This window comes from Cetorhinus maximus, chromosome 2 (genome assembly GCF_964194155.1).
Source record: "Cetorhinus maximus chromosome 2, sCetMax3.hap1.1, whole genome shotgun sequence".
Taxonomy (NCBI): Eukaryota; Metazoa; Chordata; class Chondrichthyes; order Lamniformes; family Cetorhinidae; genus Cetorhinus; species Cetorhinus maximus.
This window is the reverse complement of record NC_135880.1, coordinates 8,732,185-8,867,184: the sequence shown is the minus strand read 5'-3', so window position 1 is coordinate 8,867,184 and position 135,000 is coordinate 8,732,185. Positions and strand designations below refer to the sequence as shown.

At 46.4% G+C, this 135,000-nt stretch overlaps 3 protein-coding genes and 1 long non-coding RNA gene across 5 annotated transcripts in view; 1 reads left to right on the top strand and 3 right to left on the bottom strand.

Moving 5' to 3' along the window:
• Window positions 1-27,805: 27,805 nt before the first annotated feature.
• On the bottom strand, window positions 27,806-48,944 carry LOC144689864 (sialic acid-binding Ig-like lectin 15). Its single transcript, XM_078557320.1, has 6 exons — window positions 48,908-48,944; window positions 43,055-43,465; window positions 36,334-36,717; window positions 35,581-35,611; window positions 32,161-32,222; window positions 27,806-30,244 (listed from the first exon to the last, which is right to left on the bottom strand). Exons 1-6 carry the CDS (start codon window positions 48,942-48,944, stop codon window positions 30,195-30,197), a joined length of 975 nt encoding a protein of 324 aa, XP_078413446.1. The 3' UTR covers window positions 27,806-30,194.
• A 9,664-nt stretch (window positions 48,945-58,608) lies between these two features.
• LOC144692173 (uncharacterized) lies at window positions 58,609-104,575 on the bottom strand. 2 transcript variants are annotated; one of them, XR_013579283.1, is made up of 6 exons: window positions 104,435-104,575; window positions 95,181-95,579; window positions 91,248-91,616; window positions 81,806-82,189; window positions 79,578-79,675; window positions 58,609-59,135 (listed from the first exon to the last, which is right to left on the bottom strand). XR_013579283.1 is itself a non-coding variant. In XM_078560702.1 (5 exons), exons 1-5 carry the CDS (start codon window positions 104,481-104,483, stop codon window positions 79,671-79,673), a joined length of 1,206 nt encoding a protein of 401 aa, XP_078416828.1. In that variant the 5' UTR covers window positions 104,484-104,575; the 3' UTR covers window positions 78,914-79,670. The 2 variants fall into 2 exon arrangements, 1 of the variants encoding a protein (XP_078416828.1); XM_078560702.1 differs by lacking the exon at window positions 58,609-59,135 and having other exon boundaries at window positions 78,914-79,675.
• A 26,900-nt stretch (window positions 104,576-131,475) lies between these two features.
• LOC144692141 (uncharacterized) overlaps window positions 131,476-135,000 on the bottom strand; it is a 14,518-nt gene continuing 10,993 nt past the window's right edge. Inside the window, exon 2 of the long non-coding RNA XR_013579274.1 lies at window positions 131,476-131,797. This is a non-coding gene — a long non-coding RNA (uncharacterized LOC144692141). The remainder of the gene's footprint in view (window positions 131,798-135,000) is intronic.
• The window catches only part of slc5a6a (solute carrier family 5 member 6a), a 71,648-nt gene continuing 69,472 nt past the window's right edge, over window positions 132,825-135,000 (top strand). Inside the window, exon 1 of the mRNA XM_078560564.1 lies at window positions 132,825-132,862. The gene's annotated coding sequence lies outside the window, so the exon portion shown is untranslated. The remainder of the gene's footprint in view (window positions 132,863-135,000) is intronic.

The window sequence follows — 135,000 nt, the reverse complement described above, 5'->3', positions numbered from 1 at the left end:
CCAATGCGTCCCCAATCACAGTGAGGAATACCATTTCATGCCAGAAAGCAGACAGGGAGGCAACTTCAGCATCTACTTGACCTTGACATTATTGAGAAAGTTGGAGCTGAGCCTATGTCTTGGGTTCCACCCACACAAGTTGCTAAGGAACCCAAGAGGGAGAAGCAGATTAGAATCTGCATTGGCATGCGGTCACCAAACCAAGGTACACAACGGGAAAGATACTTGACACTGACAATTGATGACTTGGAACAGAAAGTGAATGTTCCTGAACACTTAGTGAAACTTGACCTCAATGCCGGCTACCATCAAATCCAGCTCACAGAATAATTGAGGTTTCTTACAGTATCCTCCACTCACATCAGACTTTTTTGATAGGAGAGGCTTGACTTTGGAGTCTATCAGCAGCTGATCTATTTCAGCACAGAATTCAGTCTACAGTTCAAGGGCTTGAAGGCCGGCTGAACATCGGTGATGATATTCTTATCTACGCTCACTGAAAGCAAGGTGCACCTACCTGCCTGCCTGCAACATCTTAGACAATGTAATCTCACCTTGAGCAAAGACAAGTGCTTTTTCAATGAGAGCTGAATTAAATCCTGTCAAGTGTTCCTTTGTCGTCACCTGATCCATGAAAAGCTGAAACCTTTGCAAACACTGCAGATGCCACAAACGTGCAGGAAGTCCGGAATCTGCTAGGACTCATCACGTCCTACAGTCCCTTTATTGGTGACCTTGCAGCGCTATCTGTCCCCATGATGTGATCTGACAAAAGAGACCTAGTGGGAATGGAATACATCACACAAACAGGCTCTGCATTAAATCAAACAACGGTTGTCAGCAAGTTGCACAATGACTAGTTCAATGCTAAGGAAACCACCCAGCCACTGGTGGATACAAACCCAGTTGGCTTAAGGTGCAGCTATTGTGCAAAAAGACAAGACACGTAACTCATCAATCATCATGATACCAAGCAGATTGGTAACAGCCATATTCCCCTTATTTACCCTTATTTGCAAACAGAGAGAGAAGCCCTCTCGATCACAGGGTGTATCTTACACTTTCATCTCTACTTGTAATGAAGTGAGTGTGAAGTCATAACCAATCCTAAGACCACTGGCAAGCTTGGTCAACAACCCACATGGCAAACCGCCCACTCGAATGAAGTGTTGGATCCTCAAACTACAAGAGTATGAGTTCCATGTTGAGTATCAGCCAGGCAGCTCAACCCAGCCAGCTATCTTTAACAATATCCACTGTCAGTCCTAGTCATGAGGAAAAGGTTGCTGAACAACATCTTAACCACATAAGCCTAAATGCAGTGCCAAAGTCACTAAAACTAGCTGTTATCAAAGCAGCAACAAAGCAAGGTGAGGCGTTGCAACTATGTATGGTAGCTATGGAATCACAAAACTGGAAAGATGTGATGGAGGGAGCATCTGCAAATGTAATTGCTCACCCACTACAAGGTCTTCACCATATTCGAAATGAGCTCACTATTACAACCACACCTGATCTCGTGTAACACAGAAACTGTACTGTCATTCCACAATGATTGACAAAGGACCCACATTCAACAGCGATGAGTTCAGTAAATTTGTGAACTATCAAGGCTTCACACATTGAAAAATCACACCCAGCTGGCCAAGAGCTAATGGAGGAGTCAAAGGATTTATGCGTACCTTGAGAAAAGTTATATGGACATCTCCATCTGAGAGAGTCTTAGAGGGAAGAGCTGTATCCCTTCCTTCACAATTACAGAGCAACTTCTCACTCGAATAGTGGAAAGCCTCGAATTTCACTCATCTTTGCACATCCTATGAGCACATGTCTTCCTGAGCTACCCGTGGAGCTAATGATCAACATGTACATGAATGGGATTGAGAGCAGTATGTTCAAATGAGAGCGAGTGCAGAGTGAAACATGAAATTCAGAGTTACAGCACTAAAGCCAGGAGGTAAGGTGCTTGTGAAACCTGATGGTCATGTTGTGGAAAGCAAACAACCCCCATGACATCCAATCATTCATTGTGACCAATACTAAACGATCAATGATCATTGCTAAACATAAACCATCACAAGAAACACATTGTTCTTTCAATTCTGAAATCACCATTCATAAGCATAGAAATCCAATCCCAACATTGACATCTCAAGTGAAGAACATGAGTTAACTGAGACCACACCTGATGTTAGACGATATCCTACTTGTGAGAGAAAATGTCCACTGTACTTAAGTGATTATGTTATGAAATAAACTATTTTCAGTTGGTGAACAAATCTTTCATCTCCTTGTATCTAACTGAGTGCATTATTAAATTAATACAGAAGTTTGAATATGTAATAAGTTGAATGTCCAAGTTTGCTCAAGTTTATTGTTTAGACTTTTGGAAACAAACCATTGAAACTCTAAGTCTCTCATTTAATAAGAAGGGGAGGAATGTAGCGTATTAAAAATTTTGGGTCAAGACCCTGGAACTCCCTCCCTAACAGCACTGTGGGTGTACCTATACCACATGGACTGTAGCGGCTCAAGAAGGCAGCTCACCACCACCTTCTCAAGGGTAATTAGGGGTGGGCAATAAATGCTGGCCCAGCCAGCCCATGAAAGAAAATTTCATGCCCCATGAAAGAATGGATATTTTAAAATTTGCGTCGTGCACTTTGTCCACCTGAGGCTACCATACACACATGTACCAGCAGAGGGAGTATACTAGGAAGGAATATTAGTAAAGGAACCAGGGCCAGAAGTTCTAGCTCGTCGGGTGGGGCTGCGCTCGACCCAACCAAGTGTAAAATGATGCGCGATGATGTCAGGCGAATGTCCTGATGTCATTGCGTACTGGTGCGATATTTCAGTCGGTGGGTGTGCGCCGGAGTTAGCAGCGCACCAGCCGACAATTAAAAGGCCTATTAAGGCCATTAAAGTTATAATTGAAAGACATTTTTTAGTTGCCCGTCCAATCTTACGGAAGGCGGGCAGGCGCTTGGCATTTTTTTAGGAAACCTCATCCACGGGCAGGATGAGGTTTCCAACAGCAAATAAAAATAAAATAAAAATTGTAACATTTAATTGATAACATGCCCCTACTCCATGTGACAGAGTCGCACGTGGGGACATGTTTTATGACATTTTTAAAAATCTTTATTTTTAATGTTTTAAACTCTTCATCTCTCCGAGGCAGCTCTGAGCCTCAGGGAACTTTTCCAGCGCATGTACAAAGTTCACGCTCACCCTCCTCTCGCCACCACCCCCCCCTCCACACAGTGAGCGCTGCCGCTCACATTTCACGTTAGGTGGGCCTTAACTGGCCCCCCAGCGTGAAATCACGGCCCAGCCCCAGCTGCCCCCGCCCGCCCCGACCGAGACCACCCGATGAGAGGAAAATCCTCCCCCACTCCCCGTGTTTTTTGAGCTCATGCAGTTCTAATTCTAAATGTCTCTGGCCGAATATATAACTGTTTCTGTCTCAAAGACTTCACAGAGACCCAGTCCAGACATTAAACCTGGCAAACAGACTAAAGCCAGTGGAACACAAGTCACATCTGTCACATCTGTCCTTGTTTTATGTGTTTCTGTCTCACTCTCACTTTCTCTGTTTCAGTGAAATAATTCACTGCGTCACAGTGGGTCACGTGTAGGGGAGGTGATGGCATTGCGCTATTGTTGCTGCAGCTAGTAACCCAGAGACCCAGGGTAATGCTCTGGGGACCTGGATTCGAATCCCACCACAGCAGAGCAGATGGTGAAATTTGAATTCAATAAAAATCTGGAAATAAAAGTCTAATGATGACCATGAAACCATCTGGTTCACTAATGCCCCTTTAGGGAAGGAAATCTGCTGTCCTTACCTGGTCTGGCCTACTTGTGACTCCAGACCCACAGCAATGTGGTTGACTCTTAAAAGTCACTCAGTTGTAACAAACCACTACAAAGACACAAAAAAGGAATGAAACCGGATGGACCACCCAGCATTGACCTAGGCACCGGAAACGACAATGGCAATCTCAGCCCTGTCGACCCTGCAAAGTCATCCTTACTGACATCTGGGGGCTAGTGCCAAAATTGGGAGAGCTGTCTCACAGACTAGTCAAGTGACAGCCATTCTCACGGAATCATACGTTACAGTTAATGTCCCAGACACCACCACCATCCCTGGGTATGTCCTGTGCTGCCAACAGAGGCAGGGCACAGTGGTATACAGTCAGGGGGGAGCCCTGGGAGTCCTCAACATTGGCCCTGAACCCCATGAAGTCTCATGGCATCAGGTCAAACGTGGGCAAGGAAACCTCCTGCTGATTACCACGTACTGCCCTCCATCAACTGATGAATCAGTGCTCCTCCATGTGGAGGAGGCACTGAGGGTGGCAAGGGTGCAGAATGTACCCTGGATGGGGGACTTCAATGTCCATCACCAATAGTGGCTCGATAGCACCACTACTGACCGAGCTGGCCGAGTCCTAAAGGACAAAGCTGCTAGACTGGGTCTGGGCAGGTGGTGAGGGAACCAACAAGAGGAAGAACATATTTGACCTTATCTCACCAACCTGACTGCCACAGATGCATCTGTCCATGACAGTATCGGTAGGAGTGACCACTGCACAGTCATTTTGGAGACAAAGACCCGTCTTCACATTGAGCATACCTTCCATCGTGTTGTGTGGCACTACCACCGTGCTAAGTGGGACAGATTTCGAACAGATCTAGCAACTCAAGACTGGGCATCCATGAGGCACTGTGGGCCATCAGCAGCAGCAGAATTGTACTCGAACACAATCTGTAACCTCATGGCCCGGCATATCCCCCACTCTACCATTACCATCAAGCCAGGGGATCAAGGACCATCTACAAGGCACAAGTCAGGAGTGTGATGGAATACTCCCCACTTGCCTGGATGAGTGCAGCTCCCACAACACTCAAGAAGCTTGACACCATCCAGGACAAAGCAGCCTGCTTGATTAGCACCCCATCCACAAACATTCACTCCCTCCACCACTGACACACAGTAGCAGCAGTGTGTACCATCTACAAGATGTACTGCAGGAATTCACCAAGACTCCTTCAACAGCACACAAAACACACGACCACTACCATCTAGAAGGACAAGGGCAGAAGGTAGATGGGAACACCACCACCTGGATGTTCCCCTCCAAGTCACTCACCATGCTGACTTGGAAATATATCCGTTCCTTCGTTGTCGCTGGGTCAAAATCCTGGAACTCCCTCCCTAACAGCACTACACCACATGGACTGCAGCGGTTCAAGAAGGCAGCTCACCACCACCTTCTCAAGGGCAACTAAGGATGGGCAATAAATGCTAGCCCAGCCATGAATGAATAAAAAAAACTGAGTAAGATTAGTTTCTTTGTGTTATACTGTATATTATTCTGAATATTGTACTGAATATTATAATGAATGTTATACAGAATATTATCCTGATAAATAACCAAACATTGCCCTGTCTTATGTTTATACTTAAGCATTAAGAAATAGAGATGGTCTAAGTATGTTATATGTTTTGGAGTGTGTTAGGGATAAGGTATATCTTTAAGTTTAAGTTCAATTTATATTTTTTTCTATTTGTGGGTTAAAAGGTGAAACCTGGGATCTAGTTTCAATTTTGACTGGAGACAGCAGGTCTAAAACTCTGTTTGTATATCTGTGTTTCTAATGAGTTTTATGGCTCTGGAAGAGAAGTTAAGGCAAACACAAGAGCAGGAAGAACTGTACTGTTGCCTAGCAGCAGGGGTCCAGAGAGGGAGGCCCCTTCCCCCCCACCCCCCCCACCCCACACACACACACACAGGGAAAAAGAAGCAATTTGAGTTCAGTTGAAAGCAGCTGCCAGAGAGAGAGAGACAGGACAACAAGATAGCAAGTCCCAAACTGAAGTTGAAGCCAAGACTCCAGAGAAGCAGTCTACTGGGAGAGGGATCTGCAGAGAGTAGATTTCCCAAAGGAACCGAAAGGCCCTCAAGGTCAAGGAGTGAGACATAAACAGGAGAATGTTCCAAGAAGATCTTCCAGATAAAAGAAGAACAGGAACCTGGAAAAGGTCCTGTTAAGTAGAATTAAGAGGAGCAGGTGAAGGGTCCCAGCTTCAATCTTAAAGGGGAGAAAGCTGGAGGAAGCAGATTCAAAGCAAGATAGGCTTGTGAGAAGCCAGAAGGCCCAAGGAGACGGCTGAAGGTCTGTAACTCTTTGCTATGGGCATGTGAAGCAGTGGTGTACTGTTGATGGCTGAGTAAGTGAGAGAGAGAGAGTGAGTGGAAGAAAGCTTGAATGCATGTGGTCATCCAGGGAAGAGGAACATCGGAAGGAGAGTTTGAAACCCTGTAGGTGGACCCTTGCGGAAGGCGTCCGAGAGAAAGTGTCGGTTTGGGAGAAGATTCCAAATCAAGTTCTCGGAGAGTGGAGATTGGAAACCCTCATGTGAAAGACGGAGTTCAGTGAGACTCCCTTCTTCTAACTATGCTTCAGTTCTGCCGAAGGGCCATGAAGGCTCGAAACGTTAACTGATTTCTTCTCCGCTGATGCTGCCAGACCTGCTGAGTTTTTCCAGGTAATTCTGTTTTTGTTTCAGTGAGACTGGTCGGCTCACGGTGCTTCAGCTTCTGGGGGAAGTGGGGGGATCCATAGCATCTGTTTGGGGTGGCATCTGTCACTTGGTTTCAGAATGTGGTGTTCCTGACCACAGGTCACCTATTGGTTTACATGGACTGTGTACTTACTGTGATCATTAAAGTATAAGATAGTTTTTGTAACTCATTGTTATCCTTACAATTCTGTATATATCTGTAAAGGTAGAGTTGTGGGTGAAGGAGTATTATAATATAGTTTGTCTTTTCCTGTTTAATAAATGTTTTATTCTTTTGTTAAAAGTTCATCAGCTGACTCCTGTGACTCTGTTCAGTAGCCACTCTCCACGTATCTAAACAAAAAATAAAAGTTAGGATTTATCAAGCCGGTTCCACCCTGGAAGCAGGCTTGTCCAGTAGTAACATCAGCTCGGATCATAATATTAAGGATGTGTGTGTTGTTATATTTGTGTGTTTGGTTTAACTTCCTTTGTAAATAAGAACAGATCTCCCATTTTAAGATGGGGTGAAGTGGAATTTCTTGATTCAGAAGGCAGTTAGTCTTTGGAATTTTGTTCCCTAGAGAGGAGGCTGTGTGATTGAATATATTCAAAGCTGAGTTATACAAATTTATGATCTACAAGGGAGTCAAAAGGGTTATGGAGGGTGGGGGTGGGGGTGGGGGTGGGGGTGCAGTGGTGAGGGAGGCAGGCAGGGAAGTGGAGCTGAGACTACAATCAAATCAGCCATGATCTTACCATGAGGTGCAGAGAATATTTAGACCATAAGACATAGGAGCAGAAATTAGGCCATTCGGCCCTTCGAGTCTGCTCCGCCATTCAATCATGGCTGATAAGTTTCTCAACCCCATTCTCCCGCCTTCTCCCCGTAACCTTTGATCCCCTTACCAATCAAAACCTATCTATCTCGGTCTTAAATACACTCAATGACCTGGCCTCCACAGCCTTCTGTGGCAATGAATTCCATAGATTCAACACTCTCTGGCTAAAGAGGTTTCTCCTCATCTCTCTTCTAAAAGATCTTCCCCTTACTCTGACGCTGTGCCCTCGGGTCCTAGTCTCTCCCACTAATGGAAACATCTTCCCCACGTCCACTCTATCCAGGCCTTTCAGTATTCTGTAAGTTTCAACCAGATCCCCCCTCATCCTTCTAAACTCCATCAAGTATAGACCCAGAGTCCTCAAACGTTCCTCATATGCTAAGCCTTTCATTCCTGGGATCGTTCCCGTGAACCTCCTCTGGACCCTCTCCAGGGCCAGCACATCCTTCCTGAGATACGGGGCCCAAAATTGCTCACAATATTCTAAATGTGGTCTGACCAGAGCCTTATAAAGCCTCAGCAGCACATCCCTGCTTTTATATTCTAGTCCTCTCGAAATAAATGCCAACATTGCATTTGTCTTCCTAACTACCGACTCAACCTGCAAGTTAACCTTAAGAGAATCCTGGACTAGGACTCCCAAGTCCCTTTGCACTCCAGATTTCTGAATTCTCTCCCCATTTAGAAAATAGTCTATGCCTCTATTCTTCCTACCAAAGTGCATGACCTCACACTTCCCCACGTTGGATTCCATCTGCCACTTCTTTGCCCATTCTCCTAACCTGTCCAAATCCTTCTGCAGCCTCCCCGCCTCCTCAATACTACCTGTCCCTCCACCTATCTTTATATCATCTGCAAACTTAGCCAGGATGCCCTCAGTTCCTTCATCTAGATCATTAATGTATAAAGTGAAAAGTTGTGGTCCCAACACTGACCCCTGCGGAACTCCACTAGTCACCGGCCGCCATCCTGAGAAGGACCCCCTTATCCCCACTTTCTGCCTCCTGCCAGACAGCCAATCTTCTATCCATGCTAGTACCTTGCTTCTAACACCATGGGCTCTTATCTTACTGAGCAGCCTCCTGTGCGGCACCTTGTCAAAGGCCTTCTGGAAGTCCAAGTAGATAACATCCATTGGCTCTCCATTGTCTAACTTACTCGTTACCTCCTCAAAGAATTCTAACAGATTTGTCAGGCATGACCTCCCCTTGATGAAACCATGCTGACTTTGTCCTATTTTACCATGCACTTCCAAGTATTCTGAAATCTCATCCTTAATAATGGACTCTAAAATCTTACCAATGACCGAGGTCAGGCTAATCGGCCTGTAATTTCCCGTCTTTTGCCTCACTCTCTTCTTAAACAGGGGGGTTACATTAGCGATTTTCCAGTCCTCTGGGACCCTCCCTGACTCCAGTGATTCCTGAAAGATCACCACTAACGCCTCCACTATCTCTTCAGCTATCTCCTTCAGAACTCTGGGGTGTAATCCATCTGGTCCAGGTGATTTATCCACCTTCAGACCTTTCAGTTTTCCTAGCACCTTCTCCTTGGTAAAGGCCACCATACTCACCTCTGCCCCCCGACTCTCCTGAACTTTGGGGATGTCACTCGTGTCTTCCACCGTGAAGACTGATGCAAAGTACCTATTCAGTTCCTCCGCCATTTCTTTGTTACCCACTACTACTTTCTCCAGCGTCATTTTCCAGCGGCCCAATGTCCACTTTTGCCTCTCTCTTACCCTTTATATATCTAAAAAACTCTTGCACTCTTCTTTTATATTACTGGCTAGTTTACCCTCATATTTAATCTTCTCCCTCCTTATTTCTTTTTTAGTTGTCCTCTGTTGGTCTTTGTAGGCTTCCCAATCCCCTGGTTTCCCACTGCTCTTCGCCGCATTGTATGCTTTCTCTTTAGCTTTTATGCTGTCCCTGACTTCCCTTGTCAGCCATGGTTGCCTCGTCCTCCCTTTAGTGTGCTTCTTCTTCCTAGGGATGAATTTTTGCTGTGTCTCCCAAATTACTCCCAGAAACTCCTGCCATTGCTGTTCCACTGTCTTTCCTGCTAGGCTCATCTCCCAGTCAATGCTGGCCAGCTCCTCCCTCATGCCTCTGTAGTTGCCTTTATTCAACTGTAATACCGTTACATCTGATTCCAGCTTTTTCCTCTCAAATTACAGGGTAAATTCTATCGTATTATGGTCACTTCTTCCCAAGGGTTCCTTCACCTTAAGTTCCCTTATCAAATCTGCCTCATTACACATCACTAAATCTAGAATTGCCTGTTCCCTAGTGGGCTCCACCACAAGCTGCTCCAAAAAGCCATCTCATAGACATTCCACAAATTCCTTTTCTTGGGATCCACTACCAACCTGATTTTCCCAGTCTACCTGCATATTGAAATCCCCATGATCTCTGTAACCTTGCCTTTCTTACACGCCTTTTCTATCTCCTAGTGTATCTTGTGCCCCACATCCTGACTACTGTTCGGAGACCTGTACATAACTCCCATTATGGTTTTTTTATCTTTGCAGTTCCTCAACTCTACCCACACAGATTCTATATCATCTGACCCTACGTCGTTTCTTGCTATCGAATTAATTTCATTTCTTACTAACAAAGCAACCCCACCCCCTCTGCCAACCTGCCTATCTTTTCGATAGGATGTATATCCTTGGATATTTAGCTCCCAGTCCTGATCCCCTTGCAGCCATGTCTCCGTGATGCCCACCACATCATACCTGCCAATTTCAATCTGCACCACAAGCTCATTTACCTTATTTCGTATACTGTGTGCATTCAGATACAACACCTTCAGTCCTGTATTTCCCGTCCCCTTTCTCATTGTCGTCCCTTTATCTGATGTGCTGGAAGTTAGATTCCTAGCCTGTTCCAAACACTCTGTCCTATTTTGTGTTCTGGGGACTTTAATAGCCTCTCCTGGGCTCTCCTTTCTTTTCAGTTTTTTCATAAATTTTCCATGAAGTTGAATCTACCCCCCAAAACGCTAACCTGCTGCTTTGTTTCCCATTAGTCATACTTCTTGGAGTTTTACCCCCCCCCCCCCCACTTTCTAGTTTAAAGTCCTGTTGACCACCCTATTTACCCTTTTCGCTAGAACATTGGTCTCAGATCGGTTCAGGTGGAGACCGTCCCAACGGTACAGATCCCTCCTGTTCCAATACTGATGCCAGTGCCCCACGAAATGGAACCCCTCTTTCCCGCACCATTCCTTTAGCCACGTGTTTACTTCCCTTATTCTTGCGTCCCTATGCCAATTTGCACGTGGCTCGGGTAGTAATCCGGAGATTATAACCCTTGAGGACCTGTTCTTTCTTTACAGTGATCTTGCTAGGATTGGAGTATTTTAGCTTTCAGTGAAGATTGGAGAGGCTGAGTTTGTTTTCTTTGCAAGAGAGAAGCCTGGAGAGAACTTTAATTGAGGTGAATATAATTATGAGGAACCTAGATAGGGTGGGTATGGGAAGGACCTATTTCAACTAGCAGAGAGGTTAATAAACAGGGTGTACAGATATATACATACGAATTAGGAGCAGGAGTAGGCCACTCAGCCCCTTGAGCCTGCCCCGCTATTCAATAAGATCATGGCTGTTCTGATTGTAACCTCGCGCCTACTCCCGATAACTTCTCACCCCTTTGCTTATCAAGGATCTAGCACTGCCTAAAAAATGTACAAAGACTCTGCTTCCACCGCCTTTTGAGGAAGAGAGTTCCAAAGACTCATGACCCTCTGAGAGAAAGAAATTCTGCTTATCTCTGTCTTAAATGAGTGACCCCTTATTTTTAAACCATGACCATCCTCTCTACATTCACCCTGTCATGACCACTCAGGATCTTAAAGGTTTCAATCAAGTTGCCTCTTACTCTTCTAAATTCCAGTGGATACAGTCTAGCTTGTCCAATATTTCCTCATAAGACAACCCGCCCATTCTAGGTATTAGTCTGGTAAACCTTCTCGGAACTGCTTCTATTGTATTTACATCCTTCCTTAAATACAGCATTCTAGATGTGGTCTCACCAGTTTCCTGTACAACTAAAGGATAACCTCACTACTTTTGTATTCAATTCCTCTTGCAATAAACTATAACATTCTATTAGCTTTACTAATTACCTTCTGTACCTGCATACTAGCCTTCTGTGATTCATGCACTAGGACACCCAGATCCCTCTGCATCTCAGAGCTCTGCAACCTCTGACCATTTAGATAATATGCTTCTTTTTTATTCTTCCTTCCAAAAACAGACAATTTCACATTTGCCCACATTATACTCCATTTATTAAAAGGGTGGTGTCATATCTCAATAAGACATGAAAAGAAATCAAAACTGTGTACATCAAACTTTATTCTTTTTTGCTTTTCTTTAAACCGGACAATTGCTGAAGCAAAAGATGGCTGCTACAGGTCACATGACTCACACGATTCACCTTCTGTCCTGGAAGCTTCCAATAGGTGTTACAAGAACAAACGAATTCCCCTCTCATCCTTGTGGAATCTCACACGCCTTTGTAAGGACATTATAATCATGAAACCAGGAGACTCACAGAGATCAAAACTCGTTATCCCTGCAGAATTGTTAATAGATCCATCTCACTCCTGTGACTGTCCAGGTCCATTTCAAAAGAGGGCCATTGAGGGAAAAATGGATGTCATTTGCATCCTGAGAAGCTTACCCCTCTAGAGGACTCACAGAGTCCACCCAGACAATGGCTCCTGAAACAAGATCATCAGCATGCATGGTGAGTCTTTCAGAGGCTAACAACTGGGGCATTATAAACCATAAAACGAAGTCCAGACCCAGACATCAGATAAACATCCCTTTTGAAAATTATTGTGGAGAAAGTAGGTCACATGACTTGAGTGACCATTTTGAAATCTCTATATTCATTTGAGTGCTGTGAATCACAAGAATCACACAGAGCAGAAGAGGCACTTCGGCCCATTGAGTCTGCACCGACATGTGAGAAACACCTGACCTACCTACCTAATCCCATTTACCAGCACTTGGCCCATAGCCTTGAATGTTATGACGTGCCAAGTGCTCATCCAGGCACTTTTTAAAGGATGTGAGGCAACCCGCCTCCACCACCCTCCTAGGCAGCACATTCCAGACCGTCACCACCCTCTGGGTAAAAATGTTTTTCCTCATACTCCCCTAAACCTCCAGCCTCTCACCTTGAACTTATGCCCGCTTGTGACTGACAACTAAGGGGAACAGCTACTCCCTATCCACCCTGTCCATGCCCCTCATAACCTTGTACACCTCCATCAGGTCACCCCTCAGTCTTCTCTGCTCCAACAAAAACAACCCAAGTCTATCCAACCTCTCTTCATAACTTAAATGTTTCATCCCAGGCAACATCCTGGTGAATCTCCTCTGCACTCCCTCCAGTGCAATCACATCCTTCCTATAATGTGGTGACCAGAACTGCACACCGTACTCCAGCTGTGGCCTCACCAAGGTTCTATACAACTCCAACATGACCTCCCTACTTTTGTAATCTATGCCTTGATTGATAAAGGCAGGTGTCCCATATGCCTTTTTCACCACCCCACTAACGTGCTCCTCTGCCTTCAGAGATCTATGGACACACATGCTAAGGTCCCTTTGTTCCTCAGAACTTCCTAGTGTCACGCCGTTCATTGAATACTTCCTTGTCAAATTACTCCTTCCAAAGTGTATCACCTCACGCTTTTCAGGGTTAAATTCCATCTGCCACTTATCTGCCCATTTGACCATCCCGTCTATATCTTCCTGTAGCCCAAGACACTCAACCTCACTGTTAACCACCCGGCCAATCTTTGTGTCATCCACAAACTTACTAATCCTACCCCCCACATAGTCATCTATGTCGTTTATATAAATGACGAATAATAGAGGACCCAGCACAGATCCTTGTGGTACACCACTGGACACTGGCTTCCAGTCACTAAAGCAAACAAGCAATCTGCTGATTACTTCCAAATGAAAAAGAACAACAGCAGTGCTCCTGGGTAACAAAGCAGCCGGCCACCATTTCACAACTCCTTAACACCTGTTTGATTTTAAAAGTTTCTGACCATCGCCTGCCAAGTGGTCTGAGCACAGAAGCCCCATCATGCTGCATTGTCATTGGTTTCAAGGACTTTTGTGTTGTTGTCTCCAACCAGGAACTCACCTGGACTGAACTCTGCCATAAAAGAAGCATCCTCTGAACTTGGATTGTAACAGAGGTAAAAGGAGGAGTAGGGCCAATTAAGGACCGAAAAAGGGGAAATACGCATGGAGGCAGAGGGCATAGCTGAGGCATTAGATGAATACCTTGCATCTGTCTTTACCGAGGAAGAAGATGTTACCCAGGCCATAGTGAAAGAGGAAGTAATTCAGGCATTAGATGAGTTTAAAATTAATAAGGAGGAGGTACTGGATAGACTGCCTGCATTTAAAGTTGATAAGGCACCAGGACCGGGTGAGATTCTCCCAAGGATACTGAGGGAAGTGAGATTGGAAATTGCAGAGGCACTGGTCATAATATTTCCTCAGACTCGGGGGTATTGCCAGAGAGCTGGAGAAGAGTCATACGGACTCGAAACGTTAACTCTGTCTTTCTCTTCACAGATGCTGTCAGATCTGCTGAGTTTTCCCATATTCAGGAAGCTTGGGACTGGATGTGTACTGGATATGGGGATTTACTGGATTTTGGGCCCTGGGCTGGGCTATGGGGTATAGGATGACTTAAAGCCAAGCTGGACGCAGCCGAGACGGGGAAAGGAAGGGATGAGGGCCAGACCAGGCCAGCTTCCGCCGTTAATCCTGGACCCAAAGAGCAGGGGATCAGTGCACTGCAACCCAGACATGACAGAGAACAATGCCTAATGGAGTTTGTAGTTTCCAGGGCAGGACCCAAATTCCTGGTCCTTCTGGATTTTGGGATGCCGGATAGGGGGTCCGGGACCTGTAGTGGAATACCCCAGGGGTCAGTGTTGTGACCCTTGCTTTTCCTTAATGACCTAGACCTTGGTGTACAGGGCACAATTTCAAAGTTTGTGGATGATACAGAACTTGGAATCATTGTGAATTATAAGGAGCATAGTGTAGAACTTCAGAAGGACATAGACAAGTTGGTGGAAAGGGCAGACAAGTGGCAGATGAAGTTCAATGCAGAGAAATGTGAAGGCAATATAAAATAGAGAGTGCAGCACTAAACATAGTGCAGGAGCAGAGGGACCTGGGTTTATATATGCATAAGTCATTGAAGGTAGCAGGACAGGTTGGGAGAGCAGCTAACAAAGTGTACAATATTCTAGGCTTTATTAATAGGGGCAGAGAGCACAGGAGCAAGGAGGTTATATTGAACTTGTTCAACACGAGTTCAGACTCAGCTATAGTGTTGTGTCCAGTCTTGGGCTCCACACTTTAGGAAGAGTGTGAAGGCATTAGAGAGAGTACAGGAAAGATTCATAAGAATGGTTCCAGGGATGAGGAACTTCAGTCAGGACTGTTTTCCTTGGAGAAGAGAAGGCTGAGAGGGGAGTTGTTCGAGGTGTTCAAAATCATGAGAGATCTAAACAGAGTAGATTGGGAGAAACTGTTCCCATTCATGAAAGGATTGAGAACGAGAGGGCACAGATTTAAAATAATTGGTAAAAGAAGCAAAATGATGTGAGGGAAACTATCACACAGCAAGTGGTTAAGGTCTGGAAAGCACTGCCTGAGAGTGTGAGGGGAACAGGTCTAATCAACGCATTTTAAAGGGACTTAGACTGTGATATCAAAAGGAAGAATGTGCAGGGTTACAGGGAGAAGGCAGGGGAATGGCATTGGATGAATTGCTCTTTTGCAGAGCTGGCACAGACATGATGGTCTGGATGGCTTCCTCCTGCCTCTGTGATTGTGTAAAGTCAGTGGGGGAAGGATTAGAGGGGAGTCGAGAAATCTTTTCACCCAGAGGATACTGGGAGTCTGTGGTAGACGCATTAACCCTCATCACATTTTTAAAAAATGTTCCCTCGAAGTTCTAAAACATACCAAGCTACAAATCAAGTGCTGGAAAGTGGGATTAGGCTGGATAGGTTTTTTTTTGGGGCCTGCACAGAAAAAAAAGGCTGAATGGCCTCCTTCTCTGCCAGCAATGTTCTGTTTCTCTAATTTATAAAGCTCTGATTAGACTACCAAAGAGGACTTTAAACTAAATAGAAGGGGGGAGGTTTCTGGAGAGGGAATACTTACGCTTACAAAGCAAAAGGATATGGCAGCATTGCAGGGCAGCTACTTAGGGAATGATACCCCGAGTGTGACAGGAAGGGACAGAGTGTACAAACATAAAAAAAAAAGCAGCAAATAGGGTCAAATGGGGGAAAAGATGGTAAAAAGACAAAATTAATGGCTCTTTATTTAATTACACATAGTATTCGGAACAAAATTAATGAATTAACAGCACAAATAGAGATTAATGGGTATGATCTTATAGCCATTACAGAGACATGGTTACAAGGAGATCAAAGCTGAGAACTAAGTATTCAGGGGTATGTGACTTTTTGAAAGGACAGGCAGGAAGGAAAGGGTGGTGGGGTAGCTTTGTTAGTACGAGATGGAATAAGTACGATAGCATGAAATGATCTTGGATCAGAAGATGTGGCATCCATATGGGTGGAGGTAAGAAATAACATGGGGGAGGAGGCACTGGTGGGAGTAGCCTATTGGGTCCCCTAACAGTAGCTATGCTGTCGGACAGAGGATAAATCAGGAAATAATGAGGGCATGTAAAAAAGGCAGTATATTAATCATGGGTAACTTTAATCTCCGTGTAGATTGGGAAAATCAAATTGGCAGAAGTAGCCACGAGCAAGAATTCATAGAGTGTATTGGGGACAGTTTCCTAGAACAATATGTTGTGGTTTCAACCAGGGATCAGGCTATTTTGGATCTGGTAATGTGTAATGAGGCAGGTTTAATAAATGACCTGAGAGTAAAATAGCCCCAAGGAAACAGTGACCATAACATGGTGGGATTAAGCATTCAGTTTGAGAGTGAGAAACTTACTTTGAAAACATCTGTGCTAAACTTAAATAAGGGTAATTACAAAGGAATGAGGGCAGAGTTGGCTGGAGTGGACTGGGAAAGGAGTTTAGCGGAAAAGATGGTTGATGGACAATGGCAAACATTTAAGAAAATAGTTCATAACTCACAACAAAGATATATCCCAGTGAGGAAGAAGGATTGTAGGAAGGGGATAAACCAACCATGGTTAACCAAGGAAGTTAAGGATAATATCAAAGTGAAAGAAAAAACATACAATGTGGCAAAGATTAGTGGTAAACCAGAGGATTGAGAAAGTTTTAAAAATCAACAGAAGTTGACCAAAAACATAATAAAGAGAGAGAAAATAAATTTTGAGGGTAAACTAGCAAGTAATATAAAAATGGACAGTAAGAGCTTCTTAAAATATAAAAAGGAAGAGAGAGGCCAAAGTCAAAATAGGCCCTTTAGAGATTGAGGCTGGGGAAGTAATAATGGGGAATCAGGAAATGGCAGAGGAGTTGAATAAATACTTTGCATCGGCCTTCACTGTAGAAGACACTAATAACATTCCAAAAATACTAAATAATCATGGGGCAAAAGGGTTGGGGGAGGAAATAAATACAATAACTATCACTAGAGAAAAAGTACTAGGGAAACTAATGGGGCTAAAGGCCGATAAGTCAACTGGACCTGATGGGTTACATCCTAGAATATTAAAGGAAATAGCTGCAGAGATAGTGGATGCACTGGTAGTAATCTTCCAAGAATCCTTAGATTCTGGAAAAGTCCCAGAGGATTGGGGAATGGCCAATGTAACACCCTTATTCAAAAAGGGAGGGAGACAAAAAACAGGCAACTATAGGCCAGTTAGCTTAACATCTGTCATTGGGAAAATATTGGAGTCTATTATAAAGGATGTAATAGGTGAGCATTCAGAAATGTATAATCTAATCAAGCAGAGTCAGCATGGCTTCATGAAGGGGAAATCATGCCTGACAAATGAATTCTTTGAGGAGGTAACAAGCAGGAGAGATAAAGAGGAACCAGTAGATGTAATATATTTGGATTTCCAAAAGGTGTTCGATAAGATCCCACACATAAGATAAGAGCTCATGGTGTTGGGGGGTAGTATATTAGCATGGATAGAAGATTGGCTAACTAATAGAAGTCAGAGAGTTGGGATAAGGGGGGCATTTTCAGGATGGCAACCTGGAGTGGAGTGCCACAGGGATCAGTGCTGGGGCCACAATTATTTACAATACATATTAATGACTTGGATGAGGGAAGTGAATGTACTATCGCCAAGTTTACAGATGACACAAAAATAGGTAGGAAGGCAAGTGGTGAGGATGACACAAAGAGTCTACAGAGCGATATAGACAGGTTAAGTGAGTGGGCAAAAATGTGGCAGATGGAATAAAATGTGGGAAAATGTGAGGTTATGCACTTTGGCAGGAACAATAGAGGAGCTGAATATTATTTAAATGGAGAAAGACTGCAGAAAGCTGCAGCACAGAGGGATTTGGGAGTCCTTGTGCATTAATCCCAAAAAACTAGTATACAAGTTCAGCAGGTAATAGGGAAGGCACATGGAATGTTGGCCTTTATTTCAATGGGAATGGAGTTTAAAAATAGGGAAGTCTTGCTAAAACTATACAAGGCACTAGTTAGACCACACCTAGAATACTGTGAACAGTTTTGGTCCCCTTATCTAAGGAAAGATATACAGGCATTGGAGGCAGTCCAGAGAAGGTTCACTAGGTTGATCCCGGGTATGGAGGGATTTTCTTATGAGGAGAGGTTGAGTAGGTTGGGCCTGTACTCATTGGAGTTTAGAAGAATGAGAAGTGACCTTATAGAAATATATAAGATTCTTAGGGGCCGTGACAGGGTGGATGCTGAGAGGTTGTTTCCCCTTGTGGGAGAGTTTAGGACCAGAAAGCATAATCTCAGAGTAAGGGGTCACCCACTTAAGACAGAGATGAGGAGGAATTTCTTCTCTCAGAGGGTAGTGAATCTGTGGAATTCTTTACCGCAGAGGGCTGTAGAGGCTGGGTCATTAAGTATATTCAAGGCTGAGATGGGCAGATTTTTAATCAGTAAGGGAATCAAGGGTTATGGGGAAAAGGCAGGAAAGTGGAGTTGAGGATTATCAGATCAGCCATGACCTCATTGAATGGTGGAGCAGACTCGATGGGCCGATTGGCCTACTTCCGCTCCTACGCCTTATGGCCTTATGGTCTATAAATGCTGTAAACTTTCCTTGTCAGTGAATCCAGTGTGTATTTTCTCACATTGTTAAAACCAGGACACCCGGTAGAGAAATCAGACACTTACCAATACTATTAGGCGAGATTACCCCAGCTCGCTCCTATTTTACCTCATTCTCTCCTCCGGGTCGAGGCTCAGTGCCAGCAGGAATTCAGACGGTGCGGTGATGTTCTTGAGCGCAGTACGCATCATGACACAACCAGGTCACCATTTTCAATGAACGGTGATTGGCCAGAGATTCCATACCAGTTTGGAGCATTATTTGCTTGAAATATTGTTTCAAAATCTGCCAAATTGCTTTCAACAGCTGCTGGGAGATTGATGGCGAATCTGGTCAGCTCCTGGTCATTCCTGGAGGGTTGGCAACCCTATCTACAAGGGAGTCAAGGGTTATGGGGGGGGTCGGCAGGAATGTGGGGTTAAGGCCACACAAGCAGGTAAGCCATAATCTTTTTTAATTGGGGAACAGGCTCGAGGGGCCAAATGTCCTACTCCTGCTCCTAATCCTTGAGTTCTTGCCTCTTTCCCAATCCTGTCCTAATATCTTTAAGTGGCTCAGCGTCAAATTATGTTTGATTCACGTTCCTTGTGAAGTGAAGTGCCTTGGACATTTCACTTTGCTGTAGATGCTATAGTAATGCAAGTTGTTGTTGGATTTATTGCTTTGCCTGTCAATTAGTTCAAGGTTTTCCTTTAGATTAGGATGAAAGAGAAAATGAACTGGCCCATGTCCTTTCCAGGTCCACAGGAGTCGCATTGGGGGTCTCCCTGTAGCAGCAATGTTAATATGCTAAAACACCACCAGGAAGAGACAGGTAAAGGAGTAATAACAAAAAAAGCTAGCAGCTAACTCCGACTCCTCCTTTAACTTTCGCCTAACTACAGCTGGCATGATAGAGTCTGCACCTCTTTAAATTCTGAACATGGACGGGGCTGTTCATCATGCTGTTATGTGATATGTCCCTGCATACTCCAGCGGAGGTGGGTTTGGGTGGGTGGGGTGGGGGGGGTAGTGTGGTGGGGGGATTGGGCATTGGATGGGTGGGGGGAATGGTCCCAGTAGCAGAGATCACCGGTGGGAGTAACCCTGGTGCCACAGAACGTTTCTCTATTTCCCAAGGCTTTAGTTAGAATAGGCAAAGGAATACAGCTCTGTCCCATTGTGTTAAATGGTCACTGGTTTCTCAGACAGTGAGAATGTCTTGACTGAGATCCATCCTGTGACACAGTCATCAATTTAGTCGGGCAGGTTGTCAGGTTCCCAATTGGCTTTCTTTCAGAAAATAATATTTTGGGATGCTGTATATGAATAATTTGAGACATGACGTGGCGATTGTAAGATGCTTGAGAGGAACAGGTGACGGAATCTATGGTTCCCGATACTTTCAAAATTAAATAACTAAATTGTTCAAGCAACTTTTTTTGAAGGATAAAGCATTTTTTAATGCCCTGTGATCTGTCTCCTGAGTCACTCACAGCCGGGCCCTGGGGATTAGCTTTTCATTCCTGAAGATTTCGGGTCAATCCTGTAACCGGAGGCAACTGGGACAGGAACCTATCCTGTTAAATAATTTGCATTTCTATAATACCGTTCACATCCTCAGGTTGTCTCAAAGGGCTTTACAAAGAACTTATCAAAGTGTTAAGATCGCTATCCTAATGTAGGGGCCCACAACTCAGGGACTTGCCACATGTTCGCGCAGAGGTTAAAATGGATGGTGAAAGTTCAGTTCCACTGCATTCTCAATGGCCCAGTGAGGACTTAAACCCACAATCCTCCATGTCATGGAGGTCATGGCTAATCCTCCATTAGCCATGCAATGGCAGCAATTGGCATTCAGTCACATTATCACATTCAGGGGAGGTGGTGGTATTGTCACTGGCCTAGTATTCTAGAAATCCCAGGGTAATGCCCTGAGGGACCTGGGTTTAAATCCCACCATGGTAGATGGTGAAATTTGAATCCAATAAAAATCTGGAATTAAAAGACTGATGATGACAATCATGAAATGATTTGCTGATGTTGTAGGAAATCTGCCATCCTTACCTGGTCTTGTCTACATGTAACTCCAGACCTTAAATGTCCCCTGATTTAGGGCAATTAGGCAATAGAGACCCATAGACATCCACAGCTGTGGGGCCCATCATGTCCATACTAGTCAGCAAAGATCTGATGATGCTAATCCCATTTTCCTAGAGACTATGGCAATGCAAGTGAGAGTTTCTGACTCAACTTTCAGGCAATGAGTTCCAGACACCCACCATCCTCTGGGTGAAAAAAATTCTCCTCAACTCCCCTCTTAGCCTTCTACCTCTTACCTTAAATCTATGCACCCTTCTCCCCGACACCCCCCCCCACCGAGTTATTGACCCTTCTACTAACGGAAAAAGTGCCACCCTATGCCCTTCATAATCTTATACACCTCTATCAGGTTCCCTCTCAACCTTCGCTGCTCCAAGGGAAACACCCCCAACCTATCCAATCCTTCCTCATAGCTCAGACTCTCCAGCCCAGGCAGCATTCTGGTGAATCTCCTCTGCACCCTCTCCAGTGCAATCACATCCTTCCTATAATGTGGTGATCAGAACTGCACACAATACTCCAGTAGTGGCCTAACCATCATTTTATACAGTTCCAGCAAACCCTCCCTGCTTTTGCATTCTATGCCTCGACTAATAAAGGCAAGTATCCCATATGCCTTATCTATCTGTCCCACTACCTCCAGGGATCTATAGATATGCACACCAAGCTCCATCTGATCTTCAATACTTTCCAGGGTCCTACCATTCATAATGTAATCCCTTGCCTTGTTGGCCCTCCCCAAGTGCATTACCTCACACTTTTCTGGGTTGAATTCCATTTGCCACTGCTCTGCCCACCTGACCAGTCCATTGATATCATCCTGCAGTTTATGGCTGTCCTTCTCACTATTTACCACCCTACTAATTTTCGTGTCATTCATGAACTTCTCGATCATCCCTCTACATTTAAGTCCAAATCACTTACATACACCACAAACAGCAAGGTCCCCAGCACCGAGCCCTGTGGAACCCCACTGGAAACAGACTTCCAGTCACAAAAACATTCCTCTACCATCACCCTCTGCTTCCTGCCTCTCAGCCAATTTTGGAGCCTTACTAAAGTCCATGTAGACCACATCAAATGCATTATCCTCAACAACACTCCTGATCACCTCTTTAAAAAATTCAATCAAATTTGTCAAACACGACCTTCCCTTAACAAATCCATGCTGACTATCCCTGATTAATCCGTGTCTCTCCAAGTGCGGGTATATTTAGTCCCTCAGAATTCTTTCTAGTAACTTCCCCACCACTGAGGTTAGACTGACCGGCCTGTAATTTCCTAGTCTATCCCTCCCTTCCTTTTTTAATAATGGGACAATGTTAGCAGCCCCCCCAGGCCTCTGGCACCTCACCTGTGACCAGAGAGGATTTGAAAATTACTGCCGGGGCCCCTGATATCTCTTCCCTTACCCCCCTCAACAGCCTGGGATACATCTCATCCGGGCCTGAGGATTTATACACTTTTAAGGCTGCTAAACCTGCTAGTACCTCCTCTCCCTTTATGTTAATTTCCTCTAATGTTTCCCAGTCCTCCACCCCAGTCCTCACATCCCATGAATGAATATTAAGAAAGATCCCAGGATGTTTTTCAGGGTATTATAACAGGGAGGTCTTTGGTGCAGTGGGAAACTCCTCCCACCCTGGGTTTACATAATGCAGCCAAGCAGGTTAATTATCAACAATCATAACATGAAAGCAAAATACTGTTGTTATTGGAGATCTGAAATGCGAACAGAAAATGCTGGAAAGTCCCACAGGGTCTGTGCCAGCATCTGTGGAAATACAACTCTTCTTTGGGACCTCTGTTAACCTGCAAATCCCTCCAATGTGCCTATGGCAGGCGGTGAGTGTAGGACAGTCTCCTGGTCAGCCCTGCTTGATGTAGAGTGGTGTCCCTCAAGTTATAGCCCCTGGTGACTGATTAACAACCTGTTCCAGGGAAATACTAGCTACATGGGAAAAAAAACCCCTCAGCATGTGCTTTGTCTGCCTCATGTGTCTCTAGATGGGGGAAGTTTAATAGCTCCTCCGCAATGGGTCATTACTCTGTCATTCCACATGGTGCCAAAGAGCCTGTCTAGCTGGAACTGAGAGCCACCAAGAAACAATTATCCAATATTGTTTTAATTTGAATTTGTTTTCAGCAATAAATCAAATTAAGAACAATGTGATTACAATGGTTGGGCAACAGCAATCCTCAGTTATTGTTACAATCAAGGTCATAGTCAAGGCATTTAATAATCGATAAGATTCTCAAAGAGTTCCTCTCAGTTGCTCTGTAACAAAGCTGCATCATCTCAGAAAACTCAATGGGAAAAAACCCTGAAACAGAATTTTCCTTTTTCAGCTGTGATTCATTTGACTGTCGCCAAATCTACCAAACAGCGTCAAGATGCGAGGGATGAGTGACTCTCTGCACGAGACAAAAAACAGGGACCTGCGAATTAGGAACAGGAGTGGGTCATTTGGCCCCCTTGAGCCTGCACCCCCATTCGATAAGGGCAGCACTCCCTGTGTTTATAACAGTTTTGATCGAGTTAAGGAGTGTACATTGAACTGGAGTTCTGACACACAGCACAGTCTGTCCCAGAATGGGAGCTTCATGCCTTTCCAATCTTGGTAACTTCGTCATGGCAATGGCTGCAGAAGAGAGGAGAAGCCAGATTCTTCTAAAGAAACATAGACTTTCATTTCTATAGCGCCTTTCACAACCTCAGGATGCCCCAAAGTGCTTCATGGTCGATGAAGTATTGTTGAAGTCACTGTTGTAATGTAGGAAATTCGATAGTCTTTCTTTTAATTCTTTCACGGGATGTGGGCATCGCAGGTTAGGCCAGCATTTATTGCCCATCCCTAATTGCCCCTGAGAAGGTGGTGGTGAGCTGCCTTCTTGAACCACTGCAGTCCATGTGGTGTAGGTACACCCACAGTGCTGGTAGGGAGGGAGTTCCAGGATTTTGACCCAGCGACAGTGAAGGAACGGTGATATATTTCCAAGTCAGGATGGTGAGTGACTTGGAGGGGAACTTCCAGGTGGTGGAGTTCCCATCGATCTGCTGCCCTTGTCCTTCTAGATGGTAGTGGTCGTGGGTTTGGAAGTCAATTTGAACACAAGATCCCACAAATAGCAATGTGATAATGATCAGATCATCTATATTGTGGTGTAAGCTGAGGGATGTAATTTTTGAGAACTCCCTTTCTCTTCCTTGAAGGCCACCATGGGATCTTTTACATTCATCAGATGAGGCCTTGGATTGATGTTTCAGATGAACAGCAGCACCTACAATGGTCGAACATGTTCTCAGTGCAGTACCGGGAGTGCTCGGGCTAGATTATGCGCTCAAGCACCTGGAGCAGGACTCGAACCCACAAACATCTGACCTGGAGACAAGACTGCTATGCACTGAGGCATAGCTTTCACCTATCAGAGGGAAGGGGGATTAACAGGAGGGCCACTTAAACTGCTCTCCAGCACCTCCTAGTGGCTGGGTTACAGACACCCCAGATGGGATGAATGTTGAAAATCGAGTGATGGGGAAATTGATGCCAAAGATTGATTGAAATCAGAAAATACCCTCAGCCACAGTGTGATTTGTGAGTGGGAATTCAGTTCTGAGTCACTGTCTATTTTAAAAATCATACTTTTGCAAACTTAAATTATAACTTAGAACCAATGAAAAATCAGTGAATGACATTCAGTTGAATTCATGTTTTTAAAACTCTGTTGCCTGGATTGTTACTCGCACTGATTGCCTTCCCCCCCTGTGCTCACTGACTTATACTGACTCCCGGTCCGGTAACACCTTAATTTTAAAATTCTCATCAGTGCCTGCGAATCCTATTAGTGGCTGTAGCTTCAGCTGCCTCACTCCCCCACCCCAACACCCGCCTCTCCCCCAGCACCCCCGTCCACTCTACCAAACTCTGACATTCCCTCCCTAATCTTCTCCACCTCTCTACTTCTCTCTCCTATTTTCTGGCTCTCCTTAAACCTCTTTACCTGAGCTTTGGGTTACCCGTGCTGATGACCCATATCTTCCAGTCTCCGGCTGATTGGAGACTGGACATATCCCAGAGGATGCGCTACAGAACCCCTCAGATGTCCCAGTGCAAGGGCTCCATGGGAATTGTCTGGGAAGTTTCAACTTCCGATGGGCAATTCTCCCGCTCCTTGGGACACTCCGACAAAGTTTCCAACTCGGAGTTAGTGTCAGAGACTTTGTGTGGTTTTGACTTACTTCCCTGAATAGTTACCCAGGAAGTGCTGGACAGAAAAAAAAATCTAATTCCTGGGTAACTATACAACTGAACCACCCCCCAACCCCAACAATCACTCACACTGACACCACCCCCAACCCCCACAAAGACACTCCCTCTGACCTTCCGACTGCCCAACACTCCAACTCCCCCCTCAATCCTCCGACTCCCCCTGACCCTCTGACTCACCCCAATTCCCCCAACCCTCTGACCCTCCGACGACACCCATGACCCTCCAACTCTCTCCCTGACCCTCTGACCACCCGCCACCCCACCCCACCCATCCCCGCAGCCTGACCTGCCTCATTGCCCGATCCACCCCGCCCACCAGCCTATCACCTGAACAACCCTACCCACTTACCTCACACGCTCATTCACTGAGAGAGTGAAAAGCTATTTAAATGCCCCCAAAGCTTTTCACCGTGTTAGTGAATGAAGACTTACTAAAATACGGCAGCTAATAAGAGGGTGAGGCTTCCGCGGACGATCCTGCCCTATGCAGAAGAGCCCCGAGCACTGCTAGGTATTTCTGAAGAGGTCCAGTTCAGATGTCCGGGTGGGAACTGCAGAGCTCTGATGTTGGGTAAGAGAGTAGGAGCAGAGTGACAACCTGACAGTGATTACCAATCCTCAGAAAATCCGGCCCAATATCTCCTAACATGGCTTGGTTCAAACTCTTTTCATTGCAGTTGTTGTGTTGCACCTTGGGGTTAACGGTGCTATATAAATGTAAGTTAAGACTTCGGTATGATATGATCTCCACCTCAGGTCAGAAACCATCCCAGTTTGAATGCAAAGTCAGTCCCCACCACAGCAAAGCATTTCTCATGCTGAGAACTCGACTCGCAAATGAGTTCTGTTGAAGGGTCATGAGGACTCGAAACGTCAACTCTTTTCTTCTCCGCCGATGCTGCCAGACCTGCTGAGTTTTTCCAGGTAATTCTGTTTTTGTTTCGCAAACGAATGATGGTCAGTTGAATCCACATTAATTGTCGGCTCTGTCTCGTGGGACTTTGGAGATTTATTTATCTTCTTAAGGTGTCGAGGAAGTCTGGCAGCATCTAATGATTCCATACCTGGGATGGGACAGGGAAAAACCCTCACTTCCTGTTCCAATCTTTTTAACCTCTAACACCTGCATTTAAATCTGGGGGGAGGGGTGGGGGTGTTTTGTGGGGCGGGGGGGGGATGTGGTGGTGGTTTAGAGGGGTGGTGTGTGAAGGGTCAGGGTTTATGAGGGAGGGAGAGTGGAGTTGAGGCCACAGTGAATCAGCCATGATACGAACAAGGAGCAAGAGTAGGCCATTCAGCCCCTCGAGCCTGCTCCGCCATGGCTGATCTGATAGTAACCTGAAATCTGCATCCCACCTACCCCCGATAACTTATCACCCCCTTGCTTACCAAGAATCTATACACCCCTGCCTTAAAGATATTCAAAGACTCTGCTTCCACCACCTTTTCAGGAAGAGAGTTCCAAAGACTCATGACCCTCAGAGAAAAAATTTCCCCTCATCGCTGTTTCAAATGGGCGACTCCTTATTTTTAAACACTGATCCCTGGTTCTAGGTTCTCCCACGAGAGGAAACATCCTCTCCACATCCACCCTGTCAAGACCCCTCGGGATCTTATATGTTTCAATCAAATCACTTTTTACTCTTCTAAACTCCAGTGGATACAAGCCTAGTCTGTCCAACCTTTCCTCATAAGACAACCCATCCATTCCAGGTATCGGTCTGGTAAGCCATGATCTTTTTGAGTGGCTCGATTCGATTCGATTCGATGGGCCAAATGGCCTACACCTGCTTCTGGTTTGTACAATAATTTCATCTCTTTACTAAGGGCTGACAAAGGCATAATAGGCCAGACAGCCTCAATTTCTAAACAAAAACAGAAATACCTGGAAAAACTCAGGTCTGGCAGCATCGGCAGAGAAGAGCACAGTTGACGTTTCGAGTCCTCATGACCCTTCAACAGAACTAAGTAGAAATAGGAAAGGGGTGAAATATAAGCTGGTTTAAAGGGGGGTGGGGGAAGAAGTGGGGGGGTGGGGGGGGTGGTGTTGTAGGGACAAGCAAGCAGTGATAGGAGGAGATGACCAAAAGATGTCACAGACAAAAGAACAAAGAGGTGTTGAAGGTGGTGATATTATCTAAAAGAATGTGCTAATTAAGAGTGGAGAGCAAGGTAGCTCTAGTGGGGGTGGGGTGAAATAATCCATGGGTGGAATACATTTAAAAATAATGGAAATAGGTGGGAAAAGAAAAATCTGTATAAACTATTGGAAAAAACAAAAGGGAGGGGGAAGAAATGGAAAGGGGGTGGGGATGGAGCCTGCTGCAAGGTTCGGGGAGTCTGGGGTTGTGCTCCCTGTAAGTGCTCGGCGCTGTGCAAATACAGGCGGGCAGCCGGAGAGTTCAATGCAATTACCACTTGTGTGATAAAGTAAATCGCACGTTGGTTGTTTTATCTGCCTTTCTGGAGTGTTAACCAATGATCAAAATCACTCGGGGTAATGTAACACCTTCTGCTTTACCCTCATGACGTGCAGTCAATCGGAAACGGTTCCAAACGTTCTCTGTGCCCGGCTGTGAGTACTATTTCTGTACGTGGGGAGTAAAGCTGGGATTGCGTGCTAAACCTGTGAACCAAGGTCATTCCTTCTTTCTAACATCATTAACACTGGATTTATTAAGAATCGGCACCGTAATGTTTTATTAGGGATTCAGTGAAAAGAGGCTCAGAAATGGCCTGCAAAAGATTTAAATTACAATTTATCAGACCATTTATATATTATATATGTACATAAAATTGTGTTGTTATCTGAATAATATAATAGCAATGGTTCCACACTTAGGCCTTGGGTTGTGAAGAGAGGTTCAGTTGTAAACACTTAAGGATTGAAAAAGTCCTAAAATTGTGGATTACTTTCCCCTGATGTCAGCTTTCAAGAAAAGATAAATGACCTGAAACAGATCTATCAGTAATTGACTATCGTCTACAAAGGACCATCAGTATCTCTCCCTTAGAGAGAGGGACAATGGGTTTTCTAAACCCTGAGGGGCACCATAAGTGTGAGTAGGCAGGCCTACTACAGCCCCAGACAAGGTGTGAACCATTGTTTAAAAATTCATTCATGGGATGTGGGCATCACTGGCTAGGCCAGCATTTATTGCCCACCCCTAGTTCAGAGGGTAGTTAAGAGTCAACCACATTGCTGTGGGTCTGTGGAGGCCAGACCAGGTAAAGACAGCAGACTTCCTTCCCTTCAGGGGCATTAGGTTTTTACAACAATCAACAATGGTTTCATGGTCATCATCAGACTTTTAATTCCAGATTTTTTTTAAATTGAATTCAATTTTCACCATCTGCCATGGTGGGATTCGAACCCGGGTCCCCAGAGCATTACCCTGGATCTCTGGAATACTAGGCCAATAACTATACCACTATGTCACCACCTCTGCCTCCCCTTCATCATACGTTTCACTGAGCTAGATGGCTAGAGTGTGTGAACCCATCCCCAAACAGGTCAATAAGTAAATACTAATCAGTCTGATAAAGATTCTTTCAGCTGAATCACCAAATACAGATCAGGCCTATTGGAAATATATTATTCCTTCAGTACAACGATCGTAAGGGGAGACAGATTCTATCAGTGCACTGTCATTACAGAATATCCTGTATTTGGAGACAATGATGGAGCTGGGGCAGCGGAGAGAGAGCCGAGGTAAACTGACCAGCCACAACCTGACTCAATGATGGAACAGGGTCAAGGGGCTACACGGCCTTGCTCCCATTCCGAGGATGCACATCCCTGGTGTGACATGCATTGTAAGCCACCTCATCCAGGGGGTAAACTGGAGAACAGAACACTTCACCAGCAATGTGGGGTTTGTTTTAAACTGATGAGCCTCGGTGGGGATGAACCTGGCAACAGCAGGAACGTGGGGATAGGAGGAAGCCATTCAGCCCCTCGAGCATTCAGCAGATCGTGGCTTATCTGTACTTCAGCTCTATTGCCCCTTTTCCTCAGAACCCTGATTCCCTTACCCACCGTAACCCAACCTTGCGTTATGCAGTACAAAATGTGTACACTCAATTTCTGGCTATGTTCCTTTGAGGGAGATAGTCAGATTCTGTGGAGAAATCCGTCGGCTCCCATGTTATTTCCGGTTAATTCAGAAGCCTGGAGCTGAGTCTACACTCTGTGCTGAATTCCATAATCCCAGTGGGTTCCTAGCTCTCCTAGTTAGGACTTGGCACTGGGAGCTGGGATTTATCCCACTCAGCTCTGGGTTAACTATAAAATACTAGACCTAACAAGTTGGCTGATCCCAGTAGTGTTCAAGAAGCTTTCCATTACTCTATACTGAAAAACACTTGACGGTTAGATACACTGGTGTAGTGGTTATGTTACTACACTAATAATCCAGAGAGCATCAGCTCAAATGCAAGTATTTGAATTCAGTTCAATATGGCAATTAAAAGTTGTTATCTGTAAAAGTGACCATGAAGCTGTTGGATTGTCCATTAAAAACCCAACTGGTTCTTGGGTGTCCTTCGGGGAGCAGACCTGCTGCCCTGACTCCGGTCCCACACTGATGTGGATGACTCTTCAATCTAAAATGGATTAGTGGGACTCTCAGTTGTATTTAGCTGCTGCAAAGATCTTCATCTGTCCAAGGAGGTGACCCACGACCATCATCTCAAGCGACGGGGAATAAATGCCAGTGAAGGCCACACTCCGAGAAGGAAACCTGCTGAAGCTGAAGCATTGAGCAGGACCTCTACACGCTCGACAAGTCTCTGCCTCTCACCAGCCTTCACGTGGTGGTTCATACAGATAACTGCAATGTCCTGCCCGTCAGTTGAGACTGGAGATCCCACAGGGGGCGGTAGGATGCTTTGGTGATTGATGGCTCTCCTTGTGCAACCAGACGATCGGCCAATCCAAAAAAAAAAACCACCTGTCGAAGTCTCAGTTCACCCAACCGCACCTATTGCGTTGATGCACAGAACAAGACCACACACGACGTCACAATGGCCATTTCACACAGGATCTGACCCTTTCAGGGCTAAGCTCCCTCCTGCAATGTCTGGTCCCAGGGTGTGGCTGCAGCCCAAGTACCACAAACAACAAAGCCCATCAGTTATCCTTTGTGACTTCAGGGGATCCTGGAACAGGACAAGGTGCCTCTGTAAAAGAGAAGGAATTGGCTTCAGGATTAGGGATAATCTCACTTCTCTGCCTGTGTAACAAAGCTCTAACCCCGCCAAGTTAACAGAGTTTTACTTGTTTACTTCTTTCCAATATATTCTGCTCCGAGGTTCCTTCTAGAAGAAAAGCAGAAAATGGCTGGAAAAACTCAGCAGGTCTGGCAGCTTCTGCGGAACAGGATTAAGATTTCGACTCCGTATGACTCTTCTATTCCTCTCTCCACAGATGCCGTCAGACCTGCTGAGTTTTTCCAGCCATTTTCTGTTTTTGTTTCAGATTTCCAGCATCTGCAGTATTTTGCTTTTATTCCTTCTAGAATATTCTGCTTCCACCAGCTTTTCAGGCATATTCCAAATCAAACCAACTCGCTTGGTTAAAAAAATAGTATCATCTCCCATTGCTTAAATATGGGTCGTCTGGTTACTAAACCTGGAACGTTCCTCCTTATCTACCATATATACTCATGTAAATGTCAATCCCATGATTTGTGGACTAAAAATTGTAATTTTTCATATACCTCACGTTAATACTGACCCTCGTTTTTCAGGGGTCAATTATTTCAGAACCAAAGGGTATGTAGTGTTGGATAGAGAAAGAAGCCATTACTTTAAATGCCTGGTCTACAATTGGAAAGGCAAAAGTGAAGCCAGCCAAATACTTCTCAATGTGGGTTAACAATAGCAAAAAAAAAATCTGAATTGTCATAAAAGGCACAAAGAGATAATTACAGTGATGGGTTAGCAGCTGAGATTTAGGGGGGAATCTTGCGGAGGTGACAGGGAGTTCTTGGCCGTCAGCTGGAGAGCCGGAGAGACCTCCGCACCTCTTCTTTTCGGGAAGGCCCGGTGCATCTTGTTCACTCAGGCACCTGACAGGCCCAGTGGCGGGCGTTCCCCTGGGGTCCTTGACCCCCAGGGGCAGATGCCCTGCCCGCCAAGAGCTGCTAGCCAATCAATCAGAGGCCGGCAGCTCTTTTGCACTCAACAGCACCACCAGGGAGGCGGTGGTTGCTGCTGGTACTACACCCACCCGAGGCCTTGGATCAAGGCCGGAGCCAGGAACAGCTTAGTGATGGCAGTGGGAGGGGGCAGTGGGTAATGAGGGAGGTCAGCAGCAAAGGCAGGGGTGGCTGGTGGCTCTCAGCGGTTCCAACCACCCCCCTCCCTTCCCTGCCCCATCCCTGCTTTCCCCACGCAAGGTCCCTCAATTAGGCACCGTGTCTCTTTGAACGTCCATTTAATTGGGTGGGTGGTGGGCAGATGGCACGATCCTCACCCTCCACCCCGATTAAATGGCTCCCCCGCCTGCAAACTCGCCACAGGGGGAGGGCACGAGATTCCACCCTATCAACGCTGATTTATTTTTCTTTTTAAAAAGGGAGACAATATTCTCTGGAACTTCGCAGAGTGCTAGAGTAGAAGGTTGTCCCAGAAGACGACCATCGTCAATCGTTACGAAAAAAAAAAAACCAATGCCCCTTTAGGGAAGGAAATCTGCCGTCCTTACCCAGTCTGGCTTACATGTGACTCCAGACCCACAGCAATGCGGATGACTGAAATGGCCGCGAGCGAGACCACTCAGTGCAAGGACAGTTGGGACAGGCAACACTTGCCGGCCTTGTCAGCGACACTCACACCCCATGAAAGAATTTTTTAAAAATCACCTCTGTAAAAGTTGACGTTGTGACTTTCAATCTAAAATATTGGTCTCAAAAAAGTGTGACTTTTACATGAGCACGTACCGCGTTTTATCAAAACCTCCCGTTATTTTGAACACCTCTGCCAAATCTTTCCTTAACCCTCTCTACTCCAAGGAGAACAATCTCGGCTTCGAGTGAAGGAATTGAATCATTATTTAAGTTGTTGGATGTCACTGTAAATGGATCCATGGTTACCTGGTATCGAGTGCTGCTGACATAGTTTCACTTTAGAATAACTGGGTGAATCCATCTGGTATCTAAAAGATGACAGAAAGATTTGCATTTAATGAAGGAAGAAAATCCAGTGAAACTATATAATTGTCACGATGGACAGTCACGATATTCACAGTAAAGTCCCAACGAACCCATTAATCATACCAAGCGCTCTCCCTCAGTCCCCCAGAGACACACGTAACTGAGTCAGAGGTGATGACACAAAACTGGTCTTTAGAAAATGCAGAAAAGGGATCACAAGTCATTTCACAAAATCGTAGGGCGGGATTTTCCAGCCCCTTGCCCACTGTTGGGGGTCATCCGCTCCCACCGGAGGTCAGTGGGCTTTTGGTTGTGGCGCTGAATCTCCCACGGCCGGTCCCACCATGACTGGGCCAGGCTTCCGGGGATGAGCCACTTCAGCTAGGAGGAGAGATTGGAGAAGTTGGGGCTGTTTTCCTTGGGGTGGAAAAGGCCGAGAGGAGACTTGATAGAAGTTTTCAAAATCGTGAGGGGCCTGGACAGAGTAGACAGGGAGAAACTGTTCCCGCTCGTAAACGGATTGAGAACCAGAGGGCACAGTTTTGCAAAAGAAGCAAATGCGAGGTGAGAAAAAGCTTTTTCACACAGCGAATGGTTAGGGTTTAGGGGACACGCTGCCTGGAAGTGTGGTGGAGGCAGGTTCCACTGAGGCATTCAAGAGGGCATTGGATGATTATTTAAATAGAAACAAGGTGCAGGGTTACAGGGAGGAGGCAGGAAAACAGCACTAAGTGAATCGCTCATTCGGGGAGCTAGTGCAGACATGATGGGCCGAATAGCCTCCTTCTACGCCATAACAATTCTCAGAGGGTCCTGAGTCTTTGGAACTCTCTTCCTCAAAAGGCAGTGGAGGCAGAATCTTTGAATATGTTTAAGGAAGAGGTAGATAGATCCTTGATTAACAAGGGGGTGAAAGGTTATTGGGGGTAGGCAGGAATGTAGGGTTGAGGTTACAATCAGATCAACCATGATCGTATTGAATAGTGCAGCAGGCTCGAGGGGCCGAGTGGCCTACTCCTATTCCTGATTCGTACGTTTGTATGATTCCGTGGAGAGGATTCGAAAAGGAGGGTGAAAATTTTAGGGTTGAATTTTACTGGCTCCGGGGTGACAGGAATGGAGGCAGAGGTGTCGGTAGAATAGAGGGAGCTGCGACTGGAGACAGCTCCCTGTCGCTGCCCCACTGCTAGGGAGGCCTCCCAGTAACGGGCTGCGAGGCCCACTAGCCGCCTTCTCCAATTGGACGCCCTTTTACAGAGCCACTTACATTTTGCTGATGGTGGGGTCTGACACCCCACTGCGTGGGGAAGGTGCCAATGTCCCGGAGGCGGCTTCCCTGCAGCAGCACAGAGGCTGGAGCCAGAGGCTGTCAGGCCCACAAAGAACATGGCAGACAGGAAGGGAAGCCTCACAGAGAGAACATGGCGGACAGGAAAGGAAGCCTCAGAGAGAGAACATGGCGGACAGGAAAGGCCGTCTCTCCAGCCCCACCAGTCCCCTTTGGAGGGAACAGAGGCAATGGGTAAGGTTTCAGCAGCAGATGGTCAAAGTGGATAATATCACAGGTGGAAGTCGATAGTCTTTGTGCTGGAACGGGCAGACAGACTGTATCAGTGAAAGATGGAGAGCTACTGGAACCAATTTCAAGGAAACCGGTGGGATTGGGAGGAATGTCAGTTTGATACCCTGCCCTGATATTAAACCTTAGTGACTTCAGTAGAGTGTGAATTTGGAGGGATGGGATAAAACTAGCATTGCTGTTAATCCCATCAGCTTCTCAACTGGCTAGTCTGGTCAACATTGCTCTCCCTAAAGTTAGGAGTGCTCAGAAAGAAAGAACATCATTTCAAAGTGAAACAGTGTAAGTAGTTTCCTGGTGGACTGCACTCTCTTGGGAGGTTTACAGAGAGTGACAGCCAGAAACCCCCCTGGCCATGATTCACTTGCGAGAGTCAGACGGGTACTTGGCCAGGGAGGGAATCACTGTTCTCTAGGCTGATTCCTGAGGCGAGGGGTTTGTGTTATGTGGGTACATTTGGACAGGCTGGGCATATGTCGATTGGTGTTTAGGAAAATAAAAAATGATCTTATTGAAACGCAGGGAGTCTAGGACCAGGGACCACAGTTTCAAAATAAGGGGTCTCCCAAATAAGATGAAGATGAGGAGGAATTTCTTCTCTCCGGGGGTCATTAGTCTTTGGAATTCTCTTCCCCAGAGAGCAGTGGAGGCTGGGTCATTGAATATATTCAAGGCTGAGTTAGACAGACCTTTGATCGACAAGGGAGTGAAGGGTTATGGGGGGCAGGCAGGAAAGTGGAGTTGAGGCCACAATCAGACCAGCCATGATCTTTATTGACTGGTGTGGGGGGGAGGGGGGGGTGGGCCAAATGGCCTACTCCTGCTCTATTTCTTATATTCTTCTGTTATGCCTCGTCCAATCCTGAAATTCAATGAATCGTGATCTTTCGGCCCATTGTGCCTATGCTGGCCCTTTGAAAGATTATCCAGTTAGACTCAAACTCCCCCCGCTCTTTCTTCTTAGACCTTTAATTTTTCCCTACAAGTATTTTCCCAATTCCTTTTTGAATGTTACTACTGAATCTGCTTCCATTACACTTTCAGGTGTTGTATTCCATTGTGTGGACAGAGATTCAGAACAGCTGTGAGCTGTATCCTCATGGGAATCTGATGGGTATTTGGACCTATTTGGGTTAGGCGGTGGCTTAGTGGCAACATCATTAGGCTGGTAATCCCGAGGCCTAGTCTAGTGTCTGGGGACATGGGTTCAAATCCCATCACAGCTGCTGGTGGAATTTAAATTCAATTAATAACTGTGGAATATAGAGCTCTGAAGAAGAATCATAGACTTGAAACATTAACTCTGTTTCTCTCTCCACAGATGCTGTCAGACCTGCTGAGTTATTCCAGCATTTTCTGTTTTTGTTGTTGAATATGAAGCTAGTCTCAGTAATGGTGACCGTGACGGTGACCATGAAACTATCATTGACTGTCGTACCCATCTGGTTCACTAATGTCCCTTTAGGGAAGGAAATCTGCCGTCCTTACCTGGTCTGGCCTACATGTGGCTTCAGACCCACAGCAATGTGGTTGACTCTTAAGTGCCCCTCTGCCTTCCAAATCACTCAGCACAAGGGCAATTTGGGATGGGCAACAAATGCTGGCCTTGCCAGTGACACCCACATCCCACGAAAGAATATCCCTATGGGTACTGGATGTCACGACTAAAAAAAATGCTTGCAAATTAAATATTAATTTGTCAATAAATTGTCAGAATGATCAAACTTTAAGGAAACACATCAACACATTTAACAGAGGAAAACGGAGAGGTAGAAGCATACCTTTTTGTCTCTGGGGTAAATGTTGCCATTCCTGCATGGGGAGAGAAAGGCAAAATATTTGAAGCATTTCTGTTACCAAACTTTCACTGTGGCGCTAATAATTAATTTGGTGAAATGTCTCATTCAAATGTTGATAGATGAACTAGCCATATAAATACTGTGGCTACAAGAGCAGGTCAGAGGCTGGGAATCCTGTGGCAAGTAACCCACCTCCTGACTCCCCAAAGCCTGTCCACCATCTACAAGGCACAAGTCAGGAGTGTGATGGAATAGTCCCCACTTGCCTGGATGAGTGCAGCTCCCACAACACTCAAGAAGCTTGACACCGTCCAGGACAAAGCAGCCCCGCTTGATTGGCACCACATCCACAAACATTCACTCCCTTCACCACCGATGCACAGTAGCAGCAGTGTGTACCGTCTACAAGATGCACTGCAGGAATTCACCAAGGCTCCTTAGACAGCACCTTCCAAACCCACGACCGATATCATCTAGAAGGACAAGGGCAGCAGATAGATGGGAACACCACCACCTGGAAGTTCCCCTCCAAGTCACTCACCATCCTGACTTGGCCTCTCCCTCTCGTTTCCTTTCAGTTCCCTCATCTTTTGAATCTTGTGTACCTTGCGATGGGGACCCCCTCCCCCCTCCTTTGTAACGTTATGTGACACCCAAATCACATACATTTTTTAAACTGAATCCAATCTAAAAAGACTACAATGATCTCATCAGCTCTTAAATTATAAAACCCACCTCTCTTTCTCTTCCAGATCACTAGGGTGATAACAATCAGGATTATCAATATGAGACTCCCAGCCGACGCACCAATGATAACTTTGAGCAGAGTCTGGTTCTCTCCAAAGCCAGTGAAGTAGATGACCTGGGTGACACTGCCTCTGTTGTTGGTGGCCATGCAGGTGTAGTTCCCTCCAAGCTTTGGGCCATGTAGCTCCCCCACAATCTGATACTTCCCTGGGCCGGGTGTCACTGGGGTGTCGCTGCCATTGACGGGGAGGCTGTTGTTCCGGGAGTCGAGCCACACAATGTTTGGAGTGGGTTCCCCTCTGACAATGCACACAAGGGTAAACTGCGTCTCATTAATGGCGTGGATAGACATGTTTAAGATGGTCGGCGGACCTGAGAACAAAGGAGGATAGATGAGCGGTTAAAGAAAAAAGGCTGAATCACAGAGCAGCTGATCTCGTGGTTAATGCGTCAATTCAGTGTAGTTAGTCGGACAGGGTGGATGACTCACTGGGCTGGAGAAGGAAACAGGTGATCAAATATTATTTGTAAGACTAGAAAGAGGAAGGTATAAAAACGATACTTCAGTCCTACTTCTAATCTAGGCTGACACACACAGTGCGGTACTGAGGGAGTCTGCTTTCTCAAGCTAACGTAAAGGATCTCACAGCCAGTATTTCAAAGAGGAGCAGGGGAGTTCTTTCTGCTACACTAATCTTCAATCAACATCACCCAAACAGATTATCTGGTTATGATCAGAGTTGTGGGAGCTTGTTGTGCACAATTGGCTGCCGTGTTTTCTTACAGCAGTGACCACATTTCCAACATTACTTGATTGGCTATAAAGAGAGTCTTAAAAGGAGAAGAGGACAGTGGAAAAGGGAATTCCAGAGTTTGGGGCCTGGAAAGTACGGTGCCAAAGATGGCTCCTAGGAAGGAACACAGGAATAACGGGGAGGCCATTCGGTCCATCTAACCCATTGCACTATTCAATTAGATCATTGCTGGTCTTGAGTTTGAACTCCCCCCCTACCTATCTCAGCTCCCTTAATACCAGTGTGCTAGTGAAGGAATGATGCACAAGAGCCAAGAGTAGAGGAATGGAGGGTTTGGTGCAGGTCTGTTCTACTCAGGAATGTCAGACTGAGAGGGATAGAATTGGAGACAATCTTTGCACATTTTTAAGCGCTTATTTGCAGAGATACCCATTACAAATACCCACCTCCTAACCCCAACTACCCCAGTTTCATTCTGTTCCTATTTATACCTCGTTTTGTTGCTCCAATGAGAATGTTGCCAATAAAGAGGAACTAAATGCCCCATTCAGAAGAGGCATCACTAATACACTGGAACAAAAGGCTCAAAACTTTATTATTAAAGTTAACCAATCGAATTTAGGTGATATTTCCTGGGTTAATGGTGGACTCCAGTCCTCCTCATTTCCATTGGTCCCTGAAGGCCTCAGGCATACCAGTGGACACCATGCGTTCCCCTCTCCTGGGACGCCCGGGTAGAGGGAGGTGGGTGGTGCTCCATCAGCAAAGTGTTGGAAGGTGCTGTCGACAAGTACGATCAAGCAGCACATTTCGGGATAAGAGGACAATCATTTAGGAGAGGGGGTGAGGAGAAATTTCTTCACTCAAAGGGTTGAAATTCTCTACCCCTGAGGATTCAGCTCCATTGCTGAATATATTTAAGGTTGGATTAGACAGAGCTTTGGTCTCCCAGGAATCAAGGTATATGGGCAGCAGGTGGTTTAGTGAAGCTGAACCCCAAGCTCATACTGATTGGTGGAGCAGGCGCGAGTATGGTCTACTCCTGCTCATATTTCATGGTTTCCTATGCTCTTCTGACGCTTCCTCAGCAATAACCTGCTCACTGACGCTCAGTTTGGGTTCTGCCAGGGCCAACCAGCTCCTGACCTCATTGCAACCTTGTGGTTCAAACGTAGACATACGAACATACGAAGTAGGAGCAGAAATAGGCCATTCAGCCCCTCGAGAATGCTCCACCATTCGATAAGATCATGGCTGATCTGTATGTGTTTTGAATTCCACATTCCCATCTATCACCAATAACCTTTGATTCCCTTGCCTAACAAGGATCAAAAGAGCTGAACTCCAGAGGTGAGGTGAGAGTGACTGCCCTTGATATCCAGGCAGCATTTGGCAGAGTGTGGCATCAAGGAGCCCTAGCAAAACTGGGGTCAATGGGAATCAGGGGGGAAACTCTCCCCTGGTTGGAGTCATACCTAGCACAAAGGAACAGAGTTGTGGTCATTGGAGGCCAATCACCTCGGTCCCAGGACATCACTACAGGAGTTCCTCAGACACACCACACTCTGAAACCAAGTGACAGATACCACCCCAAACAGATGCTATGGATCTCTCATCCCAGACACTTGTCACACCGTGAGCTAACCAGTCTCACTGAATTCCACCTTTCACACGAGGGTTTCCAATCTTCACTCTTGAAAAACTCGCTTTGGAACCTTCTCCCAAATGTCGCTTTCTCTCGGATGCCTTCCACAAGGGTCCACATCCCCAGGGTTTCAAACTCTTGCCTCCGATCTTCCTCTCTCCTGGATCGCCACACGCAATCAAGCTTTCTTCCAGGCACTGTCTCTCACTGACTCAGCCGTGCCAACAGAACACCCCTGCTTCACATGCCCATAGTAAAAAAAAAGAGTTACAGACCTTCAGCTGTCCCCTTGGATCTTCTGGCTTCTCGCAAACCTGTTTTGCTTTAAGTCTGCATTCTGCAGCTTTCTTCTCTTTAAGCCTGGAGCCTGCCTTTCTGCTCCTTATTTTCACTTCCACTGAACAGGACCTTTTCCAGATTCCTGTTCTTCCTTTGACTAGACTGTCCTCTTGGGACCTTTCCTGCTCCACTCCCCTGGTTTTGGGGAATTATTCTCCTGCTCCAACAATTCTTTTTCTTTATTCTTTCATGAGATATGGACATCACTGTCTGGGTCTTGCAGCATTCGTTGCCCATACCTAATTGCTCTTGAGCTGGGTGGCTTGCTCAGCCATTTCTTAAGTCAGTTAAGAGTCAGCTGCATTGCTGGGGTCTGGAGTCACATATTAGGCCAGACTTGGTAAGGATGGCAGATTCGCTGCCCTAAAGGACATTAGTGAACCGGATAGGTTTTTACAACAATCAATGATAGCTTATGGTCACCATTACTGAGAGGAACTTTCAATTCTAAATATAAATTCCACCAGCTGCCAAGTCTCCAGAGCATTTGCCTGGGCCTCGGGATTACTAGCCCAGTGACATTACCACTATGCCCCCATCTCCTCCAACGCATCATAGTTAACATTCTATTCCTTATTTTAAAGCTTCTCTCGGGCTTCACCACTCTCCATCTCTGCAATTCCCTCTAGCTTTGCAGCCGCTCTCTAATCAACCCACGTCCTGGTGATTGTATAGTAATTTTATGTAATTTTATGCAGGTAGTGGGCATGAACTAAGGATTCACCTGTGTCCTTATAAATAGGAACAGACTGAAACTGTGGTTACTGGTTAGGAGGTTCATGCTTGTAATCTATAACTGTAAATAAATGGGGTCCGTCCAGCCCATCTCCCGTGCCTCTGCTCTCACACCTTCCTCTCCCTCCCAGAACCATGATAGGGTCCCCCTTGTCCTCACTTATCACCCCACCAGCCTCCGCATTCAAAGGATCATTCTCCGTCATTTCCGCCAACTCCAGCATGATGCCACCACCAACCACATATTCTCTTCACCCCTCCCTCCGTCAGCATTCCGCAGGGATCGTCCCCTCCGGGACACCCTGGTCCACTCCTCCATCTCCCATTACACCTCAACCCCCTCCCATGGCACCTTCCCATGCAATCGCACAACACCTGCCTCTTTACCTCCCCCCTCCTCACCATCCAAGGGCCCAAACACTCCTCTCAAGCACTTCCCTCAATTTAGTCTACTGCATTCGCTGCTCCCAATGTGGTTTCCTCTACACTGGAGAGACCAAACGCAGAATGGGTGACCGCTTTGCGGAACACCTTCGGTCTGTCCGCAAGCATGACCCAGACCTCCCTGTCGCTTGCCATTTTAACACTCCACCCTGCTCTCATGCCCACATGTCCGTCCTTGGCCTGCTGCATAGTTCCAGTGAAGCTCAACGCAAACTGGAGGAACAGCACCTCATCTTCCGACTAGGCACTTTACAGCCTTCCGGACTGAATATTGAGTTCAACAGTTTTAGATCATGAACCCTCTCCTCCATCCCCACCCCCTTTTGGATCATCTACTTTTCTCTCTATATTCATTTTTATTTTTTAAACTTTTATTTATTTTTTATCTTTTTCCCCACTTATTTTCATTATTATTATTTTTAAAATTTATTTCCATTTTAGTCTTTTCGATTTTTTTTCCGCCGCCACCATCCCCTCCCCCCGACCCAGTCCCACCGGGGTGGTCTGTCACTTACCCTGGTCCTGCCATTATCACATTCTGCTTTCCACTCTTAATGTCACCATGGGCACCTCCTTTAACCAGCATCACCACTATTAACATCCCTTTGACCTTTTGCTTATGACACATTTCGCAATCTCTCCTTTGCCTCCACCTATCACTGGCCTTCTATCCAGCTTCACCTGTCCCACCCCCCTTAAGCAGTATATATTTCACCACATTTCTACTTCCCTTTAGCTCTGAAGAAGAGTCATTCGGACTTGAAACGTTAACTCCGTCTTTCTCTCCACAGATGCTGTCGGACCTGCTGAGTTTTCCCAGCAGTTTTTATATAAAAAGTAAGGATGTTATGCTTCAGTTATACGGGGCATTGGTGTGACCGCACCTCGAATACTGTGTGCAGTTTTGGTCTCCTTATTTAAGGAAGGATGTAAATGCATTGGAGGCGGTTCAGAGGAGGTTTACTAGATTGATACCTGGAATGAGTGGGTTGTTTTATGAGGAAAGGTTGGACAGACTGGGCTTGTTTCCACTGGAGTTTAGAAGAGTGAGGGGTGATTCGATTGAAGTATACAAGACCCTGAACGGCCTTGACAAGGTGGACGTCAAAAGGATGTTTCCTCTTGTGGGTGAGTCCAGAACTAGGGGGCACTATTTTAAAATTCAACATCCTGGGGGTTACCATTGACCAGAAACTGAACTGAACTAGCCATATAAATACTGTGGCTATAAGAACAGGTCTGAGGCTAGGAATCGTGCAACGAGTAACTCACCTCCTGACTCCCCAAAGTCTGCCCACCATCTACAAGGCACAAGTCAGGAGTGTGATGGAATACTCCCCACTTGCCTGGATGAGTGCAGCTCCCACAACACTCAAGAAGCTGGATACCATCCAGGACAAAGCAGCCCGCTTGATTGGCACCACATCCACAAACATTCACTCCCTCCACCACCGACGCACAGTAAGCAGCCGCAGTGTGTATCATCTACAAGATGCACTGCAGGAATTCACCAAGGCTCCTTAGACAGCAACTTCCAAACCCATGACCACTACCATCTAGAAGGACAAGGGCAGCAGATAGATGGGAACACCACCACCTGCAAGTTCCCCTCCAAGCCACTCACCATCCTGACTTGGAAATATATCGCTGTTCCTTCACTGTCGCTGGGTCAAAATCCTGGAACTCCCTTCCTAACAGCACTGTGGGTGTACCTACACCACATGGACTGCAGCGGCTCAAGAAGGCAGCTCACCACTACCTTCTCAAGGGCAATTAGGGATGGACAATAAATGCTGGCCCAGCCAGCGACGCCCACATCCCATGAATGAATTTTTAAAAATATCTGTAAAGGTACAGTTGTGGGTGAAGGAGTATTATAATATAGTTCATCTTTGCTTGTTTAATAAATGTTTTATTCTTTTGTTAAAAGTTCATTAGCTGACTCCTGTGACTTGTGACTTCAGTAGCCACCCTCCACATTTCTAAAGAAAAAAATAAAAATTAGGATCTATCAAGTCGGGTTCCATCCTGGGATCTGTTTTGCCCAGCAGTAACATCAGCTGGGATCATAACAGGACGTCAACCAATCAGTCTGAAAACGCAGAGGGAATGGAGTGGACTCGGGAGCTGATGGCAAGGTAGAGCTGGGTGTCATCAGTGTGCATGTGACAATGTCATCAAAAGGTCGCGTGTAGATGAGGGGAGGGGAGGCCAAGCAACAGGAGCCGAGGTACCCCTGAAATGACCATGGAGGGGTGGGAACAGAAAGCATTGTTCTGGCTGGAGGGGTAAGAGTGGAACCAGCATGAGGGCAGTGCCAATGAGCTGGTTCCACAGGCTACCTACTGGTTTACATGGACTGTGTACACATCCCGGGAAGGCGTTGGACGAGAATGGTGTGACTGACCCTGTCAGGGGTTGCAGGAAGGCTGTGGAGGAGGAGGAGCAATCGAACAACGACTTGCATTCACTGAGCGCCATCGACGTAGTAAAACATTTCAAGGGTTACAAAGGATCTCAGGGCAAGAGTAAGCAATTTTCAACTATCGGTCAGACTCAGGGCTCATCTTGGTCTTATCTTGATTGGTAAGGGGATCGAAGGTTACGGGGAGAAGGCGGGAGAATGGGGTTGAGAAACTTATCAGCCATGATTGAATGGCGGAGCAAACCCGATTGGCCGAAAGGCCTAATTTCTGCTCCTATGTCTTATGGTCTCATCTACCCCTATCCAGTACTTCCCCCCACCTCCCCCCACCCCCTCCCCAGCAATTTAGGTTCATGATGAATTTACCTGTTATTTTCAGGATGATTCCAGGGTTGGTTTCTTCCATGTAAGGAGATAAGCCCTGACGTTTGACTTCCACGCGACAGAAGTACTGACTGTTGTCGTCTAACGTGGCGTTTTTCACCTCTAAAGAAACGTTGTTTGCCCGGGGGTCGCCAGCCAGTCTGTACCGGTTACCAACGTTTGTGTAAACCACATTTTCAAACCCCCCGTCGATCGTGGCCCTGTTAGTCGAGCTGAAGAGAACTGGCCCAGTATAAAACACCTTCACCTTCCAGGTGACTGTAATCTCAAAGGTAGTGTAATGCGTGTAGGGGGAGCTGAACTTGCAAGGCAGAATGACAGAGGTTCCGTCTGTCCCATTCACTCTGCTCGGTACTCCCACGGACAACGACGCTCCGTTACTTCCTACAGGAACTACAAGAGTCAGAGTGTCAATAAAAACGGTGTCTTCAATGGCCCTCAGACAAATAACATCACTTTTGGTTTTCCCATCAATCCCAGGAGGAGGCTAAAATACTCTTAACAATTGTTCTCCTCCGAGAAGAGGAGATTTGATAGAGCCGTTCAAAATCATGAGGGATCTGGACATGAGTAGATAGAGAGAAACCGTTCCCATTGGCAGAAGGATTAAGAACCGGAGGGCACAGATTTAAGGTGATTGGCGAAAGAACCAGCGGTGACATGAGGAAAGGCTTATTTTACTCAGTGAGTGGTTAGGATCTGGAATGAGCTGCCTGAGAGTGTGGGTGGAGGCAGGTTCAATCGAGGCATTCAAGAGGGAATTCCCTACAGGGAAAAAGCCAGGGGAGTGGGGCAAGCGAGTTGCCCCTTGCAGAGAGCCAGCACAGACACGATGGACCAAATGGCCTCCTGCTGCGCTGTAACCATTCTGTGATCCCATTATAAAATTGCCTTTTTATTTTAAAGAGGACCTCAACTGATAGAATTCAAAATCATAAATAAAACGTGGGAAATATAATCACATAAATCACAATGGGCTGAATTATATGAGGCACCATAGTCCCTGTTCTTCCCCACATACTCTGGCTAACATAAACAATGAAAGCAGTGGGGAAATCCCACTCTATTACAGCACTGACAAAAATAAATGGGTTATTTATTTTACAGTGACTGAATTATTTAAATTCCATGGGATTCCAGAAATGTTCTTGGAGTTTTAGGGTTTTTAATTCTGTTATCTTAACCTCCTGAAAACCATTCAGAGGACAGAGTTTTAAGGCAATTGGCAAAAAAGAGCCAAAGGCAACACAACAGTAAGTATTCTTACACAGCGAGCGGTTAGGATCTGGAATACAGGGGGAGGCGGTGGTATTGTCACTGAGACACAGGATAATGCTGGGTTCAAATCCCACCATGGCAGATGGTGGAATTAATAGACTGACGACCATGAAACCATTGTTGATTGTCGTAAAAACCCATCTGGTTCCCTAATGCCCTTTAGGGAAGGAAATCTGTTGTCCTTAGTCTAGACTCTTAAATGCCTCTGAACAAGGGCAACTAGGGTAAAGTGAAGCCCACACCCTGTGAATGAATTAAAAAAAAACAAAGTGGCTTTCAGAAGGGAACTGGATAAGTATTTGAGGTTTTAGCAGGGCTACGGGGGGAGGGGAGGGAGAGAACTAAGTGAAATTATACTTGGCAGAGAGCCAGCATGGACAAGAAAGGCTGATTGACCTCCTTCCTTGCTGTGACCATTCTGTGACTCCAAGAGCTAGCATGATGGGTAGAGTGGCCTCCTCCTAAGCTGCATGATTCACACTCTCATGAGAAACACAGACGTCACAAGGCAAGAATAAAATTAAGCTTTAAGTTTTCAGTTCATGAATACTGGAATGTAATTCTAGGGAGACTTCCTTCATTGTGGTTAAGCCACAGCTCTCTTCCATAACCCTCACCAGTGTAGGGTTCTGTGGGAGAGTGTTCACTGGAAACTAGCTGGATGAGTTGCTGTCATGTGACACATACAGATCCTATGCAACATCCAACAAACTTCACCTGACCAGGCCTCTGGTTGGTGGTTTTCAAGAGGCTGGAATTAAAAACCACAAATCTCATGATATTTCTGGAATCCCATGGAATTTAAATAATTCCACCACAGTAAAGTAATGGTCCATTTCCCCCCACCCCCATGAGTGATGGGATGTAATGGGGGTTCCCCACTGTTCTCATTGGATGGAATTTCCTGCTCTTAGAATATGAGCACGAATCAGAACCATTCCTGGGTTCAAATCCCCTGCTCTGAATGTTAGGGTCAGGCCCCGCCTGTGACATTTACCAGAAAGTGGCCAGTTAAGAGGCAGGCTCTGGGTCTGTTGTCCAATTAGGGGTAGTGGGCGGGTCCCTGAGGCTATAAGCCCAACCAGAGAAACCATAGCCTTGGAAGGATGGCAGCCCTCTTGGAGCTGGTGGGCATTGCCACTGCTGGAGGGGGTGGGGGGGGGGAACATGAGGGCACCTCCATCTTGACACACCCACTACCAGGTTAGAATTCAATGAAATAAATGATGGCCACATCTGGAGGGGAAACATCTTCACAGGTTGGGCGGCGGCAAGATCTATGGCCCTCAACACAAGAATTAGGAGCAGGGGTAGGCCATTCGGCCCCTCGAGCCTGCTCCACCATTCGGTAAGATCATGGCTGATCTGATTGTGGCCTGAACTCCACTTCCCTGTCTGCCCCTCCCCATAACTCCTGACTCCCTGATAGATCAAAAATCTGTCTAACTTAGCCTCAAAAATATTCATTGACCCAGCCTCCACTGCTCTGTGGAAGAGAATTCCACAGACTAACAACTCTGAGGGAAGAAATTTCTCTTCATCCAACTTAAATTGGAAACCCCTAATTTTTAAACTGTGTCCCCTAGTTCTAGACTCCCCAATAAGGGGAAACATCCTCTCAACTTCCACCCTGTCAAGTCCCCTCAGAATCTTATCTGTTTCAATCACATTACCTCTCATTCTTATAAATTCCAATAGATACAGGCCCAGCCTGTCCAGCCTTTCCTCATAAGGTAAACCCTTCATTTCAAGCATCAGTCAAGTGTACCTTCTCTGAACCGCTTCTAGTGCAATTACATCCTTTTTCAAATAAGGAGACCAAAACTAGACAACAGTACTCCAGATGTGACCCAAGGTCCTGTACAGCTGCAGTAGACGTTCCCTACTTTTATACTCGATTCCCCTTGCAATACAGGCCAACATTCCATTTGCCTTCCGAATCACTTGGTCTACCTGCACACTAACTTCTCCTGATTCATCTACCAGGACGCCCAGATCCCTCTGTACCACTGAGTTCCGCAGTCTCTCTCCGACTGATAAAAGCTGCTCCAGGGATGGGGGTTGGTTAGAACAGGAAGCCTCATGGGCCCCCAGGCCAGCCACTGGCAAGCCATCTCCAGGCCCCTGGCAGGCTTGGCCCTCAGTTGGGGGTCGGGGGAGGGGGGGATTCTGGCAGCATCCCTCATCAGGCCATTTCATTATGTCGATTGGCTACCTGGCGCTGCTGGGCGAGAAGCCTCTGCCAGTACTGACACTCCTCTGGAATACCCGCCCAGAGGCAGGAACGTGTTTGGCTGTTGACCTGACGCAAATTTCTCCGGAATTTCCTGGCCTGCCTTGACGCCCATCCAAACTAGACTGGGAGGATTCCACCCATTGTTCATATACACAAGAAGATGATAACAAATTCGATCAGGAAGAGGCCATTCAGCCCTTCGAGCCTCTGCCCTCAATACAATCACGCAGCAGGAGCTTCCTGACTGATCCTCGGACTCCTTTAGTATCCACAAATCTATCAGCCTCTGTCTTGAATACACTCAACGGTTGAGCACCCACAGGTCTGGGGGATAGAGAGAATTCCCAAAAAAAATTCACAACCCCTTGGATGAAAAAATTTCTACCCATGGCCGGCCTCTCGTTGTGAGACTGTAGCCCCATGTTCTGGATTCCCCCAGGAGAGGAAACATCCTCTCAGCATCGACCCTGTCAAGTCCCTTCAGAAGATTTTCCCCCCAATGAACTGCCCACCCTTGACCAGGCCCTGACCGCGATTTCAGGCTGACTGGCCAATTAACGGCCAGCCATTGTGAATCGTGCGCTGGTAACCTCAGCGCTGCTGGGGTAGGGGCAGGAGGAGCGTGAGCGCTGAAGTCTGAGCGGGCGCACGGGATGGGGGGGGGGGTGGGGGGGGGGGGGTGAAGGGCACACTGAAAGCTCCCTGAAGGTGCAGAGCTGCCTCAGGGGGGGCTGAAGGTTCCTAACATTAAAAAAGATAAGGTTTTTAAAATGAACTCGAGTTTCAAAAATTTTTATTTTGGTTTTTGAGTTAACATCGGAAACCTCATCCCACCCGTGGACGAGGCTTCCGCAAAAATCCAAAGGCCGCTTGGCCTTTTCTCACCCACCCGCCAACCGTCAGGTTGGATGGGCAGGGAAAAAAATTCACTTCCACTGAGTGATCAACGGGCTGAACAGCCTCTGAATTGTCAGCGAGCGCGTTGCCGACTCTCACACACGCCCACTGACCAAAATACCGTGCAAGTGCGCGGTGACGTTGGGACCCTCGCCCGATGCCATCATGCACTATTTTACACTCGGGCATGTCGGGCGCGAGAGGAAAATCCTGTCCTACACGTTTGAAGGACGTGGTTTGTCTAAACTTTAGGAAATATGGGCTGTAGACTGTAATCCTTCATCCCTCGCGTTTATCTAGCTTATCGAACAGCAGAATACCTCGGCCGCTGGAATTTCTGAAATAAAAACCGGAAATGCTGGAAATACTCAGCAGCATCGGAGGAGAAAGAAACAGGAGTTAACATTTCGGGTCAATGTTTAGCTAGCTTCCTTGGCTGGTCTCCTACATTCTATTCTCCGTAAACTTGAGTCCACCCCTGATTTAACTCGGGCCGAGTCCCATTGCCCCCATCACCCCCCATGTGCTCACTGACCCACATTATAGCTCCTGGTCCAGCAAGGCCTTGGTTTTAAAATTCTCAACCTTGTTTTCGAATTCCTCAATAGCCTCACTGCCCCATCCCCATCCCTGTAATCCCCTCCAGCCCCACAACCCCAGAGATATCTGCGCTCCCCTAATTCTGGCCTCTTGAGCATCCCTGGCTTTACTCGCTCCGCCAAAGGTGGACGTGCCTTCAGCTGCCCGACCCCTAAGCTCTGGAATTGCCTCCCTCAACCCTCTCTCCCTCTATCCTTTCAGGGGACGTGGACCTCACTGGCAAGTGAGCATCTGCTACCCATCTTTAATCTGAGTAGCTTGCTAGGCTGTTTAAAGAGATAACCACATCGCTGTGGGTCTGGAGTCACACGTAGGCCAGACCAGGTAAGGTCGGCAGATTTCCTCCCCTAAAAAAAGGACATTAGTGAACCAGATGGGTTTTTGTGACAATTAATGATGGTCACCATCACTTTTAAATCCAGATGTATTAATTGATCCATAGTTGAACCCAGAGCATTAACCTGGGCGACTGGATTGACTACTAGTCCAGTGACAGCAGAGAAAAGGTGAAGGGGAGAGGGGGGTGGTGGGAGATAGTCCTCACTATTTTTACTAATAAGTCTCTCTTGATCTACACAGGTTACTGAGCTAACCTGACAAGAGAGGCTCCCTCCCTCTTTGAACTCCAAATGTTATCATCTGTTTCCCTCTCCACAGATGCTGCCAGACCGGCTGTGCTTTCCCAGCACTTTGTGTTTTGAGTGACTTCCTTCCCCTGCTCAGTCTGCCCTTGTCCCCCCCAGTGTTGATAGGGACAGGGGCAGGGGCAGCAGCAGCCGGGCAGCCAGCTAGTTGCAGGCAGCCAGTGATCAGCAAGTACATACCTGGGACTGAGACAAACAGCAGCAGCAACAGCCACATCGTTTCCAGCTTCACTCCGGACAGGCACCGTCTCAAAGTCTCTCTCTCGCTCACCCCACCCAGGAAATCCTTCTCTAATCTGATGGAGAGAGAGAGAGAGAGAGAGAAGAGTATTTGTCTGGGGGAACCGAAAGCAGAAATTGCGCAGCGGAAATTCCCTCCTGGGCTCAAAGGTCTCGGCTCTGCCGGGGTTATAAATACAATTTCCTCCCTCCAGTTGCAGTTGGTGAAACAATTGAGTATTTTAAATCCCCACCCCACCCCACCCCGGACTGACCCGGTCCCCGCCTTGCCCGCTGGTATTTATTTACAGGACTGGGACGCCTCCGGTTCCAGGCAATGAACCTCCAGGATGGAAAGTCACATAGGGGGGGATTATTCAGCAGCTGGGTTCATATTTCCGCTGTAATAACAGCAGAAAGTGGCGCTGAAAAAAGAAACTCAGCCTGCATCAGGTTTGTTTTTTTTATTTTAAATTTTGGTTAAAATATACCTTCTTCATCAAATACCTGGCAGAACCTGACAAAACATTTGCAAAATGGCCCTCAGAAAAAAGTACCATCATGTTTCACTTTCACACATTGGGTCAGGAGGTGCTTCAATACAATCAATGAATGTTACAGGCATCACAGTCAGTCAGACAGACAGTGCAATGGGACTGGAGTTATCCACATACATCATGTTGCACTCTGCTATGCTTCAATACAATTATAATACATTTAGTTAAAAGCAAAAATGTAACTGTGCTCCTCTCCGCACTTGCTGTCAGACCTGCTGAGTTTTTCCAGGTATTTTTGTTCTTATAATACATTTAGTGTTCACTCCATGCATTCATTGTGAGCCGTACAGCCCGAGGGGCTCTTAACAGTTCCCAGCCCCTTGGTGCACTGTGGCAGAAAGGTCTTAGACAGCGACCTTTCCCCTTTGCGGCGGCTGCCCCAAGCTTTAGTGCGTCCCTCAGCACGTAGTCCTGGACCTTGAAATGTGCCAGTCTGCAACACTCGGTTGGGGACAACTCTTTGCGCTGGAAGACCGACAAGTTTCGGGCAGACCAAAGAGTGTCTTTCACCGAGTTGATGATCCTCCAGCTGCAGTTGATGTTTGTCTTGGTGTGTGTCCCTGGGAACAGCCCGTAGAGCACAGAGTCCTGTGTCACAGAACTGCTCGGGATGAACCTCGACAGAAACCACTGCATCTCTCTCCAGACCTTCTTTGTAAAGGCACAATCCACAAGGAGGTGAACAACGGTCTCGTCTCCACCACAGCCACCCCGAGGGCAACGTGCAGAGGGGTTGAGACTCCTGGTGTGTTGGAAGGATCTGACGGGGAGGGCCTTTCTCACCACCAGCCAAGCTACATCTTGGTGCTTGTTGGAAAGTTCTAGCGATGAGGCATTCTGCCAAATGACTTTGACAGTCTGCTGGGGGAACCATCCCACAGGATCCACCATCTCCTTTTCCCACAGGGCCTCTAGGACATTATGTGCCGACTACTGCCTGATGGACTTGTGGTCAAAGGAGCTTGTCTGCAGAAACTTTTCCACGAGGAACAGGTGGAGCGTTCCGTGGCAGTGTGACCAGACCCATTCTTCGCAACACCGGGGACAGGTAGAACCTCAGCATGCATCAGGTATGTTCCCTTAACATGGAGGCTGGACCTAACCTGAACTTGTGCGGTCAGTCTCTTTTTAATTTAAACATTCTTTGTTTGTTTGTTTGGCAGTGGGAAAGTAATCTTTTCCCTGTGCTGAGGGGGGAATTCCTTTGGGATGTTATTTGTCTGTGAGGGATGGGACAGATTAAGTGACAGTGTTTCTGGTTACTTCATTCTAAGGAGCAGCTGTAGCATTTTTTTAACTGAGTGTGTGTCAAGCAAGTGAGAGCCGAGGACATTGAGGGAAGGGATCTTTTTAAGGAATTCCCTGCCTCTCACAGGGAAAGGCAATACCGAGCACGGGACAATCACTCAGGAAAGAATCTTCAAGAGCCCCAGACATTAGGGTCTGATGAAATCACTCCTTTGTAATTGGGAGTTAGGGTCTGCTAACTGCTGTCAGACCTGTCACTGCTCTGAGTGAAGTTTGTGTGTATTTTTTTTAAATCTCTGGGGGTGGGTCTGGAAAGCCCAACTTCAAACACTTGCCCGGTAGACATCATCTCACATGTCAATGGGGGAACATCCCATGGGGAATCCCCCAGCGAATGGTTTCGGGGCTACATTTCAGAGTTACCTCATCTTCTTCCCCCTGCCAAATCCCAGGGCTACTTTCTGATGGTCGTCCTTTAAAATAACAATAATGAATGTAACTACAAGATGCACTGCAGCAACTCACCAAGGCTCCTTAGGCAGCACCTTCCAAACCCACGATCTCTACCATCCAGGAGGACAGGGGCAGCAGATAGATGGCGACACCAACACCTGGAAATTCCCCTCCAAGACACTCACCATCCTGACTTGGAAATATATCGCCGTTCCTTCACTGTCGCTGGGTCAAAATCTTGGAACTCCCTCCTTAACAGCACTGTGGGTGTACCTACACCACATGGACTGCAGTGGTTCAAGAAGGCAGCTCACCACCACCTTCTCAAGGGCAATTAGGGATGGGCAATAAATGCTGGCCTAGCCAGCGAAGCCCACATCTCGTGAATGAATAAAAAAAAGTAACTTGTCCTTTGTTTTTTGCAACAGCTTGCTTTTTTTCTTCATATTGAAATAACCATTCCAGATGAGGAATAAATAGTCTGCCCTTTCCGGGTCTCTCCAGAAGGTTAAATTAAAGAGGGGCTGGTTGGTTTTACTCGTTGTTCATTGTTTAATGGCCGATCTCATCCTTTTGCTACAAACCCAGTTCACTGCACTGAAGGGCCATTTGATTCACTTCATCATTTCCCTTCCACTCCTCTGTTTAATTTGTATTTGAAACTAATTATTTACATAAGCAAAATACTGCAGACGCCGGGGAATCTAAAATAAAAACGGAAAGTGCCGGAAATATTCAGCAGATCTGGCAGCATCTGTGGAGAGAGAAACCGAGTTTACGGGCTGAATTTGACCATGGAATCCGTGACTGAGACATCGGGCTGGACAGTGTCCTGGGAGGGTCCTGAGCCTGTACTGGCCGGCGATGAGACCGGCTCAGCAAATTTACCAAAGGCGGCCTCCTAATTGGCCGCCTGCGGGGCCTGCCGCCCAATCAAGGATGAGGTGGACGAGCTGCCCCAGGCCAATCAGAGGGCCGGCAGCTCTGAAGCCTCAGTGGTCGAAGTGGGAGAGGTCCTGAGGCATGTCAGAAACCCCGGGGGACTCCCTCAAAATGGAGGTGCCCTCCGACAGGTAAGTTGAAAGTTAAAATTCAGGACAGCTGAGGGTTTGTGGGCCACACCGGTCGGTGGGGAAACCACCCGAAAGGGTGGGGGGTAGTCAGGGCAGTTACTATTTTGGGTCGAGGAGTCTCTGGCCCCCGATGGCTCCCTGGGCTACCGAATGCCAACCTCATGAAGCTGGTGGTCTAACTACATGATTTGGGGGGGGGTGGGTGAGTGTGGAGGGGAGGGGAGGGGTGGTGGAGCTGCCCCACTGTCGGCAGTTTTCCAATGGTAAAATGGCCCTCAATCAGACCTATGAAAGAATTTTTAAAAAGACTGAGTTCTATCTCGTTCGCCTTGCACCATCCTGCTAGTCACATGGTACAATGACAATGACAATCACCATGATCAGTCTCTGTCAGTGAATCCACAACAGACCCCCACATGAGGTGAGGGAAGCCCCTAATGGTGGAGAGTTTTGGGAACCCATAAAGTCACCTGTTCTTCCCAAACATGCCACCCTCACCACACCATGTTTCAGGTGTCAGGTGCAGCTCAGTGGTCAGCACTCTTATTTCTGGGTCAGTGGATTGTGGGTTCAAGCCCCACTCCAAAGGCTTGAGCAGAAAATCCAGGCCGGCACACTCCCAGTGCAGTACTGAGGGAGCGCTGCACTCTCAGAGGTGCCGTCTTTTGGATGAGATGTTAAACTGAGGCCATGACTGCCCTCTCAGGCTACTATGAAAGATCCCATTCCACAACTTCAAAGAGAAGGGGCAGTTATCCCCCGTATCCATTTTGTCCGGGCTATTTGTGGAATTGGGCAGTGAGATATAGCAGTTGCAGCAAATGTCAATATAAGTCAAGGGATTTGGGACAATATGGCAAGACTGCCTATTTGCAGCTCTAACAGCATCTATACTGATGCCCCATGACAGCCCTCCTGCTACTCAACTCCTTCAACTGAAAATCCTAATCTTCCTGCTGTTTAAATCCCCTCATGTCCTCATCCCTCTCTATCTCCTCCAATCCACCACCTTTCCAGAACACTATGTTCCCCTGGCCTGCTGTATGTAACCTCCCACTGCCCTTTTCTCTATCATTGGTGGCTGTGCCTTCAGCTGCCTGGGCCCTAAGCTCTAGAGTTGTCTCCCTTAACCCTCTCTCCCTCTTTTTCTTTATTCTTTCATGGGATGTTGGCATCACTGGCAAGCGAGCATCTGTGACCCATCTTTGAACTGAGTGGCTTGCTAGGCTATTTAAGAGTCAACCACATTGCTGTGGGTCTGGAGTCACATGTCGGCCAGACCAGGTAAGGATGGCAGATTTCCTTCCCCTAAAGGGGAAAAGTGAATCCGATGGGTTACTAAACAACAATCAACAATCGTTTCATGGTCATGATTACTGAGACTAGCCTTACATTCCAGATTTATTAATGGAATTTAAATTCCACCAACTATGCCACAATCTCCCCACAACCCCCATCTCTGTTTTAAAAAAACTCCTTAAAACCTACCTTTCGTCCCCCTTAATATCTTCTCTGTTGGTTGAACATCCATTTTCATCTGGAGTTTGCCTCCATGAAATACCTTTGAGATGTTAATGTTAAAGGTAACATATACTAATGCTGAGTAAGTTACTGGGGTTCCAACATTTACACTGTCACACTGTGGCGAACAACAACTTGTATTTATAAAGCGATTTTAATGTAGTTAAACATCCCGAGGTACTTCACTGGAGAATCATCAAACAAAACTGAACGCTGAACAATATAAGGAGTTTGGCCAGGTGCCCAAAAGCTCGATCAAAGAGGTAGGGAGCATCTTCTCCCATCACCCCTGTGCTCAATGACCTGCCTTGACCACTGGTTAAGCAACACCTCGATTTTCAAATTCTCAAATTTATTTTCCAATCCCTCCCTGGCCCTTGGTCCTCCCTAATTCTGGAATCTCCTCCAGACCCATAATCCTCTGAGATAAATGCACGTCTCTAATCCTGCCCCCCCCCCCACCTCCGCTTCCTGATTTTAATTGTTTCGTCATTGCCGGCCTTTCCAACAGCTGACTAAGGTCCTGAGCTCTGGAATTTCCTCCCTACACCTCTCCGCCTCTCCACCTCCCTTTCGTCCTTGAAGATGCTCCGTGAAACCTGCCTCTTTGACCAAGTTTCTGACCTAATATCTCCTTAAGCAGCTTGGTGTCAAATTTTGTTTGAACACACTCCTGTGAAGTGCTTTGGGACATTGTACTAGGCTAAAGATGTTATACAAATGCACATTGATGCTGTTTGTTAGGTCTCACTTTAGCAACCTTCACTGGTTATACAGGAGTTCCCAGGAACTAAAAATTAACCTCCCTCGACACTGCTGCAAGCAACAGAGGGAAAGTAAAAATAATTCAATTTTTAAAATTGTGTGTGGTCTTTTCCCTTTTCTTTGAACGTTCTTTATTATTTGTCATGAACTAGGCCCTACAGCAAACAATGGAGAGAAGACAATGGGGGGAGGCCAGAGAATGGCCGGAGACGGAAGCACAATCCCCCCACCTCTGTTTATTTAGGTGTCAGCCTCACGCACAGACACTACAGAAAAAAGTAAAGCCGTAAATGGGCTGGTACCTCATGGGAATCAAAGGCCCTAAGGACCTCTGCTGCTGCCATCACGTGCTCAACTGCAGAATACCCGCGCCCAGTATGGTAACTTTCTGCCCACACCAAACATATCGACGGGCAACTCAACTCAACAATGTGCATCATTGCAGGTACTCTTCTCCTGGCTCCCAGTCTGAGCAACATTTGCCCACTCCCCACTTCTCCCCATATCAGGAGGGCAATTGCTGGAGAAGGTCTACTCCAACCCAAGCCTGCCCTTATTCAATGGCCTCCTCAACCCAGTAGCAGGACGTCTCGCCCTCACCCCACCCCACGTGGTTAAACCGCCAAGCCGGGGGTTAACAGCTGAGGATCTATGGTAAAAGGATGGACAGAAGAAAACATCCACCAGAAACCACTCCCTCACCGTAAACCACACTCCTCGTCCACCTGGTTTTTATCTCCCAAGGTGACGGTGGGCCCTTTTAACCCGTTTCCTGGCTGACCAAGCTGTCGGGATTCCCGTTTCTCCCCTTACAAACGGTTCCTGGACCTTAGGATTTATAAGGAACAGAATTGCACAGACACAGTCGTTTGGATCAAACAAAATTTTCATGTTTTTTTGAACCCACTAATGTCCCTGATACAGATACTCCTATGAATTAGTTAAAATAACAGGAAAACTCCAAAATTAGAACAACCCGTCCTCAGTACAAAACCTCCGGCTGAAATTGACACCCCAAGGAAATTCCCTTCTCCAATTCGACCGGTTCCCAGTTAACCCAAAACAAAGTCACCACAACTTGGTTTAAATCAAAAACATGACACTTTCACCCCAAACCCTCAGACCTGCAATTTGGCTGTAGGTCCTGAGTCAAGGTGACCAATCCTTACCCTTCTTCCCACTGCAGTAACCACACTCTGATATGCCCTTTTTAATAATGACTCAGCTCAAACAAATATATTTTTTTAAATTTGTACATGTGGGTGTCACTGGCTAGGCCAGCATTTATTGCCCATCCCTAGTTTAGGGGGCATTTAAGAGTCAACCACATCGCTGTGGGCCGGGAGTCACCATGTAGGCCAGACCAGTGAACCAGGTGGGTGTTCACAACAATCAACAATGGTTTCATCATTTGACTTTTCATTTCCAGATTTTTATTGAATTCAAATACCGCCATCTGCCATGGGGTCTCTGGATTACTAGTCCAGCGACAATTCCACTCTGCCATCACCTCCCCATGTTATTCACCTTTGGTGTTGTTCCTGCTGTTCCAATGTCCAGTTGTTTGCACTCTTAGTTTATTCCATGCATGGTCCAGAAGAATATGGTCAGGTCATGCTGATTGAAACAATATTGTTTTTCCCATGGATCCTGCTGCTTGAGGCAATACAGTAACTGCACCTGGCTCCAGGGCCGATGAAGATTTGAATGACCCTATTCCTCTGCCTGAGAGGAACCAATCATAGTTGCAATGCAAGATTCCAGCATACAGCCCTTAGTTGCATTGCAGCTTCTTGATTATGTTACATCGATGGCCTGTTCCTTGTGCCATTGTATCGGGTAATCAGTCTCTTAATTGCTTTAGCCAATGGCAGGTAATGGCATTTCCCTGGTACCATACTTCCATGATAGCGATCAGCCAATGACCAAGCCCTATTGATGAGCCATTGTCTTTTACTGAATTCTGAATTGACCTCTTGCTGCACAGCCCCTGTGCTGTTGTGGCTGCAGCTTGACTTCTGTATTGTGTGGGAAAAGACATGAGGTCAAAACATGTGCATGGATTTATACTCCAGAAATTTCCCAGTTGGAGGGGATTCCGATCCTACAATACAGCCATCCAAACATCAGTGGGGTCACCAAGACCATCCAGGCTGCAGCTGTGGTACAGTCTAAACATTGACTTACACTGTCAAGGAGTGTTCGCTGCCTAAACGTGAAAGCGGGCCTAAAGAACATTGACTCTGTGACCCTGGACATGCTAAATAAATAAATCAGTGGGGGAGGGGCAGGGTCAAAAGCTAGAGGGTGTGTGATGAAAACTCCCAGTGTTCATGGTCTCCCCTTAGCTCAGTCCAAAGGTTGACCTATATATGTCTCTCTGATCTTTCGGTCCCCTGTGCTTTCCGCACTCCCAGTCTGTGGTCCTGCTGTGTCACCATCAAGAGTTCTCTTGCTGATAAGAACCCCTCATAATGACCTCTCGTGACCCTAGAAAAAGGGGTCAGGGCCATGGCAGCAGCAGGGTCGCAGGCTGAGGTCCCACCAGCGACCAACTTGGAGTAGAAAATCCCCGGTGTAAAGCGCTCAACTCCCAGCAAATGATTCACCGACGTCACCTGTTATTTGTTTCACGAGAAGTTTAAGGTGTTAAGTTACAAGCTGTAGCAGAACAGGTTTCACACGTCAGGGTAAAAATTGGAGGAATTCACTCGATAGAGCACGAAACCTTGCTGTACATTATCAGGAACCTTTATCTCAGGCACCCTGAGAAACATGAATAATAAACTATCACACCCAGGAGTGGAATGTTAATAAAGGGATTGCTGATACATTCATGCATTCATGTCATATTGGACATCAAGCTGATCTTCCAACTGCATATTCATGCTATGACTAAGACTGCCTATTCCTGCCTCCGTAGCATCATGTGACTTCGCTCTTGTCATGGCTCATCTGCTCGTTTATGTCTCTGTTACCGCTAGATGCGACTATTCCAATACCCTCCTGGCTGGCTTCCCGTGTTCTGTAAATTTAGGATCCCGTGCCCTGACTCTCACCAAGCCCCATATCACCCACCTCTCCCGCCCTCAGTGACCCACCTTGGTCGCTGGTTAAGCAATACTTCAATTTTAAAATCCCCATCCTTGTTTTCAAATCCCCCCTGGGGTCTCGCCCATCCCGATCTCCAGCATCTCCAGTTTTTGTAGCGCAGTGGTAATGTCACTGGACCAGTAATCCAGAGGCTCAGGCTAATGCCGTGGGGACATGGGTTAAACGGACATGGGTTCAAATCCCACCACGGCAGCTGGTGGAGTTTAAATTCAATTAATAAAACCTGGAATTAAAAAAAGCTAGCCTCAGCAATTACAACAATGGAACTATCATCGATTGCTGTAAAAACCCATCTGGTTCACTAACGCCCTTTAGGGAAGGAAATCTGCCGTCCTTACCTGGTCTGGCCTACATGTGACTCCAGGTCTACAGCAATGTCGCTTACTCTTAACTGCCCTCTGAAATGGCCTAGCAGGCCACTCAGATCAAGGGCAATTAGGGATGGGCAATAAATGCTGGCTTTGCCAGCGACACCCACATCCCCTGAAAGAATAAAAGAAAAGTCTCTCCCAGCTTTCGGAGATATCTGCATTCCTTTAATTCTGACCATTAGCCTTCAGTTGCCTTGACCCTAAGTCCTGGAATACCCTCCTTTACGACAGTCCCTAAAACCTATCTCTCTGAACAAACATTTGGTCATCTGCCCTCATATCTCTTTATATGGTTCAGTGACAAACTGTATTTGCTAACACCCCTGTGAAGCACCTTGGGACATTTCATTATGTTAAATGTGATATATAAATACAACTTGCTGAGGTAGACAGCCTACACAATGTGTCAGCGCTCCAGTCATAACATGTTTCTGTAACTGAGTAAACTGCTCAGTTTCAAACCCCATGCCCCCCACCATCACCAGCATCTCTTCTCTTCCCATCTTGTTGACAATGACACCCCTCCACCCCCTAGTCTCTCTGGCCCAAACTCAGCTCCTGAAACCCTCAGCCACTGTCATGTTACCTCTCGTCTTGATTTTACCCAGAATCTTCCATCGCTCACCTCCCCGCACCCTCTACAGTTTTCGATTACCCTCAGAGCTGTCGTAGAAGGGTCTAGTCCCTAAAGGGTTAATGTGAGACTGATTACAGTACCGCCCACACGGTGATGTAAGAAGGCACATGACCTTGAGCAAGGGCCAGTCTAAAGATGAGTAGCAATGTGTAAGGACCGAGTATGGAGTCCTCCCCATGCTTACTGTAAATATGTACATAGTTGAGTGTTGTTAATAAAGACTTCCTTGTAACTTATACAAGACTGCTTCATGGTGTCCAAGTAGTATCCTTCCAGCATAGCGACAACAGAATATATCATGGTAACAGCAGTAGGATCCATCATGGGTGGCATCCCCATTACAATGCTGAAGAACAAGACACCTTCAACTCTTTCTGCACATGGGCAACCTCACTCCAGAAGCTAAGACGCTGTGAAAACTCGCCAGAGAAGCTCCAGAGACAAGGCAGGCTGGAAGCAGAAAAAAAGGTAGAAGTTAAAACTGGGGCAGAAAACTCCACCGAATCCCCTGTGGATGTTCAGCGTCAACCAAGCAGAGACAGCAGCCTGCAGGGTGAGGGGCAATTCTATTACATTCCCAGGCTAGTCAGCCCTGTGAATCCTCCCCTTTTAATGGGCATCAGCAGGGACGCCGTTGTTAATTTCAGTCACTAGCCCGAACCATTACTCGGCGTTCTCCCCATGTGGCACCCGAGTTTGAAACGGAGCGGAAAGAAACAAGGCAGAGGAAGCTTTCTTTCATAAACCGGGAGTACCTCACGATCCTTCAGCCTCCAGGCCAGCAGGAACTCCGTCCTCTCGATCCCATTCCCTAGCCACAGCATGCCGTCACCGAGCAAGAAGCCGCTTGGCATCCCTCTGAGCCCGCAGCCATCTTGGATCCTCCTTCTTCATCGGAGCGCCGCCGCCATTTTGAAATTTGGAAGCGTGCAAAATTCCCTCCTTCATTGATAACCGGCGACCCCATCTTGAAACCCTTTTCTCTCTTAGAGCTACACCTACGCTTGAAGAATTTTAAAGAACGATCGCAACTCTTTGCTCAGACCTCAAATGGGCTTCACCTATGACCCTGATTAGGTCCCAGAATTGGAGCTATCGCAGAGAAAGGTTTTTGTGGTGTAGCACTACTAGCAGGATTAAATAAATAATCAGAGGCAGAACAGGTTAGCACACTGCTTTATTCTATTGGGCCAATTGCAAATGACATCATTGCAAGGTAAGCCATAGGTGAGTCATCTGCTAAATTTGATGATGTCTTAAAATCCTTCAACCTTTCCTTCAACCTGAGATCCAATAAAATCCTGGAACACACTAAATTTAACAGGAGGATCCAGCAGCCTAGGGATTCCTTCATCAATAGTCTCTACTGCATGGCAGGCAGATGTGAATATGGCAACTTAAAATCCGAACTCATCCGAGATAGAATCGTGGTGGGTGTGGAGCAGGCAATTCACTCTCTGACCTCCTCAAAGCCAAAGATGATCTTACTGTCGACAAGGTCGTCCAGCTGGTTAGACCCACTGAGCTGTGTGCCCAAGACAGGACCCTTCTCAGAGGAGAGAACACTTCATGGGGCTGAAGCCACACCTCAGTCCACCTTATCAAGCCACAGAAGCACAGGGACCGCCCAAGTCAGGGTAAATCGCCCCCCCAAACTGCCTTGCCAGTGCTGCGGTGTGAAGCATCCTCACAGGAAAGGCCAATGTCCTGAGAGTACTGCCCAGTGCTTCCCACTGCCACAGACAGGGCCATTTCGGTAAGCTGTGCAAGTGATGGGAGACTTCGGCCTGAGTGAGACAGAAACCAAGTGATTGTATTAGGGAATTTGGTTCAAGTGGGAATTCGGTACATAGGGGGAAAGAGGTGCTGTAGGTAAGGTTTATTGCAAGAAGTATGACTTAGAATAGAGTGATGGGAGTTGGGTAATTAAGAGAGTTCTGCTTTCTAATTTTTTCAGCCTTCAGGAAGTGGCCGTGCTCTGCTACAGGAGAAGAAGCTTGAATGTGGTGAGTGTCTGGTGAGTGACTAAGGTTTATTCTATTCCTAGGGTTCAAAATAGTCTAGCAACTGATGGTAAGGTTAATAAAATATATAAAAGTAAAATATATAATTGAATAAAATAATTAAATAGTGAATTAGATCACACTAAGGATGTCAGGACTGGTGACATGTCACAGCTGCAGCATGTGGGAGCTCCTGGATGTCAGTTTAATCCAGGCCACACATGTCTGCAGTGAGTGTTTGAAGTTTGAGCAGTTTCAGCTCAGAGTTTATGAGCTGGAAGCTGAACTACAGACACTGTGATGCATCAGAGAAGGGGAAAGTTACCTGGATTCTTTGTACCAGGAGGCAGTCACACCTCTTAGGACAGGGTCTTCTGATTTGGTCAGTGGTCAGGGACAGGAGGGTGTGACTGAGAGTGAGGCAGGTAAGGGGACTCAGAGGGCAGGAGCCTCGGCCATTGCAATTGTCCAACAGGTTTGAGGTTTTTTCAGCTGGTTTGGATAAGAGTGGGGACTGCAGGGTGGATAGGCTGACTGGCCATGGCACTGTGGTACAGGAAGCCATTCAAGTGGGGAGAGCAAAAAGGAACGTAGTGGTAGTAGGTGACAGTATCGTGAGGGGGATTGACACCGTTTCTCTGTAGCAAAGAGCGTGAGTCCAGACGGCTGTGTTGCCTGCCCAGTGTCAGGGTTTGGGACAAATGCTTGGGGCTGGAGAGGAACTTGCAGTGGGAGGGGGAGGAACCAGCCGACACGGTACATGTAGGTACCAATGACATAGGCAGGACATAGAAGGATGTTCTGCATAGTCAGTATGAGGACCTAGGCACCAAATTAAGAAGCAGAACTTCAAAGGTCATAATCTCTGGATTATTACCTGAGCCACGTGCGAACTGGCATAGCACATAGTAGATGAATGTGTGGCTCTAGGACTGGGTGTGGGAGAAGTGGGTTCTGGTTTGTGGGGCACTAGCACCAGTACTGGGGAAAGTGGGATCTGTACCGTTGGGACGGTCTACACCCGAAACGTGCTGGGACCGGTGTTCTTGAGAGCTGCATAACTAGGGAAGTAGAGAAGGTTTTAAATTAAACAATGGAGATAAGGGATCAAATTTGGGAAGATGTGTTAAACAAAAGAGTAGAGACAGGACAAAAGAAAAAGGTATTATTACGGGAAGTGAAAAACAGGCTGTGAGGAGAAGCGATAGACAGTACAAATACTACAGTAAATCAACAAGTGAAACTAGAAGTTATAAAAAGAATAAAAGGATGAAACTGAATGCACGTAGCATTTGAAATAAAACAGATGAACTGAGAGCAGACATAGAAATAAATAATTATGATTTGATAGCTATTACAGAGACATGGCTGCAGCAGGACATGGATTGGGACCTGAATATTGAAGGGTACAGGATATTTAGGAAGGACAGGAAGTGAGGAAAAGGTGGAAGGGTGGCCCTGTTCCTTCATGATGGCATTAGCACAATACAGAGGAATGACCTAGGGTAGAATTTTGCCCTTGGTGGGTGAGCGGGCCCCACCAGCTTGGCGGCGGACGGACAGCCGAACTCCACCGCCGAAACGGGGCCTGCCGCCGTTTTGAGTGGGCGGGCCAATTAAGGCCCACCCAGCGGCCTGCCCGACGGGAAGCGCTGTGCGCTTCCTGTTCCGGGGGGAGGAAATCCCCAGCTGTCAAAGTGAGCTCTTTCGCGCATGCACAGGAAAGAGCGCACTGCTCTCTGAGACTAAGTGGTGTCTCAGGGAGATTAGTGACAGTGCACAAAACTTAAAAAATAGAAAAATAAAAATATTATTAACATGTCACACGAGATGGGACATGTTAATAAATATCACATTACATTTATTAAAGTTTTTAAAAAGGAACATGAACCTTATCCCGCCAGTGGATGAGGTTTCATGTTTTATCAGAAGCCCGCCGGGGCTCCCGGCCTGCCCTCCAGCCTTAAGGTTGGACGGGCTGGGTCTTTAATTACCCTGTCAGTGGCCTCAATTGGCCATTGACAGGTCGGCGGGTGGACAGCAGATTTCGCTGTCCGGCCGCCTTCCTAAAAATGTAAATGGCCCGGGATGACGTTGGGGATTCCTCCCGACCTCATCCCGCGTCATTTTCCCCTCGGCGAGCGGGACCCGCCCCCAAATCGCCGATGGGAAAATTTTGGCCCTAAGTTCAGGAAACCAGAATGTGGAAACAGTTTGAGTAGAGGTGAGAAATGGTAAAGGCAAGAAGCCACTTGTGGGAGTTGTGTACAGGCCCCCTAACAGTATCCACACGGCCTGAAGGTGCTGGGGATATGGTTCAGAGGGACCGGGGCATGCGTTAGAAACTGGAAGGAGCGAGTGTCTATGGTGAAAAGGAAACTGGGCATGTGGGGGCGACACTCCCCCTCCATTGTGGGTAAGAACCTGGTCACCAGGTGTGAGGCACTCTCGCTGTTGCTGTACGGGGCGCAGGTCTGGCCCATTCCACACTCCTGCGCGATGGCGATCACCCGAACCATCTTTCGCTTTATCTGGAGGTCGAAAATGGATCGTGTCGGCAGGGACGCGATGTACAAGCCTCTAGATAAAGGGGGAAAAAACGTGCCCAACATCGCCCTCATACTGATGGCCACTTTTGTGTGTGGCTGCATCAAGCGGTGCGTAGACCCTCAGTACACAAACACCAAGTGTCACTACGTGCTGAGGTTCTACCTGTCCCCAGTGTTGCGAAGGATGGGTCTGGCCACGCTGCCGCGGAACGCTCCAAGTAGTTGGACCGTGCCATACCACCTGTCCCTGGTGGAAAAATTTATGCAGAGAAACACCTTTGACCACAAGTCCATCAGGCAGTGGGTGGCACATAACGTCTTAGAGACCCTGCGGGAAAAGGAGAGGATGGATCCTGTGGGATGGTTCCTCGAGCAGGTTGTCAAAGTCATTTGGCAGAATGCCTCATCGCCAGAACTTTCCAACAAGCACCAAGATGTAGCTTGGCTGGTGGTGAGAAAGGCCCTCCCCGTCAGATCCTTCCAACACGCCAGGAGTCTCACCCCCTCTGCAAGTTGCCCTCGAGGTGGCTGTGGTGGGGACGAGACCGTTGTTCACCTCCTGGTGGATTGTGCCTTTGCAAAGAAAGTCTGGAGAGAGATGCAGTGGTTTCTGTCGAGGTTTATCCCGAGCAGTACGGTGACACAGGACTCTGTGCTCTACGGGCTGTTCCCAGGGACACACACCGAGACAGACATCAACTGCAGCTGGAGGATCATCAACTCGGTGAAAGACGCTCTTTGGTCTGCCCGAAACTTGTTGGCCTTCCAGCGCAAAGAGTTGTCCCTGACCGAGTGTTGCAGACTGGCACATTCCAAGGTCCAGGACTACGTGCTGAGGGACGCACTAAAGCTTGGGGCAGCTGCTGCAAAGGCGCAATGGGGAAAGGTCGCTGTCTAAGACCTTTCTGCCATAGACCACCGAGGGACTGGGAACTGTTGAGAGCCCCTCGGGCTGTACAGCTCAAAATGAATGCCTGCAAATGATTGTAATATTCATTTATTGTATTGATGCATTTCGTGATACACGTTGTAAAAGTTGAACCTGATTGTATTTTTGTGATGGTGATTTTGAAATGGTTTGAAATGTTGTTGAAGATATTTTGTGAATAAAGTATATTTTTGCAAAAAAAAAACACATGGTAGGGTTGAGCATAAAGGAAGAAATAATTGGAGCTTGTCAGAAAGGGACGACGATAATCATGGGAAATTTTAATTTACAAATAGACTGGAGAAGTCAGATGGGGAAAGATAGCCTAGATGAGGAGTACATTGAATGTTTTCAGGATAGTTTCTTAGAACAGCATGTTCTGGAGTCAACCAGAGAGCAGGCTATACTAGACCTGGTATTGTGCAATGAGATCAGAGTAATTAATGATCTCATAGCAATATCACAGAATCACACAGTGATTGAATTTTACATTCAGTTTGAGGGAGAAAGGAGTGGGTCTGATACTATGTTTCTAAACTTAAATAAGGGCAATTATGAGGGCATGAAAGCTGAGCTGCCTAAAGTGAATTGGCAAATTAGGTTAAGGGATAGGTCAATAGAGATGCAGTGGCAAATATATTAGAGGATATTTCAGAATGCACAGAATAGATACATTCCAATGAGTAAGAAAAGTCCAAGGGAGGGACACACCATCCATGGTTAACTTGAAAGGTTAGAGATAGTATCAAGCTTAAAGAAAAAGCATATAATTGTGCAAAGACAGGAGGCAGGTCAGAAGATTGGACAGAATTTAAGGAACAGCAAAGAATGACTAAAAAACTAATAAGGAAGGAAAAATCAGAATATGAAAGAAAGCTAGCCAGAAATATTGGGAAACATTTTCCTCCCTGTTGCGGGGGAAGTGCGGGAGCGGGCGCGGGCGGGCACACCTCCGATCGGTGTCCCCAATCAGAGGGTGCGCCGCCATTTTACGTGGGTGGGCCAATTAAGGCCCGCCCAGTGTGACGTCCGCACAGAAGTGCTGTGCGCTCCCTGTGCGGGTGGGAGGGGGGCAGGATTCCCTCAGCCAGGAGTGCGCTCTTTCGTGCATGCACGCAAAAGAGTGCACAAATCTCCCTGAAGCTCAGTGCTGCCTCAGGGAGATCGGCTCGGAATTAAAATTTGTCACACAAATGATAAAAAAATTTCCCTGACATGTCCCCTCATGTGACACTGTCACATGAGTTGGGACAATGTCCATAACTTTTATTGAAACCTTTAATAAAATTTTAAAAACCCTCATGAAACCTCATCCCGCCCGTGGATGAGGTTTGATGCTTTCTCTGAAGCCCACCAGGGCTCCCGGCCTGCCCGCTAAACTTAAGGTGACTTTAATTAATTTGTCAATGACTTCAATTAGTTTTTAAATGGCCTCAGTAGGCCGTTGACAGGTCGGTGGGCGCACAGCTGATTCGGCTGCGCCCCCGCCAACCTGAAAATGGAAATGACGCAGGGTGACGTCAGGAGTTCCACCCAACGTCATCCCACGTCATTTAACGTGTCGGTGAGCAGGCCCCACCCCCGCTCGCCGACTGGAAGACCCTGCCCATAAAACCAATAGTAAGAGGTTTTATAAATATATATAAAAAAGGATCAAGTTAACTAAGTGAGCGTTGGTCCTATAGAAATTAAGTCTGGAGAATTGATAATGGAAATCAAGGAGATGGCAGGTGAATTGAACAGGTTTTTTGCACCAGTTTTCACTATAGAGGATACAAGTAACATCCCAGAACAGCTATAAACCAGGAAATGGAAGGGAGGGAGGAAGTCAGAGAAATTACTTTCACCAGAGGAGTGGTACTGAGTAAATTGTTGGAGCTGTGAGCTGACAAGAGCCTGAGTCCTGATGGTCTTCATCCTAGTGTCTTAAAAGAAGTGTCTAGTGAGATAGTTGATGCTTTGGTTTTTATTGCCCAAAACTCCCTAGATTCGGGGAGGGTCCCATTAGATTGGAAGTTAGCAAATGTAACTCCAATATCCAACAAGGGAGGGAGACAGAAAGTGGGGAACTACAGGCCAGTTAGCTTAACATCTGTCATAGGGAAATTGCTAAAAGCTGTTATTAAAGAAGTTATAGCAGGGCACTTGGATAAGCTCAAGGTCACCAGGCAGAGTCAACATGGGGCAGAATTTTCCCCCCACGTGGGGGGAATTTTATGTGGGTGGCCCAATTAAGGCCCGCCCAGCGTGATGCACACCCGGGAGTGCTGTGTGCTCCCTGTGTGGGCAGCAGGAGGGCGGGATTCCCTGAGTCAGGGCACATGGTCACAGGAGCTGAGACATGTCAAAGAACATTAATGGAAAACTTTATTTAATTAATAAAACCTTCATGAAACCTCATCCCGCCCGTGGATGAGGTTCCATGAAAAATGCGAAGGCCGCCTGGGCTCTTCGCCTGCCCCCCCACCGCCCCCCTCCGCCAACCTTAAGGGAGGACGGGGCAGCTCATTTAACTATTTTAATTAGTTTTTAACGGGCCTAAATAGGCCTTTGACAGTTCGGCGAACGTGCAGCCAAGTTGGTCCCGCGCCCACCGAACTGAAAATCTAAATGACGCGCAGTGATGTCGGGACTCATGCCTGACATCACTGCCCATCATTTTACACCTTGGCGAGTGGGCCCCGCCCCTGCCCCCCAGCCCCCGCCCCCCCCCACCCCCAACCCTGCCCCTGATCCCACCCCCGACCCTGCCCCTCCCACGCCCTGACACCCCAACCCCGCCCCTGCCCCGCCCCCGACCACGCCCACGCCCACGCCCCGACCCTGCCACTCCCACGCCCTGACCCCCGCCCCCGCCCCTGCCCCTGCCCCTGCCCCCGCCCCTGCCCCCACCCCCACCCCCGCCCCCACCCCCACTCGCCGAGGGGCAGCCAACCGGAAAACTCTTCCCATGGCTTTGTGAAAGGGAAATTGTGGCCTGAATTTTAAGCTCAGTGGGCCACCAAGATCAGGGGGCCTGGGATCGGCCGGAAGCTGACCGCGGTCAGCCCCCAACCACGATTTCACGCTGGCTGGTCAATTAACGGCCGGCCAGCCAGCATGAAGCGCGTGCTGATAAGCTCAGCGTTGCCAGGGTGGGGGGTGGGAGGAGAGTGGGCAAAGGCGTCAACATAGGCGCGGGCAAGTGGGCAAGTGCTGAGAGAAAATTCCCTGAAGGCAGAGAGAACGCCTCAGGGAGCTGCAGATCCGAAAATGTCCCAGTAAAGTTTTAAAAAGCAGAAAGAAAATGTCCGAGCATCACAATCAGGCACCTGAAAATTTGGATGATAAAAGTGCTGCCCATAGATTGTTATTTTTACTCTATTTCATAACGGAAACCTCACCCCACCCTTGGATGAGGTTTCATGAAAAACATAAAGACCATCCGGCCGATTTGCCCGGCTGTCAACCGTGAGGTTGGATGGGCGACGAAAAGTAACAGACAATTGCGCCATTAATGGGTTTATTTGTCCTCTTAATTGTTGGCGGGCGGGCTTCCGACTTTACATGTGGCCGCCACACGATGACATCGGGAAGGCCGCCCGATGTCATCTCACGTGAGTTCGTGTCCAATCAGATTGGGCGCACACCCACTCAATCGACATAAAATTCAGCTCCGTGTTTAGCCATCCTATTGGAGTCCTTTAAGGAAGTAACATATGCTGTGGATAAAGGGGAACTGGTGGATGTACTGTACTTAGATTCCCAGAAAGCATTTGATTAAGTGCCACATCAAAGCTTATTGTGGAAAATAAAAGCTCATGGTGTAGGGGGTAACATTTTGGGATGGATAGAAGATTGGCTGGCTAACAGGAAGTAGAGAGTAGGCATAAATGGGTCTTTTTCAGGTTGACAAGATGTAATGAGTGGTGTGCCACAGGGATCAGTGCTGGGACCTCAACTGTTTACAATTTATATAAATGACTTGGATGAAGGGATTGAAGGGATTGTTGCCAAATTTGCTGATGACATGAAGATAGGTGGGAAAGTAAGTTGTGAAGAGGACATGAGGAGGCTACAAACAGATATAGATAGGTTAAGTGAGTGGACAAAGATCTAGCAGATGGAGTATAACGTGGGAAAATGTGAAATTGTCCATTTTGGCAGGAAGAATAAAAGAAAAGCATATTATCCAAATGGTGAGAGATTGTAGAGTTCTGAGGTGCAGAGGGACCTGGGTGTCCTAGTGCATGAATGACAAAAGGTTAGTATGCAGGTACAGCAAGTAATTAGGAAAGCTAATAGAATGTTATCATTTATTGTGAGGGGAATTGATTACAGAAGTAGGGAGGTTATGCACAGTGCACTAGTGAGACTACATCTGGAGTACAGTGTACAGTATTGGTCTCCTTATTTAAGGAAGGATGTAAATGCCTTGGAAACAGTTCAGAGAAATTTTACCAGACTAATACCAGGAATGGGTGGGTTGTCTCTTGAGGAAAGGTTGGACAGATGGGTCTTGTCTCCGCTGGGGTTTAGAAGAGTAAGAGGTGACTTGATTGAAACATATAAGACCCTGAAGGGTCTTGACAGGTTGGATGTGGAGAGGACGTTTCCTCTTGTGGGAGAATCTAGAACTAGGGGTCACTGTTTAAAAATAAGGGGGCGCCCATTTAAAACGGAGATGAGGAGAACATTTTTCACTCAGAGGGTTGTCAGTCTTTGGAACTCTCCTCCTGAAAAGGTGGTGGAAGCAGAGTCTTTGAATATCTTTAAGGCAGAGGTGGATAGATTCTTGGTAAGCAAGGGGGTGATAGGTTATCGGGGGTAGGTGGGATGCAGATTTGAGGTTACTATCAGATCAGCCATGATCCTATTAAATGGTGGAGCAGGCTCGAGGGGCTGAATGGCCTATTCCTGCTGCTTGTTCGTATGTTCAAGACCCCAGTATCGCACAGACAATCCGAAAACCATCCACGAGGTCGAGGCCAGTGACCCAGAGGATACACAGCCTCTCTTCATGGATGACATCAGACAATGCGGCTCTTCATTCTGGAATGCAGACATCATGGTGAACGGCCATCTAATAAACTTTAAGTTAGATTCAAGTGCCAGAGTGACTGTCCTATTCAAAGAGGAACCATGTCTCCAAGGCCTCTGGATCCAAATGACGGACACCCCACTTTAGGGCTCAAAGGGAGTCCAACTCCCGGTCATTGGCATGATGCAGGAACCCTTGAGGTATGACAATAAACAGATCACGGACCTGATGTATGTCATGCAGGATCAGCCCTTCTCCATCCTCAGCAGGGATGCCTGCACAGCACACGATCTTCTCCAGCCAACAGGAGAGGTTGTCGCAAAACTATCCTATTTATCATAATACTGTTGTAGGCTTATGGGTGTGAGTGTGGATGGTTCTGTCTGCGTGACTGATTTAATTAGACTAGAGACGCTTAGACTACAGGATTGAAATTCTCAGAAGAGTTGGGTGTAAAGCAGACTTTTGAAATGGAGATGGATAAGCTTGGGTGAAGGTTCCACAGATAGGGTGGGAATGGAATTTGCATTTTTAGATAAGTGAAGGGGTTGTTTGATTTTCAATGAGGTGGTCTAATGTTTACAACTAACAAGATAAGTGAGGCAAAGCATTATGTTTATTTTTTCCAAAAGTGCCGACCCATAATAATGACATGAAAGATTTTTATATGATGGAAAAAGTAAATTTCCAGGGACATGTAGAACAATAGGATTTTACACATTAAAGAGAGAGAACCATATATAACGAAGGATGGAAGGCTATGTTGGGGTGTGGCCGTGGAAAACCTGGAAAGATATATCAGGTGAAACAGCCTTAGAAAACGCCAATAGGCACTTTGAAGAAGTGCTGCTCCCATAACTAAAGTTGAGTTAAAAAGTCTTTGGGATTCCACTGTTGAGTGGGTGCTGTGGTAACCTTGCTGGATTGCCTATTTAAATTTAAAATCTATTTTGGACTGTTGCCTTAAAGGGGGCGTGTAGTTGGGAGTCAAGTGCAAAAACCTTCTCGTAATAAATACAAATTGCGAAACCATTGTGATATCTTGGCCAAGTTTCCCTTGTAGATTTGGTCTGCCTGGCACATATCACATGCCATATCATAACAAAACTGGGGGCTCTTTGTGGGATTTTTAAAAATTCCTTGATTAGCTTGGAGGTGGTGAATCTTAAGGTTGTGGGTACGAGAAGAACATTGGACTCAGGAGTTGGATTGTGGGATTTTAAAGTGGCGAGACTGCAAATATGGCTTTATCCATAGCTAAGACTTTTCTGGGAGCAGAAGACATAACCCTGATTGGTTTAGAAAAAGTAACTAAGGTTGAGTTAACAGAATTGAGGGATAAGTTGCAGTTAGGGTTAACTGCAGGGCCAGAGAAAGCAGATATAATTGAAGTAATGGCACAGCATTTGAGATTGGAAGGGATACCTGAAACTAGTGAATCAGTTGAATCAGCTAAGGTTCAGTTGCAAATGAAAAAAATTTGAGTTGGGGGCGAAAGGTGAGGAACAGGAAAAAGAACATTTCAAAGGGAGGTGGAAATGAGAAAACCTGATCTTCAGAGGGAGAAATTAGCAATAGAGGAAAGAGAAAAGTAAAAGGATAGAGAATATCAGTTTAGACGGCTAGAAGTTAAAAAGGTGATCTCAGATGCAGGGGAAGGTTCTTTTTTTTATTCATTCATGGGATGTGGGCATCGCTGACTAGACAAGCATTTATTGCCCATCCTAACTGCCCTTGTTTAGAGAGCATTTTTTTAAAGAGTCAACCACATCACTGTGGGTCTGGAGTCACATGTAGGCCCGACAGGGTAAGAATAGCAGATTTCCTTCTCTAAAGGACATTAGTGAACCAGATGGGTTTTTACAACAATGAGCAATGGTTTCATGGTCATCATTAGACTTTCTATTTTTATTGAATTCAAATTTCACCATCTGTCGCACTGGGATTCAAACCTGGTCCATAGAGCATTACCCTGGGTCTCTGGAATAACAGTCTGTGACTATACCACTCTGCCACCACCTCTGACGTGGAAACAACCACTTTCAATTTCAAACCCAGTGGGGAGATGTGCAGAAAGGGATGTAGAAGCATTCTTTATTTCATCTGAGGAGATAGCTAAGCACAAGAAATCTGGACATTGCTTTTACAGTCTAGGTTGGCAGGCAGAGCTCATTAGGTATATGCATTGCTGTCAGAAGAAATATGGGGTGGATTATGAGGCAATAAGAAAGGCTATTTTGAGTGCATATGAGTTGGTTCCTGAGGCGTACAGGCAGAAATTCAGGAATATAAGGAAACAGCCTGGACAAACTTATATTGCATTTGAAAGTGTAAAACAAAGTAATTTTGACAAGTGGATACAGGCATTAAAGTTAGAGACAACACATGCAGCTCTGAGAGAAGCAACTCTTTTGGAAGAGTTTAAAGATTCAATTCCTTCTGTCGGTGAGAACTCATGTGGAGGAACAGAGGGTTAAAACAGTAAGACAAGCAGCAGAGATAGCTGATGATTATGAGCTAGTCCATCGATCCAAACCTTTTTCTCGTCATCCATTTAAATCCGGGAAGCATAGAAACAGGAAAGGTGAAAGGAAGAGAAGGAACAGTTGGAAATTTTCAGGGAGTTTCTCCTCCGGCCAGAAAGGAAGGTGCTGATGGTAGAAGTGACACTCAAAAACTGAAGTATTTTCATTGTAATAAGGTGAGGCACACAAAGTCAGTGTATTGGGAAAACCCATTGCAGTAGTTAGAATACAGAAAAGCTCTGGAAATAAAAGCATTGTCTGAGATCCAGAATCGGGTAAAGCCAGCTGTTTGTGTACAGGTGAAGCAGGAAGAATCAGTAATAGGTAATGAAGTGGGAAGGTGTTCACAATTTACCCAAGGGAGTGCTGAAAGGGCAGGTTACAGAAATGTTTAAAGATTTTCTGTGTGAAGGGAAAGCCTTTCCATGTGTACAGGGTGGAGCAGGCAAAGATATTAAAATTTTAAGAGATACAGGGGCTAGTCAATCCTTAATGTTATGGGAGAGTGATATTTGTTGTCCAAAGGAAGTATTGGAGGGAAAAGTGGTAATAAGTGGGATTCATGGAGATGCTAAACCTATTCCATTGTGGAAGGTAAATTTAAAAAGTAAGTTGAAAACAAGTGAAGTGTTTGTTGGAATAGTGGAAAAATTGCCCATTACATGGGGTTCGATTTATTTTAGGTAATGATATGGCTGGGTCACAGATGTTGGTGATGCCTATTGTAGTTGAACATCCTGGATTGTTTCCAGATTGTGTAGTAATGAGAACACAAACTCACAGGTTGAAAGAGGAAGAGAAGGGGTTTAAAAGGCAGGGTAAAGATGCTAATATTCAATTAGCTGGATCTGTCTCTGAAGAGATTGTGCAGGAAGAGAAGGTTGAAGAGAATGAAACGGAAGTGTTTAGTAAAGTTACACTAGTAGAGTTACAGCAGAAGGATTCACAAATAAAGAAGTTATATCGGACAGCTTATTCAGAAGCAGAGGCAGAATGTATTCCAAAATGTTATTCCCTTAAAGGTAATGTATTAATGAGGAAGTAGAGACCATTCTCATGTTTCAGCAGAGGAGAAATGGATGGTCATACATCAAATAATTATACCATCTGGATACAGAAATAAGACATTGAGAGTAGTTCATGAAATTCCAATAGGGGAACATTTAAGAATTAGGAAGACTCAGAGACGAACATACAAAAACGTTTTTATTGGCCTGGATTGCATAAAAATGTAGTCAAATTCTGTAGAACATGTTACACATGTCAGGTGACAGGAAAACCTCAAGCAGTAACTAAACCGCCACCTTTAATTCCTATTCAAGCATTTGAGGAACCTTTTAACAAGGTCTTGATTGATTGTGTAGAGCCCCTCCGAAAGACTAAAAGTGGAAATTAGGACTTGCTGACAATTATGTATGTGTCTACAAGGTTTCTGGAAGCGATACCTTTACGAAATATTACAGCAAAGAGAATTGTGGAAGAGTTGACTAAATTTTTTAACAGGGTATGGGCTACGGAAGAAATACAGTCAGATCAGGGTTTGAATTTCATCTCACCGCTGTTTAAGGAAGTAATGAGCAGCCTGGGGATAAAACAGTTTAAGTCAACAGCTTATCATCCTGAATCACAAGGTGATTTAGAGAGATTGCATCAAACCTTGAAAACCATAATGAGAGCGTATAGTCAAGACTATCCACAGGACCGGGATATGGGAATTCCATTCTCGTTATTTGCTATGAGGAATGCTCCTAATGAATCCACTGGGATGTAGTCATTTTGAATTAGTCTAAGGTCTTGAAGTAAGGGGACTACTTAAATTGATTCAGGAGACGTTAGTGGGTCAGAATTCGGAAACTACTCTCTTGGATTAGGTGATAAACTTCAAAGAACAGGGCCTGTGAGTTAGCTAAGGAACATTTTAAGATATCACAGCAGGTGATGAAGGCAAAGGCAGATAAAAGGGCCCAAACTTGTGCTTTTGTTGCTGGGGAGAAGTTGTTAGTCTTGTTACCAGTGTTAGGTGAACCATTAAAGGCAAGGTTTAGTGAGCCTTACAGGATTGAAAAGAAACTGAGTGAAGTAAACTATTTACTAAATACTCCAAATAGAAGAAAGAAGCAGAGGGTGTGTCATGTAAATATACTTAAAAAGTACTTTGACAGGGAAGGTAACCAAAAGGAGGTATTAGTGGTGGTAGAGAAAGAGAAATAGCTAAAAATCAAAGATTCTGAAAAGGACCTTCCTCTAATCAAATTGGACAATGAGGGAGTACTTAAAATTTAAATGTAACATTGAGTTACCTTCCAACAAGTGTCAAAGTGAACTGGAGAAGCTATTGCAGTCACACAAAGCTTTTTCTGAGAATAAGCTGGGGAGGACAAATTTAGCTACACATGGGGCAGGATTTTCCCCCCCCGTCGGGGACGAAGTTGAAGGGCAGGCGTGCACAGGCGCGCTTCTGATCGGCACCCCCCCCGGATCGGGTGCCATTTTACGTGGGTGGGCCAATTAAGGCCCGCTCAGTGTGATGTCTGCACGGGAGCGCATAGCGCTCCCTGTGCGGGCGGGGAGGGGGATTCCTTGAGCCGAGAGTGCGCTCTTTCACACATGCGCACGAAAGAGCACACTCATCTCCATGAGGCTAAGTGCAGCCTCAGGGAGATCAGCTCTAAATGTAAAAAAGCTAAAAATAGAACATTAAAATTTCCCTGACATGTCCCCTCATGTGACACTGCCACATGAGTTGGGACATGCCCATAATTTTTACAAAAACTTTGTTAAAACTTTTTTAAAACCTACATGAAACCTCATCCCGCCCGTGGATGAGGTTTGATGCTTTTTCTAATTCCCACCGGGGCCCCTGGCCTGCCCGACAACCTTAAGGTATGATCTGATGTTTACAACTAACAAGATAAGCAAGGCAAAGCAATACATTTATTTTTTCCAAAAGGAAAAGGCCATATTGACAACATGAAAGATTTTTATATTATGGGAAAAGCAAATTTCCAGAGACATGTAGAACAATGGGATTTTATACATTAAAGAGAGAGAGACATATATAAAGAGGGGTGGAAGGCTATGTGGGAGTATGACCCTGGAAAATCTGGAAAGATACACCAGGTGAAACAGCCTTGGAGAACATCTCTAGCCACTTTGAAGAAGTGCTGCTCCAATAACTAAAGTTGTGTTGAAAAGCCTTTGGGATTCCACTGTTGAGTGGGTGCTGTGGTAACCTTGCTAGATTGCCTATTTAAATTTAAAATCTATTTTGGACTGCTGTCTTAAAGGAGATGTGTAGGTGGGAGTCAGGTTAACTAGGAATTTGGGGATTTGTTATAATATCAAGTAACTGTAATCTTATGTATGTGATTGAATTAATTTGTTTTGCTAATAAATGTTTTAATTTAATTTTTAAAACCTCTTAAAGTTGTTAGTGGACTCATCATTTCTAAATTCAGGTCAAAAATCTTCTCTCAATAAATACAAACTGCAAAACCGTTGTGATAGCTTGGCCAAGTTTCCCTTGTGGATTTGGTCTACCTGGCACATATGACCTGCCACACCATAAAAAAATGAAGAGAATCACATCCCAGTACAACCTCCAAACCACCACTGAGAGCAAGAACTTCTAGAGCCTACCACTCTCCCAACCGGACAGCAAACAATATGTGGCAGGGGAACAAAACCTCCAGACCGCCTGAATCTCTGATGTCAAGGACTTGGGGGGGAGATGAGGTATAAGAACACTATTACTGCATGCCCTTAGTGTTAATGCTGTTAATGTTTATAATGAATTAGCATAGGGTTAGAATAGTTTATAGTTGTAACAGTAAAGTTGGTACAGAAGGTCCATAGTAATGTAAGACTTGAAGCAAACTGGAAGTAACCTAATGTCAGTCTCTATCGAGGGGATATAGACTTGGAGGGGGCTGGTGTAGTAGAAGGATCTAAAGAGTTAACATGAGACTGAGTACAGTACCGACCACACAGTTATTTAAGAAGGCACATAGACTTGAGCATGAGCCCATCTAGAGATGAGTAGTAATGTGTAAGGACCTAGAATGGAGTCCTCTCCATACCTACTGCAAATATGTACAACGTTCAGGGGTGTTAATACAGACTTGTAACTTATACAAGGCTGCTTCATGGTGTCCAAGTAGTATCCTTCAAGCATAGCGACAACAGAATATATCATGGTAAAAGTGGTAGAAACCATCAAGAGCTACACCATGCCCTGCGTTGAGTCCCACTTGTACTTTTTCCCTGTCCTCACTGGACTAAGACTGGATCTAAGTTCACCCCCACACCTCCCCTAATGTTAAACCTAAAAAAGGATCATTCAGCTCATCTTTAAATCCCACCTGTAACCTCACCTCACTCATAGCACCACAACGGACAAAGGATATATTGGTCTGGGAAGGAGTGCAATGCAGATTCACCAAAAAGTTATCACATCTCCAAGGGTTAGATTTTTAGAAATTAGGTAAAGTTGGCTTTGTAACAAATAGGATTCTTCAAAATATTATAGAATTCTTATGGAGTTAGTAGGAACAGTGTGAGGCCACTGTGCAGAAAAATTTCTCATCTCTCTCTGGGAAAACACATAAACAGTCTCTAGAAATGTTGTGGTCTCTTGGATCAGGCTGCCATGCTGACATTCCTAGGGCAGCGTCTTGTCCCCCTATACAAGTGTCCAGTAAAGGCTAACAAATGGGTCCAAGCGTGAGGTCAACTAAAAGATGACCTCAGGCTGAAGTGATGGACAAAGTGCCGACACCTTGGGTACCTGTCCTGTCGTCATTGGCCAGAGCTATTTGAATAGTGATTAACAGGGTCAACAATCAGCCCCTGGAAACAAAGTATATTAATGGCTGACTGGAGTCAGGGGGCAGTCCTCATCAGGCAGCTGCCTTCTTCAGCTGGGGGGAGACCAGGGATGATGGAGGAAGACCAGGGGAAGATGGAGGAAGACAGGGAAGATGGAGGAAGAAAGGGGTGATGGAGGAAGGCCAGGGAAAGATGGAGGAAGACAGGGAAGATGGAGGAAGAAAGGGATGATTAAGGAAGAAAGGGGTGATGGAGGAAGGCCAGGGAAAGATGGAAGAAGACAGGGAAGATGGAGGAAGAAAGGGTTGATGGAGGAAGACCAGGGAAAGATGGATGAAGACAGGGAAGATGGAGGAAGAAAGGGTTGATGGAGGAAGACCAGGGGAAGATGGAAGAAGACAGGGAAGATGGAGGAAGACCAGGGGAATATGGAGGAAGACCAGGGTTGATGAAGGAAGACCAGGGGAAAAGTTTTCTAATGCCTTGGCTACTGAACAGAATGCTGCCACCTCCAGCCACAGGGATCAGCACTCACCCTGACCATCTGACTCTTCACCCTCTGGGATCAATAAACTGCTCTCACCAGTCATGGGTCACATGTGTTTCCTGTTTATTTGTTCATGCATCGTATCTAAACTGTTGCTTCTTAATAAACTTAATAAATGACCTTAAAATCACTTATGAGCTCTGGACTGCCTTTCTGGGGTGATCTGTGACTCCTGAACCTTGAAACTTACGGCTTGTAGTCACTGGAATGTGGAAGGACAAGGAGTGATTTGACTGAGATTCTTTGGATTTTAAAAATTGAGAGGGTGGATAGAGTGAAACTATTTCTGCTGATGTGGAGTCTAGGACAAGGGGATATAACCTTACAATCAGAGCCAGACCATTCAGCAGCGAAGTTAAAAAAATATTCTTCACAAAGGATGGTAGAAATCTGGCACCCTGTCCCATAAAAAAAGTAGATGCTAATTCAATTAATAATTTTATATCAGAAGTCAATAAATGTTTGCTGCCCAAGGGCATTAAATCACATAGAGCTAAGGTGGGTGGCTGGAACCAGGAGACAGATCAGCTGTGATCTCATTGACTGCTGGAACAGTTTTGAAGGACTGAATGGACTCCCCCTCTTCCTATGTTCAATGTCTGATTCTGATCCTCTGTGAATTTCCCACCCCTCTCTTCACCCCACTATTAACAGCAGATGCTCCATCTAATTGTCTTTTCTTTATTCTTTCATGGGGCGAGGGCTTCGCTGGCTGGGCCAGCATTTGTCGCTCACCCCTAGTTGCCCTTGAGAAGGTGGTAGTGGTGAGCCGCCTTCTTGAACCGCTGCAGTCCATGTGGTGTAGGTACACCCACAGTGCTGTTAGGGAGGAAATTCCAGGATTTTGACCCAGTGACAGTTAAAGAACGGCGATATATTTCCATGTCAGGACGCTGAGTGCCTTGGAGGGCAACTTGCAGGTGCATTTGTTGCCCTTGTCCTTCTGGGTGCTAGAGGTTGAGGGTTTGGAAGATGTAGTTCAAGGAGTCTTGGTGAGTTGCTGCAGTGCAGATGGTACACACTGCTGCTACTGTGCGTCGGTGGCGGAGGGAGTGAATGTTTGTGGATGGGGTGCCAATCAAAGGGCTGCTTTGTTCTGGATGGTGTCAAGCTCCTTGAGTGTTGTAGGAGCTGCACTCACCCAGGCAAGTGGGGAGTGTTCCATCACACTCCTGGCTTATGCCTTGTAGAATGTGGACAGGGCCTGGAGAGTCAGGAGGTGAGTTACCCACCACAAGATTCCTAGCCTCTGACCTGCTCTGCAGCCACAGTATTTATATGTCCAGTTCAGTATCTGGTCAATGCTAACCCCAAGGATTTTGATACTGGGGGATTCAGCAAAAGTAATGCCATTTAATGTCAAATGCTTGGTACTTGTGTGGTGTGAATGTTACTTGCCACTTGTCAGCCCAAGCCTGGATATTGTGCATGTTGAAACAGGAACTCAGCTCTCTGGGTGAACTGTAACCTGTAGATGGGGCTGTAATGACAATAAATGATGTTTCCTCTTCAAATTGACATTAAGGATGCTAGTTGCATTTATATAACAGACCTACTGTAGAAAATATCCCAAAAATGCTGCACAGACTTGGAAGAAAAAAAATGAAGGAAATGTCCGGAAGGTGGTCAGGGTCAGGGTTTTAGAAGAGGAACAGAGAGACAGAGGACAATTCCAGAACATAAGGCCTAGGCACAGCTTCCAAAGGTGAGGCACAAGAGGCCAGCTAGAAGAACAGGAAATTCATGTCCTCAATGCCAGGGGAAGGTCCATGCCATGAGCCTGGTAAGTTGGCACAAGGCCTTCCTGAAAGGAGGCAATTACCAAGATGAGTTATATAGGTCCAGATTTAATAATTAATTGAATTGAAATGCCTGGGCCTACTGGATTATTAATCCAATGTCATTACCACTACACCACCATCTCCCACAAAGGGCAATGAGATGTCGACTATATAATCTGCATTAGTCATGTTAGTTGAGAGTGAAATATTGGCCAGGACCCCAGGAGAACACACCAGCTCTTCTTCAAAATAATGATGTAGTAATTATGGTTTTATTTAGTGTGTAATGTACCTTTAAGAATAATACTGGTTAAGGAAGATCACATGATCTGTAGTAACCAATAGGAGAGTAGCATAGGCTACCTCTAGCTGTCAGTGCAGAGATAGAGTTGGAGTTGAAAGCACACGTGTAGTTGCTGGTGAGTATGTTGTAAATAAACTTAATGTTTCCACCCAAAAAGTGTCTGCAGATCAGCTCTATCAACGATAGTAGTAAATCGGCCACCCTTAAAACAAGTGACTGTGGGATCTTTTCTGTCCGCCTGAGAGGTCAGATGGGGCCTCGGTTTAACACCCCATCAGAAAAGCACTGCCTTTGACAGTGCAGCACCCCCTCAGCACTGCAGCGGGAGCGTCAGCCTGGAGAGAGAAATATTAACAGAGAAAAAGGCATGGCAAACTAATACTGTAGGTGCCATATTGTGCATCACACTCAGGATTGGTGCCTGGTGCAGAGAGACAGGAGACCAACAAAGGGTCATATGGGGGTCACAGGTGTTTTCTAGCCCTCAGGTTGTACGGTCACTTAATCTGTGGAAAGAAAGAGAAGAGTAAATATTCAACTGAAGTTAGTCCAATAGACATTCAGTAATTTAGGTTTACTATATATGAGATATTTAATATATAAGATAATATTGAAATTGGAATTAGCACTATAAAGTAAGGCCACATCTCTAAACTCAAAGTTGAGGAATATGCTTAAGATTTTTGAAGGACACAGAAGATTGTAGCGGTTTTATTTGGGAAATATTATTCATGTACACTGTCTACAAGGCACAAGTCAGGAGTGTGATGGAATACTCCCCACTTGCCTGGATGAGTGCAGCTCCCACAACACACAAGAAGCTCGACACCATCCAGGACAAAGCAGCCTGCTTGACTGGCACCTCATCCATCCACCACCTTAAACACTCACTCCCTCCACCACCGACGCACAGTAGCAGCAGTGTGTACCATCTACAAAATGCACTGCAGGAATTCACCAAGACTCCTTCAGCAGCACCTTCCAAACCCACGACCTCTACCATCTAGAAGAACAAGGACAGCACATGCATGGGAACACCACCACCTGGAAGTTCCCCTCCAAGCCACACACCACCCTGACTTGGAAATATATCACCGTTCCTTCACTGTCACTGGGTCAAAATCCTGGAACTCCCTCCCTAACAGCACTGTGGGTGTACCTACGCCACAGGGACTGCAGCGGCTCAAGAAGGCAGCTCACCCCCACCTTCTCAAGGGCAACTAGAGATGGGCAATAAATGCTGCACGTTGACAGTAACTTCTTGTCACACTGGATGTCACACTATGGATGTCACACTATGGATGTCACACTTTATCACATCCTCTGACTCACACGAGCAATGCCACGTGAGATCTGACAGGTGTGTATAAAAATATTCATGTTGATATTAGATACAAATAGATACTGTGTTTTAAAATGTTTGGTGTATTCATTTTTTTCATTTGATATTGGGATGTGAGCAAGGCCAGAATTTATTGCCCATCCCTAACTCCCTTGGAGAAGGTGGTGGTGATCCATCTTCCTGAAGTGCTGCAGTCCGTGTGGTGTGGGACAGAGTGGTTTCTTCTGCAGTGAGTGGCTTCCTAGGCCATTTCACAGGGCAGTTAAGAGTCCATATGTAGGCCATGTCGGGTAAGGACAGAAGATTTCCTTCCTTAAAGGACATTAGTGAACCTGATGGGTTTTTTATAACCATCTGGTAGCTTCATTGTCATTAATGAGATGAGTATTTTATTCTAGAATTATTAATTAATTGGATTTAAATTTCTACAGCTGCTGTGGTGGAATTTGAACTCATGGGGAGAATTTTCTCCCTATCGGGGGGGTTGTGTGGGTGCGGGCACGGGTGGGCGCGCAGCCAATCAGTGCCCCCGATCGGCTGGGCACCAACATTTTACACCAATTAAGGCCCGCCCAGCGTGACGCACGCCCAGAAACGCTGTATGCGCTCCCTGTGCGGGCAGGGGGCGGTTTGCCTGAGTCGGGAGTGCTCTCTTTCACGCATGCGCACGAAAGAGCACAGAAATCTCCCTGAGGCACCTCTGTGATTAGTTTTAAGTTTAAACAGCTTAGTAAAGTGTTGAAAAAATTTTTATGACATGTCCCCTCATGTGAAACTGTCAGATGAGCTGGGACATGTGTATTCATTTTAATAACATTTTCTCTGAAAATTTTACATCATCCCGCCCGTGGATGAGGTTCCATGAAAAATGCGAAGGCCGCCTGGGCTCTTCGCCTGCCCCCCCCACCGACAACCTTAAGGGTGGATGGGGCAGCTCGGCCGATTGCCTTAATTGCTTTTTAACAGGCCTTAATAGGCCTTTGAGAGTTCGGCGGGTGCGCAGCCGACTCAGCCACGCGCCCGCCGAACTGAAAATCTAAATGACGTCGGGATGCACGCCCAACGTCACCGTGCGGGCCCCAGCCCCCGCTCGCCAAGCCGAAGATTCTGCCCCATGTTTCAAGAGTATTAGTCCAGCCCTCTGTGTCACTAGCTCAGTAACATTGCCGCTCTGCCACCATCCCTTGATCAAGGGCAGGAGAAGCAGGTTTATCATTTTCAGTCGCATTTAAGTGGACAATGTTTGCTCATTTTGGCTTAAAATCACAAAATGGGCAAAGACAGAGGGACATACCTTTTATTTTGTTGAAGAGAATGATCCCTGTTATCAGAAGGAGGAGAAATTTAATTAGTGGGATCAGGCACAGCATTCCGATTATGAAATCCAAGTAATTTTTGTCAGCCGTGGCTAAGTGGATCTGACTGACGTCTCTCCCGTGTTCGTTTACAGCCACGCAACTGTACGTCCCTCTCAGCTTTGGGATAAGAAACTTTCCTATGGTTTGGTGTTTGCCCGTCACTCGTGTGACTGTCGTGTCACCGCTGTCCCCGGGCACCGTGCTGTTTTCAGGGTCCATCCATGTGACGTTGGCAGGTGGCTCGCCTTCCACCCTGCACACGATGGTCATTCCAGTTGTATCATCGCCCACAGTTGACAGCTCCAGGATAGTGGCCGGGGCTTGGGGAAGAAAGAGAAACGCAGGTAAACATTCTGGGGACGTGAGTGTCAATTGACAAGGCCAGCACTTGTTGCCCAACCCTAGTTGCCCTTGAGAAGGTGGCAGTGAGCTGCCTTCTTGAGCCGCTGCAGTCCCTGTGGTGTAGGTACATCCACAGTGCTGTTAGGGAGGGAAATTAGTAAAAACCTAAGGAGCATAAGACGTGAATTCAGTATAAGCCGTAAAACTGAGAGTTTTTAATCTCGAGCTTGTTAATTGTAAACCCGTGCCAAAGTTAAACACCACGCTCACATCTACACTCTTTATTCAGATAAACATTTCGTCTGTCTCAGAGGAGTATGTTCAACCATTTCATGAGGGGTAAATTGGGGTTCATGGGGGGTATGAGGAGGTTGGTGTTTCGCACAGACTCACCAGATTGATACCAGGATTTAAAAGGGTAAATTGTAGTGTCTAAAAAGGAAAAATGGTTTGATAGAGTGGGATGATAAATGGGGAGGTGATGGTGTAGTGCTATTGTTGCTGGACTAGTAATCCAGAGAGCCAGGGTACTGCTTTGGGGACCCGGGTTTGAATCCCGCCACGGCAGATGGTGGGATTTGAATTAAAAGTCTAATGATGACCATGAAACCATTGTCGATTGTTGTAAAAACCCATCTGGTTCACTAATGTCCTTTAGGGAAGGAAATCTGCCGTCCTTACCTGGTGTGGCCTACATGTGACTCCGGACAGACCAATGGAAGCGACAATGGCATTTGCAGCCCTATCGACCCTGCAAAGTCCTCCTTACTAACATTTGAAAGCTAGTGCTAAAATTGGGACAGCTGTCTCACAGACTAGTCAAGCAACAGCCTGACATAGTTATCCTCACAGAATCACACCTTACAGATAATGTCCCAGGCACCACCATCACTGTCCCTGGGTATGTCCTGTCCCACCGGCAGGACAGACCCAGCAGAGGTGGCGGCACAGTGGTATACAGTCAGGAGGGAGTTGCCCAGGGAGTCCTCAACATTGACTCAGGACCCCATGAAGTCTCATGGCATCAGGTCAAACATGGGCAAGGAAACCTCCTGCTGATTACCACGTACCGCCCTCCCTCAGTTGATGAATCAGTGCTCCTCCATGTTGAACACCACTTAGAGGAAGCACTGAGGGTGGCAAGGATGCAGAATGTACTCTGGGTGGGGGACTTCAATGTCCATCACCAAGAGTGGCTCGGTAACACCATTACTGACTGAGCTGGCTGAGTCCTAAATGACATAGCTACTAGACTGGGTCTGCGGCAATTGGTGAGGGAACCAACGAGAGGGAAAAACATACTTGACCTCATCCTCACCAGCCTGCCTGCCGCAGATGCTCTGTCCATGACAGTATCGATAGGAGTGACCACTGCACAGTCATTGTGGAGACGAAGTCCCGTCTTCATATTGAGGATACCCTCCATTGTGCTGTGTGGCACTACCACTGTGCTAAATGGGATAGATTTTGAACAGATCTAGCAACTCAAGACTGGGCATCCATGAGGTGCCGTGGAACATCAGCAGCAGTAGAATTGTACTCAACCACACTCTGTAACCTCATGGCCCAGCATATCCCCAATTCTACCATTACCAGGGGATCAACCCTGGTTCAATGAAGAGTGCAGGAGGGCTTGACAGGAGCAGCTCCAGGCATCCCTAAAAATGAGGTGTCAACCTGGTGAAGCTACAACGCAGGACTACTTGCGTGACAAGCAGCATGAGCAGCAAGTGATAGACAGAGCTAAGCAATCCCACAACCAACAGATAAACAATTCACTGGAGGAGGAGGCTCCACAAATATCCCCGTCATCAATGATGGGGGAGCCCAGCACATCAGTGCAAAAGATAAGGCTGAAGCATTTGCTACAATCTTCAGCCAGAAGTGCCGAGTGGATGATGTTGTGACACAGCAGTTTGTAAAGACTGAGTTATTTAAAATCCCAGAAGGAAACATTAAACAACTGTCATAACCTATATTTTCAATTGGTATGTTTTGAGTAGCAGCTCTAAATTCAGGAATAGGACCACCAATTCTCAAGAGGTTTTTATATCAAATTAAATGAACCATTTATTAATTTACAACAAATTAAATGCATTCACATGGCTACAAATTGCCACTATCATAACTTTTAACAAATTCCAGAATTAATCTCCACTAAGACAGCAATAACCAATAGACTTAAACAGACAGCAAGCAAAGCATTTTCACCTTACAAATTCAAAATTAGGTTTCTTTCAATTTGTTCCTTTGCAGACAGTTGTAGGCTCACAGGCTTAGATCTTACATGCCTCCGCCCTGCACACACAAACTCCCTTCTATATATACCTAGCCTTTCTCTTTGAATGTAAATTCTCATTGTATCACCAGGCCCTTTGAACTCCACCTTTTCTAACAGTAAAACCCCTTTCATAGTACCAATTTTATTAGTAATATAAACATTGCTTGGTGTCTCCTAGCTAGGTGCAAGATTTCACTCCCACCCTTGAATGCTCCATTCAACAAAATGCAAATGTACCTCTTCCTTACTGTTTACATCTTAAAACTACTATATATCAAAGCACCCAGGCTAGCTGGCTTTAGCCAAATTAGCAAACACACAGATTAAACTTCTATTTTAAAAAAATTCCAATAACATTATATACATTAATGTCTCTTCCTGACAATGATCCATCTCGTCCTCCTCCGGAGGTCCCCAGCATCACAGATGCCAGTCTTCAGCCAATTTGATTCACTCCACATGATATCAAGAAACGGCTGAATACTGCAAAGGCTAAGGGTGCTGATAATATTCTGGCAATAGTACTAAAGACTTGTGCTCTAGAACTTGCCACGCCGCTAGCCAAGCTGTTCCAGTACAGTTACTACATTGGCATTTACCCAGCTATGTGGAAAATTGCCCAGGTATGTCCTACGCACAAAAAGCAGGACAAATCTAACCCGGCCAATTACCGCCCCATCAGTCTACTCTCGATCATCAGTAAAGTAATGCAAGGGATCATCAACAGTGCTATCAAGCGACAGTTGCTTAGCAATAACCTGCTCACTGATGCCCAGTTTAGGTTCCTCCAGGGCCACTCAGCTCCTGACCTCATTACAGCCTTGGTTCAAACATGGACAAAAGAGCTGAACTCCCGAGGTGAGGTGAGAGTGACTGCCCTTGACTTCAAGGCAACCCTTGACCGAGTGTGGCATCAAGGAGCCCTAGCAAAACTGGAGTCAGTGGGAATCAGGGGGAAAACTCTCCGCTGGTTGAAGTCATACCCAGCACAAAGGAAAATAGTTGTGCTTATTGGAGGTCAATCATCTCAGCTCCAGGACATCACTGCAGGAGTTCCTCAGGGTAATGTCCTCGGCTCAACCACCTTCAGCTGCTTCATCAATGACCTTCCTTCCATCATAAGGTCAGAAGTGGGGATGTTCACTGATGATTGCACAATGTTCAGCACCATTCGTGATTCCTCAGATACTGAAGCAGTCCATGTCCAAATGCAGCAAGACCTGGACAATATCCAGGCTTGGATATTGATAAGTGGCAAGTAACATTCGCGCCACACAAGTGTCAGGAAATGACCATCTCCAACAAGAGAGAATCCAACCATCGCTCCTTGATGTTCAATGGCATTACCATCACTGAATCCCCCACTATCAACATCCTGGGGGTTACCATTGACCAGAAACTGAACTGGACTAGCCATATAAATATTGTGGCTACAGGAGCAGGTCGGAGACTAGGAATTGTGTGATGAGTAATTCACCCCCTGACTCCCCAGAGCCTGTCCACCATCTACAAGGCACAAGTCAGGAGTGTGATGGAATACTCCCCGCTTGCCTGGATGAGTGTAGCTCCCACAACGCTCAAGAAGCTTGACACCGTCCAGGAAAAAGCAGCCCGCATGATTGGCACCACATCCACAAACATTCATTCCCTCCACCAATGCTCAGTGACAGCAGTGTGTACCATCTACAAGATGCACTGGAGGAATTCACCAAGGCTCCTTAGACAGCACCTTCCAAACCCACGGCCACTACCATCTAGAAGGACAAGGGCAGCAGATAGATGGGAACATCACCACCTGGTAGTTCCCCTCCAAGTCACTGACCATCCTGACTTGGAAATATATCGCCGTTCCTTCACTGTCACTGGGTCAAAATCCTGGTGCTCCCTCCTTATCAGCACTGTGGGTGTACCTACACCACATGGACTGCAGTGGTTCAGGAAGGCAGCTCACCACTACCTTCTCAAGGGCAACTGGGGATGGGCAATAAATGCTGGCCCAGCCAGCGAAGCCCACATCCCGTGAATGAATAAAAAAAAAGCATTGAGTCAGAGAAACTGTTTGCTGTGATAGAGGAGCCCAGAATAGAGGGATATTGTCTTAAAATACGAACCACTTGTGAGTGAAATCAGGAAATGTTTTTACACTCGAACACTATTGTAAGTCGTTTTGATGTCCCTTGTATTTCTTTTTATGAGTAAAATGTAACCAGTTGTGGTGTGGACCAGCGCGGAGAGCTCAATACCAGATGGTAGGAACATGGAGTGCGGAGGACATCAGGAGAATTCTGACCTAGGGTATCATCGCTGAGGCTCAAATTTAACTTTTTAAAAATAAAGACAGTTTTACCTAAACAGGGACACACACACACACATTGAGGCAGTGGCTCACTACCAGACACTCTGTCTACAGCAACTCTCATAGGTAAGGGCCTCTCTGGATATGTGTGAATGGCTTTCTTCCTGCCTTATGAAGATACAGATGTGACATCTATTGCCGGCATGCATCTAGAGACCCGACCGCCCCCTGCTGAGAGCAGGACATGACCACATGCAGGTGGCCCTGCATAGCCTTGGTGGGATTGATGAGGCACTGAAACCCAATCGGATGACCCAATTCAAGGTATTACCTTATACATCAAGGGTGCAGGATCAGAAAGGAGTATAAAACCACAGCCCACAAGGACATTGTTGCTGCAGCCAGGGAAGTGTGACTTGGTCCGTCACGGGAAATCACGCGGAAGAACTCGTTCAGCGGACTGGCCACCGCAGAACCAGTTCCTGCACGCGGGCGGGTCTTATTAAGCAACTGGTGTTGTAAGCATATACTATTGCTTAGTAGGTTAATAAAGGTTTTCCATATAAAGTGGAAATTGTATCCAAAGTTTATTTCGTGACATTGATACTTAGTATTGGATCTGGAACTTCAAGGGAAATGATATTTATCATATTAGATATCAAGAATCCTCTTCTCCAAGCAGTTGTGGACGCTGGGGTCAGTTGGAGCTTTCAAGACTGTGATTTTAGTTGAGTAAGAGTTTGGAACAAAGGCAGGCCGCTCAAGTTAAAATAGAGGGAGATGGTTGCGTAGTGGCAATGGACCAGAGTTTTGCTCCTGAGTTGGGTAGCTTGAGTCAGGAAATTTCCCAGCTTGGCGCATCCATCATGGGAAAAAGTGTTCTAAATGCTGCCATTTTCACTCTGTTGGATGGGTGGGGGTGGGGGGGGGGGGGGGGGGTGCAGGGGCGCAGGGCGGGGGAGGTGGGGGGGGGTGAAATGAGTGCAGGATAGATTTGGGCCCACCTCCCCTGGATGGGGATCGGAGGCAGGCACAAGGCTCCAGTGTGTCGAGGCAGGCTGTTTAGAAGGACCACCTTGGTTTGTCCCAGTTGCTTTATCAAATATTAGGCTCTCAGGCCCTCACACATCACACCCCATCACCTCCAACCCACCTACTCCCCATGCCCCATCCATGCAACTCATGCCCCCCACCCACCTCCCATCATGCCTTATAGCCTCATGCCAATTTCATGCCAACTCATGTCAGTCCATGCCCTCCCGCCCACTACCATATGTCCTTGCACCCTCCATGCCAACTCACCCAGTATTCACCATGGGCAAACCACAGGAGTCGTGTTGAGATGAAATAAAATAAAGTTATAAGTACTTATTACTGCTTTCACTCTAATAAAAAATCATTCCCATTCAAGAATTTGCATTCAAAACTTTAAAAGAACCTTGAGTACTTAATCCATTATCAAAACAAATAGACTTATATTCCTTATATAACCCAACATCAAAGACAGCTAATCCTTTAATAACCCCTTTGAGCTGTTATTAAAATTGTAAACTTACAAACACCTGCTGGCATAATTGTAGGTTGTGGAAAGCTCCTACTCTTTAATAATGATATAATGATAGCCCTTTGGGTAATGTCAACAAGCGGCTATTGTAACTAATGGAACAGAATTTTTTTCTACTCTCACTGATAGGCAGGTTTTTCTGATTTTTTTTAAAGAGCTGGGGATTTAAATAAATTAACAGCTTGACAGTCCTACATACCTCATCTGCTCTTCACGAGCCTTTACATCTCTTCATCAATCCATAACTCCCACACTGTGGGTTAAAGCCCTCACTACAGCGTAAATGGGGTTTGTTTGAACTCAGCACTGAGCTCAGCACATCCCCTACTGAGGTTGGGTTTCTCCTCATGTGAGAGTCCTGCTCCACCCCCTTTCCCCTACCAGCACAAATGGGATCTGTGTCCCATCCACCATTCTTAAAGATCCACAGAATTGCCAGGACTCCAGGAAAATCTGGCACAACGTTACTGGATGAGCAATCCAGAGGTCTAGACTAATGGCTGGTGGAATTCAAATGCAATTAATAAATCTGGAATATATAGCTAGTCTAGTCTCAGCAATGATGCCCAAGGAACTATCATCGATTGTTGTTAAAACCCATCTGGTTCACTAAAGTCCTTTAGGGACGGAAATCTGCCATCCTTACCTAAACCTGCCCTACATGTGACTCCAGACCCACAGCAATGTGGTTGACTCTTAACTGCCCTCTGAAATGGCTTAACAAGTCACTCAGTGCAAGGGTAATTAGGGTTGGACCAATAATTAGGGTTGGGTTTCCAGTGACACCCGCATTCCATGAAAGAATTTTTTTAAAAGGTAGAGATCGTCCAGCTTTGGTTAAATGAGGATACATACGTGTGGGGCTGAATGGTCTCCGCCTGACCCTAATGTTCCTGTGCTCCACTAACTGCGTGTCTCCTCTACAAATCCATTATTCTGTATGTTGTTTTTAATCTTGAATCTTCCCTGAGGCTTGTTAATTATATACCAGGGACCAAGTTGACAAACATGCTCGCATCTATACACTCCAGTCCACTAAACGTTTCACATTGATTAATGCCTGGTGTTTGAAATAGATAAATGACTTGGGATATTAATACAGAATAAAATTGCAACATTTTCCAATGATACTAAGCTTGAAGGGGTGGCAAATAGTGAGGATGATACTAGTTGACTGCAACAGGGCTAATAGAGCGAGCAAACAAGTAGCAGATGGAGAAGTGTGAGGTGTTGCATTTTGGCAGAAGAGTTAGGGAGAAGCAATATAGACTTAATAGCACAGTCCTAATGAGTGGCAGGAACAGAAGGTGCATTATTCTTTCAAGGTGGTAGAACATATTGAGAGAGTGGTTAGCAAAGCGTATGTGATCTTGGGCTTAGTAAATAGAGGCATTGAGAACAAAAACAGAGAAGTTATGTTGAGCATTTTTAAAGCTCTGGTTAGGCCTCCACTAGGGTATTGTGTCCAATACTGGTCACCCCACTAGAAAAGATGTTTTGGTCCTTGAGAGGGTGCAGAGGAGGTTTACCAGAATGGTTCCAGGGACGAGGGATTTTAGCTACAAGGTTAGGTTGGAGAAGCTGGGCTTGTTCTCCTTGGAATAAAGGTGATTGAGGGGGGATTTGATAGGGGTGTACCAGATGTGACAGGTTCAGATAAGGTAGACAAAGAAAAGCTGTTCCCATTAGCTGATGGTACAAAGACCAGATTGAAGGTTTTTGGACAAGAGGTGCAGCGGGGGATGGGAAGCAGCAGTTTTATAGGCAATGAATGGTAATGAGCCAGAATTCACTGCCTATAAGGGTGGTGGAAGAGGAGAAGATCAATGATTGCAAAAGAAAACTGGATTGGCACTTGAGGGAAATAAGCCAGGCTATGAGGCTGGTGTAGGGGAATGGGACTGAATGGATTGAGAGGTGGCATGAACTCGATGTGGACTTCCTTCTGTGCTGTTATGACTATATGATTAATATATTATTATCGAAGTGGGACTAATTGGATAGCTTTTTCAAAGTGTCAGCACAGGTAAGATGGGCTGAATGGCCTCCTGTGCTGTATCATTCTATGATTCTATGAAGTAGGTTTTATTGTCTTAGTCCACATGTTGTACCTCTACTCCATCCACCACCTTGAACATTCACTCCCTCCACCACTGATGCACAGCAGCAGCAGTGTGTACCATCTACAAGATGCACAACACAACTCACCAAGGCTCCTTCAACAGCACCTTCCAAACCCACAACCTCTACTGGAGAATCCTGCTTCGGACACCATGATACTAGGCTTCGTAGTCTTGAGTATATTAACAGCAAGTCTTTATTAGCAACTCATATCTATATATATATATACAGTAGTGGGTACAGGTATGGAGCTGTCTCCATCCTAGGTCTTTACACATCTCTGTCCATCTCTAGACTGACCCTGGCTCTGGGCCGTGTAGCTACTTACCTCAGTGTGTGGGTGGTACTGTACTCAGTCCCACATTAACCCTGGATGTACCAAACCCTACTACTACATCTACACCTAGAAGGACAAGGGTAGCAGATGCATGAGAGCACCACCACCTGGAAGTTCCCCTCCAAGTCACTGACCATCCTGACTTGGAAATATATCGCTATTCCTTCACTGTTGCTGGGTCAAAATCCTGGAACTCCCTCCCTAACAGCACTGTGGGTGTACCTACACCACATGGACTGCAGCGTTTTAAGAAGGCAGCTCACTACCACCTTCTAAGGACAACTAGGGATGGGTAATAAATGCTGGCCCAGCCTGTGAAGCCCATATCCCAAGAATGAATTTTTAAAAATCAAGACCATTTACTGACCGAATGGCAAAATATACAGGCAGTCAAAAGTTATATTTTTATGTTATCACTGACCTCGATGTTTTCTTACCAACAACCTGTAGTCTCATCACATCCTGAGTCACCTTTTCCACATTCCTGTGCTTGATGTGCACATGACAGAAATAATCACTGGAGTCATTCAGCCACAGGTCCCTCAACCTTAGGGAGGCGTCTCCTTGGGTTGTGTTTCCGATCAGTTCATATCGATCCCCTTCATTTACAGTAACCGAGACAGTGTCGTGAGAACCAGCACCGAGGGAACGAGTGTGATTAAAGACAGTGGACTCTTTGTATGGATTCTCCTTCATCCAGAGGACAGTGATGGAGCTAGCAAGCCAGCCAGGAGGACTGAAGGTGCAGGGCAGTGTGGCAGAATCTCCCTTCTTCCCAGTCACTGGCCCCATATTGTTCTTATCAGCTGAGGTAGGGAAAGATTTGAAAGAATGTCCATTATTCAGCAACAGTGTTTGTGGAGACAGTTTATACTATGTCTGTATGTGTGGCAATATTCACTCAAACAGAAAGTGAGGCACCTTTAAAACAAATACAAGAGAAACCTGCATTTTTATAGCATTTTTCCACAACCTCGTGATGTCCAAAAGTGCTTTACAACCAATGAAGTACTTTTGAAGTGTATTCACAGCTGTAATGTGGAAAACACAGCAGCCAAACTGCACACAACAAACTCCCACAAACAGCACTGTGTTAATGACCAGGTGATCTGTTTTCATTGCTATTGGCTGAGGGATAGATATTGGTCAGGACATTTGGGGTATCTCCACTGCTGTTTTTTTCATATAAAGGCCTTGGGATCTTTTTCCATCGCCTGAGCAATCAGACGGGACCTCAGTTTATGTTCTTATCTGAAAGATGGCACTCCTGACAGTGCAGCACTTCTTCAAAACTGCAGTGGGAACATCGGGTTTAGGAGGAGGAGTAGGCCATTTGGTAGTTTGAGCCTGCTCCACCATTCGATAAGATCATGGCTGGGTTGGTTGTGTCTCAACTCCACTTTCTTGTCTGCCCCACTTCAGTCCCTTTTCTGTCAAAAAATCTATCTAACTCAGCTTAGAATTAATTCAATGTCCCAGCCTCCACTGCTCTTTGGGACAGACTAATGGACCTCAGAGAAAAAAAATTCCCCACATCCCTGTCTTAAATGGGAGACCCCTTATTTTTAAACAGGCCCCCTAGTTCTAGTCTCTCCCACAAGAGGAAACATCCGCTCGGCATCCATCCTGTCAAGTCCCCTCAGGATCTTATATGTTTCAAGGAGATCACCTCTCATTCTTCTAAACTCCAATGGATGCAGTCCCAGCCTGTCCAACCTTTCCTCATAAAGTACGACCTTCATACCAGGAATGAATCAAGTGAACCTTCTCTGAGCTGCTTCTAATGCAATTGTATCCTTTTTCAAATAAGGAGACTAAAACTGGACACAGTACTCCAGATGTGGTCTCACCCAGGCCCTGTCCAGCTGCAGTAACATTTCCCTACTTTTATATTCCATTCCCCTTGCAATAAACACCGACATTCCATCTGCCTTCCTAATCGCTTGCTGTACCTGCATACTAACCTATTGTGATTCATGTACCAGGACACCCAGATCCCTCTGTACCTTAGAGTTCTGCAGTCTCTCTCCATTTAAATAGTATACTGCTTTTCTATTCTTCCTGCTAAAGTGGGCAAGTTCACAGTTTCCCATCTTATACTCCATCTGCCAAGTTTTTGCCCCCTCACTTAATCTTTCTATATCCCTTTGTAGACTCCTGCCTCCTCTTAACAACTTACTGTCCTACCTATCTTTGTCATAGAGTGATAGAGTTATACAGCACAGAAACAGGCCCTTCAGCCCATCGTGTTTGAGCTGGCCATCAAGCACCTATCTATTCTAATCCCATTTTCCAGCACTTGGCCCGTAGCCCTGTATGCTATGGCATTTCAAGTGCTTCTTAAATGTTGTGAGGGTTCCTGCCTCTACCACCCCCTCAGGCAGTGTGTTCCAGACTCCAACCACCCTCTGGGTGAAAAAAATCTTTCCTCAAATCCCCTCCAAACCTCCTGCCCCTTACCTTAAATCTATTCCCCCTGGTTATTGACACCTCCTTTAAGGGGAAAAGTTTCTTCCTATCTACCCTATCTATGCCCCTCATAATTTTGTATACCTCAGGCCCCCTTCAACCTTCTCTGCTCTAAGGAAAACAACCCTAGCCTATCCAGTCTCTCTTCATAGCTGAAACGCTCCAGCCCAGACAACATTCTGGTGAATCTCCTCTGCACCCTCTCTAATGCAATCAGATCCTTCCTATAGTGTGGCGACCAGAACTGCACACAGTACTCCAGCTGTAGCCTAACTAGCATTTTATACAGCTCCAACATAACCTCCTGCTCTTATATTCTATGCCTCGGCTAATAAAGGCAAGTATCTCATATGCCTTCTTAACCACCTTATCTACCTGTGCTGCTGCCTTCAGGGATCTATGGACATGTACACCAAGGTCCCTCTGATCCTCTCTATTTCCTAGGGTCCCACCATTCATTGTGTATTCCCTTGCTGTGTTAGTCCTCTCAAAATGCATCACCTTACAATTCTCAGGATTAAATTCCATTTGCTACTGCTTTGCCCATCTTACCAGCCCATCTATATCGTCCTGTAATCCAAGGCTTTCCTCCTCACTACTTACGACACCACCAATTTTCATGTCATCTGCGAGCTTACTGATCGTACCTCCTATATTCACATCTACATCATTAATGTACACTACAAACAGCAAGGGTCCCAGCAACGATCCCTGCCGTACACCACTCGTCACAGGCTTCCAATCGCAAAAACAACCATCAACCGTTACCCTCTGCCTCCTGCCACTAAGCCAATTTTGGATCCAATTTGCCAAATTGCCCTAGATCCCATGGGCTCTTACCTACCTTGGTGTCATTGGCAAATTTAGCTACAATACATTTGGTCCCTCCGTCCAAGTCATTGATGTAGATTGTAAATAGTTGAGGCTCCTGCGCTGATCCCTGTGGCACTCCGCTGGTTACAGTTTACCAGCCTGGAAAAGATACATTTATCCCCACTTTCTGCTTCCTGTTAGCTCTATCCATGCTAAAATGTTACCCGCTACAGCACGAGCTCTTATTTTGCATAGTAACCTTTGATGTGGCACAGTTTAAAAATAAGGTGTCTCCCATTTAAGACGGAGATGAGAAGAATTATTTTTCTCTCAGAGGGTCATGAATCTTTGGAACTCTCTTCTCCAGAGGGCGGTGGAGGTAGGATCTATGAATAGTTTTAAGGCAGAGGTAGATAGATTTTTGACTAACAAAGGGAGTCAAATGTTGCTGGAGGTAGGCGGAATGTGGAGTTAAGGCCACAATCAGGTCAGCCATGATCTTATTGAAATATGTAGTGGCTCAAGGGGCTGAATGGCCTACTCCTGCTCCTAATTCATATGTTCATATATTCATGTGAGGCAGGAGGTAAGTTACCCACCTCAGAATTCCCTGTTTCTGACCTGTTCTTGGAAGCTTAGTATTTATATGGCTGGTCTGGTTCAGTTTCTGGTAACCCCCAGGGTGTTGACAATGGGGGATTCAGCGATGATAATTCAATTGAATGTCAAAGGGAGATGGTTGGATTCTCTCTTGTTGGAGATGGGCATTGCTTGGCACTTGTGTGGTGCGAATTTTACTTGCCACTTATCAGCCCAAGCCTGAATATTGTCCAGGTCTTGCTGCACATGAACACGGACAGCTACAGTACCTGAGGATCATGAAAATAATGGGGTTCAGGGGGTTAGATATACATGAACAGAAAAAAACAGGACTATGGGGTGAGGGAAAGGGGAGTGGCAATAATTGGATAGCTCTTTCAAAGGATCAGCATGGACACCATGGGCCAAATGGCCTCCTACAGCCTTGCATGAATCTCTGATCTCAACCGGCAACAATCTGATTTTGCAACTTTCAAACACGTTCTCACCTGCTACCACAAGAATTGTTTGGAATGAGCTTTGGGATGTTTCATTGGAATAGTCCTTCAGATTCACAAGACAAATATTTTGCTGATAGTTATCGCGTAGGGTCAGCTGTTTGATCAATATGGAGGCATCATTCTCTCTCGGATTCCCCATCACTCGATAACGCTCGCCAATATTCTGGTGGATCAGATTTTCAAACCCGCCGCTCTGTGGGTTTAGCGATGGATAATTTGTGTAACTAAAAAGCACCACTTTTGTCCACTTTTCCGACCATGTGATGGTGATGTTGCCTTCGTAACCCGGGTGAGGGTGAGTGAACTTGCAGAACAGAACAGTAGCCTTCCCTTCCCTACCGGTCACCTTATCTGGTGTCTCCATGGTCCAGCCATTCTTACTGAAACCTGTGAGGCGTGACGACATATTGCAAAAGAGCACACAATGAGTAAAAGATCTTTCAACCTTCTCATCAAACTTCCTATAGTGTGTTCTCTGAAATAGGATGCAGCAGCACGCCAAGTCTCTTTCAACAGCACCTTCCAAACCCACGCCCACTACCATCTAGATGGGAACACCGCCACCACCTGGAAGTTCCCCTGCAAGTCACTCACCATCCTGACTTGGAAATATATCGCCGTTCCTTCACTGTCGCTGGGTCAAAATCCTGGAACTCCCTCCCTAACAGCACTGTGGGTGTACCTACACCACCTGGACTGCAACGGTTCAAGGAGGCAGCTCACCACCACCTTCTCAAGGGCAACTAGGGATGGGCAATAAGTACTAGTTTTGCCGGTGATGCTCACATCCGAACAATTAATTTATAAAAGCACTTTCCTTCCAAAAGCTTCTTTCACCATCATAGACTGTGCCCAATGTTCTGTAAGTTACCTGCTGGTTTGTAATGGATTAGGTGCTCAAGTCTCTGGGATGAGGGTTCAATCCACAACCTTCTAACCCAGAGAGTGCGGCCCACTGAGAAAATACTAACGACCTCAAAGGGGCAATCACTGAACCACCAGGAATAATTCCATCTCTTCCTATCACAGCCCCTCCAAGCAGCTCAAGTGGTAAAAGCCAAATACCACAGACGCTGGAAATCTGAAATTAGAAGCAGAACATGCTCAGCTGGCCTGGCGGCATTGTGGAGAGAGAAACAGAGTTAAAGTTTCAAGTCCACAACATGACCTCAGAACTGCTGAGTTTGTCCAGCACTTTCTGCTTTGAGCTCAGGTTAGTGCCGTTACTGCCAGTGGTGGAAAGGTCAATGTAAGGATTCCAACACAAGGTGAACATGCTGAGACATGTTTCCATACAACAGTGGATGGGATGGGAAACATTTCCTGAGTCACAGATCCATTCAGCTTAGAGCCATTTAGCACACTCCGGGTTATAATATGACACACTGTGTATGGGCAGTTTCCTGACTTCACACTGCCAACTGGGAAGCTCCAATGGTCAGGATGTTGCGTGATAAGCGAACCTTCCCTGGAAATCACTCTCCTGAGACACTGTTAGACCCTGTGCTTATTTTACTCTCTCTCTCTCTATTTTGCGACCTCGCTCTCTGGGGGTTGCTGATCATGGTTTATGCTCTGAGATCACTATGGGGCAAAGTGAGGAGGCAGGCTCCAAGAACTACCCAGCCTGTATGGGGGATTGAACCCTTGCGGTTGGCATTATCCTGCACCACGCTCTCGCCATCTAGCCGACTGACCCTCTGCTTATTTTACCCAGTACTGGACATGGTTATGATGAGGGTATTATTATTATGGCAGCAAAAAGCAAAAGGCAGGTAAAGCAATGCCCAATATCTCTATCTACAACCGTGAAGCCAACCTGACATATTATGTTATCTGCAGTATTGAGTTAGTTCCAATCTAGTGTAGCTATGGTCAGTTCTGGGCTCCGCACCTCAGGAAGGATATTTGCCTTGGAGAGGGTGCAGTGTAGATTCACCAGAATGAGCTAGGGCTCAAAGGGTTAACTTGAGAGGACAGGTTCCTTAGGCTAGGCTTGTATTACCTCAAGCAAAGAAGATTAAGGAGTTTTCTGACTGAGGTGTTTAAGATAATTAAAAAGAGTCAATGGGGTAGATAAAGCAAAACTATTTCCTCTTGTGGGTGCTACAGAACGAGGGGCACAACCTTAAAGTTAGAGCTAGGCTGTTTGGGGGCAATGTCAGGAAACTTTATACAAAGGGCAGTGGGAATCTGGAACTCTATCCCCAAAAAAACGCTGTTGAGGCTGAGGGTCAATTGAAAATTTCAAAAGTAAAATTTTAAAAATGTGAGAAAATGTAAGGGTATTAGGGATATGGAACCAAGGCAGGTAAATAGAGTTAAGATACAGATCCACCATGATCTTGTTGAATGGCAGGACAGGGTCAAGGGGCTGAATGGCCTCCTCCTGTTCCTATGTTAATAAATTCCACCATCTTAGGAAAACACTACTCCTAACAATAGAGCCTTGCAGTATAGGCTTACTCAGTTTATCTACCTGAATGAAAGAGAGTGAGAGAGAAAGGGAAGAGAGAGCACAGATTGGAGACAGGAAGGAGAGAGAGAAAGAGGCAGGGGAGTTTGCAATAGGAGAGAATGAGGGAATGAAATACTTAAGAGAAAGAAAAATGCAATAGAAAGGAAAGAGGGAGGAAGAAACAAGAGAAAAACAAAGGAGAGATTTAAAAAGATATTTCAGAATAGATACATTCCAATGAGAAAGAAAAATTCCAAGGGGAGGGCCACCCATCCGTGGTTAACTAAAAAAGTTAGAGACAGTATCAGACTTTTAAAAAAGCATATAATTACCCAGTGATGAGTGGCAGGTCAGAAAATTGGAAAGGATATAAAAAACAGTAAAGAATTACAAAAAGATTAATAAGGAGGGAAAAATTAGAGCACAGGAGAAAGCTAGTCAGAAATATAAAGATGGTTAGTAAGAGTTTCTATAGTTATTTAAATAAGAAAAGAGTTAACAAAGCGAGCTTTGGTCCTATAGAATGTGTGTCTGGGGAATTGATAATGGAAAGTTAGGGAGATGGCAGATGAATTAAACAGGTATTTTGCTTCGGTCATCACTATAGAGGACACAAGTAACATCCCGGAAATAGCTGTAAATCAGGAAATGGAAGGGAGGGAGGAACTCAGGAAAATTACAATCACCAGGGAAGTGGTATTGAACAAATTATTGGGGCTGTGGGCTGACAAATCCCCAGGTCCGGATAAACTTCACCCTAAGGTCTTGAAAGAAGGGGCTAGTGAGATAGTTGATGCGCTGGTTTTAATTTTCCAAAATTCCCTAGATTTGGGGAGGGTTCCATTAGATTGGAAAATTGTAAATGTAACTCCTTTATTCAAAAAGGGAGACATAGAGCAGGAAATTATGGATCAGTTAACCTAATATCTGTCAAAGGGAAAATGGTAGAAGCTATTATTAAAGATGTTATAACAGGGCAGTTAGAAAACTTCAAGGCAATCAGGCAGAGTCAACATGGTTTTGTAAAAGAGAAATCATGTTTAACCAATTCATTTGAGTCCTTTGGAGGGGTCGCATGTGCTGTGGATAAAGGGGAACTGGTGGATGTACTGTACTTAGGTTTCCAGAAGGCATTTGATAAAGTGCCACATCAAAAGTTATTGTGGAAAATAAAAGCTCATGGTGTAGGGGGTACTGTATTGGCATGGATAGAAGATTGGCTAGTTAACAGGAAGCAGAGAGTTGGCATAAATGGGTCTTTTTCTGGTTGGCAGGATGTGATGAGTGGTGTGCCACAGGGATCAGTGCAGGGGCCTCAACTTTTGACAATTTATGTAAATGACTTGGATGAAGGAACGGAAGGAATGGTTGCTAAGTTTGCTGACAACACAAAGATAGGTAAGAAAGTAAATTGTGAAGACAATGTAAGGAGGCTACAAAGTGACATAGATAGGTTAAGTGTTATGACACAGCGGATGGTAAATGCTGAGCTGCTCAAGTCCCAGAGGGGAACTTGAAACAGCTGCCACAACTGTTTTGCAATTTGTATTTTATTTTGACATGTGTGCCTTGAATTCAGTAGTAATGAGTCATCCGAGACTTAGAGGTTTTTTATAAAACTAAATTATATATTTATTAATAAAAGAAAAGATTTTAAGCACATGCATAGGTCTGCAAATCACTACTATGATAACTCCTAGCTCCCCCAATTAATCTGACTCCCAGTCACACCTCCGCTGAGGCAACAGTAAAAGAAAATAGATTTCAACAGACCCAGACAATACCCTGGACATGATATTCAAAATAAGTTTTCTTAGCTTCTGTTCCTATGGACAGCAACTTGATGCCCAGAGGGTGGAGGCTTTTCACACTTGGATTAGATCTTAGAATGCCTTCACCCTTTCACATAACCTTACCTCCTTTAAACATGTTTCTCTCTTTTAATGCAAATTCCATTGTTCCCATATGTTTTGCAACATTACTTCTCTCATTATATATAAATCTTTTCATAGTACTAATTTTATCAGTAACCCTTGGGAAAAATAAACACACTGTTTGGCTTGGCCTCTTATGGCTAGGTGTAATACCTTACCATCTCTTTGAAATTCACTACTCTGGTTTATCTAAAAATGCAAATGTTCCTCAAACCTCACATTCTAAGACTTCAGCCATGTTTATATATTTAGCATTTCAAACCTAGCTTCCCTTTTGATAATGCAAAAGCTCCGGACCAGTTGTCTTCAATTCCATTAAATCCCCCACACAACACATCTACACACAGAGAAACTAATCCAAACCCCACTATTAGCCCACTTTTACAACAGCTCACAATAATATCATGAAAATTATTCTATTTTCATGACATAAGTGAGTGGGGAGATCTGGCAAATGGTGTATAATGTGGGAAAATGTGAAATTATTCATTTTGGCAGGAAGAATAAAAAAGCTTATTATCTAAATGGTGAGAGATTGCAGAGCTCTGAGATTCAGAGGGATCTGGGTGTCCTAGTGCATGAATCACAAAAGGTTAGTATGCAGGTACAGCAGGTGATTAGGAAAGCTAATAGAATCATTTATTGTGAGGGGAATTGATTACAAAAGTAGGGAGGTTATGCTTCAGTTGTACAGGGCATTGGTGAGACCACATCTGGGGTATTGTGTACAGTACTGGTCTCCTTATTTAAAAAAAGATGTAAATGTGTTAGAAGCAGTTCAGAGAAGATTTACTAGACTAATACCAGGAACATGCTGGTTGTCTTATAAGGAAAGGTTGGACAGGTTAGGCTTGTATCCACTAGAATTTAGAAGAGTAAGAGGCAACTTAATTGAAACCTTTAAGTTCCTGAGGAGTCTTGACAGGATGGATGTGGAGAGGATGTTTCCTCTTGTGGTAGAATCTAGAACTAGGGGTCATTGTTTAAAAATAAGGGGTCGCTCAATTAAGTCAGATGAGGAGAATATTTTTCTCTCTGAGGGTTGTGAGTCTTTGGAACTCTCGTCCTCAAAAAGTGGTGGAAGAGTCTTTGAATGTTTTTAAGGTAGAACTAGCTAGATTCTTGATTAAGAAGGGGGTGAAAGGTTATCAGGGGTAGGCAGGAATGTGGGGTTGAGGTTACATTCAGATCAGCCATGATCTTATTGAATGGCGGAGCAGGCTCAAGGGGCCGAGTGGCCTACTCCCGCTCCTAATTCATAATTTCGGATGCATGTATGTTCGTATGAGGCTTGGTGAGTTCCTGCAGTGCATCTTGTAGATGGTACACACTGCTGCAACTCTGAGTCAGTGGTGGACCGAGTGAATGTTTGTGGATGTGATGCCAACCAAGCAGGCTGCTTTGTCCTGGATGGTGTTGAGCTTCCTGAGTGTTGTTGGAGATGTACACAACCAGGCAAGTGGAGATTATTCCTTCACACTCCTGGCTTGTGCCTTGTGGACACGCTTTGAGAGGTCAGGGGGTGAGTTACTCACTACAGGATTCCTAGCCTCTGACCAGTTCTTGTAGCCACAGTGTTTATATGGCTAGTCCAGATCAGTTTCTGGCCAATGATAACCCCCAGGATGTTAATAGTGGGGGATTCAGCAATGGTAATGTCATGGAATGTCAAGGGGCGATAGTTAGATTCTCTCCTGTTGGAGATGGTCATTGCCTGGCACTTGTGTGGCACGAATGTTACTTGCCTTTTGTCAGCCCAAGCCTAGATATTGTCCATGTCTTGCTGCATTTGGACATGGACTGCTTCAGTATCTGAGGAGTCGCGATTGGTGCTGAACATTGTGCAATCATCAGCGACCATCCCGACTTCTGACCTTATGATGGAAGGAAGGTCATTGATGAAGCAGCTGAAGATGGTTGGGCCTAGGGCACTACCCTGAGGAACTCCTGCAGTGATGACCTGGAGCTGAGAAGATTGACCTCCAATAACCAGAGCCATCTTCCTTTGTGCTAGGTATGACTCCAACCAGCGGAGAGTTTTTCCCCGTTTCACATTGACTCTAGTTGTTGGTCATTCAAATGACTTATATTTGAAAAATGATGTAAAGCTGCTCATCCAATCACAGGCTGTTTCGTCCCTGCATTTCCTGCTGATGGGCTCACTAGCAGGGAAAAATCAGCCTGTAATTGGACAAGCAACAAAGAATGGGAAGGTCAGTTTTGAAGGGAAGTTCCAGAGGCCAGAGAGTGAGGTAGCTGGAGTGGTGAGGCCCAGGCTAGACCAAACGCCCCAGGGGGAGCCCAAGAGGGGCCCACAGGAGCCCAAATGGAGCCCAGGCGTGCCTGAGTAGGACCCGAGCAGGGCCCAGGTGAGCCCGAGCAGGGCCCAGGTGAGCCCGAGTGGGCATTGAGGCAGCCAGAGCAGGGCCCAGGTAAGCCCAAGTAAATGAGTGACTGGACACTGCGAGAGAAAGAGTGTGGGGGGAGAGAGAGAGTGTGTGAGGGGGTGGGGAAGAGAGAGAGTGGGGGGCGGGGTGGAAGAGACTGTTTAAGGGGTGGGCGGAGAGTGAGTGTGAGGGGGTGGGTGGAGAGAGCGTGTGGGAGGGGGCAAAGAGTGTGGTGGGGGGAGAGAAAATGTGGGGAGGGAGAGAGAGTATGGGGAGGGAGAGAGAATGTGGAGGAGAGAAGAGAATGTGGGGGAAGAGAATGTGTGTAGGGGGGAGAGTGAGTGTGTGGAGAGAATGGTTCATGTTAATTGCTTGGCTGTGATAGTCTGAGGATGTGAAACGCAGTATAGTGTTTGTTATTTTTATTCATTCATGGGATGTGAGCTTTGCTAACTAGGCTAGGAAATTCTTGTATTCCCTGCTGGCAGCTTTACATGGAACTTACAGCACAGTAACAGAACATTTGGCCTATCCCATCTATGTTGTGTTTGTGTTCTACACAAGCCTCCTCCCACCTTTCTGGATCACACTATCAGGGAAGAACTTCTTTCTTCCTCATGTGTTTATCAAGTTCCTTGAATGTATCAATACTAGAGTCATGGAATGGTTACAGCACAGATGGAGGCCATTCAGCACCTTGTCTTTGTGTCAGTTCTCTGTAACAGCAACTCAGCTAGTCCCGCTCCTTGACCTTTTCTCTGTAGCCCAGTAAAATCTTTTCAGATAATTATCCAGTTCCCTTTTGAAAACCATGATTGAATCTGTCCCCACTACACACTCAGGCAGTGCATTCCAGATCCAAACCACTTGTTGCACTGAGAAGTTTTTCCTCATGTCACCTCTGGCTCTTTTGTTAATCACCATAGGGTTCTCCACCTTCTGCCGATGGGAACAGTTTCTCCCCATACACGGTCTCCAGACCCCTCATGATTTTGAACACGTCTAACAAATCTCTTCTCAACCTTCTCTTCTCCAAGGAGAACAGCCCCATTTTGCCAATCTATCCACATAACTGAAGTCTCTTATCCTCAGAACCTTCTCCTAAATCTTTTCTACACACTTTCTAAAAGCTTCACATTCTCCTTATTGAGGCTGAATCAGTATCTTATGAAGGTACATAACTTATTTATTTATTACATGCTTACTCAACCTGCCCTGCAATCTTCAATGATTTATGCACATGTACACCCAGGTCCCTCTGCTCCTGCATTTCCTTCACAATTGTACCATTTATTTTATGTAACCTCTCCTTGTTCTTATGGCCAAAATGTATCACTTCATACTTCTCTACATCAAATTTCATCTGCCGCATGTCTACCCATTCCACCAGCCTGTCTATATCCTCTTGAAGTCTATCACTATCCTCCTCACAGTTCACAATACCTTCGAAGCTTGCATTATCTTCCAATTTTGAAATTGTGTCCTGTACTCCCAGGTCTAGGTTATTAATATAAATGAAGAAAAGCAGTGGCCCCTCTATATACCATCCCCCAGTCAGAAGAAAGTAAGGATTTCTGTAATCCATGTTTTTAATAGTTTTGAATTAAATAATTAAACTGTTGTTAAATTAATTTAAATTAAATTAAATAGAAATTCTAGCTATGCTAAAGACTAATGATTCAAAATATCACATGGCTCAAAATAAAATGGCTGCCGGCAATAATATTTTTCACTTAAAAAGCATAGCTTTACTGACATTTGGGGACTCAAATGGTTAATACATAGGAAAACCACATAATAGTCGATTTAGAAATGATATGGCCAACGCATTTTCTTTGAGCTCCTGCACCTCAAAATTTGGCACTGCACCACAGTTTGATAGGGTGACATAGAGTGAAGAGAGGAGACTTGTGTGGAGCATAAACACCAGCACGGACCAGTTGGACCGAATGGCCTCTTTCTGTACTGTGAACTGCTTTCCCTTTGCTTCCTCCAGGCCATGTCATTCTGTATAACATCAGGATCAGATCTGTGACCATTCTACACTGTAGGGTTCAGTGACTCACTAGACAAAATCAGTAAACCACCAGGTTAATGAAATTATTGACTGGCTCATTTTTCTTCAGTTTGCTATTAAACTAATTAACAACAATTTGGCTTTTTATTGGTCCACGGTGCCGCCACCGATTAATCGGAGGATAAAGAGCTTCCGACATTTAACATTGAACCTTCATTTTTCTCTCCAGTTTGGTAAAGTTATAGCTTAACCAGTCTATAAGTCATACTGGACTTAACAGAGTGAGTGAAAAGGTGATATCTAAGCTGTGGGCACTCGCATGCATCTGACACGAATCCACGAACAACTTACTGAGAATCTAGAGTGAGAGGGTCTATTTCTGGTCATTAGTGATAAATTGGAAAGGGAGAGAGATAACTTGTTGCCTCACACAGTAAGATACCCACCTCCAGAGCAGCTGACCTGGGCGATGACACAGAACAAAACAGCCAGCATGGTTTTCCAAAATCCCTCAGTTTTCAATCCCCCCTCTTCTCTGGGTTGAACCTGCTCGGCACTGAAATTGATCCTGAACTGCTTTCCCTTTGCTTCCTCCGGGCAGCCAGTGTTTAAGAAGAAACTCCACCCACAGCCAGGCACTTTAACCCTTCGATTGCCAGGTCAAAGTGTGAACCAAATTCCTCCTCCTGTCTGTCTGTCAAGGGCCATAGTGAGGCCCTGAAAGAGCTGGTTAAAGAGTGGGAGGGAAATATCAGAGTAGACTTTGGGCTTGATGCCCAGCTGGTAAAGCTGATATGACAGATTCTCTGCTTCCCGAAAACAGCCCGATGTCAATCTGAATCCAAGAGATGTGAAAATGACGCGGTATTTACAGCACCGAAACAGGCCATTCAGCCCAACTGGCCAATGGCTGGTGTTTAGGCTCCACACAAGTCTCCTCCCACCCGTCTTCATCCAACCCTACCAACATGACCTTCTACTCCTCCCTCCCTCGTGTGTTTATCTAGCTCCTCCTTAAATACTGCTACGTTATTGTCCCAACTGCTCCCTGTGGTAGTGAGTTCCACATTCTCACCATTTCCTCGGTAAAGAAGTTTCTCCTGAATTCCTCCCTATTGGATTATTAGTGACTATTTCCTTCTGATGGCCCACCGGATCAGATTCCTGCAAAAGTGGAAACACCTTCTCCACGTCTACCCAATCGAACCCTTTCCCAATCTTAAAATCGCTACCAGGTCACCGCTCAGGTTTCTCTTTTCTAACAGCAAGACTCGCATTTGTATAGCACCTTCTGGGCATCTCAGAGCACTTCATAAGTCAAGGCAGTGCTTCTGAAGTGCCATCCTGTTGTAATGGTGAAAAACAGCAGCCAATTTGCACCCAGAAACATCATTGTGGTCACCTCTTTCTGTGATGTTGATTGAGGGATAACCACTCCCACGCTCTACACCCCCCCCCCAACCCCCCACCCCTCACCTCGCTCTACCCTCCCCCACCACCCGCACCCCCCTCGCTCTACTCCCTCCACCCCGCCCTTCTTCTGCATAGTGCCACGGGATTTTTGTCTGTCTGCAAGAGGGGCTTCAGTTTAACGTTTCATCTGAAAGACAGCACCTCTGACAGTACAGCACACCCTCAGTTCTGTACAGGAGTGTCAACCTTGAATTTTGAATTCACGTCCTGGGTGGGGATTTTCCGGCCCCACTGTGGCGGGACCCGCCATGGGAGATTCGGCGGCCCAGCCAAAAGTCCACCGAGGGCGGACGGGAGCAGAAAATCCCACGCCTGGAGTGGGGCTTGAGCCCTAAATCTTCTGACTCAGGGTCAAGAGTCAGGAATAAAATAGGTGTCAATCTGTTCAAACTTTCCTTACGGGTATACCCTCTCAGCTCTGGTATCATCCGTGTAGATCTTTTCTGTGCCTTCTCCGGCGTCCCGATATTCATTTTATCACATTATTCATGTTTCTTAAACCAGCGTTAATGATTGTGGAAATTCAGCTCAGGCTCGACGTGACTTGCGTTGAAAGCTTAGTGATCTTTTGCGCAGTTTGGCTGATTTTAGCTGAAGTGTGCTTGTGAAACCAATGTCCTCTAACTCCAGATCCAGAACTGGACACAGTACTCTCAGAATCGCAGAATCACACAGTGCAGAAGAGGCCCTTCAGCCCATCGAGGCTGCACCGACACATGAGAAACAACTGACCTACCTCCCTAACCCCATTTACCAGCACTTGGCCCATAGCCTTGAAGTACTCTGTGTGGTCTAACCAAAGTTCTACACAAGTTTAACAGAACTCCTCTGCTTTCACATTCCATCCCACTGATGTGAATCATTGAATTTTACTTGGTTTATTTTTCTTATGGCTTTATTAACCTGCGTCGGTACCTTCAGTGATTTGTGTATCTGTACCCCCCCCAGGTCCCCTTGCTTCTCTGGTCCATTCATTGGCTGGAATCTTCTGCTCTGGAGACTCAGTTCAGTGGTGGGTGCGGAAGTGGGAGTGATTTACGCTGGGGGGAGGGGTGGGTGGTGGCGGGAGTGCTGACCACACGCGATCTTGCGCTATTCAGCTCATTAAGTGTGCGTCCACGAGGAGCTTCATGAATCTTGTGGTGGGGAGGCGGGCAGGAACATCCCCATCATTACCTCATGGGGGTCAAAGGTCCGGGTGGCATAGTTAAAGGGCATCTAGACAGCCTGCACCATCCCTTCCACCCTTCCCCGCTAACCCTTCCTCCCTTCCTTGGTTATCTTCCACGTTAACTTGCATTGCCACCACTCGATCCCCAGCATAGACTGGCCTTTACAGACACTCCCCAAAGAGGACAATGCACCCAGGCAACCCACCGTTAATCACGGAAGAAATCTACCTCACCAGGCGCACACCACCTGGGTGCAGTCGTAAATGTGAACGTTCCAATTCCTTGCTGGCAGAGAACTTAATTTGGAGGGGGAACTTCATTCCGGCGAGGTGGTCTTTTTATGAGCGTGCGTGAGATGCTAATGTATGCAAAAGGGTTTCCCGGCATTGTTCGTCAGGAAGCTCGACCACCCCCTTTAACCCGCCTTTAAAGTCCCGGGAACTTAAGACCATACCTAGAATACTGTGAACAGATTTGGGTCCCCTTATCTGAGGAAAGAAATACTGGCATTGGAGGCAGTCCAGAAAAGGTTCACTCGGTTGATCCCAGGTATGGAGGGATTTTCTTATGAGGAGAGGTTGAGTTGGTTGGGCCTGTACACATTGGGGTTTAGAAGAATGAGAGGTGACCTTATTGAAACATATAAGATTCTTAGGGGGCTTGACAGGGTAGATGCTGAGAGGCTGTTTCCCCATAATTGAGAGTCGAGGACCAGAGGGCATAATCTCAGAGTAAGGGGTTGCCCATTTAAAACAGAGATGAGGAGGAATTTCTTCTCTCAGAGGGTAGTGAATCTGTGGAATTCTTTACCCCAGAGGGATGTAGAGACTGGGTCGTTAAGTATATTCAAGGCTGAGATAGACAGATTTTTAATCGGTAAGGTAATCAAGGGTTATGGGGAAAAGACAGGAAAGTGGAGTTGAGGATTATCAGATCAGCCATGATCTCATTGAATGGTGGAGCAGTCTTGATGGGCCAAATGGCCTACTTCTGCTGTTATGTCTTATGGTCTTAAAGTTCATCCCCACTGTCGGGAAACTGATTTTTAGCCTCTCGCCAAATTAAGTTCCCTTGCCCGCCCAGCTTCCCACTGCACCGGAAAGTTCCGCCCAGGTTCTTATTATCCAGGGAGTACGTGGCCTCCCTATTCTAACTACACACTCACTTATATTGAAATGAATTTGCCGGAGGCGATTTCCATAGCAACCAGATGGTCTGTAGCACCAGCTTCAGGCTTGGATGGTTGAAAACCTTACCCCCATATTTCAAAATGGTTCACAGGCGGACTTTATTTATCCAGTACTTGTCCAATATTTATCCAATACTTGGGTGATGTCAACCTTTGTTACCTTTACTATTCCACCGCTCTCCTGGCCAGCCTCCCATCTTGCACCTTCTATAAACCCGAGCTCACCCAAAACTCTGCTACCCATAATGTAATTTGCATCAGTCCTGTTCACCTATCACCCGCTGTGCTCACTGACCTACACTGGCTCCCGGTCCAGCAACACCTCCATTTTAAAATTCACATCCTTGTTTTCAAATCTCTCCATGGCCTCGCCCCTTTCTATTTCTGTCATCTCCTCCGAACCCACAACCCTCTGAGATATCTACGCTTCTCTGATTCAAGCCCCCTGAGCATCCCCCCCCCCCAACCATCCCCCCCATTTTAATCGCTCCACCATTGGCAGCTGTGCCTTTAGTTGCCTAGGCCCCAAGCTCTGGAATTCCCTCCCTAAATCTCTCCGCCTCTCTCTCCTTTCTCTCCTCCTTAAAACACTCCTTAAATCTTACCTCTTTCACCAAGCTTTCCCTCACCCGTCCTGAAAGTTATCTGTGTGGTTTGGTGTCAAATCTTTTGTCTGGTAATGACCAGGCCTGCGGAGGTATTATTACGCTAAAGGTGCTATATAAATGCACATTGTTGTTGTTGTCAGACCCACATTCGGTGTTTTTTTTTGGGTCCTAAGGTTTTGTGCTCTGAACTCTGTGCTCGCTCTGATCGGCTCCCTGGGCTCTGAAGTCTGTTTCTCAGTGAGAAGTGAGGTGAAGCTGTGGGCCATGTATCTCCATTCACCTTCTCATTCAGCAGCTGAGCCCACAGCTAACACACCTCTCCTCAACCGGCATCGCTGACAATAAAAATCACCCCAGCCTTGTTTTTTTTTATTATTGAGCCTGCCTTAGGAGGAGCAGGGATAGTCCATGCGGCCACTTGAGCCTTTTTTGTTTATTTGTTCACGGGATGTGGGCATCGCTGGCTAGACCAGCATTTATTGCCCATCCCTAATTGCCCTTGAGAAGGCGATGGTGAGCTGTCTTCTTGAACCGCTGCAGTCCATGTGGTGTAGGTACCCCCACAGTGCTGTTAGGGAGGGAGGGAGCTCCAGGATGTTGACCCAGTGACAGTGATGCCTGCTCCCGCCAGTCAATAAGATCATGGCTGATCTGATTATGGCCTCTACTCCACTTTCCTGCCTTCCCATTCCCTTTGACTCTCCCTCATAGATCATTCATCAATAAAATCTTTGTACCCCATCTTCTGATTGAAGCAGATATTTTGGAGGCTGTCTCAAACTATAGGAAGCGCACAGAGGCCATTCAACCTGTCGTGCCCATGCTGTCTCTTTGCTAGGACAATGACAAAAAAATCCCACTGCCCCACGCTCTCCTCTTAGCCTGTTTCAAACCTCTATTTCATGTTCCTCTGACATGTAATGATCTCCAACTCAGCCCTGACACTCATATATGTTTCCAATATATGGAAGCACTGCAGTAGTACAATATTTCTGGGGCACATGGTGGTGTAATGGTAATATCACTGAGCTAGTGATCCATAATTCTCTGGAGATATGGGTTCAAATCTCACTGCCACTGCTGGAATTTAAATTCATTAATAAATCTGGAATATAAAACTAGTCTTGGTAATGGTGACCATGAAACTCTCATCAATTGTTGTGATAAACCCATCATCACAAGGGAAATCTACTATTCTTACCTGGTCTGGATAAATGTGACTCCAGACCCACAGCAATATGGTTGACTCTGAAATGGTCTAGAAAGCCAATCAGTTCAAGGGCAATTATGGGTGGGAAACAAATGATGGCCTTAATTGCCAGTGATGCCCACATCACATGAAAGAAAAAAACAATTTTTGTTCCAGGGATTGTGAGGAGGATATGACCATAGAGTCATTGGGTACTGACTCCATGCTGAGATACACTTCCATGGGCACTGACTCCATGCTGGAATTCGCTTTCCAAACCTCTCTGTCTCTCAACCCCTCGCAATCCTACTTTAGAACTCTAATGAAAACCCCTCTCTACCATTTGTTTATTAACCCCTCTTAAAATCATAATAGGTAGAGTACAGACTGTACTCAACCAGCCGGCACTTGCAAAACCCAAAACAAAACATCTACTGTTAGATGTGATTCCGCGATTGGGCAGCACTTATTGAACAATCCCGAGTGTGCTAATAGCTACACTAACAACCAATTTAAGAAAATAAGCTCGAAATGTGACTCGTTTCTGCTTGCTAGAAGCAACGTACATTCATACACAGGAACCTGTTCTCTGAAAACAATAGGAATGTGCTCAATATAATAATAATAAAAACAGGTAGTGGTAGGTGCTGATAATGGCATAAAGGTAAGAAAGCAGAATGTAATAATAGCAGAACAAGGGTCAGCGCTCTGTGAAAGAACAACATGGAACAAGTAACAGATGGCCCTTTTGGGTGTTGGGTGGCGGGGGGGGCAGTGGTTGGGGAAAAAGGATGGAAAAAGGAATAAAAAGGGGATAAAACAATGAATAAATGAATAAAAAATGAAAATAAGCGGATAAAAAAAATTTCTTTTTGAAAAGGGGGGATTACAAAAGGGGGTGAGGATGGAGGAGAGAGTTCATGGTCTGAAGTTGTTGAACTCAATATTCAGCCCGGAAGGCTGTAAAGTGCCTAGTATGAAGATGAGGTGCTGTTCCTCCAGTTTGCGTTGAGCTTCACTGGAACAATGCAGCAGGCCAAGGACGGACATGTGGGCATGAGAGCAGGGTGGTGTGTTGAAATGGAAAGCGACAGGGAGGTCTGGGTAATGCTTGCGGACAGACCGAAGGTGTTCCGCAAAGCGGTCACCCAGTCTGCGTTTGGTCTCTCCAATGTAGAGGAAACTGCACTGGGAGCAGCGAATGCAGTAGACCAAATTGAAGGAGGTGCAAGTGAAGTGCTGCTTCACCTGAAAGGAGTGTTTAGGCCCTTGGACAAGGAGGAGGTAGGAGGTAAAGGGGCAGGTATTGCACCTTCTGCGGTTGCATGGGAAGGTGCCATGGGAGGGAGATGAGGTGTTGGGAGTGATGGAGGAGTGGACCAGGGTGTTCCGGGGGGAACGGTCCCTATGAAATGCTGACAGGGGAAGATGTGTTTGGTAGTGGCATCATGCTGGAGTTGGCGGAAATGGCGGAGGATGATCCTTTGAATGCAGAGGCTTGTGGGGTGAAAAGTGAGGACAAGGGGGACCCTATCATGGTTCTGGGAGGGAGAGGAAGGTGTGAGGGCAGAGGCGCGGGAGATGGGTTGGACACGGTTGAGGGCCCTGTCAATCACAGTGGGTGGGAAACCTCGGTTAAGGAAGAAGGAAGGCATATCAGAAGCGCCGTTTTGGAAAGTGGCATCATCAGAACAGGTGCGACGGGTGAAGGAACTGAGAGAATGGGATGGAGTCTTTACAGGAAGCGGGGTGTGAGGAGCTGTAGTCGAGGTAGCTGTGGGAGTCAGTGGGCTTGTAATATCAGCACTTCCTTTAGCCCTTACCACTACCATTAACACCTTGACATCTTTGTCAATCTCTCCTTAGCACCCACCTATCGCTGGCCTTCTATCCAGCTTCACCTGCTCCACCTCCCCCTTAAACAGTATAAATTTCATCACATTTCTACTTCTCTTTAGCTCTGAAGAAGGGTCATACAGACTCGAAACATTAACTCTGTTTCTCTCTCCACAGATGCTGTCAGATCTGCTGAGTTTTTCCAGTATTTTCTGCTTTTATTTCAGATTTCCATCATCTGCAGTATTTTGCTTTTATCTTAGGAATATGTTCAAGCCTTGCATGTTTTTGAATTATCTGGGAGCTGAGGGAGCCTTTGGTTCCCTGTTGCTTTCTCCATGGCAACGCCTCGGCGAATAAGAGTTGACTTGCCAACTAATCAGCACGCTTTTCTCCTGTAGTATAAACTGTTGTGGTCATTTGAAATTTGGCGTTCTTGATGAGTGCAAGACAAAAATCTTCAGCAACACAGAATCACAGAATCACACAGTGCAGAAGAGGCCCTTCGGCCCATTGAGTCTGCACCGACACGTGAGAAACACCTGACCTACCTACCTAACCCCATTTACCAGCCCTTGGCCCAGAGCCTTGAATGTTATGAGGTGCCAAGTGCTCATCCAGGTACTTTTTAAAGGATGTGAGGCAACCCGCCTCCACCACCCTCCCAGGCAGTGCATTCCATGTCTCTCTTTTTGGCAATATTCTTGGTATCTCCTTCTTTGGCTATGGATGGAATTTTCCGTGTGAGTTTTGGGACCCCTATGTCAGGCTCAAATGGGGATCAAAAGCCTGTACTTAGTGGGAAAAGTGAATCACATGTGATTCTCCCACAAGTGGCCAATTAGCGGTCAGAGGGTGGGTTTGCTGTCCAATTAAGGACAGTAGCGGGTGGGCGGTCTGTCGAAACTGGAGGGCCAATGGAGGTGGTCCCTTTCATAAAACCATGTTGACTCTGCCTGATTAACTAGAATTTATCTAAATACCCTGTTATAATGCCTTTAATAATAGCTTCTAACATTTTCCCTGTGACAGATGTTAACACTGAAGGAGCTGCAGGCTGCCTTTTAAGGTAAGTGAGAGAGAGGCAGTGCCTCAAGATTCAGGGGCCCGCCTCTCTCCAACGTTTTAACATTTTAGATAAAAAATCCACTCCGTGGTCAGGTCACCATTGTGGATAGGCAGCCACCTTCACAGTGTGGCCAGAGACTGCAGCTGAAGCCAGGCAGACGGGGAGGGGCCTCTAACCCTGCCTGGAGTGGTCCCCACCACCAATCCCCAGTTTGCCACTGGGAGGCCGCCTCTTACGAACGTACATGCGATTAGGAGCAGGTGTAGGCCACTCGGCCCCTCGAGCCAGCTCCGCCATTCAATAAAGTCATGGCTTGATCTGATTTTAACCTCAACTTCACATTCCTGCCTACCCCCCGATAGCCTTTTACCCCCTTGGTTATCAATAATCGATCTACCTCTGCCTTAAAGATACTCAAGGACTTCAACACCTTTTGAGGAAGAAAACCCCAAAATCCCACAACCCTCAGAGAGAAGAAAACCTTTTCCTCATCTCTGTCCTAACTGGACGGCCCCTTATTTTTAAACAGTGACCCCTAGTTCTAGATTCTCTCACAAGGGGAAACATCCTCTCCATATCCAACCTGTCAAGACCCTTCAGGATCTTAAAGGTTTCAATCAGGTCACCTCTTACTCTTCTAAACTCCAGTGGATACAAGCCTAACCTGTCCAACCTTTCCCCATAAGACAACCCACCCATTCCAGGTATTAATCTAGTAAACCTCCTCTGAACTGCTTCTAATGCATTTACACCTTTCTTTAAATAAGGAGACCAACATATACACAGTACTCCAGATGTGGTCTCACCAATGCCCTGTACAACTGAAGCATAACCTCCCTACTTCTATATCTAATTCCCCTCATAATAAATTATAACATTCTATTAGCTTTCCTAATTGCTTGCTGCGCCTCCATACTAACCTTTTGCAATCCATACACTAGGACACCCAGATCTCTCTGTGTGTCTCATAGCTCTGGAATTTCTCATCGTTTATTCATCCTGCCAGAATGGCCAGCCTCACGTTTTTCCACAATATACTCCATTTGCCAGATCTTTGCCTACTCACCTAACCTACCTTTATCCTTTTGTTAGTCACTTTCCTACCTATCTTTACGTCATCAGCAAATTTAGCAACCATCCCATGGTCCCTTCCTCCAAGTCATTTATATAAATTGTAAAGAGTTGAGTCCCCAGCACTGATCCCTGTGGCACACCGCTTGTTACATCCTGCCAACCAGAAAATGACCCATCTATGCCTGCTCTCTGTTTCCTGCTAGCCAATCTTCTGTCCATGCCAATATGTTACCCCCTACACCATGAGTTTTTATTTTCTGCAATAACCTTTGATGAGGCACCTTATCAAATGCCTTCTGAAAATCTAAGTACAGCACATCCACCGGTTCCCCTTTATCCATAGCACCTGTTACTTCTTCAAAGAACTCCCAATAAATTGGTTAAACATGATTTCCCTTTCACAAAACCATGTTGACTCTGCCTGATTGCCTTGAATTTATCTAAGTGCCCTGTTATAATGCCTTTAATAATAGCTTCTAACATTTTCCCTGTGGCAGATGTTAAGCTAACTGACCTGTAATTTCCTGCTTTCTGTCTCCCTCCCATTTTGAATAAAAGAGTCACAGGTAGAGGTAGTAGATAGATTCTTGTTAGGCAAGGGAATCAAAGGTTATCGGGGGTAGATGGGAATGTGGAATTCAAAATGCAAGCAGATCAGGCATGATCTTATTGAATGGCGGGGCAGGCTAGAGGGGCTGAATGGTCTATCCCCTGTTCCTATTTCTTATGTTCTTATGAATCTAGCGAATTTTGGAAAGTTAAAACCAGTGCATCAATGGTCACTAGCCAGTTCTTTCAAGACCCTAGGATGAAATCCATCAGGACCCGAGGACTCGTCAACCCGCAGTACCAACAATTTGCTAAGTACCACTTCCGTGGTGACTGTAGTTTTCTTGAGTTCCTCCCTCCCTTCCAGTTCCTGATTTGCAGCTATTTCTGGGATGTTACTTGTATCCTCTATAGTGAAGACTGATATAAAATAGCTATTCAATTCATCTCCTATTGCACTTTGTTAACTCTTTTCTTTTTTAAATATCTATAGAAACTCTTACTATCTGTCTTTATATTTCTATCTAGCTTTCACTCACACTCTAATTATTTCCCCCATATTAATCTTTTAGTCATTCCTAGCTGTTTTCTATATTCCGTCCAATCTCCTGACCTGCCACCCATCTTTGCACAATTTTTTATTTAAGTTTGATACTATCTTTAACTTTTTTAGTTAACTACAGATGGTGGATCCTCCCTTTGAAATTTTTTTTCCTCATTGGAATGTATCTCTTCTGTGTATTCTGAAATGCCCCTTTAACTGTCTCCCACTGCATCTCTATTAACCTGTCTCTTAACCTAAATTTCCAGTTCACTTGCACTAGCTCTGCTTTCATGCCCTCATAATTGTCCTTATTTAAGTTTAAAATACTAATCTTAGACCCACTCTTCTCTCCCTCAAACTGAATGTAAAATTCAATTATATAATGATCACTGTTACCTAGGGGCACCGTCACTATAAGGTTATTAATTAGTCCTATCTTGTTGCATAATACCAGGTCTAGTATAGCCTGCTCCCTGCTTGGCTCCAGAACATGCTGATCCAAGAAATTATCCTGAAAATATTCTATGAATTTGTCATCTATGCCACTGTTGCCCATCTGGTTGTTCCAGTCCATATGTAGAATAAAAATGCTCATGATAATCGCCATACCTTTCTGACAAGCTCCCATTATTTCTTCTTTGATACTGCTTGCCTTTATCATTCCTCATCTCTACCCAAACCGCTTTTATATCTTGGTTTCTTGAACTTAGGTCTCCCTCTTTATTATGTTAATGTCGTCTTTAATTAACAGAGCCACCCGTCCACCTTTTCCTAACTTCCTATCCTTCCTAAAAGTCACATACCCTCAATATTCAGGTCCCAATCTATGTCATCCTGCAGTCATGTCTCTGTAATAGCTATTAGATCGTATTTATTTATCTCTATCTGGACTAACAGTTCATCTGTTTTTTTTTTAATACTATGTGCATTCAGATACAGAGCCTTAGGTTTTGTCCTTTTATCATTTTTGTAACCTCTAGCCTTATCTGTTGCTTTACTCTCCTGGCATCTACTCTGTTCCCTGACACGCCAGAGGGCCTACTTAATAGGCCTTTAAAGAGCCTTAATTGACTCCCTACCACTTGTAGGCAGGTATCCCTGCTGCCCCCACCCCGCCTCTGGGAATTCGGCCCAGGGCTGGGATGGTGCCAACAAGCTGGCACGCTAGTTCCATGACCACCCACCTCCATGCTTGTCCCCATCTGGGCCTAAAATTCCTGCCTTATGTGCCAATTCCTGTCTGATAATACTACTACTGAGTGCCTTGGAACGTTTTCCATAATAAAGGTTGCTATGTAAATACAGGTTGTTGTTGAAATTCATGATAGGAGGTAAGTTCAGCATCACTGGGTGCAATTATCACAGGTGCCAACTGTTGTATATCATGTAAGTGCTCATGTCTTTGGCTGCATTAGCTGCGAAGTGGCTATGGGTAACAGGAGGGAGCCCATCACATCGCCCTGTGTGTTCAGAAGGTTCAGGCCGGTCAGTCCCACTTTTTGTTAAAAGACAGAAAATGCTGGAAAAACTCGGCAGGTCTGGCAGCATCTGTGGAGAGAGTCACAGAGTCAACGGGGGAAACATTTTACCGGCTCACGTGAGGTGAGAACGAGGTGGGGTTGGTGGTAAATCCATGGGGAGCTGCGGCAGCTCAGCTCCCCGACCATGTCAGGCCATCGGCGATTCTGACTGGGAATTGGTCCTGACAGCCTTCCCGGGGTGCAGGGAGGCAGAAAGCCAATTTATATGTAAAGGCCCCAATTTCCCAGCACCCAGGATGCACACAGTATGGCAAGGCTGGCATCACTTCACTGGAGAAAACACTGGCACAATCGTCCTTATGAACATTTGAAGATGACCAGCGGACTCCAGCAAGCCTGTCCCGTGCAATGATGGTCAATGTATCGTGACTAAACTCCCCTCTGCCCGCCATACCCCACTGTCCTCCTCCTCCTCCTCCTACCGCACCCCCCCAACCCCCCGCACCACCCCTTCCACCTGTGCATTCTCCTGGGAAGAGGCAAAAAAAAATCGGAGAAATAACTCAGGGCCAAGAAGGGGAAAAAACCGAATCTGGATAACTCCTCTCGAACTCCCTCCGGCCATGGAGGCCACCCACAGGGACCCGTGTGTTCTCTGTAAATACCTTCCACGCGATGCTGGCTGGTAGGACCCCCACCCCCCTCAATTTTACAGGCAGCAATAATTAAGCGCTCGCCATCGGAGCTGTCAATCGGAGGGCCGGAAGCGCCGACAGGAATGGCGGAGTGGGGAGGAAGGCAGAAACCCCGCAGCCCACACCAGGCATTCCGAAGAAAATTAAAAAAAAGATAAGAAAGCTATCGGTGGAGGGGGAAATCCATCTGAGGTCATCGCTGGGGGGGCCGCAAGGACTGCTGTCCCTTCCTGTGGCCCCCCCCTGTTTGCTTAAAAAAGTAATCCCACAGCCCCCCCGCCCCTCCCCCACCACCTCCACCCCCTCCCCCACCTCCACCCCAGGCTGTCACCGGGGGTCACCTGCGTTTGAGGGAGTTGGTTGACAGCTGGATGAACAATCTCATGGTAAACGGTGGGTTAATACAGTTCTGGCTTCTCCTGTTTTCAGTGCACACATTCCACAGGGCTTTTATCACCCTGTAAAATACAATCATATTTCTTTTACGGCACAGATTGTAAAAAAGCTCTTGACTTTTCTTTTGAAGGAAAGGGCTGCAAGACACACCTCAGCATCGCCAATGTGCTTCAGGGACCTTAGCCTGTTGGCCACGGGCCCTGAGAGCTACAGTCTGAAGCTGCTCTGACATTGTGTAGGACAATGGATTCTCGTTTAACCTAACCCACCCATCAGAAGACTGACAGGCATTGGATTAACTCCAATATTTCAGCAGCGAGTAAATTCTCAATCTAGGGGCCAGGCTCCCTAGAGAGAATGTACAAAGAGGCCATTCAGCCCATCAAACCTCTTCCAAGCGCCTTCAAATACTTATCCAATTCCCTTTTGAAAGTTACTTCAGGCAGCGCATTCCAGATCACAACAACTCGCTGTGTAAAAAAATCCCTCTGGCTCTTTTGCCAGTCAACTTAAATCCATGCCCTTTGGTTATTGATTCTCCTGCCAGCGGTTGTGACATATTTTGCAATGTCCTGAGGTTGTGAAATGTGCTCCAGAAATACAAGTTCTTTCTTTTCCTACCAGGTGCTGAACTTGGTCTTTCTTCATCCGGAAGTTCCTGCCAGTCCCTGGCGCTCGCTCCCTGAATCTGAGGCGCTAACTGAAACCATCTGAAAAAAAAATTAATGACCGTTCATTCTGCAAATTCAATGTGAAACCGGTTGCTGGGGAGACTAGGGGAAGAATTTTCCCCCCGTTGGGGATGGAAGTGCAGGAGTTGGCACAGGCGGGCGCGCCTCCGATCAGCGCCCCCGAGCAGGGGCACGCCGCCATTTTATGTGGGCGGGCCAATTAAGGCCCGCCCAGCATGACATCCGCCAGGAAGCACTGTGCGCTCCCTGTGTGGGCGGGGGCGGGATTCCCTCAGCCAAGAGTGCGCTCTTTCACGCATGCGCACGAAAGAGCGTACTCATCTCCCTGAGGCTAAGTGCAGCCTCAGGGAGATCAGCGCCAAATTTAAAAATGATCAAGGGGAAAAAATAAAATTTCCCTGACGTGTCCCCTCATGTGACACTGTCACATGAGCTGGGACATGTCCATCACTTTTAATTAAACATTTATTACATTTTTTAAAACCCTCATGAATACTTTACATCCGTCTTCACCCAAGAGAATGAGGATGAAGGTATGGAACTCGGGGAGAGAGACTGCGAGGTTCTTAAGCATTTTGATACAGGGAGTGACAAGGTATTGGAGGTGTTGGCAGGCTTAAAAGTGGACAAATCTCCAGGTCTGGATGATTTGTGTCCCAGACTGCTGAGGAAGGCAAGGGAGGAGATCGCAGGGGCTCTGACCTGAATTTTTAATTCCTCTCTGGCCACAGGGAGGTGCCATAGGACTGGAGAACAGAGAATGTGGTTCCGCTATTTAGGAAGGGTTGAGGAGATGAGCCAGGGAACTACAGGCCAGTGAGTCTCACATCAGTGGTAGGGAAACTACTGGAGAAAGTTCTGAAGGAGAGAATCTATCTCCACTTGGAGAGGCAAGGTTTGATCAGGGGTAGTCAGCGTGGCTTTGTCAGAGGGAGGTCATGCCTAACAAATTTGACTGAATTTTTTGAGGAGGTGACCAGGTGTGTAGATGAGGGTACTGCAGTTGATGTAGTCTATATGAATTTCAGCAAAGCCTTTGACAAGGTCCCACATGGGAGACTTATAAAGGTGGCAAATGCACATGGGATACAGGGTCATTTGATAAGGTGAATTCAAAATTGGCTTAGTTGTAGGAGGCAGAGGGTGATGACAGAAGGATGCTTTAGTGACTGGAAGCCAGTGTCCAGTGGCGTACCACAGGGATCTGTGCTCAGTCCCCTATTATTCGTCATTTATATAAATGACATAGGTGACTGTGTGGGGGGTCGGATTAGTAAGTTTGCGGATGACACAAAGATTGGCCGGGTGGTTAACAGTGAGGTTGAGTGTCTTGGGCTACAGGAAGATATAGACAGGATGGTCAGATGGGCAGATAAGTGGCAGATGGAATTTAACCCTGAAAAGTGCGAGGTGATACACTTTGGAAGGAGTAATTTGACAAGGAAGTATTCAATGAATGGCATGACACTAGGAAGTTCTGAGGAACAAAGGGACCTTGGCGTGTGTGTCCATAGATCTCTGAATGCGGAGGGGCACATTAGTGGGGTGGTGAAAAAGGCATATAGGACACTTGCCTTTATCAATCGAGGCATAGATTACAAAAGTAGGGAGATCATGTTGGAGTTGTATAGAACCTTGGTGAGGCCACAGCTGGAGTACTGTGTGCAGTTCTGGTCGCCACATTATAGGAAGGATGTGATTGCATTGGAGGGGGTGCAGAGGAGATTCATCAGGATGTTGCCTGGGATGAAACATTTAAGTTATGAAGAGAGGTTGGATAGAGTTGGGTTGTTTTCGTTGGAGCAGAGAAGACTAAGGGTCGACCTGATGGAGGTGTACAAGATTATGAGGGGCATGGACAAGGTGGATAGGGAGCAGCTGTTCCCCTTAGTTTAAGGGTCAGTCATGAGGGGCATAAGTTCAAGGTGAGGGACAGGAGGTTCATGGGGGATGTGAGGAAAACCTTTTTACCCAGAGGATGGTGACGGTCTGGAACGTGCTGCCTGGGAGGGTGGTGGAGGCGGGTTGCCTCACATCCTTTAAAAAGTACCTGGATGAGCACTTGGCATGTCATAACATTCAAGGCTATGGGCCAAGTGCTGGTAAATGGGATTAGGTAGGTAGGTCAGGTGTTTCTCACGTGTCGGTGCAGACTCGATGGGCCGAAGGGCCTCTTCTGCACTGTGTGATGCTGTGATTCTGTGAAACCTCATCCCCGCCCATGGATGAGGTTTCATGCTTTTTCAGAAGCCCGCCAGGGCTCCCGGCCGGTGGGCAGGCCCATCAATAACCTTAATTACCTTGTCAATGGCCTCAATTGGCCGTTGACAGGTTGGTGGGCTCACAGCTGATTCAGCTGCGCCCCCGCCGACCTGAAAATTGAAATGGGGCAGGGTGACATCGGGAGTTCCGCCCAATGTCATCCCGCATCATTTTACGCATCCCACTCGCCGACCTAAATATCCTGGCCTGGGCTTTTTTTTTAGGCCAGGCCAATGGTCTAATTGGGCACCCGTCTGGTTTACCTACTCCCAGGAACTGGCCAGCTGTGAGTAATTCCGCGTCCTGGAACTGACAGGGTCAGTGCGAGGTGTGAAATATCCCTCGGTGAATGGGTATGCTGGCCTTGTGTCTACCTGCAGTGAGATTTCATGCTGACACCGTCTAGCAATGGCTCAATGAAGTAGAAATCCCTCCATGTTGAACACCAATTGGAAGAAGCACTGAGGGTAGCAAGGGCACAGAACGTAGTCTGAATGGGCATCTTCCATCACTACAAGTGGCTCATTAGCAGCACGACTGTCCAAGCTGGCTTGAGTCCTGAAGGACATATCGACCACACTGGGGCTTGCGGCAGGCGATGAGGGAAGAAAAACTCTGCTCGCCACCACCACCGCAAGGGCGTTAAACGTTGACTTTGCCAGCGACATACACACCCCATGAATGAATAGACAAAATTTGAAATTCTCGACCTTGTTTATTAAATGCGTGCGTGACCTCATTCACCGTGACCTCCGATTGGATGATTATCTGAAGAGAAAAAAAAAAGTTGTGGGGATTGTGAACAATGGGTGAGGAATGAGAATAACTGGGCGAGTTGCTCTTGCAGAGAGCCAGCATGGACACAAGGGGCAGAATGGCCTCCTCTTGTGCTGTAACCATTCTATGATTCTATGTTGGGGATCAGTGTGAGGGCCAACCTGATTACATGGCTGTGAGTCAACAACAATAACTTATAGTGCATTTAACGTAATAAAACTCCCCAAGGCGCTTGACAGGAGTATTATAAAACAAAGTATAACTCTGAGTCACATAAGAAAATATTAGGTCAGGTGAAAAAAACCTTGGTCAAAGAGGTAGGTTTTAAGGAATGTCTTAAAGGAGGAAAGCGAGGCAGAAAGGAGGGGAGGCGTAGGGAGGGAATTCCAGGACTTAGGAATGAGGCAACTGAAAGCACTCTGCCAACGATGGAGCGATTATTATTCAGAATGTTCGAGGGGTCAGAATAGAGGAGCACAGGTATCTCAGAGGGTTGTGGGGCTGAAGCTAGGGGAGAGATAGGGAGGGAGGAGGCCATGGAGGGATTTGAAAACAAGGATGAGCATTTTAAAATCGAGGCATTGCTTGACGGAGAGCCAACGTGGGTCAGAGAGCACGGGGAACAGGGCTTGGTGTGGGTCAAGGCATGGGCAGCAGAGTTTTGGATGGCCTCAAGTTTTCCAAAGCTAGAAGATGTGAGACCAGCCACGGAAGCTTGATAAACACCGGAGGGAGAAAGGGTTAGAAGGGTATGCTAATAGGGCGAGATGAATTAAGGTGAGAGAAAGTTCCTGGGGAACAGAAACAGCACCATAGACCAGATGGGCCAAATGGCCTATTTCTGTGCTGTAAGGACTATGTCATTTTATATAAAAAATTGCCTTTTTATAAATGGAGCAAAATGTACTTATAAATTCAATTCATGATATTCACAGGTTTGTCACTTTAAGAATGGTAAACCTATAGAATATCTTCATTGTGCCTTGTGATCTACCAGCTGCAATCTCCAGTCTGCTACGACTTCTATACAGGTGCAGATTGACAAACAAGCAAAACAAAAACCACATTCTTAAATTCGCTGCTACAGCCCTTTCAGTAGCTGCACCTCCTTGTATACGAGCTCCCAGACTGTGCACAGGCGTGAATTCACTCCGCACGTCTAATAAGCAATAAACACGGCATCTCAGGTGAGAAAAGACAAACGCAAGTCAGGGAGATGTCCTGCTGTGAACTGTTTCCACCCCAGGGGGCACTGAAATCAGAATATTTTTAATTGAATGTGAATGTATGTACACACACACATAACACACACACAGCACGCACACACCCACACACAGCACACACACACCCACACACACCCACACACAGCACACACACACCCACACACATAACACACACATAACACACACACACACACACACACTCACATACAGCACACACACACCCAATCACACACACACAACACAACACACACACACCCACACACATAACACACACATAACACACACACACACACACACACACATACAGCACACACACACCCAATCACACACACACAACACAACACACACACACCCACACACATAACACACACATAACACACACACACACACACACTCACACACAGCACACACACACCCACACACACCCACACACAGCACACACACACCCACACACATAACACACACATAACACACACACACACACACACACACTCACATACAGCACACACACACCCAATCACACACACACAACACAACACACACACACCCACACACATACACACACATACTTACACACATGTGCAGGTTGGATGGGCCTCCGCCTGTACATGCCCCCTCAGCTTGGTTATGTCTCGTCTTCTCCTGAAAAGGCAGAAGAGCATTGATCAGTCTCTACCTGCAGCGCCATTGCAGCCTGGCCAACCCCAGCTGAAGAGCACCTCACAGGGCACCTCCAAGTCATGGCCCTCGAACCACAAGGCACACAGTCCAAGCAGCCAGGGCTCACCCCCTTGGCCAGCTCCGGCGTCATTGCCAGTTGGCTCTCAGACTCTAACCCCCCTGAGGTGATGGTGGATGGCCACACCTTAACTCTTCTGCGCACTGATCCATGCCAACTCAGTACTCACCCTTCTGGAGAGCATCAGGTCATTGAAGCACTTCCGGCACTGCACCCATGTGCGCTGTGCTGCACGTCATGGCTGCTCACCTGGGCTGCCACCTCCTCCCGTGCCCTCTTGATGAGGTGCAGTGGCCCTCTCCTTCCCATCTCTGGGGACAAGGGTGTCCCTCCTGGCGGCTACCTCCTCCAGGAGGGCAGCGAGGCCCTCATCAGGAAAGCCGGGGTGGGGGGGTGGTGCCGAGCGCCCACCCTGCCTGCCCTCCTGTCTGGCATTTTCAGCCGCACTAGACTCCATCGCTACCACGGCAGACAGACGTCCTTCCCTGGCAGCCTTTCTGGGGCTGCCTGGGCCGTTTTTAAACCGACCTGGTGGCTGACAGGCCCCCTGACCCCGCTTGGCCCTCACAGGCCGGTGCGGAGCCGCGTGTCACGCTGGGCAGGCCTTAATTGGCCGGCCAGTGTGAAATCGCAGTCAGGGCCCGATTGCGGACAGCAGTCGGCCCTCCCGGCTGTGCCCACCCACTGTGCCCGCCCAACGAGGGGAAAATCCTGCCCCAAGTGTAATTAAATCACAAAGACAGATCCAACTATCCTCACCCCCATAAACCTACTTTACTATAAACCAGAAAAATATTATGAAAATGATGATATTTTTGTGACAAGCCGTAAAATTGTTTTGGCAAGTCCTGAGGTTGTGAAAGGTGCTATAGCAATGCAATTCTCTCTTTTCCTTTAATTGCTGGGAAAGATATTATCTGCGTTGTTGGGAGATGGTGATAGGATCACGTTTAATCCCCATCCCTAGTTGCCCTGGGGGCATTAAGAGTCAGCCACGCCGTGTGGGACTGGAGTCACCTGTAGGTTCAGACCTGGGGACAGGGCGACAGGTTCACTGAAGGACACTATCGAACTAATTGGGCTTTTATGAAAATCTAGCAGCTTTGCAGGTTATTTTATCAGCCCACAGTTCATTGTACCCTTTCATTTAACTAGCAACAATATACACCCAATGAGATGACCATCAGTTTATAACACTTTACAGTGGACTCGCGTGATTTCACGATTAGATTTCCAGTTTTATTGTAAGCCTGGTTTGATGTGATTACCAACGTTACTGTATTGTTATGAGGCACACTCTGATCAGGGCCATTTTACAGTGGCTAACAACCTTCAGTGGGATGTCAAGGACGTCTCAGGTTGTAACAATACTTTCCAAAAGTCACCTTCTAATAGGCAGACCCCTTAACCCCAGATGGAGATTTCCTCTCTGGGTTGGGATGCTGAGCTGAGGCAGGGATTGCTCATTTCAGTGCTTCAGAAGGTAGAATGATACCTGGACTCTAAGGGTTAAATTTACATGGAGAGATTACACATTAGAGGGGTTTGTTTCCTGGAGCTGAAAAGGCTAAGAAGTATTTAATTAAAATTTCCTAGGTATTAAGGGAAATAGCTAGTACAGGAGAGAGAAATTATTTCTACCTGTTGGAGTCTAGGAATTTTTATTATTCGTTCATGGGATGTGGGCATCGCTGGCTAGGCCAGCATTTATTGCCCATCCCTAATTGTCCTTGTTCAGAGGGCATTTTAAGAGTCAATTGCATTAGCTGTGGGTCTGGAGTCACATATAGGCCAGACCAGCAGATTCCCTTTCCTGAAGGGCATTCATGAACCAGATGGGGTTTTTACAACAATTGACAATGATTTTCGTGGTCATCATCAGACTTTTAATCCCAGATTTATTTTATTTTTTTTATTGGATTCAAATTTCACCATCTGCTGTGGTGGGATTCGAACACAGATCCACCAGACCATGACCCTGGGTCTCTAGATTCCCAGCCCAGTGACAAAACCACTACGCCACTGTCCCCCCCTTCCAGGAGGCGGAGTCTAAAAGTTAGGGCCAGAGCTTTCTGGAGTGAAATTGGGAAACACATCTAGACACGAACAGCAGTAGAAGTTTTGAACTCTCTTCCACAAACGGCAATTGGTGTTAAATTCACATCCGAGATTGATAGATTTTTGTTAACCAAGGGGTATTAATGGATCTGGGGCGAAGGAGGGTATATAAGATCAGCCATGATCTCATTGAATGGCAGCAAAACACACTCAAACCCTCCTGTCCCTAGAAACTTCGTGGTAATAACTGAAAGAAAGAAATAGAAGGAGTTGTAGCCATATAGAACCTTTCACAACTTCACACTCTCTAGCACTTACAACAAATTAAGTACTTTTGAAGTATAGTCACTATTGTAATGTAGGAAATGGGACTGCAATTTGTACACAGCAAGCTCCCACGAACAGTAACGTGATAAATGACAAGATCACCTTTTAAATGATTGTCGCGATCAGTCACTCACTGGAACAGAGCTTGAATATTGCTGAAAAGAGAGACATGTTGCTGGAGTTTCTCATCTTGCACTCATCGGGACAAATGCAAGAATGCCAAATTTCAAACCAGCACAATAAATTATACTACAGGAGAAATGGGTGCTGATTGGAAAGCAAGTCAACTCCGATTGGCTGAGGTGTTGCCATGGAGAAAGCATTGAGGAACTATAGGCTCCTCAAGCTCCTGGGTAATCCAAAAAAGGCGCAAAACTTAAACATGTTCCTTTAGTTTGCAGAGAACATATCGCTGTATATGAATATACTTTGCTTCAAGCTTGGAAAAACTCTAAGTACATTTACCTGATTTTAAAAAAAATCATTCATGGGATGTGGGTGTTGCTGACTGGGCCACCATTTATTGCCCATCCCTAATTGCCCTTGAGAAGACGGTGGTGAGCTGCCTTCTTGAACCGCTGCAGTCCATGTGGTGTAGGTACACCCACAGTGCTGTTAGGGAGGGAGTTCCAGGATTTTGACCCAGCGACAGTGAAGGAACGGCGACATATTTCCAAGTCAGGATGGTGAGTGGCTTGGAGGGGAACTTCCAGGTGGTGGTGTTCCCATCTGTCTGCTGCCCTTGTCCTTCTAGATGGTAGTGGTTGTGGGTTTGGAAGTTGCTGTCGAAGGAACCTTGGTGAATTCCTGCAGTGCATCTTGTAGATGGTACACACTGCTGCTACTGTGCGTCGGTGGTGGAGGGAGGGAATGTTTGTGGATGTGGTGCCAATCAAGCGGGGCTGCTTTGTCCTGGACAGTGTCAAGCTTCTTGAATGCTGGAACTGCACTCATCCAGGCAAGCGGGTAGCATTCCATTGATGCAAGATTTCAGTTTAGAGGTGAGAAAAGCTGGGATTGTTCTCCTTGGAGCAGAGCCACTTAAGTAGAGATTTGGTAGAGGTGTTCAGAACTATGAAAGGTTTTGATGGAGTGAATTAACTTGTTTCCAGTGGCAGAAGGGTCAGCAACCAAAGGACACAGATTTAAAGCAATCGGTAAAAGATTCAGAAAATCATCGCATCATCTAAATTTACAGAACAGAAAGAGGCCATTCGGCCCCCTGTGTCTGTGCCAGCTGTAAAACAGATATCCAACCTAATCCAGCGGGGAGATGAGGAGAATATTTTTTATGAAGTGAATTGTTGTGATCTGGAATACGCTGTCTGAAAGATCCAAGAATAACATTCAAAAGGGAATTGGGTAAATACTTGGAAGAGAAAAAAGTTGCTGGGCTATGGGGAAAGAGCAGGAGGAGTGGGACTAATTGGATAGCTCTTTCAAGGAGCTAGCATGGGAACAATGGGCTGAATGGCCTCCTCCTGTATCATTCTCTGATTCTATTAAGGAGAAAGCCCCTCCACCACTTTCTCAAGCGCAGCTTAGTTACAGAGATACAGTGGTATACCTGAGCTGCCTCTACCATCTCGATCATTCATTTGTTCAATTAACCCCACCTAAGGACTTGTTTACCTAGTTTACAGGTATAGCTGACTGTGGCTTTAAAGTTAATTAGCATTAGTTAGTGCAGGCCATCATCTGGAAAGGGAAAATTTGCAGGGCTACGGGAAAAAGGCACGGTGTTGGCACTGGGTGAATTGCCCCTTCAGAGGTCCAGCACAGACACAATAGGCTAAATGGCCTTCCGCTGTGCTGTAACCATTCCATGGTTCTATGAAAACTTGCTGGCTGACTTTGAAGGCATAAGAAAGGGTTAACTCTTTCATTCAGGAACTTGTGGGGCTGGCCCATTCAGTCAGAACCGTGTGGTGTAACACAAGTCAAAAATGGTCACCATTCACCCCTCAGTATAGACCAGGCGGTAAATCCCAGAAGGATGTCTTGTGGTGCTGTGAGTAGTGTCCCTTGCTCTGAGTCAGAAGCTTTGGGTTCAAATCCTGCTTCAGGACTTAATGGCCAAGGAAGGTGTGTTCATAAGGTGGCCAAACAGCCTGAGTATCAACTTGCAAATCCTTTCAAGACAATGAAGGCAGGTGGTAAGAGCGGGAGAGTCTCCTGGTCGGCCATGTTTGAAGTGGAGTGCTGTCCCTCAAACAATATAGAGCTTCAGGTTAATGACCTTCTCCAGGGTAAAAAACAAGCTATGGGAACAAATGTAAGCATGGGCTTCACCTACCTCAGTCTCTAGACGTGGGGATCTTTCTAAGCCTAAACCTGTGATGGGGGTTAAAGATTTATTTGGCCCCCCCTTGATAATTATTTTCTGGGACATCAGTTTTGAGTCAGAACCCACACCCTCTGAATAAGAGGCATGAGCGCGGACAAGAGCTATTTTAGAAAGAAGCATGGAACAATTATTTCTTTGATGGAACGCTGATTCTTTTTTATTCATTCATTCCCGGGCTATGGGCGGCACAGGATTTTATTGTCCAACCCCAGTTACCCTGAGAAACTCTTTCGAGTTATCAACAGTCACAGATTGCAACTCTTTCGAGTACAATCGCAGTTCTTGGTTTCCGGGAGTGGGACATGAACCCACAACCCTCCGATTCAAAGGCGAGGGTGCTATGAACTGAGCCACAGCTGACACCTCCAGTTACCCTGAGAAGGCGATGAAGGACAGAGTTCATAATAATTAGGAAATATAAGAATTATTGTAATATGATCGCTCTGCCACTAGATTGCAGTATCTCACTTACTCAACACGGCACCAGGGGTGAAAGTGTCCAGGAGCTGGAATCTTTTTATTGAGCACTCACCCCAGGTAGGCCCTGAGTTATTAACCATTACACCACCCCCTTTATCTGCAAATGTTTAATATAATATGCTTGTACTGAGAATTCCGACCTTTCCCGCGATAGCCACTTCTGAGAATTAATTGCATAGCTGAGCAACTATTGACATGTTCAATCTTTTATCAATGATGAAGGAAAGAAAGATGTGCATTTTTTTATACAGCACTTTTCACGACTGCCAGACATTTGAAAGTACTTTCCAGTGTGGTCACAGCTGTAATGTGAAAAGCACCGAAGTCTACTCACACAAACTGCAATGTGATAATGACCAGATAATCCGGTTTTGTCCTGTTGATTGAGGGATAAATATTGGACATGACGCCAGGGAGAACTCCCCTGTTCTTCTTCAGAACAGTGGCATTGGATATTTTACATCGGGCAGATGGGGCCTTAGTTTATCATCTCATCCAAAAGACGACACTTTTGACAGTGCGGCACTCCTTAAGTACTGCGCCGGAGTGACAGCCTTGATTTTTACTCAAACCCTGGAGTAGGACTTGAATCACAGAATAGTTCCAGCACAGAAGGAGGCCATTCAGCTCTCCATGTCTGTCCCATCTCTGTGTAAGAGCATCTCACCTCGTCCCAATGCCCTGCCTTTTCCTTGTAATCCTGCAATTTTTTTCTTCTTCAGGTAATTATGCAATTCTCTTCTGAAAGCCATGATTGAACCTGCCTCCACCACACTCTCAGGCAGTACATTCCAGACCCTACCCACTAAAATAATTCTTTCCTCATGTCACAATCCCACCAATGGGAACAGTTTCCCCCTATCTCCTCTGTCCAGACCCCTCGTGATTTTGAACACCTCTATCAAATCTCCTCTCAACCTCCTCTTCTCTAAGGAGAACAGTCCCAACTTCTCCAATCTATCCACGTAACTGAAGTTCCTCATCCCTGGAACCATTCTCATTAATCTTTTCTGCACCCTCTCCAATGCCTTCACTTTCTTCCAATCCAGAACCTTGTGACTCAGAGTCTAGAATTCTAACCACTGAGCCACAGCTAACACACCAACCCAATAACTGTTGACAACACAACCGTCCTGTACCATGTAATTTTCATTTGGGGTTAGGTTACTTTTAGCATTGTGGTTAAGGTTAGAATTATGTTTTAGGATTTAGGATAGGGTGGGACTGCCCCTCCACCTGGTTCCATGCTATCTTCATATGATGTTTGGGGGGAGATGGTGGCGTAGCGGTGATGTCACTGGGCTAGTAATCCAGAGGCCCCAGGCTAATGCTCTGGCGACATGGGTTCAAATCCCACCACAATAGCTGGTGGTATTTAAATTCAATTAATCTGGAATATGAAGCTAGTCTCAGTATTGGTGACCATGAAACTATCATCAATTGTCATTAAAAGTCCATCTGATTCACTAATATCCTTTAGGGAAGGAAATCTGCCATCCTTACCTGGTCTGACCTACATGTGACTTCAGACACACAGCAATTTGGTTGGCTCTTAACAGCCCTCTGAAATGGTGTGGCAAGTCACTCAGTTCAAGGGCAATTAGGGATGGCCAACAAATGCTGGCCTTGCCAGCAATACCCACATCCCACCAGATTCGGCTAGAGGATCACAAGCAATGGCTTCTGTCACACCACCGCCCCTGGCGTCCCTCAAGGATGTCCCTTTCTATTTCTTATCAGTCTGCTGTCCGACATATCTGAAAACACATCTTCAGGTTCCACGTGAACGCTGAGAAAGTTACCGTTTATTGCTTCAATTCTGAACGAACTTCACCAATTCGGAGTATGTCAGATATTGATCGCAATGATAGGTTGAGAATCTGCAAACCAGTTAATACAGAGTGTGATATATGAATTTCAGTGCCAGTGCGATGTCAAGTCCGTAGGCTGTATGTCCCAATGACTGGCAGGTTGTATCAAACAGCACGCTCCTTCTGCTGTCCACAACTAGCAGAGTATTGACTGTACCCAAGTAGCATGTGCTTGCAAAACTGAGAACGTAATGTCTAACGTGAGATGTGATTGTGATTGGACAGCACTTGCTGAACAATCCTGAGTGTACTAAGAATTACACTAACACCCAATTCAACATTAATCAGGCTCACAATGTGGCTCACGTATGCTTGCTAGAAGCTACATATGTTCATAAACAGGGACTGTCCTCTGCAGGTAAAAGAAACGTGTTCAGGCATTCTGCCATTTTGAATTAAAAAGAGTCAGGGACAATAGTTAAAAGCAAAATACTGTGGATGCTGGAAATCTAGAACAAAAACAAAAATACTTTCAAAAATTATTTTAGCCCATTTCGATCCCTTCCCCCCCACCCCACCCACACTAGGGCCATCTGCCACTAGCTTGCTTCCCTTAATGTCCCCATTAGCACATCCATTAGATAATATCACCACCGTCAACACCCCTTTGTCCTTTCGTCTATGACATCTTTGGCAGTCTCTTCTTGGCCTCCACCTATCACTGGCACCCTATCGAGCTCTCCTGTCCCACCCCCTTCTACCAGCTTATATTTCATCTTATTTCTATATGTCTTAGTTCTGATGAAGGGTCATACGGACTCGAAACGTCAACTGTATCCCTCTCCGCAGATGCTGTCAGACCTGCTGAGATTTTCCAGGTATTTTTGTTTTTATTCAGGGACAATGGTTCCCTGGTGCATTCTCCATGGCAATGCCTCAACTGATCAGTCGACTTGCCAACCAATAATTACCCTTTTCCCCTGCAGAAGAATTGTTGCTCTCTTTGAAATTTGACATACTTGCGAATCTGTCCTGATGAGTGCAAGATGAAAAGCTTTGACAGCCTATCTCTTTTTTCAGCAATAATTGATATTTGGTACAACCTCTGTCATTCATTTGTCGAATTGACCCTGTCTGCTGATGATTTATATACTCAGTTTGTAAGTTCGCTGACTGTTAATTTGAAGTTAATAAACAATTTCTGGTGTTCAGTTGTTGGCTAACCTTGAAGATTTGATTCAACATTCACGTGTCTTGTGGGGGTGATCAATTCAATTGAAACTGAGTGGTGTAACACAGTTGAACAGGTCACTCCTGGGTCATAAATCTCAGGCCATTCCTTGATGAGGAGTTGAGGTGAAGGGGTTAAGGATTTTGCATGGTTCCTCAATAAATATTTGTTGGGACACTGGTTCCAGTGTTTTTACACTCTTTTGACTTAGAGGCAGGAAGACAACCGACATTAATTTTAGAAAGAAGCGGACTAGAACGTATCCTTTATTTCAAACACTGATTTATTTTGTTCACTCATTCTTTGGATCTTGGCATTGCTTGCAAAGCTAACAACACCACAATTATATAGGTCTTTTAATGTAATAAAATTTATCATGGCTCTTTACAGACAGGTTACGAAACAAAATTTGACACTGAGCCACACAAGGAGAAACAAGATACATATATTATCCATCCAAATATATATGAGGAGGAGCTGGTGCGATCAGTTGATTAGATGACTCACATGTGGATCAGGTTGATGCCAACAGCATGGGCTTTAATCCTCATTCCATCTGAGGTAGACTTGGGACCTGCCTCCTCACCCTACCCATAGTAAAAAAAATCATGGCACTTAGTCATTGTTCAGTGAATAATCACCAAGGAACTGTCTTCAGGCAGAGAACTGAAAATACCTCAACCCCCTCCCCACACCGAAACACTGCCCCCTCTCCCCATTGAAGCCCCTCTCCCCACTGAAGCCCCTCTCCCCACACCGAAACACTGCCCCCTCTCCCCATTGAAGCCCCTCTCCCCACACCGAAACACTGCCCCCTCTCCCCATTGAAGCCCCTCTCCCCACACCGAAACACTGCCCCCTCTCCCCATTGAAGCCCCTCTCCCCACACCGAAACACTGCCCCCTCTCCCCACTGAAGCCCCTCTCCCCACACCGAAACACTGCCCCCTCTCCCCACTGAAGCCCCTCTCCCCACACCGAAACACTGCCCCCTCTCCCCATTGAAGCCCTGCTCCTCACCTACTGAACCCCACCCCCTGAAGCCCCACCCCCTCTCCCCACTGAAGCCCCACCCCCTCTCCCCACTGAAGCCCCACCCCCTCTCCCCACTGAAGCCCCACCCCCTCTCCCCACTGAAGCCCCACCCCCTCTCCCCACTGAAGCCCCACTCCCCACTGAAGCCCCACCCCCTCTCCCCACTGAAGCCCCACCCCCTCTCCCCACTCCCCACTGAAGCCCCACCCCCTCTCCCCACTGAAGCCCCACTCCCCACTGAAGCCCCACCCCCTCTCCCCACTGAAGCCCCGCCCCCTCTCTCTGCAGCCCCGACAACCGCAGGATTCTGGATCAAGGGATAAGGGGTGAACCCGAGTCCGTTTCTACACATTAAACCGCCCTGGCGGGAAGCGCGCGCGGCGAAGGAATTTTCTCCGGCACTCGGAACGCGCAGGAACTGTCGGTGCTCCGAGCCGGGGAGCGGATGTGACGACATGACCGGGGGCGGGGAGAAGAGCTGTGTCCTGCACGTTTGGCCGCCATTTTGGTGCGGGGCAGCCACCTCCTCCTGTCCTGCTCTGTGATTGGCGGAAGGGGCAGAGCCCTGCCCGGGCACTCTGTTTGTCATTGACGGCGTGCAGCGGGACGGAGCGGAGGGTAAGAGCAATGATCAAAGGTGGTAAAATAGAGGGAGCGAGAGGCTCACTAACTGTACAGGATCCGATCACCCGGAGAGAGACAGGGTGTATCTGGTGTGGGGGGTTATATATGTTCAGTGATTTGAAGGTGGAGGGACGGGTAGAGAGAGCAGCCAATGAAGTGAAGTGTACGGTGTCCTGGGCTTTATTAATAGGAGCAGGGAGGGCAGGGGACGCTAGTTAGACCGGCAGCTGCAGCCCCGCGAGCAGTTCTGGGTGGCTGCACTTCAGGGTTTAGACTTTAGAGCATGTGCATGGGGGCAGATGGAGCACATGCTGGTTCCACAGCTTCCTGGCACCTGGTCACCTGGAACCTGGTCACCGGGCACCTGGTCACCTGGCACCTGGTCACCGGGCACCTGGCCACCTGGCACCTGGTCACCTGGCAACCTGGTCACCTGGTCACCGGGCACCTGGTCACCGGTCACCTGGTCACCTGGCCACCTGGCACCTGGTCACCTGGAACCTGGTCACCGGGCACCTGGTCACCTGGCACCTGGTCACTGGGCACCTGGTCACCGGGCACCGGGTCACCTGGCACCTGGTCACCTGGCACCTGGTCACCTGGCACCTGGTCACCTGGCACCTGGTCACTGGTCACCTGGTCACCTGGAACCTGGTCACTGGGCACCTGGCACCTGGCACCTGGTCACCAGGCACCTGGTCACCTGGCACCTGGTCACCTGGCACCTGGTCACCAGCTTGAGGGAACCCCCCCCCTGCTCCATATCAGGGCATCTCTGACCCTAACCCTCCCCCTGCTCCACCTCAGGGCATGTCTGACCCTAACCCTCCCCCTGCTCCACCTCAGGGCATGTCTGACCCTAACCCCCTGCTCCACCTCAGGGCATGTCTGACCCTAACCCCCTGCTCCACCTCAGGGCATGTCTGACCCTAACCCTCCCCCTGCTCCACCTCAGGGCATGTCTGACCCTAACCCCCTGCTCCACAGGGCATGTCTGACCCTAACCCTCCCCCTGCTCCACCTCAGGGCATGTCTGACCCTAACCCTCCCCTGCTCCACCTCAGGGCATGTCTGACCAGGAGCCTCCCCTGCTCCACCTCAGGGCAGGTCTGACCAGGAGCCTCCCCCTGCTCCACCTCAGGGCATGTCTGACCCTAACCCCTTGCTCCACCTCAGGGCATGTCTGACCCTAACCCTCCCCCTGCTCCACCTCAGGGCATGTCTGACCCTAACCCCCTGCTCCACAGGGCATGTCTGACCCTAACCCTCCCCCTGCTCCACCTCAGGGCATGTCTGACCCTAACCCTCCCCTGCTCCACCTCAGGGCATGTCTGACCAGGAGCCTCCCCTGCTCCACCTCAGGGCAGGTCTGACCAGGAGCCTCCCCCTGCTCCACCTCAGGGCAGGTCTGACCAGGAGCCTCCCCCTGCTCCACCTCAGAGGATGTCTGACCAGGAGCCTCCCCTGCTCCTTATGACAAAAGCACAAACAAAATAAAAAAAATTCTTCAGATGCTGGAATAACTCAGCAGGCCTGGCGGCGTCTGCGGAGAGAGAAACATTTAACGTTTCGAGTCCAGTGTGAGTCTTCTACGGAACAGACTCTCAGTCGTAGATTCACAGAGATCTACAGCACAGGAAAAGGCCCTTCGGCCCATCGAGTCTGCGTCGCTCAAACAAGTACCTGACTATTCTAATCCCATTTTCCAGCGCTCGGCCCATAGCCTTGTATGCCATGGCATCACAAGTGCACATCTAAATACTTCTTAAATGTTATGAGGGTTTCTGCCTCTACCACCCTTTCAGGCAGTGAGTTCCAGATTCCCACCTTCTGGGTGAAAAAATTCTTCCTCACATCCCCTCTAAACCTCCTGCCTCTTACCTTAAATCTATGCCCCCTGGTTATTGATTCCTCCACCAAGGGGAAAAGTTCCTTCCTGTCTACCCTATCTACGCCCCTCATAATTTTAAACAGCTCAGCCATGCCCCCTCCTCTCAATCTCCTCTGCTCCAGGGAAAATAACCCCAGTCTATCCAATCTCACCTCATAATTAAAACTCTCCAGCCCAGGCAACATCCTGGTAAATCTCCTCTGCAGCCTCCCTAGTGCAATCACATCCTTCCTATAATGCA

Bases quoted from the DNA above. Each gene is read 5' to 3' on its own strand.
- LOC144692173 (XM_078560702.1), bottom strand. From the start codon at position 104,483: ATGCTGGCTGTTTTGTTCTGTGTCATCGCCCAGGTCAGCTGCTCTGGA. The intron at 95,580-104,434 runs GTGGGTATCTTA...CACGCCTCACAG, and splicing joins CCAGGTCAGCTGCTCTGGAG to GTTTCAGTAAGAATGGCTGG. The intron at 82,190-91,247 runs GTAAGAAAACAT...TTCTTCCCCAAG, and splicing joins GATGAGACTACAGGTTGTTG to CCCCGGCCACTATCCTGGAG.
- LOC144689864 (XM_078557320.1), bottom strand. From the start codon at position 48,944: ATGTGGCTGTTGCTGCTGCTGTTTGTCTCAGTCCCAG. The intron at 32,223-35,580 runs GTATGCTTCTAC...GTCATCTTTTAG, and splicing joins TTTACCCCAGAGACAAAAAG to ATACCAGATGGATTCACCCA. The intron at 30,245-32,160 runs GTAACCATGGAT...TCTCTTTTACAG, and splicing joins TCAGCAGCACTCGATACCAG to AGGCACCTTGTCCTGTTCCA.